We start from the raw sequence: 121,892 nt of genomic DNA, 5'->3' as shown, positions 1-121,892 counted from the left end.
TCAGCTCAGGTCATGATCCCAGGGTCCTGGGATCGAGCCCCTCATCTCAGCAGGGAGCCTGCTTCCTGCTTCCTCCTCTCTCTGCCTGCCTCTCTGCCTACTTGTGATCTCTGTCTGTCAAATAAATAAATAAATAAATCTTTAAAAAAAAAAAAAAAAAAGATGAGGGACAGAACATTCAGCATCTCAGCAACAGACATTCCAGGAAGAGAAAACAGAAAGAGAAGGAGGAAAACATCCAACGAATAATCTAGGAAAATTCCCCAGAAATGAAGCCCATGAATTTCCAAATTAATTGAAAGGGCCTATTAAGTGCCTACAACGGATGAAAATACACATATTCAGGCAAATTTCATCATCAGAAACAAAAAAAGATCCAAGCTTCCAGAAAGGAAACACAGGTCTCATACAAAGGGTCTGACATCAGAGTAGCTTTGGACTTCTCAGCAGTGACACTGGAAACTAGAAGTCATGAAGCAATGCATTTAAAATTAAGAAAAAGTATGAGCACTGAGAATTGTATAAGATTGATGAATCACAGAGCTGTACCCCTGAAACAAATAATACACTATATGTTAATAAAAAATAATATAAAATTAAGAAAAAGTATTTCCAAGCTAGAAGTCTATATTTTTCCAAACTAGGAATCTGTAAGAACAGAATGACAACATTTCCATATACGTAAGGTCTCAAAAAATTTTCAGGCCATTACTTCCTAAGGATGTTACTGGAAAATAAATTCCACTAATAAGGGAATAAAGAAAAATGAAGGCATGGGACCAGGAGAACAGAATATTCAATACAGGAAAGTATAGTAACCACAACCTCTACACAGTGGGACATCCTACAGCCAGGGTGATGGTAAGAGGAGAGCACAGGATGACAGTGGGCCCCAGGCAGCCACCAGTCCAGTCTGAAGCAGGCCCAGGGATAGAAGAGACTTCTTTAAGATGATGGGACTGCATTGAATGCCTGGTACAAACTAATGCATTAAGAGATGACAACCAGCCAAGGGTTCGGGGTTAAATAGTGATTAACTCAAGGAAACTAAACAAAGAAACTCCAAGGGGTCATTCTGAAGGACCACTCTAGCTCCAGAGCGCCCATGGCATCAGTCAAGGCTGTGCTTATGCCTCCTACATAGCAGCCTGGCTTCTCTCTCCCAAATCCCCATCCCTGTCTTCTTCCTCTCTATACACAGGTGTTGAACCTAAAGGTACTCCCTAGTAAATATCCAATACACGAAGCTCCATCTCAGAGTTTACTTTCTGGACACCCCAAACTGCAATACAAGACAACTCCAGAGAAAAGAAAATTTGGGGAGGGAAGGACAATCCATCATATTTTACTATACCATGCAGCTATCAATAGCACTTAAGAAGAACTCAAACTTTCACTCTTTGCAGATGACATGATATTCTATGTAGAAAACCCAAAAGATTCCACCAAAAAATTGCAAGAACTGATACATGAATTCAGCAAAGTCACAGGATATAAAGTCAACATACAGAAACTGTGGAATTGGGCCCCTGGGTGGCTCAGTTGGTTAAGGAACTGCCTTTGGCTTGGGTCATGATCCTAGAGTCCCGGGATCAACTCCCATGTTGGGCTCCCTGTTCAGTGAGGCGTCTGCTTCTCCCTCTGGCCGTACCCCTTTTAATGCTCTCTCTCTCTCTCTCTCTCTCAAATAAATAAATAGTCACTAAAAAAAAGAAACTGTGGAATTTTTATAAATCAATAATGAGGCAGTGAAAAGAGAAATCAAGGGATCAATCCCAATTATACCAAAAACCATAAAATACCTAGGAATAAACCTAACCAAAGAGGTAAAAGATCTGTATGCTGAAAACTATAAAATACTTGTGTAAGATATGGAAAAAGACATGAAGAAATGGAAAAACACTTCATGCCCATGGATTGGAAGAACAAATATTGGTAAAATGTCTATGCTACTCAAAGCAATCTATACATTCAATGCAATTGTGATTAAATAATACCACCATTTTTCACAAAACTAGAACAAACAATCCTAAAATTTGTGTGGAACCAAAAAAGACCCCAAATAGCCAACGTAACACTGAAAAAGAATAGCAAAGCTGGAGGCATTACAGTCCTGGACTTCAACCTATATTAAGATAGTATGGTACTGGCATAAAAATAGATGCACAGATCAATGGAACAGAATAGAGAATTCAGAAATAAACCCTCAACTTTAAGGTCAACTAATCTTCAACAAAGCAGGAAAGAATTTCCAGTGGACAAAAGACAGGCTCTTCAACAAATGATGTTGGGAAAACTGGACAGCAACATACAGAATAATGAAACTAGACCGCTTTCCTACACCACACACAAAAATAAACTCAAATAGATCACAGACCTAAATGTAAGACAGGAAATCATCAAAATCCTAGAGGAGAACACAGGCAGCAACCTCTTGGACCTCGGACGCAGCAACTTCTTACCGAACACATCACCAGAGGAAAAAGAAACAAAAGCAAAAATGAGCTATTGGGACTTCATCCAGATAAAAAAGTTTCTGCACAGCAAAAGAAACAATGAACAAAACTAAAAAGCAACTCCTGGGATGGGATATGAAATTTGCAAATGATATTAAATAAAGGGCTAGTACCCAAAATCTATAAAGAATTCATCAAACACAATACTCAAAAACCAAATAATCATTAAGAAATGGGCAGAAGACTGGGTGCCTGGGTGGCTCAGTGGATCAAAGCCTCTGCCTTCGGCTCGGGTCATGATCCCAGAGTCCTGGGATCGAGCCCCACATCAGGCTCTCTGCTCAGTGGGGAGCCTGCTTCCCTTCCTCTCTCTCTCTGCCTGCTTCTCTGCCTACTTGTGATCTTTGTCTGTTGAATAAATAAAAAATAAAATCTTTTAAAAAGAAAAAAAAAAAAGAAAGAAAGAAATGGGCAGAAGACATGAACAGCCCTCTCCCTGCTACCAAACTACCAAATCCTTCAAGTCCTTTGTTCTCTTATACAGAGTATCAAGGAACCTGTTTTTCCCAGCAGAAAAATCTTGACTTTTCATACACAAAAGATGATCAAGAATCCTTTTAAGAATAATTTCCTCCAAAATGAATAAGCAACCAGAGCCAGTTTTTCTGTTTGTCTTCCCATTACATGTGTAATAATGACCATGTACCATTGCTTTGTAATTAAATTATTTTCAATAAAAGAGACACCATGGAAGTCAGGAGTTCAGCCCATGAATAAGTGTAAATGTCAAGTGCCTTGACTGAAGCTACTACCCACAAGTTCCCACTCCACACCAGGCCAAGAAGATGCTCATTAAGGCAGTGTGGGATGTAGAGGCCAAGGCAGACTTAGGGTTCCACAAAACTGCTGAGCCCAGTGTGGGCTGGTCAGCAACAAAACCCCAAAGAGAACATGTGGTCAATGCAAACAAACTGAGACCTAGCTATGGGGGACCAAACTGCCTTCCCCTTTCCTCCTGATCATTTTCATCTGCCCAGGACTCACTCAGGTGTTGACCTAGCCCCTGGAAGCCTTCCTTGAAAGTCCTCTCACCAGTTCTGCTACTTATTAATTGTGTACTTATTAACCTACAAACTCAACAGATTTAAGAGAAGAAGAGCAGCAATTCTAGGAACAGAAAATCCACCACTTTCTTAAATGTAGAACATGTGGAGAAGTGAATCCGAAGCGATAGAAAGATAGACCGCGGGGCAGGGGAGCAAAAGATTAACAAGGAAATAAAGATCTTAAATGACACACTGGGCCAGATGGACATCACAGATATATTCAGAACATCCCATCCCAAAGCAACAGAATATACCTTACTCTCTAGTGCACATGGAGCATTCTCCAGAATAGATCACATCCTGGGTCAAAATCAGGTCTCAACTGGTACCAAAAGATTGGGATCATTCCCCGCATATTTTCAGACCACAACACTCTGAAGCTAGAACTCAATCACAAGAGGAAAGTTGGAAAGAACTCAAATACACGGAGGCTAAAGAGCATCATACTAAAGAATGAATGGGTCATCCAGGAAATTAAAGAAGAATTGAAAAAATTCATGGAAACAAATGATAATGAAAACACAACTGTTTGGGGCGCCTGGGTGGCTCAGTGGGTTAAGCCTCTGCCTTCGGCTCAGGTCATGATCCCAGGGTCCTGGGATCGAGCCCCACATCAGGCTCTCTGCTCAGCAGGGAGCCTGCTTCCCTTCCTCTCTCTGCCTGCCTCTCTGTCTACTTGTGATCTCTGTCTGTCAAATAAATAAATAAAATCTTAAAAAAACAAACAAACACAACTGTTCAAAATCTGTGGGACACAGCAATGGCAGTCCTGAGAGGAAAGTATATACCAATACAAGCCTTCCTCAAGAAAAAAGAAAGGTCTCAATTACACAACCTAAGCCTACATTTAAGGGAGCTGGAGAAAGAACAGCAAAGAAAGCCTAAACCCAGCAGAAGAAGAGAAATCATAAAGATCAGAGCAGAAATCAATGAAATAGAAACCAAAAGAACAGTAGAACAAATCAATGAAACTAGGAGCTTGTTCTTTGAAAGAATTAATAAGATTGATAAACCCCTGGCCAGACTTATCAAAAAGAAAAGAGAAAAGATCCAAATAAATAAAATCATGAATGACAGAGGAAAGATCATAACTACCACCAAAGAAATACAAACAGTTATAAAAACATATTATGAGCAACTATACACCAGCAAATTTGACAATCTGGAAGAAATTGGATGTATTCCTAGAGACATATAAACTACCAAAACTGAACCAGAAAGAAATAGAAAACCTGAACAGACCCATAGCCAGTAAGGAGATTGAAGCAGTCATCACACATCTCCCAACAAACAAGAGCCTAGGGCCAAACGGCTTCTCAGGGGAATTCTACCAAACATCTAAAGAAGAATTAATACCTATTCTCTTGAAACTGTTCCAAAAAATAGAAATGGAAGGAAAGCTGCCAGACTCATTTTATAAGGCCAGTATTACCTTGATCCCAAAACCAGACAAAGACCCCATCAAAAAAGAGAATTACAGATCAATATCGTTGATGAACACAGATGTGAAAATTTTCACCAATACTAGCCAATAGGATCCAACAGTACATTAAAAGGATTATTCACCACGGCCAAGTGGGATTTATTCCTGGGCTGCAAGGTTGGTTCAACATCTGCAAATCAATCAATGTGATACAATACATTAATAAAAGAAAGAACAAGAACCATATGATACTCTCAATAGATGCTGAAAAAGCATTTGGCAAAGTATAATATCCTTTCCTGATCAAAACTCTTCACAGTGTAGGGATAGAGAACACATTCCTCAATATTATCAAAGCCATCTATGAAAAACCCACAGCGAATATCATTCTCAATGGAGAAAAACTGAGAGCTACTGAGAGCTTTTCTACTAAGATCAGGAACACAGCAGGGATGTCCACTTTCAACATAGTACTAGAAGTTCTAGCCTCAGCAATCAGACAACAAAAAGAAATTAAAGTCATCAAAATCAGCAAAGAAGAAGTCAAACTCTCACTCTTTGCAAATGCTTTATGTGGAAAACCTTAAAGACTCCACTCCAAAACTGCTAGAACTTGTACAGGAATTCAGTAAAGTGTCAGGATATAAAATCAATGCACAGAAATCAGTTGCACCAATAAAAAGACAGAAGAAAGAGAAATTAAGGAGTGGATCCCATTTTTCAACTGCACCTAAAACCTTAAGATACCTAGGAATAAACTTAACCAAAGAGGCAAAGAATCTGTACTCAGAAAACTATAAAGTACTCATGAAAAAAATTGAAGAAGACACAAAAAAATGGAAAAATGTTCCATGCTCATGGACTAGAAGAACAAATATTGTGAAAATGTCTATATTACCTAAAGCAATCTACACATTTAATGCAATCCCTATCAAAATACCAAAAATTTTTTCAAAGAAATGAAACAAATAATCCTAAAATTTATATAGAACCAGAAAAGAATCCCAAATGGCCAGAAGAAAGAAAGCCAAAGTTGGTGGTATCACAATTCCAGATTTCAAGCTCTATTACAAAGCCGTCATCATCAACACAGTATGGTACTGGCACAAACACAGACAAATAGATCAATGGAACAGAATAGAGAGCCCAGAAATAGACCCTCAACTCTATGGCCAACTAATCTTCAACAAAGCAGGAAAGAATGTCCAATGGAAAAAAGAGTCTCTTCAACAAATGGTGTTGGGAAAATTGGACAGCCATATGCAGAAGAATGAAACTGGACCATTTCCTTACACCACACACAAATATAGACTCAAAATGGATGAAAGACCTCAATGTGAAAAAGGAATCCATCAAAATCCTTGAGGAGAACACAGGCAACCAACCACCCCTTTGACCTCAGCCTCAGCAACTTCTTCCTAGAAACATCGCCAAAGGCAAGGGAAGCAAGGGCAGAAATGAACTATTGGGATTTCATCAAGATCAAAAGCTTTTGCACAGCAAAGGATACAGTCAACAAAACCAAAAGACAACTGACAGAATGGGAGATTTTCACAAACGACATCATCAGATAAAGGGCTCGTATCCAAAATCTATAAAGAACTTACCAAACTCAACATCCAAAGAACAAATAATCCAATCAAGAAATGGGCAGAGGACATAAACAGACATTTCTGCAAAGAAGACATCCAAATGGCCGACACATGAAAAAGTGCTCCACATCACTAGGCATCAGGGAAATACAAATCAAAACCACAATGAGATACCACCTCACACCAGTCAGATTGGCTAAAATTAACAAGCAGGAAACGACAGATGTTGGAGAGGATGTAGGGAAAGGGAATGCAAAGCTGGTACAGCCACTCTGGAAAACAAAATGGAGGTTTCTCAAAAAGTTGAAAATAGGGCTACCCTATGACCTTGCAATTGCACTACTGGGTATTTATCCTAAAGGTACAAATGTAGTGATCCGAAGGGGCATGTGCACCCAAATGTTTATAGCAGCAATGTCCACAATAGCCAAACTATGGAAAGAACCTAGATCTCCATCAACAGATGAATGCATGAAGAAAATATGGTGTATATATATACAATAGAATATTATGCAGCCATCAAAAGAAATGATATCTTGCCATTTGCAACGACGTGGATGGAACTAGAGGGTATTATGCTGAGCGAAATAAGTCAATCAGAGAATGACAATTATCACATGATCTCCCTGAGATGAGGAATTTGAGAGGCAGAGTGTAGGGTTTGGTGGGTGGGGAAGGAAGAAATGAAACAAGATGGGACTGGAAGAGAGACAAACCATAGGAGACTCTTAATCTCACCAAACAAACTGAGGGTTGCTGGGGGGAGGTGGAATATGGAAAGGGTGGTTGGGTTGTGGACATTGGGAAGGGTATGTGAAACGGTGAGTGTTGTGAAGTGTGTAAACTTGACGATTCACGGACCTGTACCCCTGGGGCAAATAATACATTATATGCTAATAAAAACAATAAATAAATAAATGAATGAATAACTTTGGAATGCTTGGGTGGCTTAGTCGGTAAAGTGTCTGCCTTCGGCTCAGGTCATGATCCCAGGGTCCTGGGATCAAGTTCCTCACTGGGCTCCTTGCTCTGCAGAGAGAGTCTGCCTCTTCTTCTCCCTCTGCTCCTCCTGATCTCTCTCTGTCAAACAAATAAACAAAATCTTTAAAAAAAGAAAAGGAAAAAACACTTTGCAGAGATGGGGGGCACCTGGGTGGTGCTATTGGTTAAGTGTCCGACTCTTCATTTTGGCTCAGATCATGATCACAGGGTCCTGGGATCGAGCCTCAAGTCGGGTTCTGCACTCAGCATGAAGTCTGCTGGAGGTTCTCTCTTCTTCTCCCTCTCCCTCTGTCCCCCACTTGTGCTCTCTCCCTCTTTCTAAAATAAAATTTTAAAAAATTTGAAGAGAAGAAACAGGCCAGCTAAGAAACTATACATCACCTGTCCTGAAACCCAATTTGGGTTCATTTTTGTATGTGATGCCAGGGGGCCAATGTTATTCCTTTGCATGTTGATACCAAGCTGTCCCAATACCATTTGTTGAAAAAGACTATTCTTTCTCCATTGAATTATTTTGGCACACTTATCAAAAATCAGTTGACTGTAAATGTGAGTATGAATTTCTGGACTCAATTCTATTCCACTGATATATATGTCTGTCCTGTCAATACCACACTGTCTTGGTTACTTTGTAAAGTTTTGAAACTGGGAAGTGTGAGTTCTCCAAATTTATTCTTCTTTTTCAAGCTTGTTTTGGCTCTTCTGGATCCCTTGAATTTCCATATCAATTTTAGAATTAGCTTATCAATTTCTGCAAAGTCAAATGGAGTACTGATAGAAATTTCAGTGAAATATAGGCCAATTTAGGGAATACTACCATATTACCAATATTAAGTCTTCTGATCCGTGAACACAGATGTCATTCTATTTACTTAAGTCTCCATTAATTTCCTTTGGTGACGTTTGGTAGTTTTCAGAGTATAGGTTTCACACTCCTTTTATTAAAAATTCCCAAGTATTTAGGGGCACCTGGGTGGTTCAGTGGGTTAAAGCCTCTGCCTTCGGCTCAGGTCATGGTCTCAGGGTCCTGGGATGGAGCCCCACATCGGGCTCTCTGCTCAGCAGGGAGCCTGCTTCCTTCTCTCTCTCTCTGCCTGCCTCTCTGCCTACTTGTGATCTCTGTCTCTCAAATAAATAAATAAAATCTTTTAAAAAAAATTCCTAAGTATTTTATTCTTTTTGATATTATTGTCAATAAAATTTTCTTAATTTAATTATCAGTTTATTGCTCCTTTATGGAAACACAATTATTTTTGTATAAAGATTCTGTATACTGAAACTTTACTAAGTTCATTTATTAGTTCTAATAGTTTTTAATAGACTCCTTAGAATTTTCTAAATACAAGATCATATCATCTGCAGATAGTTTTACTTCTTTTTCAGTTTGGATGCATTTTACTTAGTCTTCTTGACCAATAGCTACTGACTTGTTTTTGAAAACCATTTCTTTCCTGAGTCCTTCAATCTTCAGTACACACCAGTAACGTGAAGTTAATGTGCTCATTTTACATATGAAGAAACTGAGAACAGGAAGTCACCCTATTTGAGTTTGTGGACCTAGTATTCTTAGACTGAAACCTAGCTGCTCCAGCTTCCCAGATTAAAGCCTGCATTTGGGATTTAGCAACTTTATTCTAAACAAAGAACTACCCAAGAGAATCACACCTCTGTAAATTCAGTAAATTGAAATAAGTTGCAGATAAAACCAAGCACCCATTTTAATTCAACATTCTGATTGCTTTTTGCTACAAAGTTGTATAAAGTCATATTGTCTCATCATGCTACAGGGGTAGGCTTAGCAAACTGCACAACCAGGTGTGCTACCATGGTGGCCTGAGGTCACCCAACTCCAGCTCTCACCAGAGTTTCCTCCAATCTCCAAAACTGAAATAAACATACACAAACCTAAGAGCAGAAAACTTTTACAAAGTCCTACAAGATCTTGGCTAAAGGTTTCTTTAATAGAAAGCCTGTCCCTAGTATGTTCAATATTTTTGGTTCTCAGTTGTAACATCAATGAGAACAACAACATTTTAGAAAGTGCAACATAAAGATTCCAAGAGTTGTCTGGCCCACAACTGCCCACAGAGGTAGGGAAGGTATTATCAGCCCTCAAAGCCAGAACTTACTAAAGATGGAGCAGGAGATCAGGGACCAAGAGGTGAACTAAGATGAAAGAAAAGTAACACACAGTTTGGTCCAGGGATGCTCTTGGCCCAGCTCTGGGGTCAGCAATCAAGCAATTGAAACCAAGTTTCCAGTGATTAATCCTGCAGTTCCGAGGTTGCTGCAACTGTCCAGCCGGTGTGGCTCGAGTTAAAGGTCAGACCCTAAAATAAGCCTCTTTCGGAAGTTGAGATCACTGTGACTCCAGCCTGAGGGCCAAAGCAGAAATGTTCAGAGCCTGCCTCACCCTAGAGGAAAGAGCAGGGTGAGGGAAAGGCAGGAAGGAACCTCAAGTTTCAAGGATTCTCATGTGCTCTGCCAGCCCCATCTCCCTCAGAATTAGTATGAGTAAAGGAAGTTCAAAACAGCTAGACTGTGTCCCACAGGTGAGTGAGCCAGTAAGCACAGTTACACACACCATCTCACACATTTTAACTTGGCTACACGCACAAGTCTGCATACTGAACTTTAGTATAGACTATGTAACCCTAAGGCCTAGGAGATAGGCTTGACAATGCTTCTTCCTCAGCCCATACCCAATCCATCACCAAGTCCTCTCAGTCTTGCCTCTGAAGCAACTCTAGAACCCCTTCCCTTTAACTCCACCATCCCTAGTCCAAGCTGCTCTCATCTCCCCTTCGGCCACTAGCTGGGAGGCTCACATCCCTTCCTCAAAATGAAAATATGAACATGTCACCCACCTTCCAGAAACCCTTATGTGACTTTTCAGGGCTCTAATAGTAAAGGGAAATGTCTCCATGCCCCTGCACAGATGGGCTCCAGCTCTTGCTCGGCTTCCTCCCCACCACCCTCTGCTCCATCCTCTGGGTTTGTGTGCTCTCTGCTCCTTCCCAGCACAGACACTTGGCATACCATTGCTCCCTCTACATAAACACTTTTCCTCCTCATTTGCCCAGTCAATTTCAAACTTCAACTTCAGGGAAGTCCTTCTGACCTCACTGACTAAGCCAAATCCCCTAGGTTCTCACAGCATTGGGTCTTCACAGAACTGATGACAGTTGGAACTTAACATGTGAGTGATTTATTTCTTTTTAATACTAAAATTTTTTTTTTAAGATTTCATTCATTTATTTGACAGACAAGAGATCACAAGTAGGCAGAGAGGCAGGCAGAGAGAGAGGAGGAAGCAGGCTCCCCACTGAGCAGAGAGCCTGACGTGGGGCTCAATCCCAGGACCCTGGGACCATGACCTGAGCCGAAGGCAGAGGCCCCAACCCACTGAGCCACCCAGGCACCCCGTGAGTGATTTTTTATTGTTTTATTTTTATTTTTTAAAGATTTATTTATTTATTTATTTGATAGAGAGATCACAAGTAGACAGAGAGGCAGGCAGAGAGAGAGAGAGAGAGAGAGAGAGAGAGAAGCAGACTCCTGCTGAGCAGAGAGCCTGATGCGGGACTCGATCCCAGGACCCTGAGATCATGACTTGAGCCGAAGGCAGCAGCTTAACCCACTGAGCACCCAGGCGCCCCAGATTTTTAAAAAATTAATATTTCTCTCTTCATTAGACTGCAAACTCCCTAAAGACAAGAACCATATATATTTTTTAAATTTTTTTAAAAATATTTCACTTCTTTATTCTGAAAGTCAGAGAATATGTGCAAGCATGACCTGGGAGGGGGCAGAAGAAGAGAGAGAGAGTCCCAAGAAGACTCCATGCTGAGTGCAGAGCCTGATGTGGGTCTCCATCTCACAACAGTGATATCGTGCCCTGAACTGAAATCAAGAGTTGGTTGCCCAACAAAGTGAGCCACCAGGCACCCCTAAATCTTTTTAATATGAAAAATTAGGGGCACCTGAGTGGTCCAGTCGGTCAAACATCTGCCTTTGCTCAGGTCATGATCCTGGGGTCCTGGGATTGAATCCCACATCAGGTTCCTTGCTCACCAGGGAGCCTGCTTCTCCCTCTGCCACTCCCCCTGCTTGTGTGTGCATTTGCCCTCTCTCTGAAAAATAAATATAACCTTAAAAAAATAAGAAAAGAAAAATTATTGAGCTTCCATGTATCTCATCCAGTTCCAATAATTAGAAAGGATCACAAAGCAGGATGCTGCGATTCTGGAGCAAAACCCTGCCATCTACAACTGAGATTTATATACCTTTTGAGAAAGAGCTTCAGGCATATGACTGGGCCCTGGTTTGGATGAAATGCTTGACCATGAGGATTAAGTGACAATATATCAAGAACTTCCCATTATGAACTGGGTTCTGCCAAACCAGGAAGTCAGGTGCAGGCATCAGTAGTTCACTGTAATGGAAATGTAATGGAAATAGTGACCAAGCTTGGTTTGCTGATGGGTCAGCTTGGTAGGTGGGTGGAATACAGAAATAGACAGCAGCTGCATGACAGTCACATTCAGGGACAGCCTTGAAAGACAGTGAGAAACAAGGGAAAGCAAGGGGAAATCTTCCCAAAGAACAGAGCTGCAAATGGTTATGGAAGGAGAGTAATACATAGGACACTACGTATACATTCCTGAGCAGTGGCCAGTGGTCTAGCTGGCTAGTCTGAGGACTGAAAGAAAAAGGTCTGGAAGACTGGAGACAAGAAGGTCTGGGGAATGGGCATATGGCTGGACATTTGGGAGTAGGCACAAAGTATGAAGACTTTTGTATGACACATGAGTATACACCAGAGAGCATTCCCCACCAAAAGGAACTGAAAACTAAGTAGATTAAATCAGTCACTTTGTCTGGTACCAGCAGAGATGCAGGCCACTCAGAGGCCCAAGAGCACGGACCCCCACATACCAAAACTACTCTAGCTACTGCTGCCTCAGAATGTCTACTCTCCCAGCAAGAGGCCAATGCCCAGCCCAGGTAAAGCACTATTCCTTGAGGAGCCCAAGCAGCCACTTGGGGGCAGATCAACTCCAAGAGGCCCTGGTAGGGCCAGCAGTTCATCCTCACAGGGACCAAGATCTATTCTGAAAATAGGTTTGCTTTTTCTTCCCACAGAACCTCAGCTAGCGCCGATATCCAAATGCTCAGAGAGTACCTACTCCTCCGGCAGGGAATTGCATCCAGCAGAGCATCCAACCAGCACACCCACTTCACAGTGAAGTGAGTCAGGGAGCGGGTTCATAACATTAAGTCCTATATACTTTTACTGGTCATGTATGCGCTCCACCACCCAGAAGCTACCAATCTCAGAGAACACTGGGATGGCTCACTGAAGGCACAACTGAAGCACTCGCTTCAATGACACGAGGCAGAAATCTGTAAGACCTGGGTGCCATCCTTCAGGATCTAGTATTTGCACTACATCCAAGACCTTTATGTGGGGCTATGTCCCTAAGGAAGACTACATGGGTCTAGGAACTAAGAGGCAGGAGTGGCCACACTTACCATCACTTCCAGGACCCACTGAGGGACGCTGTCCCTTGCATACCTGCAACTCTAAGTTCTGCAGAGTTGGAAGTGATAGTTCCTGGAAGAGTCACACTCTTGCCAGAGCTACATTCTGTAGGCCCTAGTGCATCGAACCATAAGTGTCACCTGCCACCAGCGTACTTTGGACTTCTTACGTCTGAGGACCAGCAGACAAGAGTCACCAACTTGGCAGAGATAATTGAGCCTTAACAAGAGGAGGTGGCGGGAAAAGGTAAAACATATGCAGAACCCAGGGCTTCTCAGACAAACAGCTGATTCCAAGCCTGAGACAGAAAACGTATAAAATGAGCCTGGGACATCTTCAAATTCCACAAAGCAACCACCAGGGTCATTACAAACAACTTAAGAGGCAATTTGAAGAGGTACCCAACTGCCAGAATGGGACAATCAATAAAGATAATAAATGCAAAGGAATGAAACTCACCAGACACATGTTAAGTCTGTGAGTTCATAACAATGTTTTTTAAAAAATAGCTACCTTCCGAGTATAACTGGGAACCATCCCAGCACATTATCTTAGAAGTTAATAAAAGGAAAGAATTAAGCACTTACCCTGCCTTTCCTATAAACTCTACTGAGAAATCAAATACATGAAGGGCAGCATCTCCTTATAAAATTATTCCACCTAATAAATGAAACAAAATGATAGATTAGAACATCCCTATGTTGCAAACCACCCCCCACAAGTGAATGACTTACAGGATGATAGCTGCTAACATTAAAAAGAAGTGAACACCAGACATGATGTGCCTCCTGATAAACAAATACACCACCACCTAAAGTCTCCTCAAAGGGATCAATCTGGAGGCAAATCAGGTCCTTGGATCTAGCTGCTGCTTTATAGCAAATGCAGAGGACAAAGGAGCACATTGAACTACCACCAGCATGGAATTAACAAAATCAAGCCTGTGGGAAACTACAGATCATACATCCCAGGTTCTTCAAGAGACAAACTGTAAGGAAAAGGTAGAGAGAACCCTTTAGACTAAAAGGGACTTAATAGATGTATCAAGTTAAAAAGGAAACCAATTTGCCTACTATAGCATGTAGGGATGTACACTTGGGTGATAAAACAATAAAGAAACTCAAGGAAGTGGCTAATATAAAGGTAACAAAGTTGGAAGGAAGGAAGAAGGCGGAGACTGGGAGGAGGAATAAAAAAAAAACTCTAGGAAGGCTGACTTAAGCTCTATTTTAGATCTGGTGGTGGTTACAAGGGTATTCAGTCCTCAATAATTCACTGAGCTGCATGCTTGTTTATTCATCAGTCCCTGAAATCTCAGTCTGAGAAGCCCCAAATTAGAGCAGGTACAAAAGCCAAAGCAGGCAGCACTTGAACTGAATCCACTTGATCTACCCAGGGCTGCTGGATAGGCAGTTAACTCACGTGTCCTTGAAATACTGAACTACTAAACACGCCTATTCTGTTAAATCACACATCATTCCAAAAAGGATTTGCATATTAGAAAACAAAACACAGTAGAAAGTGAGGCATTCACAGCAGAATTAGCTGTGAGAAGGAGCAGACAGATAGATGGTCCCAAAAGAGCCTTAATTTTTAAAACATGGTGGACACTCACCTTCTCAGCAACGTCTGCTGGAAGGGGTGTTACTCCTGCATGGTTTCACTGAGGCCGCCAGCACCCTCCATTAAAGCACATAACTAAGTGTTAGGTGCTGTGCCCCCACCATACAGAACCGTGACCGATGGGACAGTTGGACAAGTCAGATCCCTCAGCACATAAAGGGTCATTTAACTCTAACTGGCATGAGCACTGGCTCCAGTAATCAGGATCTAAAAGCTGGAAGAAGATAAAGGAGAAGCTCTTCTAGGTTGCCTTAAAGAGATTCCTCCCCTTATTCCTTGAGACATTATTCCTTGAGACAGAAGTCACTGCCCTGGGGTGAGTCGGTTGTGTGTTGTCCGTGGTCTTTCGGGCCACACACCGCACTTGAAACACACAGCTGCCATGCCTCAGCCCAGCAGTTGTGCTCTGACCACAGGTTTCCATGTCTCAGATCCCAGGAGGGCTCAAAGCAGCAGGACTCATCTTCTCGGGTGCAAGCATGCACTAGGAATGCCACACACAGGTGACGCGACTCTGGTTCAGGTGGTCTTTTCTTCAGTCCACATCTACTGAGCACTGGCAAAGTTTAAGTCTTTTCCTTCTCTCCTCTACTTTATGGATGTGGAACCTACAAATCTGCTCCCCTCTCGGTCTCAGAATTGACTCTGGTGCTAGACATCCCCAGGCATCTCAATCTGGCTGGCTCCTTCATGTCTGCACACCTTTGCTCAAGCTATTCTCACTACAAGCAACATCCACTCCCTCTGACAATTCCCCACCCTAAGCACAGCTCATTATGGTCAATACCTTCCCTGGTGTCATACTCCTCCACTGTGGCACTGGCCTCTGAGTTCCTTAAGGATGGGGTGGGGTGGGGTGCAAGTATCTGGGTCTCAGTCTGGAACCAGGGCTTGATACAAAAGGGCAGTAACAACAACCAAGATTCATCTAGCACTTACTGCACACCTGACCCATGTGTGTAGTCAGCTAGCAATCACAACAATCCTTTGATGAAGGCACTATCATTCCCATTTTACAGATGTTAAGTAAATGGAGGTTCAGGAACTAGTATGTTGCTCTGGGTCACATTAGCAGTGCAGTGATTTAGCTGAAGAACTTTTAGTTCCATAGTCTGTTATCTTAACCACTGCCAATGAATTAATTTATTCCACAAATACTTAGTGGGCATCTACCTTGTGCCAATTGCTACTTTCTGAACAGACTGTGTCCTTCCCTCATAAATCAAACATTGAGAATTGGCAAATAATTAGTACAATGGTTGCAGGTGTTAGGAAGGAAAATAAAGTAGAATAAGGGAATAAAAGTGACTGATGGAACTTGTTGGTATTTTAGAGTGCTCAGGGTGGGTGTCTCTGAGGGCATCTGAGCAGGAACCTGAATCAAGGAAAGTAGTAGTTGTCAGTGGAAAACCTACAAGCTTGGAGTGAGACAGTTCTCCATGCAAACTACTTAGCAGATGTAGTGGCCTTGGGCAAGTAACTAAACTTCTCTGATATTCAATTTCCTTGTCTATAAACCAGTGATAATCTACTTTTGTCTCACAGGGGTGTAAGGAAAAGGGAGAAGTACGTGAGTAAAGCACCTGGCTTACAGTCATCTCTGGCCTAGGCCCACAACAGATATACATGCAGTGAGTTCTGTGCTGCCCTTCTTGCCTAGCCAGGAATCTTCGTTCCCGCCTGATGTGTACCTCCCCAACTTCCAAAACACTGCAGACTCCTATGGCCCACTCACACCCCCTGCTGGCAGGATATTGCACTGCAGCTGTCCTCAGAGCCTCCAGGCCCTTTCCTCACCTCTTCAAAAAGCCTTACCTGGGCACTCACTGCCAGCCAGTCACCACGGATGAAAATGAATGAATGACCCTCTTGGACCCTCCAGGATCTCACAGCCCAAGGAGAGGGCCCAACATGAAAGCAGCAATAACCCAGCAATAACCCCAGGTACCAGCATCTAAGCAACTACAGGAGCACAATGATAGAATGATTAACTGTGCCCACGGAGGATTAGGGAGGGTTTCATAGTGGGTGACTCCTAAACTGACCATGAACTATGAACAGGAAGTAGGCAGCAGGGGATACATTCCATCCAGGCAGGGAGAACATACAAGCAAAATCAGGGAAGCATAAAAGAGAACATTAATTGGTTTGAGGCCCTCTACCTGACCAAGCCACAGTTCTGAAACTTCCTGAAAAAATGGTGTGGTTGAAGGAAGCTAGTTCTCAGGACCCTCATAAAGATCTACTACCTACCATCCTGGGAAAGACAAATCCTCTCAAGAAAAAGCTTCTTTTCCCCCCTGAGAGAAGATAGGGTCTCATGTGCCCTATGTTCCCACCCCTGGTTTTCCTTACCCTTCAAGAAATATCTCACCTTGTCTGTCAATTGACCACCTTTGCAACCTTGGCCAGGTCCCTTCCCTTCTGTGCCTCAGCCTCGTCTTCTGTGGAGTGGGAAAATAACCCTTAAATGCATCCTTCTCAATAGCCATTTGAGTTAAAAAAAGAAACTAGGGAAAGCTCCTGGTGCTACAGCAGGAAGGACCCAGGAGCCGCCAGGCCCTGAGAGGGCACCCTGGGCAGTTGAGGGAGGAGCCTAGCCAATGCGACGCCTCTCACACTGGTCTTTCACATGGACCTAACTGTATCCCCCACCACCCACTGCTCACAAACCCCCCATAAAAGTCAGGGATCCATGCAGTTTTGTTTCAGGTGTTTTATTAAGTGGGCCATATTGTAGCTGGTTTCTAGGTTGCAAAACAACATAAATTTAACAATAATAACATAGCCAGTTAGACTGTGACAAGCTTTTTCCTTCCTTAAAAAAAGAAAAAAGAAAAGAAAAAGATTTAAAACACACAATGGAGGGTTAAATAAATAAGAGGAAGAAAAAAAGAAAACGAAAACCTGTTAAAACATGCTTATGTTTACTTTCGTGCAGCTGTGTGCCAAGAGGAAACGTGATCTTCTGCACGACGGTGCATCCCGGCATGTCTCCGTTCCAAATAATACTGACAAAAAAAGAAAAGATGTGGGACTGACTCATCAGTGCTCACAGAGGCACTACTAAAAATCCCTTTGATTGGAGCTTGGGGCTTCCTGCTCAGCACACCTGTGTGTGGCCCGTGAAAGCCAAGTATCCATAACAATGTTAATATAGAAAACATTAGTTTAAAAACAACGTGGAATGGCCTCATGACCAGGCGCGGGTGAGGAAGCAGAGCTGCTCCGCCCGCACGCCGCAGGCTCAGTCCGGGGAGGCCGCAGGCTCCCAGCTTGCGGCCATGGCGAGGGAGGGCACCAGCTTCAAAATAAGCGGCACCAACCTCGTCTCCCTCTCCCTATCACTCTTTCACATGAAAGTGTGTAAAAAGCAAATCAGCAAATAAACTCTAAAATAGATTATTTATTCCCAAAATCCTCTACTTTTCTTTTTACAGTGAGTGTACATCTCCTGTCTCCTGCATAACTTGCTTAAATCCCCTTGGGAAGAAGGGTCAGAGCTGCAGGGTGAGTCTCTCTCCGTCCTGCTGCTAGCTGGTGCTGGGAGGTCAGATGTCGATGCCCTTGACAAGGGACGTCTCCAGTGTGATGTTGAACTCCTGCAATGTCTGCAGCACGCGGATCAAGGAATTGACAAGTGTGTGGTCTTTGATCAGCGCCACATCCTCATACATGTGTGCGGTGATGGGGCAGTCGGCCAGCAGAGCAATCCAATGGTGTAGAAGGTGATCTCTGGTGGGGAAGGGTCAGTCCGGGCGGATCAGAAGGGAAGGGGAAGGGAAATAGTTAGTACAAGATCAAGGGAGAAACTTGCTCCATCACTCCTTGAACAAAGTCTGGGGCTGGAAAAGTAGATAGCTACCTCAGCCCCTTCTCCCTCCCCCAACTGTGCCTGGCAAAGAGGCCTTACATGGTTTTAAAAGGCTCCTGCTAGGGACTAAGCCCCAGGGACACCAACCCAACTTGACCCAAGTTGACCCCATTACCTGCCACCAGGTCCACACCTCCTCCCCTGCCTCCCCCTACTTCCCCCAGTTCCCTAAACCCCAGCCAGACACGAGGTCCAGTCAGCACCACCTCTTCCCTCTCAACAGCCAATCTGTCCCAGAGCATCAGTCCTCCCCAGAACTATCATAACCAGAACTAATCCTAAGCGCTCACATCCACATAGCACTTGGCATGTGCCAGACACTGTTTTAAGAGCTTTTAACCTTCATAACAACCCTATGATATGAGGTAGGTGCTATCAGTGTTATTATTACCCCTACTTTATAGATGAAGAAATTGAGGTAGAGAGAGATTAAGTAGCTTGTCCAAGTTCATATGGCTAGTGAGTGGCTGATCTGAAAATATGAACCTAGTGAATCTGGTTCCAGAATCTGTTTTTAACTACTATGCCTTCCTTGGCCCAAATGAACCTCTGCCTTACATTTATTTGGCCTTCACGTCCTCACCTGACCCACAGGAAGAGCCCCAATAATCTTCCCACTCTGATGTATACCATGCATGGTATCAAACTCATATTATTTCAGTGCCCTGATTAAACAACTCTATCCTAATATGGAAGGATTCTCTGCCCCAGCTCCCCAAGGCCCCTATCCTCCTTTCAACTGTTTCCTATGACTGCCCTTCCCACGTTAACCTGTTATTTCCTAACTCCACGTTTTTTGCTTCCTTTAGGACCTCTCTGCATATTCTGTCTGCTTCAAACTCCCTCCCCACCTCTAAGCCTCAGATACCACCTCCTCCTTTCTCTGATCTTTCTCCTCTACAGTTTCAGTGTAACTATGAATGTATGCTTCCTTTTGGGACTCTCACAACCTTCTGCCTTGAACCGTCTTTAATTTGGACATGTAAACTTTTAAATGGTAGGGACCATGTTTTATTCAGCTCATTCCCCCTGCCTTCCATAATGCTTGACACAGCCAAATGTTTGCTGAAGGAATGACTAGATAGACTGCTTCAAATCTCACCAGCGGGATGGTGTTAGTCCTCCCTAACAAAATGTGCCCCCACCAGTTACACATACTCTCATCCCCACACATATGCTTCATACAGGGAAATTCAGGGCCTCTAAGGCCTCCCCTGCCCAGCAGCCTCGAGTCATTAGCTGCTCCCCACTCCACCCTGCATGCTCCAAGCCCCCGGCACCACCTCCGGGGCTTGGGGCCACGCGGCTGCAGTACCTGGCTCCCAAGCACACCAGCATCTGAAACTTGCCGTCCTTGCCTATGTTCCGGGGAGTGTTATTGATTGCGGTAACAAAGCGGCAGAAGTTCCGGGCCCTCGTGTGCCAGTTTTCCTCAGGGACAAGTTCGTTCTGCTCCAAAGTCTCATAATAGGTTTGTGCTTTTTCTGTGAAGAGCAGAAAAGCTTCCCAGTGACAAAGACTCTCAAAATCAACCTATGCCTGACTGTCCTGTGGGCAAGTCCCATGTCCCATGGGTCTCTCCATGTTGCTGCAGGTAACTTATTGTAACATGAATGTTCTGATATTGCTGGTCACATGTCAAAATATAAGGTCCCTATTCTTATGTTTTAAATTTCCTTAAGTGGCCCTTGATATAAAGATGGTCTTTTCCCTAGTCTGAAGTTTAAAAAAAGAAGCAAGAAAAACATTCTTGAGGGAAAAGGTTCTTGCATGAAAATTCTCCAAGTGGGTACATCACAAGGATTGGGCTCCAAATACTATCAACTGGCCTTTTGAGTCTACAAGGAAAAAGTGTGAGGACTGTTTCTAAGCCTTCAAGAAAAGCCAGAGCAAACAAAACTAGATCTAATTTGAGAGTCACCTGGTTTGGCTTCTGCACCTCAGACCCCAATGGTCAGCACCCACAGTGTGTGGGTGAGTCCCCATGTCTTTACATACTTTTCCCATCCTCACACCCTGGCTCAACTCACCCAGGAAATCCCAAATGAAGACATTTTTGAAGAGCCGGGGAGATTTAAATCCATGCTGGAAAGCCTGTTCCAGGGCCGAGACAAGGCCACATTCTCCACAGAGCAACAGCGTCAGACTGCCTCGCTATGTAAAGAAATAAGAGAATGCCAGGCTTGCCTCAGCCAAGCTGTCTCCCCACCACTGCTTCCCCGAAACCAGAGTCCACAGCTGGGAGGGCAGCAAAAGCCTGGCTGGGACCTTTTCTGTCTCCCCAGCACCTGGCACAGTGAGAAGCACAGAGCAGCTGCCAGTGCGTAGCTGCTGAACAGATGGATGGATCTGGGTCCCCACGACAGGGGCAAAGCCAGAGTGACCATTGTTCAGGGAGATCCAGGAAAATCCAGAAGAAGACAGGAAAATACACTGCTCATTAGGGGCCCAAGGGACTCTACTGGGTCACTAGTGTGTAAGGAAACAGGGTAACCCAAAGTTGGCAGAGACCCCGAGGCACTGGAAAAAGATTATTCTCTCTCTTCAATATAAAGCCCTGGGTTGGAGGGCAGGAAGGCTCACCTCTTTCTCAGGCTTATGGAAGTGCTTCACGATACCATTGACTGCCTCCCCGATGGACTCCTGGATCTGCCCGGTGTTCAGCTCTGATAAAAATCAAGCAGACATCCCTAACCAATCTCAGAGGCTTAACAATGCCTCGTTGACTGAGCACAAGACTAAGGACATAGGAAGGGCACATGAGAGAGGCAGGATAGCCTGGACTGGACCCTAGTAAGAGTGGCTCTTGCCCATTCAACTTTGTTGAGGTAGCCCTTTCTAAAATCTTGGGGGAAAACAAAAGCTTTTCAGAGTTACCTCAGAGCTCCAATTCTAAAAGAGGCAGGGAAAGTTTATTTTCCATTTTACCCTGGAACTTCTGGCAACCAAAAGAGGGCAAGTCTTGGCTGTGAGGCCCAAGAACAAGGAAGGAGAAGGCCAGAAGGTAGACCTCTCACTCTCTAGAATGATATATAAATAGTACAGAGGACCTAGGCCAGGCTGCAGAAGCCTCTGAGTGTGACACGCCCCCCCCCAACACACACACACACAGATTCATGAGAGGAGGGTGACAGATACCAAGGCAGCTGTAGAGGCTGAGGTATGGACTCACACATCAGGGTCCCAGACATCTGCATGAGGGCCCAATCGCTCCTCCCACTTACTGGGCTTGTTGTTGGGTGAGATGGTAACGAGCCTCCGGATGACGCTGGGGGACTGCTGCAGGGGCGGGGTCCGGCACGGCCTCTCGTCCACCTCAGGCTGGGATGTGAGCAACTCCCCAACCAGGACCCGCTCCAAGCTCCCATCATCTATGCCCTTCCCCAACCACCGACCACATGGGAACCTAAAGGTCAAGCAATGGCCTGTCAGAGCTGCCAGCTCCTCCCCATGCTGCTCAGCAAAAGCCATCTTTTGAGCCAATCCCTGGAGACAGGCTCTGAAACCAGGCTGGGGTTCCTCAAAGCCCTGCTCATCCGCCCCACTGTGCATCATTGGGAAAGACACCTGAATGATGGGTAGCCTAGAACCTGTGTACACCAACATCAGATGTCTTAGCCTGGAAAACCCTCCTTCTGTTTCTTTTCAGGTGCATGAGGCAGAGCCAAACAGGAAGTACCTCAGTCTACCACGACCTAAAGGATCTCCTTGGGAACTCCACATACCCATGCATCAAACCCAGCCCCTGGTATACCTTACCCCACTATCTCAGGGCACAGGTGAGGGAACACTTACTTATAGGTATGTCCTGTGATCTCATTCCTAACCATCACATACTCCACCAGCCATTTAGCATATAACCCAGAGTTATCATGGCCTATCTGTACCGTCGTGAGCTTTCCCAAGTTCTGGCACTGTGAAAAAACAGCCAAAAAAAGAAGGCAGGTAGGTCAGGAAGTTAAGAGAACAGAGAGGCACTACTCAGAGGTACAGATTTGACTGGCTGCCTGCAACCTGGTCCCTTAGTATCTACAGGGACGAGCACATGACTCCCCTACCACCAACGCTGGGGTCCAGCACTCTCGCTGATGGAGAATGATCAAGAAAGAAGATGCTACTACCCAAAGGAAGAAAAGGGCCTGCATGCAGAAGGGTCTGGAAGTGGGACAGTAGTTGAGATTCAGAAGTCTCTGTGACTTTTGAACATGACAAAGGCAAGGAGTTCTGCAAATCCAGACAGAGAAGTGTCTTCGAGTCAGAGACCATTTAGACAGGGCAGGCTCCCCCATTCTTGGGTCAACCCTTGGCTTTGTCCTCTGATCATCCCAGGACAGGTCAACTGTGCTAATACATTAACATTATAAAAGCAAGACCACCATAAAACCCTGCAGAAAGCCTCCATAAGCATTGTTGGACTCAGATCCCCAAGAGCCTGGGGTTGTGATCCCTGGATAACACATACCTCGAAGGTCATCTCTAACACATTCCTGGGAATCTGCAGGATCTGTGTCTCACCCAGTTCTCCCGAAATGCAGATCCATGGGTTGGCGGTGAACATGGAGCCCCCCAGCTTCTTGCTTGGTACAATCAGGATATGGTACGGGATCACTGTTTGGGGGAAGCCACAAAGGCATTGAGGGGGATCAGGAATCCCTCCATACCTGAAAGGGCCCTGACCTGCCTGCCCAGGTGTGCTGGCATGGTTGGAGCCCCTGTTGTACCAGCCTGAGCAGAGCCAGGAGCAGCAGTTCCCAGGACCTAGTCTCTGGCAGGCTTAGAGTATCAGCCAATCCTACCCTCAGTCTCACTCCTCTCAGGGTTACCACCCATAGTCAAAGATCCAAGCCCATCTGCAGGCTCAGAGGCTAAGTGAATTTGTTCATCAAATAATATCACCAACTCTGTGTTGTACTGAATTGCTTTTCGGAGCACTTTTCAATCTATCATCTCATGAACTCTAACAACAATCTCCAGAGAGGTCCTATAATGTTCTTTCTGAGGGAAATAGTGAGTCTCCTAAGTTCCAGTCCAGTACTGCTTCTCCTGCAGCCTACAACACTCCTCTCTGAGAGGGAGGATGGGTGTCATACAGAAGCAAGAGTCCATGTTGCTGAGACTGCTGAGTCATGGGCCAAACAACTAGCCATGGGGCAAAGTAAGAGACTAACCCCTAAGGAAAAGAGCATCCTGGTACCAAAGGAAGATGAGGCTCCAAAAGCCTTCCTTGGACCATACTGAACCCTCCTTCCTCACTCTGCAAATAGGGAGATAGGGCCACAGAAGGGGTCAACTCTGCTCACAGAAACCTAATGAGGTAGGGCAGACCAGAGCCTGAACCCAAATCTCCCACGGCAACCTGGAGTAATTTTTCCCTGTGTGCTGGTCTAAAACCTTCTAGGATGCTGTATACTCCTCTGAGTAGGAATCTGCTTTCCCTTTCGCAAAACAAAAGGGAGATTTCTTTACAGGTGTGCAAAGAGGGCAGTGAACTTCACCACGCCATCCAACTCCACTCCACCTTCATCACCTTAGGCCCCCCAAGCAGTGCCTAGGACAACAGTGACAACATGATGGCCAAAAAGACTAAGCTCCCCAGTTCAGAACAAGAACAAGAAGCTTCAGAGAAAAAACAACCTCCACAGAGCGCAAATGTACCTCTCTCCTACAGAAACAAAAAGCAAATTGAAAGTACAAGTGACAATCTTCTTTCTTTAAAAAAAGGGACAGTGCGCTAGCAGGCTCATGAAGATTGGAATTGTGAAGGCTAGTGGGGAGCACAGGGCTACTCACGGATAGTTGTGAAGACATTGGTGAAGCAAAAGTAATCGACGGCATTGAAAGAGAGGAGGTGATAGAGGAACTGCTCCTTCTCGTCGTCACAGCGCAGGAAGGCATAGCGCTTGTACAACTTTCTGTCAGAGAGGAGGCAATACATCAGTCTCCCGGCCAAAAGGAGGGGAAAGGCTAGAATTACTCAGTTCTGGAAGGAGATGGCTAAGGGAAGAACAAGATGTCAAGCTTCAAGTTTTTTAGAGCCACCTAAAAAAGGAACAAAGCCAGCTACTCCATCTAAATGAGGGCTATAGGGAAAGTGGCTGAAACCATAGCAGAAACATCAAAACCAAACTCTACCTGTGTCCAAGGATTGACGTTATTACAATGCAGTGTCAGAAGTCACAGGGTCTCCTTTCCTCAACTGGGGGCTGGAATTGTCACCCTTCAGGGATGGCACAGGCCCTTTCAGGCTTCTAGCTAGGGGAATCACCCCAGTGGGCATTGTAGGAGTAACAATGGCAGGAGGTCTGTGATCACCAGTCGTGATCGGGGCAGCCTCAGACCCTCCAGCAGACCTCAGACCCATGAGTCCAAACACTGCTTACCCTATAAGCAATGGGTTTCTGCAATTTACCCTAGAAGTAAAAGGAAAGCCACAGCTGGCTTCAGAAAATTTAAATTTAGTGCATCTGATGAGTGAAAAGGGCCCAAGAATGAAACTAAGACAAAAGCACTAGACAAGAAGAGAGGTGGAGACAGAGGCAAAGGACCTGAAATGTGCACGTGGAAGGTAAAGCAAAGCAAGGAGTCAAACTGGACCCCAATTTCAAACGAGGTAGGGAGGAATAGAAACATTCAGGGGGAAGAGTTGTGATATAAACAAAACATTTGAGAGAAAGGTAGTTATGGTGAATAATTCTGTGAAGCTTGTTTTTGTTCTCGCTGAGCTAAAGGTAAGAAATCTGGATGGAAATAAATGCAGGACTGGGGCTCAGAAGAAAAGTCAAAGCTACGGGGTCAAATGTGGAAGTCACACAACTGCAAACAGAAGGCATGAGAATGCGTGAGATCACTAAGTGAGAGAGAAAGCGTGAAAAGAACATGTGTGCATGCAGAGAACTGAGGACTGTGGAAGCCAGCATCCATCCTAGAAAGGGCAGGAAGAGAAAGAGACCAGGATAATATAAGGCCACAGCAGCCACGCAAAGTGTTTCAGGGTAGAGGGGCTACACAGTATTAGTCACTGCATGAGGTCAAGGAGAAACAGTGTAAGCTCAGTATACAAGAGCTAACTTTCTCCCCTAGACCCTGCAGCCCCCTTACCCTGCCTTGACCTAACTCCCTTCTCCAAGCTGCAAACAGTTTTGGAGGCTACCTGGAAATCCCAGAGACTCAGGAGCATTCCATCAAGATATACTCTCCAAGGCTGTCCTCCTCCTCCTGTCTGTGCAGCTATGCACACATTTTATGTGCCCAGGTGAATACCTACTAGGTGCTGGGCAACATGCTCATTCATGCCCTCAATGAAAGGAAATTGTAATAAGCGGCAAGCAACTAGACAATGATAACATAGCCCATCAGTAGTGAGGCAGGTTTGTATAAATACTGTGACAAATGCTATGGGTGCCCAGGGGAAGGACAAACCAAGTCTCTGACATGTCTAGACAAACTCTAGCAATCTAGCACCTAGCAACCTGAGAAGCGTGAGTAGTGTGATGTGGCTGGAGCGTTAGGCAGACTGAAGAGAAAGGTAAGAGAGAGCAGAAGGAAGGAATAAATAAGTTTTGATGAAGGGCCCCTTTTTTTCCTCCCTTCTACCCCACCCAAAATGCAATCTATGGCAGCAAAACTCATTTTCCACTCACTGGAGTAGTACTGGGGCCAAAATATAAGGAGGAAAGTTTCTGAGTAAATTCTCAGCTTACCTCCTTTTAAAGGGGCTACAGTTTAAAGAAAGCAAAACTAGCCTCCTGCCGTTTGCTGCTGCCTGGGCCTTTTGTCTCATACATACCCAGATCTATCCACTGTACTGGACTTCACAAAGTTCTTTGTGCTTGACTTGCTTTCAGATGCCTCCCTGTCCTCCTGCTGGTGACACTCACACTGGCCAGCAAGAAACACTCTTGCCCTAACCTGCTACAATAGCAAGTTTTTCTCTTAACCATACACAACTGTCCCTTAGAATCTGGTGTACAAACACTTCCCTTCCAGACTCCAGGCTTATATGTTCACTTGTTCTCCCAAACTCCAAATTTTATTCCTAAGCCCTCCTGTCCCTCTAGGAAATCAAATTTAAGTGCTTTAAGAATTGTTGTTTCACAACCTCTCAAAGTGAGCTCTCTGACCTATGAAGGGTTTAAGCCTACTTCTTGCTGTGGTTTACATACACAGTAAACAATCTAAATCATTACATTTTCACTTTGAATAAAAACAGATTCTGCAGGTTTACTCAACTGTCTACACAAAATTTCCCCAAGGCCCACTCCTCTGCTTTATCATCCTTGGGGAAGTCAAATAATAAAGGACACCATGAAAAGATGCCTAAGGAAATGCTAAACAAAAATGCCCAACAGGCTTGCCAGTGAAGAAAGAGCCAAACATAGACAGGGAAAGTGGAAAGTTTGTGGTCCAAGAGGCAGAGAAGGGGGATAGTCTTCCTTCCCACTCCTCTGGTAGGTAGGGTACAAAACAAATAAAAAGAAAATCAAATGCAGAGAAGCGAACTGTAGGTTGAATGGCCCCTGGGAGTGTGAGAACCTTGGAATCTTTCCTCTTCCTCTTTCTAGGTGGAAAGCGTGGAGGGAGGGAGCCTACAAGGGCCACTTGAAAGCCCTTAAGCTCTATGGAGACTCCGGCAGGGTCCAGACAGTAAGAAAAAGGCCTGAGTTATTTTGGGCCCACCCTGGCCTCAGAAAAGAACGAGAGATAAGGGTTACCTTAGAAGTTTCCCTTTGTTTTCCTAATCCTTTCTTCCCCAGGACAGGAAAGAGACCAAGAAAATGCCCTGTGCCTAAGAGGTATGCAAGTCACCCACAAGCAGTTGGGAGAGGGGAGCCCCAAAACTCTGAGGTACCCAATAAGGACCTCAATCTTCTCACTACCTCTTTAAGAAAGATATTTGGGGACAGGCAGATTGAGAAGATAGGAAGAACAAACATAGCAGAATTTTTCTTCTATAGTTAAAGAGGGAGAAGAGGAAATATTACAAGATCTTCATATGCAATTTGAGTTTAGCTGAACACAGCAGAAATGAAATAGTGAATATTCTCCCTCCTAACACAAGGGTTTCCAAACCCTCCCCACCATTCCTGGGAGCCTGGTTCTACTCCAGGTGGAATGGCCTTACTTGGTGAGTTCATGATCTGAGAGAAGCTGCTTCAGGTGTCTGGAAAGTAACTTCTTTTCCATGGATAGTCGCACCCATGCTCTGGCCTTTCCCACATCAGTCTTGATTTCCCCGATGTTCTGGATGTGCCTGAAGGAAGAATGAGAAAAAGGAGGTGGGGAGTGGGGTAGAAGAGGAACTCACTATCAATACCTCCCCCTGTAAAGCCAAGCAGGCCTCTTGAAACAATCCGATCCCATCCTGGTCAGAGTCCATCTCTCTTATTCTCTAAATCCTGGGCTTCCCTGTGGCTTTGCAGAAAGCCATCACAATTTGCAGGGGGCAGAGGGGTGACAATATAGCTCTCAAAAAATAAAGCTAACCCTGGAGCCCTGTGATACTCTGGTATAATTCTCCAAAAATGTCAAGAAACTAACTGCTCGTCCAGCTCTATAACTACATCATGAAGCACAAGACCAATGGCGAGTCTTCCTGGTTAATGCAGCTGCCATAGAAGCCCAAGTCCCCTAGACTCTGCTGTTGAAAGTAGACACTTTAGGAACAACTGAAAACGGGCTCTTAGTGGCTTAGTATATATGAATCCAGACTGACCTCATATCCTGAATGAGGGAGATTCTCAGGGGAGACATGACTGAGCTGGCATCAGACTTCCTCCGCTCTGAATCAAAAAGTATTCCTAGAACAAAAAAGATGGTCATGTCCAAAGAGAGACCTGAATATCCAAAGAGCTGACTACCCAAATTTGAACAAGGAAGAGCTGGTTACTTTGGTAACATGTAGCAATTCATGAATATTTATGAAGTACTTAGTAGCTATCAGATGTTATGCTTTTATACATATCATCTCATTTAATCCTCTAACAACTACATAGCCAAGGAAGGTATCACAGAGTAGGGAACTGAAACTCGGAGAAGTTAAATGCTTTGCCCTAGTTACCAAGTGGCAAAGTCAGGACTGGAGGGAACACAAATCTTCTGGCTTCTAATCCAGCATGTTCTTATGTATCCATGGAAGCAGTATTTCCATTTGGAGCTATTCATGTCCTATTCTTGCCTCAAACTGGGCTACAAAAGAGCCAAGGGAATGTGTAAATGTCCCAGAATGCTGCAATATAAGCATACCTCATTTTGTTGCGCTTTCATGAAGCACAACATTGTGCCTCACAGATATTGCACTTTTTTTTTTTTTTAAATAACAAATTGAAGGTCATAGCAACTCAGTGTCAAGCAGTCTACTGGCATCATTTTCCTAATAGCATTTGCTCACTTTAGGTCTTTGTATCACATTTTGGCAATTCTCACAATATTTCAGAATTTTTATTATTACTATATTTGCTTTTTTAGAAGATTTATTTATTTGAGATAGAGTGCGTGCACATGAGTGTGTGCTCAAGTGCAAGGAAGAGGCAGAGGGAGAGGGAGAAGAAATCCCAAGCAGATTGCGCTGAGTGCAGAGCCCGAAACAGGGCTCAATCTCATGACCCAAGAGATCACAACCTGAGCAGAAACAAAAAGCTGGAGGCTTAACTGACTGGACCACCCAGGTACCTCCATTATTATTAATTTGTTGTAGTGATCCATGATCCATGATTAGGACTTGCTGATGGCTCAGATGATGGCTAGCATTTTTTAGCTATAAAGTATTTTTTAATCAATGTATAAATATTTTTTAGACATAACACTGTACATTTAACAGACTATAGTATAGTATAAATATAACTTTTTTATGCAGTGGGAAACCAAATAATTCACCAGACTCACTTTATTGTGATATTCACTTTTTTGTGGTAGTCTAGAACCAAACCCATGATAGCTCTGAGTTATGCCAATGTATTTATATATCCTTATGTCTGGTACAATACTTATAACTTAGTATCTTCACCATTTAGCTGTTGACAATTTTTGGCTATCGTCTATCCCTCAGCAGTAACTTCTATAGCCTTCCTGAGAAGACTTTTTGTTCTAATATCCAGAAAATGGACCAAAAAAACTCATCAGTCTACTTACAGAACTCTTATACCTGTTTTTCAGCCAACTATTTTCCCCACATTCAACGCTAACTGAGGTCACTTCTTTCTCCACAAGGAGAAAGAAACACTGAATTCAAGCCTATGTCTTTACTTCCATTTGAACTGATCTTCACCATTAGGATAAGAACATCCAAGAAAACAAAATCCCTGGCAGACAGAGGAAAATGAAGGAGAAAGGGGAGAAGGGGAGAAGCTGCCAAGAAGTATAGGAAGGAGGGGGACTATCCTGGAAGGGACACTGCAGAAGGAATACCAGACCAGGAGACAAGAGGCCTGGCTCCTAATCTGGCCTCTTCCATGAATGCAGTGTGTGATCTTGAATAAATTTAATTCCTCTCTGGATCCCAGTTTCCTCCTCACTCTGATATTTTTATTAAATTAGAAATGGAAAAGAAAGGGCAGCTGGGTGGCTCAGTTGGTTAAGTATCTGCCTTTGGCTCAGGGTCATGATCCCAGGGTTCTGGGATCTCTCTCTCTGTGTCACATAAATAAATAAAATCTTGGGCGCCTGGGTGACTCAGTGGTTTGAGCCGCTGCCTTCGGCTTGGGTCATGGTCTCAGGGTCCTGGGATCGAGTCCCATATCGGGCTCTCTGCTCAGCAGGGAGCCTGCTTCCCTCTCTCTCTCTCTGCCTGCCTCTCTCTCCATCTACTTGTGATCTCTCTCTGTCAAATAAATAAATAAAATCTTTAAAAAAAAAAAATTAAAAAAAATAAAATCTTAAAAAAAAAAAAAAAAAGGTAAAAGAAGTATTAAGAGATCATTCACATTCATACCAGGCCTTGACTCTGAGTTCCAAGGTAGGACACAAGCTCTCTTAATAGACAGACCATCTCAATGCCCATCTCTGAGGTATAAAACAAAGACTCTGAAGACAACCTGCTCCAAACATAGGACACTAGCACCACACAAATTGATTAAAAACCTAAAATCATTTTAGGACTGTCCTCTTGCTGACACAAATCTATCCCACTGATCAAAAGGCACAGAAACAAAGATGCCTGACTGGCTCAGTCAACAGAACACACAACTCTCAATCTTGGGGTCATGAGTTCAAGCCCCATGTTGGGCATAGAATTTTCTTTAAAAAGTGGCGGGAGGGGGGGGGAGGTGTGGGAAGAAACACATAATGAAAGCAAACCCCATGGATTTAGCACACTCTGTGGTTCAGAGAGCCGAGGAGCTTAAAATTTAAAAAAGGAAACATTATACAGCAAAGGTTTCAATGACCTAGAAGAGTCTACTGCAGATGATTACTCCAGTCGGGGATAGGAAAGCAGGTGCACAGGGTTCTCCCCAGAGGGGCAGAAACCATCTTACCTGAGGTACTGAGGCTTCCTGATGTGAGTTTTCTCTGCCGGTTTTCCTGGTAATGTAACAGATGGGACCACAAGGCTGATTTCCCCTGGAACCAACACAAAGGAGAAACACCTATCATTTCAGATTTCAGAGGCCAAGGCACCCAGTGAACAGAGTCATAGATACTTTTAACATATAGACATGGGCTTTTACTAAAAAGTATCTGTACTATTATTTCCTTATATCGATGTACACCCAGATGAAGTGTATATAAATATATCAACCTACTAAAATGTAGGAAAAATATAAAGAAAAATGGAAAGGAAAAGAAAAGAGAAATGTCCACCACTTCAAACAGGACATGGCCAAAAAGAGTCTATGAATAGACCAGTGGATAAGAAAGAAAAAAAGCAAACAACCTATCAACTTCTGCTTTGGTTAAAGGCCAGCCTGGGTAGAGCATGACTACTTCTGTACAGAGGAGCTAATATCTAGTCTGCAAGACCCTAAGATAGCTCCTGAATTTCCTAAAACACTTAAAGGCATTATTGCCCTTTGCTCAGGCTGAGGAGAATAAGCTGTCATTAAGATGAGGATTTACTATTGAAGGTAAAAATGAAGAAGCCTGCAGGAAGGTACACTGGCATTTAACTATAGTTAATATACAGAACCTTAACATTTGGAAATGTAAGAGCTGCAGTTTAAACTATCTGAGACATATAGTAATTTGTCATTTTACCAAGGCACAAGTCTGATTAACATTTGCAAGCCTGATGTAAGGGAGCCATTTGCTTAGGTGATGAATGAGCCCAGCTGGCCATCCAGCCATTGCTTTGTCTCTTTCTAGTCATCCTGCAGTACACGGTGCCCCTTGTTATGTGATTAAAAACTTTATTTTAGATTCATGGTAAATGTTTCTATATAGCTGATATAATGTAAACACAGTATTATGGTTTTTTAGTAGTAGGATTTATTATAATAATTTTATAAATTACTTCAGTTCCATATTTCAGAGAAGTGATAGTAATAATAATGGAAGCTACCATGTCCTGAGACTTGCTACAAACTAAGCACTATGTTATATGTTCAAAATATAATACTTTATTTAATGCTCTCAATTATTCTACAGGATAGGTACCTCTATGCTCATTCTCTTTAGAAAAGAGCAAACTGAGCATTCGAAAGATTAAGTAACCTGTAAAGGATCACACAGATAGTAAACAGAGTGTTGGGATTCAAGCTTCAATCTAATGTCAGAACAACTGCTCCCAATTATATTATATAGACTTACCTGGAAGAGATCATTTAACTTATGAAGTTATATATTCTGAAATAAAATGTTATGCTCTCAGATGAATGTGAGGATTTAAGGTTTCAAGATTTGTCCCTTGAAGAGCTGATAATCTATTTTGTTTCTATTCATTTGATAGATTTTAGGGGGCAGAAATCAAGCATTTGAATGGAAGAAAATCCTCACCTATAGATTAGCAAGCTGTTAACATAAACTTGCAGTATGTTTGGATATCCTATAAGATTTAACCAACTTTAAAAAAAAGAAAAGAAAAGAAAAGAAAGATCGGTGCCTGGGTGTCTCAGTTAAGTATTTGCCTTTGGCTTAGGTCATGATCCCAGGGTTCTGGAATTGAGCCCTGCATCAGGCTCCCTGTGGGGAGTCTGCTTCTCCCTCTGTTCATCACCCCCACTTATGCTCTCACTCTGCTCTTTCCCTATCTCTCAAATAAATACATAAATCTTAAAAAAAAAAAAAGGATTTAACAAGCTTAAAACAAAACCCAATAATCATAATGGTATTAAAAACACACACAAGTTAAAACTAGAAAAGACTATTTTATTCATTGAAAAACCAAGTATTTTTTTAAAATTATGTTCAACAATATCAACAAGACTTACAACTTCTATACACTAACTGGTACATTGATATAATATATGTGAAAGACAACACGAGAGCTTAAAATATTCACACTCTTTGATTTAGTAATTCAACTTCCAGAAATCTGTCCATCCCTCTACCAAAACAGAGTAGGCTCCTGAAAGGGCAGGGACTTTGGCTTATTCATCACTGTAGCCCCAGAATCTAGGAAGACTGGGAAGGCAGCCTCCCTTAATAGACCTGTGTGCATGTGACATACACTAAGTACAGCCGGTCACCAGAGAGCCCTCACATACAACTGAAAAGCCAAAGGCTAGAGCAGCACCAGCCCGCCATGCCAGAAGGGATGCTCTGGTTCACAGTCATTTTACTAGAGCGAGAGCAAAGGCAGGAGTGAGAGTGCAGCAGCTGGGCTAAGGCTCAGTGATAGAGCACTGGGGTCTTTCTAGTTCAGGAGATACTAATAATTCTTTTTCCTCCTTTGCACAGAAGCTGATTGAGACTGCAAGGTTCAATTTAGCCTAATTACCCATTTAGGGTATTATATAGGGAAAGCAAGATATAGATAGCACTGGATTCTCTAAGGATGTCATACACAGGTGAGAAACCACCCATTTTCACTTACTCAAAGGGCAAAAGTTACAAAACCAGTATGAAAACCAAACCTCACCTCTTAGCATTAGAAGAATATACTGGAGAAGGATGCCCATCTCCTTGAAAAATGTCATTGAAAACCCAGAGAGTTGTGAGCAGTCATGGCCAATAACAAAGTTTAGGAAGATAGCAGCAAAAACTGCTGTTTGGGTTCTCTCTACTTTTGAATAGATTAAAACAGGTAGTTGATCAGTAAGGTACCCTCAGAAAAAGGCAATAAGATCACTCTCAGAGTGAATTTGGTCACAATCTAGGTGATCACAGGATCATGCATAATGCATGATGATAAGTAACCAGGTTATAGAACTTCTGGACTGGAACATAACCAGAGAATGTCTCACCAGAAGAAAGGTGTTCTACACACACGCTAGCAAAGTAAAGGCCTAAGGAGAACACGCAGTAGAAACGCAACATGGATGGTCACAATCTGCAGCTGAACATGTATGGGTCCCCGAGGGAATAAACGCCCTGCCAGAAAGAACATACCCTTGCTTCCCTCTGGTGACAATGTCAGTGCTTCACTTGTAGTGCTCCAAATGCAAGATTCAGAACAAAACGGGACCTCAGTTGAAAAGTCCCCATTATTTTGTATTAGTTTCTCACTAAACAAGTAGCCTTTATCTATCCAAACTGAAGGGGGAGTCAAATGGGCTCCAAAAAATATTTCTCATGCTATGGGAATTTTTTAAGAATATGGCTGCAAAGCCTCAGGGAACAGGTTTAGAACATGTGATGATATAGTATTATTTCTTAAAATGCAGGAGAAGGCTAACTCTCTAGAAATTTTATGGCAACATCAAAGGCGGAGGGGTGTATACTTTGCGGAAAAGCTAAAGAGCTCAACTATAAACGTCGGGATCGCTCAACTTAAAAATGATAAAATAATTATGTATATATTCTACTCATTTGTTATACAGAAAAGGAAAGAAACAAATTCTTCATGTAGAGCCTCGCATAATAGCCATAGTTTGTTATATTCCTACCACATGCCAGGTATTTATGTTTATTATATCTAATTATCATAACCCTCAAAGGTAGATTGGATTAATTCCAGGGATATGGATAAAGAAAATGAGATTCAAAAATCACAAGTTACTGGAAGTCATCCAGCAGAGCTAGGATTCAAATCCCAGTCTTTCTGACTCCAAAGTCAGATTCATAGTTTTAGGTCTTCAACACTTACTATGGTATCACCTAAAAATTAGGTACGGACATGAAAAACTTATTATTAGGTAAAAAAAAGCAAGTTAGGGGCGCCTGGGTGGCTCAATGGGTTAAACCTCTGCCTTCGGCTCAGGTCATGATCTCAGGGTCCTGGGATCCGGCCCAGTGTTGGGCTCTCTGCTCAGCAGGAAGCCTGCTTCCCCCCCACCCTTCTCTTTGCCTACCTGTGATCTCTCTCTCTGGGTCAAATAAATAAATCTTAAAAAAAAAAAAAAAAAGCAAGTTACGAACATTACATATAGTTATGATCCCATTTGGATTTTTAAAATGTTTTACTGAACTATAATTCACATTACCATAAATCCACACTTACAAAGTATACGATTATCTGTTACCAAAAAAGAAAAAGAAAAAAAAAGGGTGCCTGGGTGGCTCAGCTGGTTAAGCAACTGCCTTCAGCTCAGGTCATGATCCTGGAGTCTGGGGATGGAGTCCTGCATTGGGCTCCCTGACTGTCATGGAATCTGCTTCTCCTTCTGACTCTGCCCCCTCACATGTTCTCTCTCTCGTTCTCTTTCTCTAAAATAAATAAATACAATCTTAAAACAACAACAAATGTGGTTTTTAGTACGTTCACAGATTTGTATAACCATCACCACTACCTAATTTTAGAATACTGTCATCACCCAAAAAGAAACACCATACCCATCATCCGTCACTCCCTATTCTTTCTTCAGGCCCGTCTGACATCCCCTAATCTGCTTTCTATGGATTTGTCTATTCTGGTCATTTTACATACATGGGATCATACAGTATGTGGTCTTTTGTGACTGGCCTCTTTCACTTAGTATGTTGAACCATGTATCATCCCTCAGTCCTTTTACTGCTTAACTATATTCCACTGTATAGATACAACACATTTACTGTATCTATTCATCAACTGATAGACATCTGTGTTGTTCTATTTCTGGCCTACTAGGAATAATGCTATGAACATTTGTATAAGTATTTTTATAGACACATTTCCATTTATCTTGAGTAGGTAGCTCAAAGTGGACTCACTGTGTCATGCAACACCATGATTAATATTTTTGTTAAATGTTAAATTGTTTTGTTAAATGTTAAAGTGGCTGCACCATTTTACATTCCCACCAGCAAAGTGTGAAGGTTCTAATTTCTCCAGATCCTCACTAAACTTATTACTGTCTTTTTTATTTTAGTTATCTTAGTGGATATAAAAAAGTATCTCATTTTGGTTGGATTTTTAAATATCCATAGTATGTAGGTACGATGTACACAGAAAAATGTTTTGGAAAAAAAAAAAAGAAAAAAAAATGTTCTGAAGGACAGATATGGTAGACAGTCTCTATACCCATGACAATAGCACTCCAGAAAAGCAGAGATCTTAGTCTGTTTTGTTCACCAAGGTACCTCAAGTGCCTTCAACAACAACACCTGGCACACTGTCAGCCCTTGATAAACGGATACTTACATGTATTTTCTATTTTATCTATATTAAAACCTTTTTTTTTCAAGAAGTTTACTTTAGAGAGCGAGAGAAAATGTAAGTGGGGAGAGGGGCAGAGGGAGAGAATCTCAAGCAGACTCCCAGGGCTCGATCTCTATGAGATCTCTTAGGGCATGACCCACAAGATCATGACATGAGCTAAAATCACAAGTTGGACACTTAACCAACTGCACCACCCAGATGCCCCTAAAACTGCTTTTGAAAAGATTTCAAATTCTCTTCAAATTTAAAAAATGTATAAAAGTAGGGGTGCCTGGGTGGCTCAGTTGGTTAAGTTACTCCAGCTCTGGTCATGATCCTGGAGCCCCAGGATCAAGTCCTACATCAGGCTTCCAACTCAGTGGGGAGTCTGCTTCTCCCTCTGACTCTCCTTGCTCTCGTGCTCTCTTTCTTATTCTCTCTCTCTCAAATAAAATCTTTTAAAAAATGCATGAAAGTAAAAATTGTCCATCTTGACTAGTTGACTAGCTATTCCAGAGTATTCTGAAATAAAGAAATTCTCTGTTATCAAGCAGCAAAAATCAAACTTACTCAATTTCCTGCAGTCCTTTCTCAAATCCTTAGACAGTTAAGCTATCTGTATATAAAAGAAATATTAATTACAGAGCTTTTCCCACTAGGAATGTACCATTAGTAAAGGACCTGTAGAGTACATTTGGTACTTATGAGCTCTCTCATCCCACACGGCATGCACCATTTTTCAAAGCCAGCCAGCTAGAAGAGTATGGGAAAGCTAGAAGTGAAAGGAGAAAGAGATTTTGCTCAGCAGGGAGAGTCTGCACAATCCTTACCTGCTTTACTTGTAGCCCATGACTCCAGATCCTCTCTAGGAGGTCACAAAGGCTGGCAATCAAGGTGTTCTCCTCCACCCCTGTGATGTTCACCTCCCCGTGCCCTAGTTCCACAGCCTCTCGGCCCATCTTCTCCACCAGCATCCTCTTGGTCTACAAGGAATCAATCAATAGGATTAGATAATCATGGTGAGCAGGAGGATCACATTCAACTACAGAGGGCTGTGGTGACCCACACAGTACATCTGCTGGGCTGGGAAGGACAAAATGAGTGAGACCAAGAGACATTAAATGTATTTATCCCCCAGTTACAAAGATAAAAACACAGCAATCACTGTATGACCCTGGGCAAGTGATGCCATCACTCTGGATTAATTTTTTTGCATTTATGAGATGAAAAGAGTTGAATAAAACCCTTTGGTCACATCAGTTTCAACATTCTCTGTTTCTCAATGTTTAACTGATCTTACCAAACAAACCTGTAAGCATTTAAGGCTAGAAATATATCTAAAGTACCTGTCAAGGGGATCAAAATTAAGGACAAATAATTTTTTTTTCTTTCAAGATTTTATTTAAATTCAAGTTAGTTCGGTTTCACTTATTTGTGGAGCATAACAAATAGCATGGAGGACAATGGGTGTTAGAGAGGAGAAGGGAGTTGGAGGAAATTGGAAGGGGAGGTGAACCATGAGAGACTATGGACTCTGAAAAACAATCTGAGGGTTTTGAAGGGGCGGAGGGTGGGAGGTCAGGGAACCAGGTGGTGGGTATTATAGAGGGCACGGATTGCATGAAGCACTGGGTGTGGTGCAAAAATAATGAATACTGTTATGCTGAAAATAAATAAAAAATATTTTTAAAAATTCAAGTTAGTTCACATATAGTATTAGTTTCAGGGGTAGAATTTAGTGATTCATCAGTTGCATATAATACCCGAGTACTCATTACCTCAAGTGCCCTCCTTAGTGCCCATCACCCAACTACCCCAAATTTACCCACCTCCCCTCTAGCAATCCTCAGTTTGTTCCCTATAATTAAGAGTGTCTTGGGTGCCTGGGTGGCTCAGTAGGTTGGGCCACTGCCTTTGGCTCAGGTCATGATCTTGGGGTCCTGGGATCGAGTCCTGCATCGGGCTCTCTGCTCGGCGGGGAGCCTGCTTCTCTCTCTCTCTCTCTCTCTCTCTGCCTGCCTCTCCATCTACTTGTGATCTCTCTCTATCAAATAAATAAATAAAATCTTTAAAAAAAAATAAAAAATAAAAAATAAAATTAAATTAAAAAAAAAAGTGTCTGATGGTTTGCCTCCCCTGTCTTTATCTTATTTTTCCTTCCTTTCCTCTATATTCGTTTTCTTAAATTCCACATACAAGTGAAATCATGTATTTATCTCTTTTTGACTTATTTCACTTAGCAAATATCCTCTAGATTTAGCAAATCAGACTTAGCAAATACCCTCTAGTTCCATCCGTGTTGTCGTAAATGGCTCAGTAATATTCTGCTGTACATATATACACATCTTTTTAAAAAATGTTTTATTTTTTGTCAGAGACACAAAGAGAGAGCATAAGCAGAGGGAGCAACAAGCAGAGGGAGAGGCAGGTACCCTGTTGAGCAAGAAGCTCAATATGGGACTCACCTCAGGCCCTTGGGATCATGACCTGTGCCAAAGGCAGACACTTAACCGACTGAGCCACCCAGACGTCCCTATACCACATCTTCTTTATCCATTCATCAGTGGATGGACATCTGGGCTCTTTCCATAATTTGGGGTGCATGTGCCCCTTCAAATTAGCATTTTTGTATCCTATGGATAAATACCCAGTAGTACTATTGCTGGATCATACAATAGTTCTATTTTTAACTTTTTAAGGAACCTCCATACTGTTTTCCACAGTGGCTATACCAGCTTGCATACCCACCCACGATGTAGGAGGGTTCCCCTTTCTCTGCATCCTCACCAACATCTGTTGTTTCCCAAGTCTTTACTTTTAGTCATTCTGACCAATGGGAGGGGGTATCTCAATGTGGTTTTGATTTGTATTTCCCTGACCCTGAGTGATGTTGAGCATTTTTTAATGTATCTCTTAGCCATTTGTATGTCCTCTTTGGAAGAAATGTCTGTTCATGTCTTCTGCCCATTTCTTTTTTTTTAAGATTTTATTTATTTATTTGACAAATAGAGATCACAAGTATGCAGAGAGGCAGGCAGAGAGAGAGAGAGGAGGAAGCAGGCTCTCTGCTGAGCAGAGAGCTCAATGTAGGGCTTGATCCCAGGGAGCTCAATGTAGGGCTTGATCCCAGGACCCTGAGATCATGATCTGAGCTGAAGGCAGAGGCTTTAACCCACTGAGCCACCCAGGCGCCCCTTCTGCCCATTTCTTAATGCTTATTGGGTTTTTATGTGCTGTGTTTGATTAAGTTCTTCATAGATTTTTGGATACGAGCTCTTTATTTTATGTCATTTACAAATATCATCTCCCATCCCAGGGGTTGCCTTTTAGTTTTGTTGGTTGTTTCTTTTGCTGTGCAGAAACTTTTATCTGGATGAAGTCCCAATAGTTCTTTGTTTCCTTTTCCTCTGGTGACGTGTTCAGTAAGAAGCTGCTACATCTGAGGTCAAAGAGGTTGCTGCCTGTGTTCTCCCCTAGGATTTTGATGGTTTTTCTGTCTCACATTTAGATCTTTGATCCATTTTGAATTTATTTGTGTGTGTTATAAGAAAGTGATCGTGCATGTTGCTGTCCAGTTTTCCTAACACCATTTGTTGAGGACTGCCATTTTTTCCACTAAATATTCTTTCCTGCTTTGTTGAAGATTAGTTGACCTTAGAGTTGAGGGTTTATTTCTGGGCTCTCTATTCTGTTCCATTGACCTATATATCTGTTGTTGTGCCAATACCATACTGTCTTGATGATTATGGCTCTGTAATACAGCTTGAAATCTGGAATTTTTTATGCCTCCCGCTTTGCTCTTCTTTTTCAACATTACTTTGGCTACTGAGGGTCTTTTCTGGTTCCATACAAATTTTAGGATTGTTTGTTCTGACTCTCTGAAAAATGGTGGTGTTATTTTGATCACAACTGTATTGAGTGTGTAGATTGCTTTGGGAAGTATAGACATTTTAACAATATTTGTTCTTCCAATCCACGAGTATGGAATGTTTTTCCATTTCCTTGTGTCTTCAATTTCTTTCATAAGTGTTCTATGGTTTTCAGAATAATTTACTTGTAAGTAAAAATTTTCAAATGCTTGTTATAAAACAAAAACCAAAAAAAAACACTGTATAACGGTAATTTCAACTATGTGCCAGGCACTGTATTAAACACTGCAACTGAGAAAAGTATTACTACTGTTCCCAATGTACTAATAAGGAAATTGAGGTCAGAGAACTTAAGGAACTTGCCAAAATCACACAGCCAAAAAGTAGCAGATCTGGCCTCTGAATCTAACTCTGCCTGAATACTGAGTTCAAGTCCTTAACTAAGATTTAATTCGGTTATAAATTTCTGACATACAAAAATTTAAAGAGCAAGAAGAAAATCATCCCTAATTCCACCTTTAAGAAAATAATTCTTATTACTTTGGCATATTTTTTCCATTGTTGTTATTTTTAGTATTTTAAACATAAAAAAGACCTCATAATCATGTGGGTTTTTTTATATATACATATATATATATATATATATCTCACACACTATTATAACCATCACCCAAGTTAAGAAATAAAACACTGCCCATTCATATCTTTGAAACATCCCATGTGTCCTCTCTAAATTACCTTTTCACTCCTGAAATGACCACTATCCTGACCTACACAATAGAACTACAGAGAAGCAAAGAAATGCTTATCATCTTTATTTGCATTGCAAAACGAGGTGATTTAGTTTTGCCTGTACATTTTCTTTTGTGATTTGCTTGTTCATTAAACTTTATGTTTGTGAAATTCACACAGATTGATGGGGGCAACTGTTGTCCATGTCCATCACTGTACAGCATTCCATCATATGAATATACTACAATTCACTTATTAATTCTACTACTGATTAGCATTGGGTTGTTTCCTGTTTGGGGATACTACAAAGAATGCTGCTATAAGCTACTTGTACAGATCTCCTGAATCACACTGCAAAAATAGGGTTCTCTAGGGAAAATATCCAGAAGAATACTAGATAATGCCACATTGTTTTCCAAAGTGGTCACACTAATTTACACTTCCAATAGTACAAGAGTTCCTGTTGCTCTACAAATGGTAACCACCATTTGGCAGTGCTAGACTGATTACTGTATTTCTTCAATTCTAATAAATACATTATTCTGCGTATTAACATCTCTGATATTGGGATGTATTTCATAATCATTGTTAACCAAAGAATGGATATAACCTGGACTTGCATCTCAAAACCTGAGAATGAATGTTAGCCGCTTGGAAAAGAAACCTCAGAGTCAACAGAGAAGGCTTCTTTAGAGAAAGACAGCACCACCAATGTTCTTGATAGCAGAATAGCAGAAAAGACAATATTGTGTGGAAAATGATACCAATGACTCAGAGTAAGCCGATAGAAGCTGTGTTTTAAAACACCTGAATTCAAAATACCAGTACTGATATATCGTCTAATTAGTAACTGTAATGATTTCTTCTGGAAGAGAAAGTATATTGGATTTCATCCTATAAATGACCACTGTTAAGGACCTATTTAGAAACTGTCCCTGCTCCCCTTCCCCCAGGGGATTTACTTGGAGACAAGTCCCGGAAACCAGCTTTAGGTAACAAAGCCAAGATTCAAAAGTGGGTCAGGCCAGGTGGAGACATCCCATCAGTGTGGGGGATGCATACTGTCTCCCTGGTTACCAAGGAGTATGGACCCCGCCCTTTGGGAGCCTTTTGGGCGCCAATCCCAATCAAGGTGTAATAGGCTGGTTCAAATGTCTACTAGGGTAAATTGTAACTCAATTGGCCACCTAGCATCACTGTGGAGTTTCCTGTGTGTGTTACAATCTCATTGGCCACCTGTGCATGGCCAGGCCCCACCGCATGGCCTTTGCCCTTAAAAGCTAGTCTGTGAAGCAGAGAAGGTCACCCTGTCTTGTAGGAGGTGTGGCCCCGAACGTTCGGTTAGATTCTTGATGCTTGGCGCAAAATAAAGCTTTGCTTGACCTTCGCTTTGTATCAGTCTCCCTCCTTTAATCAGGGACCCATTATTGGGGCATAACAACCACCACTTACAAACTGAAAATGCAGGAAAATCTTTCTTTTCCACCGATGACTAAACAGGGTGTAGTAGAGATCAAGTTAGTTGAATTGTCCCAAAAATCATGGTACACTGATTTGGTTGACAGGCTATATTTTTATTAGAAATTACACTCATAGGCAATCCTCTCAGGCTCCCTCCCTCTTTGGGAGCTTTGTACTCTCAATAAACTTTGCTTTGCTGCCCAGGCAAGGAAGGAAGGGAGGGAGGGGGGGTGGGGAGGGGAGGGGAGGGAATATGAGGGAACCGAAGGCAAGGTGAAGACAAACCACAAGCTGATATCCTGCCACCCCCCCACCCCACCCCCACCCCCCCTAGGTGGGACAAGTGTGATATTCTTTCGGGCAATCTCCCATCTAACTTAATGTTAATGCCTTGCTAGAGGGGGAAAACAACCTTAATCAGACAAGGGCCTGTCTTTCAGAAACCTCCCTTTTTCCTTAACTCCCCCCAACCCCATAGTATATAATCAGTCACCCCTCAATCCCAGGCTGAAGTTCTTTCTGCTCAGAGGTCCTGTCCCCATGCCTCAATAAAACCACCATTTTGCACCAAAGATGTCTTAATAATTCTTTCTAGGCCTTTGGTTCCAGACTCCACCCCACTGAACCCCTCACCTACACTCCTAAACCACACGGAAGGAAGGGAGGAAGGGAGGGAGAAAAAGAGGGAGGGAGGGAGGAAGGAATTAATTCATAACTAAAACATGAAAAATTAAGAACAGCCATATTTTGGAGACCCTGGGTGGCCTGTCAGTTAAGCAACCAACTGTTGGTTTTGGCTCAGGTCATGATCTCCTGTCCAAGCCCCACATGGGCTTTCCGACTCAGCAGAGAGTCTGCTTCCCCTTTGCCCCTCTCCTTCTCACACACACACTCTTCTCCCTCTCTATCTCATAAACCTTAAAAAAAAAAAAAAAAAAGGTTTTATTTTAATCCAATAATCCTACTCCTAAGTATATGTCCAAAAGAACTGAAATCAGAATCTCAAGGAGCTATCTGTACTTCATGATCATTGCCCCATTATTCAAGATAGCCAAGACACGGAAACAATTCAAGTGTTCATCAAGAGATAAATGAGTAAACAAAATGTGGTACAGATATTCAATAGAATTTTACTATACAAAACAATATTATTCAGCCTTTAAAAAAGAAAGAAATCCTGCCTTCTGCAGCAACATGGATGAACCAAGAGAACATCATGCTAAGTGAAATAAGCTAGTCACAAAAGGACAAATACTGCACAATTCCATTTGTAAGAGGTACCCAAAATAGTCAAAATCGCAGAAGCAAACACAATGGTGGTTACTGGGAGAGGGGAAAGAGGGAAAATAGAGAATTGTTACTCTATAGGTATGAAGTTTCAGTACGTAAGGCGAATAATTTTAGAGGTCTGCTGGTCAATATAGCACTGATTTTTATTTTAATTGCAATATAGTTAACATAGTTACATTAGTTTCAGGTGTACAAAACTGGGGACTCAACAACTCTCTATACATTACTCAGTGCTCATCACAAAACCACAATGTTAGTTAAAAGCCAGCTCTTTGCCTACTCTGCCTAAACCTGTACAGTAAACATGTCAATTGGTCTCACTTTTTTTTTTTTAAGGATTTAATTTGTTTGTCAGAGAAAGAGAGAGAGCACAAGCAGGGGGAATGGCAGGCAGAGGGAGAAGCAGGCTCCCGGATAAGCAAGGAGCCTGATGTGGGACTTGATCCAAGAACCCTGGGATCATGACCTAAGACAAAGGCAGACATTTAACCAACTGAGCCACCCAGGTATCCCATCACTTTATTTTTTAAAATTTATTTTATCTTTTATTATTAATTTTATCTTTTTTTATTTTAATTCCAGTGTAATTAACATACAGTGTTATATTAGTCTCAGGTGTACAATATAGTGATTCCACAGTTCCATATATTACTCAGCGCTCATCAAGATAAGTGTACTCTTAATCCCCATCAGCTATTTCACCCATCCACCCTCCCATCTCCCTTCTGGTAACAATCTGTTCCCTACAGTTAAGAGTCTGTTTTTTGGTTTGTCTCTTTTCTTTGTTCGTTTAAGTTCAACACATGAGTGCAATCATGGTATTTTTCTTTGACTGACTTATTTCACTTAGCATTATAGCCTCTAGATCCACACATGTTGCTGCAAATAGCAAGATTTCATTCTTTATTCTGACTGAGTAATATTCCTATACATATCAATTGATGGACACTTGGGCTGCTTCCATAATTTGGCTATTGTAAATAATGCTACTATAATCTTTTTGAATTAGTGTTTTTGTATTCTTTGAGTAAATACCCAGTAGTACAGTTGCTGAAACATAGAACCCTATTTTTAATTTTTTGAGGAACCCACATACTATTTTCCATAGTAGCTGCACCAGTTTGCATTCTCACCAACTATGCACAACGGGTCCTTTTTCTCTACCATCCTTGTCAACACTTGTTGTTTCTTGTGTGTTTGATTTTAGCTATTCTGATAGGTGTGAGGTGGTATCTCATTACGGTTTTGATTTGCATTTCATTGATGATGACCATCTTTTCATGTGTCTGTTGGTCAGCTGTATGCCTTCTTTGGAGAAATGTCTGTTCAAGTCTGACATTTACTGGCGTTGAGTTGTGTAAGTTCTTTATATATTTTGGATACTAACTCTTTATTAGATAGGTCATTTGAAAATATCTTTTCCCATTTTTTTAGTTTTGTTAATTATTTCCTCTACTGTGCGAAAGTCTTTTATTTTGATGTAGTCCCAATAGTTTATTTTTGCATTTGTTTAGCTTGCCTCAAGAGACATATCTAGAAAAGATGTTGCTATGGCTGATGTCAGAGAAATTACTGCCTGTGCTCTCTTCTAAGATTTTTATGGTTTCAGGTCTCACATTTAGATCCTTGAGTTTATTTTTGTATTTGGTGTAAGAAAGTGGTCTAGTTTTATTCTTTTGCATGTAGCCATCCAGTTTTCCCAACACCATTTGTTGAAGAAACTATCTTTTTCCCGTTTCATATTCCTGCCTCCTTGTCAAAGATTAATTGACCAACTAATCATGGCTTTATTTCTGGACTATATTCTATTCCACTGATCTGTCTATTTTTAAACAAAGCACCTATTATTAACAATATATTATTGTGCACTTTAAAATACGTTAAGAGAATAGATCTCATGTTACTTATAGTTACCACAAAAACAAAAAAAAAACCCATAAAATAACATAAGAAAATTTTTGGAAGTGGTAGATATTTAGCACCTTAATTATGGTGACAGTGTCATGGGGTATGCGTATGTCCCACTTGTCAAAATGTATATATTAAAACATGTGTGTAGGGGCACTTGGGTGGCTCAGTCAGTTAAGCTACCAACTCTTGGATCTCACCTCAGGTCTTGATCTCAGGATCCTGAGTAGGTGTGGAGTCTACTTTAAAAAAAAAAAAAGGTGTGCAATTTTTTGCATATCAAGTATACCTCAATAAAGCTTAAAAACATTAAGCTGTCTGTAAAATTGAGAAAAAATATCCCAACAATAAGCTTAAACTGAACAACATACTTTGGCCTGGCACATAATTGGCACCCCGTAAATTTTTGTGTCTAGATAATGATATTACTGCCATCAAATTAAAACAGAGAAGCAAAAACATTTTCCTGTGTGTAAGATTAATCTGTTGAAGACAATTCAACTATAAGGATTTCATGTTAAGTAATGTAAGGTGTCTAAAATTGAAAAGTACATCCATCTCTCAGTTTTAAAAAGTACATATTAAGTTAATATCAAGGAAAGTGTGCTTGCTCTCTAGTAATGGTATATTTATTTAAAATAAATACACCTAAGTCCAAGTTAACAGGATCTTAAAATCAGTACTCTCCCATTATATTAACAAAATTTTTAAAACCAAGAAAGTGCTCAGAGCCCAGACGTAGTCCCCCCCACATCCCGCCCTGGCTGCCAAGGGAAAGAGCACATAAACAGAAGCAATTGTGGCTCACCTTGTTGCGGCATTCCTTCAGCAGGCCTTCTACAAACTTCCAGTTGGTTTGAGCAATCACTGATGGGGAGAGGTTGGATAGTTTCGGTTGGCGGATGGTACTGCCCATATTCCTGGCTTCCTGGATGTACTTCTACAGCAAAGAGAAAGATCAAGGCTGTTTGGATCCATGCACACAAACCACAGGTGACCAGTAATAATGAGAGCCTGAAGAGGGCACTACTATCACCCCACACTTTTTTATTGCCTCCTTTTGCTTACAGTTGGAGGTAGAAAGCTTAAAATGAAACTCTTGCAGCAAAAAGAAAAACTAAGACAATATTATGAGTTTTCTCTGATAAAAGGCATTCCATGAGTACTGTAATTACCTTTGCTTTAATGATGTAAGAGATAAAGAACACACAGCTAACACATAGCTAACATGGCTGCAGCATGTACAGCGCGGTGTACAAACCCAACCAAGTTTCAGAGTACTAATGAGATATCCATTTTCTCCACCACACTGCAAGGAGTTTAACTCTTCTGCCCATATAAAAAATATCTACCCTTACTATCATAAAGTATATTGCCTTGCTAAATTAGGGCCTGGAAAATAAGAGTGTGCATTTAAGACAACAACTCCATTTTCTGTTCTTCTACACTGTGCTGGTGATTCTCCATATGCTACTTTTTTTGACATACACACAGCAATTCAGTGAACTGCGCTATGACATCCCCTCAGCAGCACAAGTTTGTAACCAATATTTTCACCCTAGACTTTATTCCAGTAGTACAATTCTATCCATTCTATCTTCTGGTCCTCAGTCTGCCCCTCCTACCAACCACTAAGGTTAGACATTTCAATTCCTTCACCTGAACTACTGCTATCTGCCTCCTATTTTGTTACCTACCTCCTGCATCTCTTTACTCCAACTGATTCTGTCCACAGCCTCCATCACACAACTATCAAGCTTTTGACCCTCTATTTCCTCTACTTGAATGCTCTTAACTTTGTCTCTCACAATCCCATCAATGTCCGCAACAGGCTTAAAGGCAGAATCTAAGGCTTAAAGAGATGATGGCTTCCTCAGTCTTCGTTTGAATACTACCCCAGGTAGAACTGAGCTCTGATAATCAGAGATCAAACATTGACTTGCCTCTCACAAGGCCCTTTCAAAGACTGTTCTACTAAAGTTATTTGTGTATCAGTTTGTTCCCTTAATAAACTGGTATTCCTTGACAACAAGCCTACCTCCTGTCATCTTCATATTTCAAAGTGCTTACTACAATGATTTGACCAAGGAAACATGCTCAATAACCACTGCTGAAAAAATAATGTGGAGGTGAGGTGGAAGACCCAGGGGAGACTTCTAAAATAACACCAATACCCCAAATCCCTTATGCCACCTTCACAAAATGTCTAACCACAATCATATTCTATAAATCAGCAGTTAAAAACTCATAACCATACCTTGCAATTCTTATTCATTTAAAAAACAGCAAAGACAAAATGGTATTTGTTTTCCCATTCACTGAGGTATCAGACATATATGAAAACAATATGCTTTAACAGGTTTTAAGTGTATAAAATGTAAACCGCAGGGTCTTTTCTCAAAGAGAAGCTCCTGAAATGGGATTCTGAAGGTGAAGCTCCATTTTCACAACTCCTCTGCAACTAAGACAGGGTCTCCATCCTGAGGCTTAGAATAGAAACTTCACTGGGAACAAGTTACAGTAGAGCTAAGAAACTCAGCTGGTAGACTCAGGAGGTCAATTCAGAAATCCCTAATCCCCAGGGACCTGATGATAACATTCCTGTCTTTTGCTCCTCTAAGAAAAAAAGTCAAGATTATCGATTTTAAATTAAAATACACAAAAAAATAGAAGAAAAGCCCCCCACTCCCAAGTTTCAGATATTCACAGTATTAACCTAAGTACAGCTTTTCTTCCTTCTCACTCTAACAGAATTAACTTCTTTACTACCAGACTACACACTACACACTACACACACAAAAAGACTCACAAATTTCAAAAGTAATTCTCTCAAATTTTAGACTCTTATCTTCTGAGGTTCCTATCACACTCCTCAGAGTATCATTCATGACTGAGTACCAAAAGGACAGTGAAAGGCTCTCTTCTTAAGCGGGACATCATTCCTAATGGGACAACAAACAGGGTGTAGCTCAGGGAGAGGATCTACATGGTTAATAGCCAGATGTCACTTGCAGAACATCATACATGCTGGATTTGTCATAACCAAGTCCCAGTATCAGATATCAGGAACTAACTCTAGTATTAACCCTTCTTTATGGGGAGAGGTCATTGCTAAGACATTTGAATTAGACCAGAGGCCAAGGAAATGGGAAGGAGGAGAGTGCAGAATAGTCACAGCATCACTGTCACTCTTAACGTGTCTTACCTCTCTCTGGTCATTATCTAAACGCAGGTGTTCTGTGTGCTGCTTCTGCCTATCTTTCCGCCTCCACTGGGCAGGAGCATTCCTTTTTGTCCACCTGACAAAATTCAAGCAGATAAATTATGAACATCGCACTGAGAAAGTAAGGTCAAATTACTGACAGGAGAGAACCTGAACATCTAGGCAACAACACCGGCCATGGGAAAACCACCAAAAAGTCACCTGAGATAGCTCAGAGACCTTGAGGAAAAGGAGCTCAGACCTCAGTGTCTGGGTAAGAAAAACTCCCCAGGGAACACAGACATAGTTCTCTTAAAACATGTACCAAAAAACTTCATATGCAGACTCAAAACTATACACATTCAACTCTTGTCTGAGCTTTGATACGACCATCTACGAAAGTAACTAAAAAAGAGCAATGCTGCTAAAGTATCTCCTTTCAGTTCAGACTCCAATTATTTCAACTACCACTTACTGAAGACACAATGCTAGCTAGGTATGGTGTGGGATTTAGTCAAGAGATTATTGCAATCTATCTATAGCTTTCTGCAGCCTCGGGCATGCGGAGCTATCTCAATTTGCAGAGTACGGACAAGAATTAATTATACTTTGTCATCTGTATTTATTCTTGTTCAAACAAGTGAACAACCTGACAGTCTGGGTCTTTCCCATATTTGCTTTATAAAATTCCAGGAGTCTTCTACCAGCTCAGGCCCAGATACTGGAAAACCCTCACCATCTGTGGTTAGGGAGCTGGATCAGGGAATTCCTGAGGTTGACTCACTTGTTGCTGGCTGGCCCGGTGGAAAGTACATCAGACTGCAACTTAGGGAAAAAGCCTGGCTCATACTTCCCTTGTCCAATCTTCATGTCAAGTAAATGGGGGTGAATCGCAGTATGGTCAATTTTCGCCAGACGCAGTTCAATTGCTTTCTCTGAATGAGAATAACAAAAATAAGTCAAATATTTTTTGAAAACACACCACATTTTAAGCCATAAAATAAGTCTCAATACATTTAAGATCATTTGAATCATACAAAATATGTCCTCTAACCACAATAATCAATAATAACATCATAAAACTAAATAACACACTTCTATATAAAATTCATGGGTCAAAAGAGAAATCAAAAGAGAAATAAAGTATTCTGAAACTGAATAAAGATAAAAATATCAGCATATGTCATTAAAATATTACTTGAAAGGAGATTTACAGCATGAAATGCCTATTTTACAAAAGAAAGGTTTCAAACTAATGACCTCAGCTTCTACCTTAAGAAATCAGAAAAAGACAAGGAAAATAAATCCAGAAATACAAGAAAGGATATAATAAAGGCCAGAGTAAAATCAATGAAATAGCAAACAGAGAAAATTAAAAATCCAAACATTGGTTCTTTCAGATCAGTAAAACCAATTTTTAAAAGTCTGGTCAGGACAAAAAGGAAAAGAGACAAATTAACAGTATCAGGAATGAGGTGACATTGCTACGGATTCTATAGATATTAATACAGGAATATTCAAATAATTTAATACCAACAAATTTAACAATAGGTTAGATGAAAAGATTCCTTGAAAAACAAAAACTGCAAAAGCTCATTCAATAAGAAATAGATATGAATAGACCAATATCTACTTTAAGAATGAAATCTGTAGTTTATTTATTTATTTTTTTTGTAGTTTATTTTTAATTTTATTTTTTTAGGGGGCTCCACACCCAATGTGGGGCTTGAACTCACAACCTTGAGATTAAGAGTCACTTGCTATACTGACTGAGCCAGCAAGGGACCCCTGAATCTATAAGTTGAAATCTTCCCACAAAAAACTCCAGGCCCAGATGGCTTCACTGATGAATCCTGCCAAACATCCAAAGAAGAAATAGTACCAGTTACATAAGCTCTTCGAGGAAACTGAAGAGGAGCAAGCACTTGTCAACTGATTCTCTGAAGCCACCTTTATCATCCTAATACCAAATCAGACCATTACCAAAAAAACAACAACAACAACAAAAAAAAAAAAAAAAAAAAAAACAACCAAAAAAACTATGAATCAATATCCCTCAGGAACACAGATGCAAAAATTCTAAACAAAAGTTTAGTAAATCTAATCCAATAATATACAAAAAGGATAATACATCATGCCCAAATACAGTTTATTTCAGGAATGCAAGTTGATTCACACACTCAAAAATCAATGAATGGGGGCGCCTGGGTGGCTCAGTGGGTTGGGCCTCTGCCTTCAGCTCAGGTCATGGTCTCGGAGTCCTGGGATCAAGTCCCGCATTGGGCTCTCTGCTCAGCAGGGAGTCTGCTTCCCTTCTCTCTGCCTGACTCCCTGCCTGCTTGTGATCTCTCTCTCTGTCAAATAAATGGATAAAAATCTTAAAAAAAAAAAAAAAATCAATGAATGTCATTCACCAAATTAAAAAACTACATCTAATAACCATATAATTACCTCAACCGAGGCAGAAAAAGCAACATCCCCTCTGACAAAAACTCTAAGTTAACTAGTAACAGAAACAAATATCCATCTAGTAAAAGATATCCACTGAGAGGCACCTGGATGGCTCAGTTGGTTTAGCATCCAACTCTTGATTTTGGTTGAGGTCACGATCTCAGGAAATCGAGACTGAGCCCCATGTCAGGCTCCATACTCAGTGGGGAGTCTGCTCAAGATTCTCTTTCTCTCTCCATCTGCCCCTCCCCCTCCATGTGTTTGCTTGCTTGCTCCCTCAAAATAAATAAATAAATCTTAAAAAAAAAAAAGATATCCCTCTTTTTTTAAACCTATGGCTAACATCATACTTAATGGTGAATGCTTTCTCCTAAAATCAGGAATAACTCAACAATGTCCACTATCACCATGTCTTTTTGACACTGCAGTAAAGGTTCTAGCCAGTGCAATATGGCAAGATAAAGAAATAAAAGACATCTGGACTGAAAAGGAAAAAGTAAAACTATTATTATTAGCAGCTAAGATGATTATCTACGTAGAAAATCTGCTAGAATGTACAAAAAACTACTAGAAAAAAGTACAGTTTGGTTGAAGGACACATACCAATATGCAGAACTCATATTTCTATATATTAGCAATATTAATATTAACAATCAGAAATTAAAATTGTAAAATATCATTTATAATAATACCAAAAACTATAAAATATTTAAAAGATAAATCTGACAAAGGATATGCAAAACTTGCACAGTGAAAATTACATAACAATGCCGAGAGAAACTAAAGAAGACCTAAATGAATGGAGAGATATCCCATGTCCACAGAACAGAAAATTCAATAACATTAATGTGTCAAATCCCCGTAAATTATCTACAAATTCAAGACAATTTCAATCAAAATCTCAGAAGGTTATTTGTGAAAAGTGGTAAGCTGAATCCATATATATATGAAATACAAAGAACCCAGAACAGTTAAAGCAAGTGTGAATGAAGTCAGAGGACTAACATTACCTGACTTCAAGATTTTATATAAAGTTGCAGTAATCCAGACAGTGTGGTACTGATATGAATGTAGACTAAAAGATTAATGAAACTGAACAGAGAATCTAGAAATAGACTGACATGTATATAAATCATGGATATTTTGACAAAGGTTAGAAGGCAATTCACTGGAGAAAGAATAGTCTTTTCAACATATGATGCTGTAACAAGTGGATATTCACATGACCTTTGTATCCTTAGCTTATACTATATATAAAATTTAACTTGAAATGGATCATAGACCCAAATAAAAAGCCTAAAAATATAAAACTTCTAGAAAGAAATATGGAGAAAAAAATCTGTGACCTTGGTTAAACAAAACTTTCTTACATATAATACCAAAAGTATAATCCATTTTTTTCCCTAGGATTTTATTTTTAAGCAATCTCTCTACCCAACATGAGGCTCAAACTCACAACCCTGAGATCAAGAGTCTCATGCTTTATCAACTGAGCCAACCAGGCACCCCATTTTTTAAAAAACATTTGATCTATTTTTTTTTAAAGATTTTATTTATTTGACAGAGAGAGAGATCACAAATAGGCAGGGAGGCAGGGAGAGGGGGAATCAGGCTCCCCACCAACCAGAGAGCCCAACGCAGGGCTGGATCCCAGAACCCCGAGATCATGACCTGAGCCGAAGGCAGAGGCTTAATCCACTGAGACACCCAGGCACCTCTGATCTATTTTTTTTTAAACTGATAAATCAGGCCTCATCAAAATTTAAAATGCTGTTCTTAAAAAAACCCTGTTAAGAAAACAAAAAGACAAGCCACAGAGTAAGGGCAATATATGCAAATCATAGATAAAGGACTTGTATCCAGAATATATAAACAACTTTCAAAACTCAATAAAAATTAAACAAATAACCCTAAAGGGGGGGGGGGGCAGAGACATTTCACTGGAAAAGATGAAATAAATAAATGGCAAATAAGCAGATGGAAAAATGTTCAATATCATCAGTCATCAAGAACACCCAAATCAAAACCACACTGAGATATCACAACAAACCTATTAAAACAGCTAAAATTTAAAAGAATGATCATACTCAATGTTGGCAACAATACAGAGTAACTATAGCTCTCATAAACTGTTAATGGGAATATAAAATGTACAACCAACCACTTTTTTGAAAGACAATTTGTCAGTTTCTTTAAAAAAGTCAACATACAAACCCACATGATCCAGTCATTCCACTCCTAGGTATTTATGCAAGGGAAAGGAAAACATGTAAACAAATGTTCATAGCCCAAATGCCCACGAACAGGTAAATAAACAAACTGCAGTAATAGCCATACAATGGAATAATACTCAGCACTGAAGGGAATGTGAATGAACCTCAAAATAATTATGCAGAGTCAAAGAAACCAAACTAAAACACACACACACACACACACACACACACACACCCCACAAAAACATACTGTGTGATTCCATTTATATAAAATTCTAAAAATGAAAACCCTATAGTAAGAGAAATCAGAGCATTGGTTGCCTCAGGATTTCAGGAAAGGATGGAGGTATTACAAAAGAAAACTTCTGAGGGTGATGAGTATATTTGCTTGTCCATGATGTAAATATATACATATGCCAAAATTTTAAATATGTGCAGTTTTCCTTATATGTCATTTATACTTCAGAAAAAAAATTTTTTAAGATTTTATTTTTTTATTTGTAAAAAAGAGAGAGTGAGCACAAGCAGGAGGAGCTGCAGACAGAGGGAGAAGCAGACTCCTGGCTGAGCAGAGAGCTCAATGTGGGACTCGATCCCAGGACCCCAGGATCATGACCTGAAGAGAAGGCAGAGACTTAACCAACTGAGCCACCCAGGCATCCCCCAAAAATATTTTCTTAAGATTTTATTTATTTAGGGACACCTAGGTGGCTCAGTCGGTTAAGCAGCTGCCTTTGGCTCAGGTCATGATCCCAGTGTCCTGGGATAGGGTCCCGCATCCAGGTCCTTGCTCCTCGGGGAGCCTGCTTCTCCTTCTGCCTCTGTCTGCCGCTCTGCCTGCCTGTGCTTTCTCTCTCTCTCACTCTAACAAATAAATAAATAAAATGTTAGAAAAAAAAAAAAAGATTTTATTTATTTGAGAGAGAGAGAGCACATGAGCTGGGGAAAGGCAGAAGGAGAGGGAGAAGGACAAGCAGATTCCCTGATAAGCAGGGAGCCCAACTCGGCACTTGATCCCAGGATCCTGAGATCATGACCTGAGCCAAAGCCAAACACAACAAACTGAGCCACTCAGCTGCCCCTCAACTTCAAAAATTTTAAAGAATAAGGCGGGTCCCCACCTGCGACCACTGTGAGCTCTAACAGGTTCATACCCTGGACCCATCTGTGGGAGCCTGCCTACAGGCTGGGAGAAGGAACGAGCTCATGTGCACCTTCTCACCACACCTCCAACCCTCATGTCTGTAGCAACTCTAGGTTGGTGTGAATCATGTGCCAAGTTGGACAATTAAGGAAAAATAATTTAAAGAGAACGAACAAAAAAAGCTGGTAACTCTCCTGGCATTTCCTAGAGTCATATAAAAACATCTCAGTCGTTGGGCCTTGATGTTATCCTAGGTCAAGTCGCATTCTCTCTCTGGGCCTCCCTCACTTCCTCCCACCCTTGCTCTCATTCAACAGAACTTATTCAGTGTCCAAAACGTGGCAGGTGCTATTCCAGGCCCTGCAGACACAATGGTGAATCAAAGGAACACCTTGATCTATAAAGTTAGCAGGTAAATAGAATTGATTTCCATTAAGATCCCTTTTAAATGCAGATCTTTTAAAAGATCTCCAAAAAAATCCTTTTAGCTAATTGAACATAATAATTAAAAATTTTAAAAATTAAAATTTGGGGGCGCCTGGGGGGCTCAGTGGGTTAAAGCCTCTGCCTTCGGCTCACGTCATGATCTCAGGGTCCTGGGATCGAGTCCCACATCAGGCTCTCTGCTCAGCAGGGAGACTGCTTCCTCCTCTTTCTGCCTACCTCTCTGCCTGCTTGTGATCTCTGTCAAATAAATAAATAATTTTTTTTTAATTAAAATTTTAAGCAAAAAAAGAAGACCCTTTTTGTTACGTTTTTACCATTTTCTAGTCAGATTGCTTCAAGAAGCTGAGGTGTGAGATATAAGATGGAGTGAGGTGACTAAACCAGTAGTCCTCCAAGCTGGGGATCTGAGACCAGTGGCAAGAACCCTGCCCTAGCATATTTGGAGTACATCTCTCTAGGGATATACTAAATATTGCCATTATTCCCAAGAGCAGAGCATAGAATCGCTGAAGGGTCTGTGACACCCATTTTTCTGAAATGAATCACACAAATGAGGGTTAGCTGACCCTCCTTCCATATCCCAAACCCCACATTCTAATAGGCCCATAAGAATATGTGCTCTGGCCACAAGTGAGACCAGAGTAATTTAAATCAGTATGCTGCAGTGTTGGGTGTTCAACAAATAGATTACAGATGGGCTGAGAATTGACTGCCTAAACCCTCGCGGGGATGGGCAAGGCCTCAAGGGACTAGAGCTTCTCACTTTATAGCCTCTAGCTATACACAAACTCCTCCCTTTATTTCAGTGAATCAAATATAAATTTTTCATTTTCAAGTGTAACACAACATGAAAAGACTGGGAAGTCCTGATTTAAACTGATGGCTTGGGGGATGTTTCTCTAAACTGACACTCTTTAAAAAAATCTCCATCAAACTTCCCAGGACCAAAATTTAGGCAGGGTTCAGTAATACAAAGCCTGATGTGTTCCAGGAGGCAAGCATGACTATGTCAGACTAAGCCACTTGCACTGGCAACATGCCCTCAAGCTTAGCCAAGAGGACTGTCATCTTAATGAAAAGCCTGAAACAAGAGTTGAAGGGTAAAAAGAGAAGGCTAGAGAACATAAGTTTGACAAAGCTAGGACTTTGTCCAAATTGTCACCAGTTTTGGGGTGCCTGGGTGGCTCAGTCGGTTAAACAACCGACTCCTGACTTCAGCTCAGGTCATAATCTCAGGGTTGTGAGACAGAGGCCCACATTGGGCCCTGTGCTCAGTGCAGAAACTGCTTGTGATTCTATCCTCCTCCCTTTCTCTCCCCCTCTCCTCTTCTTCACACTGGTGTGCAAGCACACACACCCTCATTCTCTTGCTAATAAATAAAATCTAAAAAAAAAAAAAATGTCACCAGTTTCATCTTCAAAACTAGAAAAATGCCTGGCACATTCATTCACCCAGTAAAAATTTGTTAACACTTACCATATGTTGAGCATGAACAGTTATTATACAATTTGGTAAATGAATGAACAAAATATACAAAAAGCTTTCAACAAGGACACTGAACAACCCACAAGGAAGTGAACACACTACTTAATGTGACACCTCAAATGAGACTATTCACTAGCTAAGCTGATCTAGGGAGGGCCTCTATAAACAAAAAGGTCTTTTCATTCACACAAGCAGTGAACAACTTTTAACATCTGTATGTGCTAGGCCAATTCTAGCAGATTAGGGGCAAGAAAATGAGCAAATAGTCTCTGCTCTTAAATTGTTCCCTAATAATAACAGCTCAAACTAGCAGAGATTACAGAGAAGAAGCAAGAACAAAGCAGCACAGGAACACAGAGGGGGAATCCACTGACTCAGCGTGAGGTCATCAGAGCAGACTCCTCGGAAGAAGAAACATTTCAGCTAAGTTTTTGTGACAAATACTGTCCAATGCCTAACCATAACTCATTCACCCCTTCTTTCTTGCTAATAGAGCCCTGATATTGTTTACAGTAACGTCACAACCAGTTCAATACTTACTTTCACAGCCTCCCTTGCACTTAAGGATAGTCATATAACATGGTCATGGTCTACCAAACAACAGAAGTTGTTGGGAATTTCTGGGAAAGCTTTAGTTTTCTGATACAAGAGGGAAAATACCATTGGTATCAACCTTCCCCTCTTCTTGCCCTGAATGTGAACATAAAAAGCCTCTTGTAACCATGAGGCAACAAGTATGAATATAAAAGTCAGAATGTTAAGGATTAATTGGGTGAAAAGACAGAATTTCAGTTACTGATTACACTGCTGAGCAACTGAGCCAACATCGAAAACCACTAATTCTGCATTTCTTACTAATTTGAGAAAAATAACCCCCATCCGTCTAATCCAAAGGTGATTAAATTCTTGATTACTTATAGCAGGATCCATTCCTAACCGACACAATGTGAAAGGAGAAGTTTGCCAGGCAAAAAAATGGGAAGGCTATGGGAATAATTTATGCAAAAGCAGAAACGGGGAAAGAAGTTGGCATGTTTAGTAACAAGGACACTAGTGACATAATCCAACAGGCAAGTATAGCACCAAAAAGGCCTCACCTGCTTCATCCACAGTGGTACACTTCTGGTACATGGATGTGCGGAGAGTAGGTGTCCGCACATTCAACAGCCTGATTTTGTCCACTCGGGAATCAAACACCCGTAGTACAGGGTCTTTATCGTCATCGTCATGACACATGATTTTGTTGTCAATAAAAGAAGCAAACATCTGGGTCTCTAGGAATCTTGAGAGGAAGGGCAGGTATGGCTCAGGCTGGTCTGATAGAAAAGACGCCTGGTGGGACCAAAAGGAAACAGTCATTGATAGGGAAGAGGGAAGCTGGTCTATCAGCCTTGACCAGCAAAGGCAACCCACCCAAGGGATCCAGTAGGTTAATATTTCTCTGAAGTTTCTTAGGTCTTTATGAAAAGCAAACAGAAAAATCTCTTCATGGTTTGGTTTTTTTTTTAACACTCATAATTTCAGATCTCCTAAAACTCTGACACATTAGCCCAAACTTACTCAGGTAACCTACTGTGGTGACCAATCATCCCAGAATTCTCATGCCCAACCTGCAAGTTGCACCTTAGCCTAAGAGAGCTCTCGGACTCACGGTAAATCACCTGACAGTAATAACCAGCGCTCTAAAGCAAGATCTTATATTCCCATCAACATCACAAGGATTATGAACTTGTTTCCAGCATATAATGCAGGAAAACCCATCTTCAGTTAAATCTTCAAGAGAGTCTAGAATGGGGCGCCTGGATGGCTCAGTGGGTTAAGCCACTGCCTTCGGCTCAGGTCATGATCTCAGGGTCCTGGGATCGAGTCCCACATCGGGCTCTCTGCTCGGCAGGGAGCCTGCTTCTCTTCCTCTCTCTCTCTGCCTGCCTCTCTGTCTACTTGTGATCAATCTCTGTCAAATAAATAAATAAATAAATAATCTTAAAAAAAAAAAAAAGAGAGAGTCTAGAATGTTTTCATTCCTCACCACCTCCCTAGCAGGATTACTCACTTTATCAAAGTTTTGCATCTGCTCCCTGTTGGTAAACCAGGACTCCTTATCCTGGCTGGGCTGAATGACAAACACCTCATAGTCTGCAAACATCTGAGTAAAACGATTTGCAAAAACTTCACGGATCTGAATGTTTAGCTGGTAAATCCTGAGTTCTTCCTCATCACACTGAACCTTCAGATCCTTATTGCTGCTGGGGTCTTCACGCACTTCCAGCTACAAAGAAAGAAAAAAACAGTTGAAAATATAAGCTTTTTCTTTATCCCCAAAAAACGCAACTCATCTGTCCCCTACCATCCCTTATTCCCCTCCTAACTCCCTCCACACCCGCCCTACTCCCCCACCCTGCAATGGTCTTCATAGCAAATGGAGAAAAGAAACAAAGGGAAAAGAACAGGAGAGGGGAAGGGAGGGGAGAGGAGGGGAGGAGAAGAGAGGAGAGGGAAAGAAGGGGAGGGGAGGAGTGGAGAGGAGAGGAGGGGAGGTGAGGAGGGGAGGGGAGGAAAAGAAGGAGAGGGGAGGAAAAGAAGGAGAGGGAGAGAGGAATTCTGACATGCAGAAGAGAAAAATGAGAGTGTTGGCACTTGCAGGTACCCAGGAACTCAATGATAATACAGATAAGATCATTATGGGCAGAGATTCAGGAATAGAGGAAGGGCTACCACTTATCTCAAGGATCATCGAAAGGAGGAAATCTGGAAAGTCAATGAGAAAATGATAATGCAAAGCAACAAAGTCAGACTCTGGCTCTCCCTTCATCTCTTTGATTTTCTCCCCCACATCACATTCTTCTCTTTCTCCCTAAGAATTTCTCCTTACTGTGTCTGTTTTAACCTCTCTAAATATTTCTCTGCTCCTCTTTAGCCATGATTTTTTTTAAATATCTGCTTTACTAGGGTGTCTGGCTCATTGGGTTAAGCCACAGCTTTCAGCCCAGGTCATGATCCCAGGGTCCTGGGATGGAGCCCCACATAGGGCTCTCTACTCAGCAAGGAGCCTGCTTCCCCCCGCCCAACGCCCCCGCCGCCACGCCCCCGTCTCTCTGCCTACTTGTGATCTCTGTCAAATAAATAAATAAAATCCTTTTTTAAAAATCTGCTTTACTAACTAAATAGAACAGGAAAACGAAATGTTTCACATTTTAGCAAAAAATAAAAAAAATAGCCCAACAAAATGATTACATTGGCCATTCTGTTTATATGTAATTTACAAAAATAACTTAACAGTGAGAATTGGGGAGGGTGAAGAGATGGGTAAAAAACTACAGAAAGCTAAAAAAACAAAAACAGAAAACAAAAAACTACAGAAAGTTGATAGTCTCATCAAAGTCAGGAAACTTCAGCCTGGAAAAAGCAAATGACTAGCATTCAGGAGGACCAGGATCTAGCCTCTGCTCAATTACCAGACATTTAACCTTGGGCTCTCTAAGCCTTGGTTTCTTGATCTATAAAACAGTGTTAAGAAAACCTGCTCTGCATGCTATAGATTGCTGTGAAACTGACAGGGCAATGGATTTAGAAGAGGTCTGAATACAAAGATTACCACTGTCCTCCCTCCAAGTCACTCTGCTATAGTGTTCACAAAAAATGACAGCAGGTTCTCCTTGATGCGCAGTTGAGAAGCTATCCAAATTCAAATTTAAACAGCATTTCTTTTTTTTTTTTTTAAAGATTTTATTATTTATTTGACAGAGAGAGATCACAAGTAGGCAGAGAGAGAGAGAGAGAGGAGGAAGCAGGCTCCCTGCTGAGCAGAGAGCGGATGCGGGACTCCATCCCAAGACCCTAGATCATGACTGAGCTGAAAGCAGCAGCCCAACCCACTGAGCCACCCAGGCGCCCTAAACAGAATTTCTTAAGATAATGTTCGCCAGAGCTGAATCCAGAGTCTCCCATCCAAAAGCATTCTTCCACTGCTCACAAATAAGCCTTTCCCTGAACTAGGTGCTTTTTTATCTCATACTATATTTCACCAGGGCAGCCCCCTAGTACAGCCCCCTAGTACAGACCATACCTGTCACAAACTCACATACAGCATCTTACCTTTTCCAGGCTCACCCCAGTCCTCTTGACCAAGGCCTGCAGGCGGGCAATAGTTTCATTCTCCTTGAGGAGCTCATAGGACTGCAAAGGGGAGCCTGCAATGTTCCCATTCCTCTTGTCAGAGACAAGCTCAGAGGCCCGGAGCCTCTTTAGCTTGGAGGCACTCTCACTGCAATGAAGGTTTCCTTCAGGGGGAATGCCAAATGCCATGAGAATCTCAGAGACTTCCTGGACAAACTCCAACTTGTTGGGAAACTGAGGCAGGTCCTCTGGCAGCTCAATGAAGTGGTTGTCAATGTCCACAAAGCAGAGGTTAGCCTGGCAGTCAAAACAAGAAGAGTGTAAACAACCTGAGAGCATGATGAATATAATATATATATATCAGAAAGGATAATGAATAAGACAGAGAAGAGGAAATATCTGATACTGGCATGTATGGGATACAGTATAAAGAAGATGGGGCTCAGGAGGGAAACTGACCTGAGTTCCAATCTTCCCCTGCCACTTTCTAGAGTAAGTTCCTTAACCTTTCTGATTTGGTCTCCTCAGTTATAAAATGGAAAGAAAGAGATAAAAACACTTACCTTAGAGAGTGCTAAGGATTCTGTGATGACATAGATATTGAGCACCTAGCACAAAAGTCACACCTATAACAAATGCCTATAAAATGTTTGTTGCATTCATGAATTCTTATAGTAGTAAAGAGAACACCAGGAGTGAATCAGAAAGTCTAGGTTCCAGATCTGACTCTAGCACTATCTCCCTATATGACCCTAGCATACCATTATCCCTTCTGAGCCTTAGTACTAATTTGTTAGATTTAGTGGCTGGTCTTAATTATTTCTGTGCTTTGTTCTGGCTTTGAGGTTGCTTCTGAGAGGATACAGAGACAGAACTTTCATATACTGCTGGTGAGGTAGGTAATATGGATTAACAAAGAACAACTTGGCAATATCTATCTTACTTGCTCAAAGTCATACAGCCAGTATGTAGAACTGGGATTTGAGCTGAGCTAGCCTGACTTCAGACATACGCTCAAGCTCTTAACCCTCCATTCTTCTCCTTAGAGGTCCTTTTATAGCTCCTGTCCCTACTGGTATTTCCTTATAGCTATAAATTAGAAAAGCTTTTTTAAAAAAATATTTATCTTACAACCATGAACCTGTCTTGCCAAGACAACTATCATTTCCTTCACTGCAGTGCATTATTAAATGCTTAATAGTGCTTCTGTTTCAAGATAAAACCAAAGAGAGATACAAACCATAAGAGACTCTTAATCTTGGGAAACTGAGGGTTGCTGGAGGGGTAGGGGTGAGGGCACGGGGTAACTGGATAATGGACACTGTGGAGGTTATGTGTTGTAATGAGAACTGGGCATTATATAAGACTGATGAATCACAGACCTGTATCCCTGAAACAAGTAATACATTATACGTTAATTTAAAAAAAAAAAAAAAAAGTTTGAGAACCGCAGACACACACACACACACGCACACAGAGTTGTTTAAGTCTGCTAAATAATCCAAGAAATATAGACAAAATATTTTTTACCTACTAGATTGGCAAAGATCTACAAGATTTATAAAGTCCAATGCTGGCCAAATTACTAGAAAACAAACAAGTCATACACTGTTACTAGGAATATAAACTGAAAACTTTCTGAGGACAATCTTAAAGACATTTTCTTCTGGGCAATCCAAAAACTAGAACATTACCAATACTTTATCTACCTATAAGCACCTCCCCAATCTTATCCTCCAACCTACACATTCCCAACCCCAGATAACCACAATCCAGAATTCTCTATTATCTTTTTGCCCTTTGTTAGACAATTTATCACATATAAATGCCCTTAAATGTCAGCTTGTTTTTTAAATTTATGAAAGGATTGCTATTCCATAAGCAGTGTTGTGGTACTACTTTTCTTCACTCAACATAAGGTTACTAACATTCAGCCCTTTTCTTATATGTAGCTGTATTATATTCATTTGCACTCTTGTATAATATTCCACTGTGCGGATAGAGCACAATTTAATCAATTTTCCCATTAAAGGGCAGTAAGTTCTTTCCTATTTACTGCTTTGACATTTTTAAATGGTTTCTGGGACACGTGTGCAAGATCTTCTCCTGGGTGTACCCTACGAGTGGAACTGCTATATTGTAAGCTCAGCAAATATCCAACTTTATAAGATAATACCCAGCTGTGTCCAAAGTGGTTATAACAATTTATATTTTTACCAGCAATCTACTGATCAAAATCCTACCAAAACTGGTTATCATCAGATTTCTTAATTTTGTCACTGAAATAGGTGCATTTAATTTATACTTCTCTGGTTGCTAGTGAAAAAATGTGCATTTTTTGTGCAATATTTGCTCATGTCTTTAGTCCATTTTTCTAAGAGGTGGCTTATCATCTTACTGGTTTGTACAATTTCTTTACAAACTCTTGATGCTAATTCTTCGCGGGTTATACATATTATATATCTTCTAGGTTTTATCATCTTTTCATTTTTTTTTTAAAGATTTTATTTATTTATTTGACAGAGAGAGATCACAGGTAGACAGAGAGGCAGGCAGAGAGAGAGAGGGAAGCAGGCTCTCTGCTGAGCAAAGAGCCCGATGCGGGACTCAATCCCAGGACCCCGAGTTCATGACCTGAGCCGAAGGCAGCGGCTTAACCCACTGAGCCACCCAGGTGCCCCTCATCTTTTCATTTTAAGATGTCTTTCTCTTAATTTAAAAAATCATACTTATACTCTGGTTTTTCTTTAGACCACATAAATGTTCCACCTTTTACTAAAAAAAAATCAAATTTATCTCTTTTATTTTAGGGATAGTGCTTTCTGTATCTTGTTTACGAAGTCCCTACCCAAAGGTCAGAATATACTTGATATTATCTTTAGAAGATTTAAACTTTTGCTCTTGATGTTTTTAACTTTTTAATCCATCTCAGGTTGATTTTGTTATGCTGGAAGGTAGGGATCTTTTTACTTTTTTCCCTTTTGAACAATTTTTCCAGCTGCGTTATTATTAAACAGTCCCACCTTTGGGATGGTACCTCTATTGTATATCAAATTGCTGATCCACTGATCCTTCTATTTTCCTCTGTACCAATAAGTGTTTCAATCTATAAGAAGAGGTGGGAGGATGACATTAAGTCTCCTTAAATATAACTATTCCCCAAACTTTCAATCTATTAAAACTGCACATTTTAACATGTCCATGCATGCATTCATTCAATAAACACTTGCATTAACTACTCCATCTACCATTCCACAATCAAAGAAGAGAACTTTCCCATATCTAAAATACAAAGATTAGAAGAATAGCTTTAAAATTTGCTACTTTCTGGATCCAAAGGGGCACCTATACCCCAATGTTTACAGCAGCAATGTCCACAAGAGCCAAACTACGGGAAAGCCCAAATGTCCACTGACAGATGAATGGATAGAGATGATGTGGTGTACACACACACACACACACAATGGAATACTACTCAGCCATCAAAAAAAAAATCTTGGGATGCCTGGGTGGGATGCCTGGGTGGCTCAGTTGGTTGGGTGGCCGCCTTCAACTCAGGTCATGATCCTGGGTCCTGGGATTAAGTCCTGCTTTGGGCCCCTCGCTTGGCGGGGAGCCTGCTTCTCCCTCTGCCTGCTCTGCCTATTGTCCCCCCTGCTTATGTGCTCGCTCGCTCTCTCTGTTAAATTAATAAATAAAATCTCAAAAAAAAAAAAAAAAGGAAATCTTGCCATTTGCAACAACGTGGATGGAACTAAAGGATATTAGGCTAAGAGAGATATGACCATCAGAGAAATATAATTATCATATGATCTCACTCATATGTGGAACATAAGACAAAAAACAGATATAGGGGAAGGGAGGGAAAAATAAAACAAGATGAAATCAGAGAGGAAGACAAACCATAAGAGACTCTTAATCATAGGAAAAAACTGATGGGAGCGGGTTAGTGGGATGGGGTGCAGGGCGATGGGCATTAAGGAGGGCACATGATGTAATGAGCACTAGGTGTTCTATAAGACTGATGAATCACTGACCTCTACCTCTGAAACCAATAATATATGATAATTAACTGAATTTAAATTTTTTTAAGTGAAAAAAATTAACTTTCTGGAGTTCTTCCACTGAATAACAAGTTTAATCCTTGACTAGAAAAAAAGGCTAATGAATGTTTAACACCTAAAAATGGACTTTTTGTTTGTCCCTTTAAGATTTTAAAATTAGGGGCACCTGGGTGGCTCAGTGGGTTAAAGCCTTTGCCTTCAGGTCAGGTCATGGTCTCAGGGTCCTGGGATCGAGCCCCACCTCGGACTCTGCTCAGTGGGAAGCCTGCTTCCTCGCTGCACCCCCCCCCCCACCGCCTGCTTCTCTGCCTACTTGTGATCTCTCGCTCTCTGTCAAATAAATAAATAAAATCTTAAAAAAAAAAAAAAGATTTTAAAATTAAAAATGCTTTCATATCAAATCATTAAAAAAGATAGTAAAGACAACTAAATCTAGTCATGAAGATCACCTGCCTTATAAGACCTGTCACAGAACAAATCTCTGTGACCCACCGAAGGTACACAATGCAATCATTTATCCCACTGGTTCTCCTCTCTTTGTAGAAAAAAAAGCAGTCTGTCCAGCTGGAAACACAGAGGCATCTAAAAATAACTGCAACCCTCAATAATGCTTGTTTGGCTTTTCTGCCACTGATGTGAGACAAATATAGAATGTCTATAAAGAATTTTATGAACTCCAAATGCTATGTCCACATACTGTTGATATACTCCTAGTGAGAGGTAGCTAGAGGACAGAATGCAGCTCAGGCACACTTCAGAGATGGGCTAGATTAAGACAGGAGCCTTGGATACCACTAGCCATTTTTTGTAGAGTTGGACTCGAGGTAGGGATAAGAAGGCAAAGTGAAATAGGAGGTCGTTCAAATACTAAGCTCATACAATAGCCTCACACTATTTTCTCCCACACACTGAGAATTCTGGCAAACAGAAGCAACTTACAAGCCTACCTCAAACTCCTCATGCAACCCTTTCCTCAGCTAAGAGGCCAACTCCTGCAAAACAGCCTGGGGGACAAAAAGTAGCCTAGAAGAGGCACTGAAACCACATGATCACTTTTCCTCATTTTACCTCCTGCCTTGCTGGAAGAGGCCATGGGAAGACTTAGCTACTCTGGGGTAGTAACTACATGGACCCCCAAAATCCCAGAAAGTCTTCCAAATCTTTTCCTGCAGGAAGTCACAATGCCCCTTCCCGGTCCTGAGTTCATAATAACAGTCACAGCCAGCTTCATCCCTAGTCTATCTCCATGTTATTCCCGGAAGAGGAGCTCAATACATACATTACCGGGAAAAGCTATTGAAGGAGTATCTTGAGAAAGGAGAAAAAAACAGTAGGAAAGAAAGACCCAAGATAGGAAGAAGTAACACCCTCTTCTTTACTCTAACATCCTCTGCCTGTTTTCCTTGACATAGCTATGGACAAACTGCCTCCTTCCTGGATCCACACAATGAAACCCAAAAGAGAAGTGCAGGACAGAGAATGCCTCACAAAGGCAGCTCGGCACCCTCCCTTGTTCAGGCACAGCTGAGCTCATGGGTTGGTATAAAAAGGAACAAAGGGCTTTTTCACAGTCTTCTGATGCCCTAAGATGGGTCGACAACTGATAAATTCGGATTCAGGGATCTAAGAAATGTACAGTCTTCATCCCTCTGGAGAAAGTCCCTTTTTCTAAATCAACCTTGCCCCATTACCCTGATGCACCTTTGCACAGGCCCAGGTGAATTTTCCCAGTTCTGCCTCAAACCTCCTTCTAGCAGTGTAAAGATACCACAGGATGTCCACCAAAAGGTTAAAAGTAGTTATCTCTGGGTGTAAAATCTGAAGTCATTTTTACTTTTGTGCACCTTTAGAATTTTTTACTAGAAACATATATCACTTATGGGCACCTGGCTGATAGGTAGAGCATGTGCCTCCTGAGCTCTGAGTTGTAAGCTTGAGTCCCATGTTGGGTGTAGAGATTACTTAAAAATAAAACCTTAAAAAAATTTATACACACACACACACACACACACACACACACACACACACACATATATATAATTTGCAAAAACCTCCCAAAGTTGTCTTTTCGAGATATTATTAGTCATCTTTCATTATGCATACATTTCAGGGTGCTTTACTCCTTGAGAAAGTTCTCCCCAGTCTAAAGTTCCCAGGAGGAACTACCCAGGCTCAGGTATTCTACAGGTTGTCTGCTAAAAGTCCAGGTAAATATCCACCTATGAAATGACCTGCACAAATATGTGCCCTTTAAAAGGACAGTCTGGATGAAGTAGGACTCTGAAACCCTCGAATTGCTAATTAAGTATGCACAGGTATTCCTCAGTAACATCATCATCTCTCCTTCCCAAGCAGACCACAGCAAGACACAAAGGATGCAGCAATGATGGAGAATACTGCAGAAGTGGAGACCCCGATACCCAGAAGAGAGTGAACTTTCGGGTTTCTCAAACATTCCCACTGAGTCCCCCATTAAGAAAACTGCTGGTCTCATAGCAGCCTCTTCATACACCCACGTACCTGAGGCACCCAAAGAACGATGCTGAGGGATCCTACGTGGAACAGAACTTGCCCCAAATATGCAGCAAGCAGATGCTCAAGATGAAAATAAAACTGAAAAAACTGGCTTCTTGCCTAGTGACCTACTTATTACACTGCAATGTTGCATGCCTCTTTAGCTCTCCACCTTCAACCATTTTTTGGTGTTATTCTTATTCTGACTTTACAAAATGATAGATTTATTCTGAAGAGGTGTCAATTTAAATATGCATGTTTCTATTCTCCAAACTTTGACATGTACTCTTCATGTATATTTATCAGTAAAACAAATATATATAAAAGCCCAATATCCGAACTCAATGATTTTCTCCATCATTCAGATCTTTTCTTCCTTAATTAACCTTATCCCACTCCAAACAATACAAAGTATATAAAATCAAAGCAGCAAAGGGGGTGGAAAGGGAAGAAGCTACAAGGAGGACATTTTCCTTCTAAAACCAAAGGAGAAAGGAAAAGTAGAGATCCATCTGACTACAATGTAAATATTACAGGTGTGATCTAATGACGAGGGTTTCATCAAGGACACTGCCAAGACATGCCCAACAACATGAGTGAGGCTCAGATCCAATTCCATGAGACCGTACTCTTTGGAGGCTTCCTTACTAATATTACTTAGTTATGCAAAAATCTTCCTCCATAAGCATTTTGGTAGGGGAGGAAATAGAGCCACATAACACCAGTGTATGTATACTCCAAAATCTTATTCACAGGCCTTTCTAATGACTGAGAAGTTCAGAATATGAAAACCCTTCTCCCAAGTGGTTTCATACTAGCCACAAAAAGACATAAAAAGGTAGACCAGTTCTAGATAAGATAAAAAAATAAAAAATAAAACAATCTTATTTTATGCTTTAAATCTTCTTTAGAATGAAGCAGGAAATAAAGAAATACATATTTATGGGGCGCCTGGGAGGCTCAGCGCCTTAAAGCCTCTGCCTTCAGCTCAGGTCATGATCCCAGGGTCCTGGGATCGAGCCCTGCATCGGGCTTTCTGCTCAGCAGGAAGCCTGCTTCCTCCTCTCTCTCTGCCTGCCTCTCTGCCCACTTGTGATCTCTGTCTGTCAAATAAATAAATAAAATCTTAAAAAAAAAAGAAATACATATTTATAATCAATTCTCTCAGTATCTCAACCAATAGGAATGAGGAGCAGACAGACCATCCTCATAGCAAGAGAGGAAAAGCTTCTCTCTCAAGGCCTTCCTTATCTTGAACAAGGGAAGTTTTCAAAGCTGGCTTAGCACCACAAGAATCAGTATGATCAGGTCAACTTTTACAGATAAACCTGGCCTATAAAAGAAACACACTGATTTATTAATACTTGGTCTGAGTAATGAAGTAATAATGAAATTACATTATGTGGGACTCCCTTAAAATAATCGGGAGTAGGAGGTATAAAACTAAAATACAATTTAACATGTATGATAACTATTGAAGCTGTGTGCTAAGAACACGGGAATTCATTATGCTACTCTTCTGCATATATTTCAAGTTTTACAGAATGAAAAGACTTTTCTTTTTTTTTTTTTTTTAAGTGGGCTCCAGGTCCAGCAAAGAACCCAACACAGGCTTGAACTCAGGACCCTGAGATCAAGACCTGAGCTGAGATCAAGAGTCAGAAGCTTAACAAACAGAGCCACCCAAGCATCCCTGAAAAGATTTCTTAATAAATGTCTTGAAAAGTATGTAAAATACTTGAAAAACTATGCATGGAAAAGGCAATTCACAATAGTGTACACACAGAGATTACAATGTATATAAAGTCAGGTAATAAAGATGACAAACGACACAAACTAAGCTAAATGTTCGTTGCTTTTACATTTTTTTCCTGGAAGGTTATTTATGTTCCTCAGAATAAAAGAAAAACTTTGTGACACCACCCTAGGCTCATCCCAAAGCCATTCTCTCTCTAATCCTAGAATGGGGCCAGGGGCACCAGAAACCAAGCTCCACATTCCTCTCACCTCTTGAGGCAGCTCCAGCTTTGACCGGTCATCCAGGCCATTGGAATGCAAGCCCATCAGGTAAGGAACAGGAGCATCTAAGAAATGTAGGAGAGAAGCCGGGAGAATAGGGACATAGACATGCTGCCACTGGAAAGGAAACATGAGAGCTGTAATGGTCTCCGCCACAGTCATCAGTCTCTGGTAATCTAAGTTAAAAACAAAACACAACACATACAAACCAGTCAAAAACAAAGCACTTGCTTGCCAAATAGTAAGTTAAACCTGCAATACAATTTCACATTTAGAAAGGATCAGGATAAACTTCAGCAAGGATATGCTCAAAATGTGGTTCTCTTATGGGTATCAGAAAGATAACCCTGAGACCTCAGCGGATCACAAGCTGAAATGTACCCACACATAACAGGTTCCTGCTAATAATAAAATTTAATATGGAAATACAGTAGATATCCTAAATGGCACCTTGCTTCAAATACTAAATCAGAAGGTTAAGTAGATTCTCTTAAGTCGAAAGGGGTTGGGAACTGCAACAAAAACAAACAAAAAAAAAGAACAGTAGCCTGGGTCTTCATTCAGGAAAGAAGTTCTTTTACCACTCAGATATGTCTGCATTCGATAAGGAACTAATGTGAGCTCTGCCTTCAAGACCAAGACCCAAAGAACCACAAAGCATGCAGAAGCTGGTTTTCTGCACTAGCCAAGTCTGCCCTCCACCTGGAACTTTTCCTGAACAGGAACAGCACAAATGTGTTATTTTAATACTTCAATAAAAAGCTTCCTGAGAATTTGAAAGACTCAGAAGATTGACTTTCATGCCTCAAAACTCTTATTTTAGGTCAGAGATCTCAGTTTGGAAGGAAAGGCTTTGAGTTCAAAGTTTTGCTTTCCTTTAGAACACAATTTCTAGACCCATTTTATAAAAAAAATAATAAATACATTGGCAAAGCCAATAAAATGGTCTGGTTAAAAGTAGAATTTTTAAAATTGCTATTCACAAATGGTATAATGGTTTCTGTCATTTAAAGACAGAGCAGAGGCACATAAATTTTAAAATCAGATGAGTAACATCCTCTGGAATGGCTGATTTCAAAGGAGATTTCATAAGGGTTAAAGTGGTCTCCTATACTAAAAATCCACCCCATCATTTAAAAAAATAATACCTTGGTTCATAAAGGTGTTATAAGTATCAAACAGCTTTCCCCAAAATGAGGAAGGTTGAGTAAAAAGTGAGCAACAGCTGGTATGTATCAACTAAGTAAAAGTTTAGCAAAGTATCCCATATTTGCTCACTACTCACACTTTAAAAATTGCCTATCACCTTATTCCTGGCTAAGCAAAGAAGTTTAACCAATGGGTTTAACCAATGGGCAAATATATAGCAATTAATTATTAAAACATCATCATCTCAAACTTAATTTTAAGGGCATTACAGGAAAATGCCTCATATGCTTCTTGGGGGAAACTAAGGCACATAGGTAAATGATACAACCAATTAGTGCCTAAAAGTGAACTGAGAGATCGATCATCAATTAAAACAAACAAAAAATGGTTTAGCAGAAGGACAAAAGAATATAAACTTCTCATATTCATTAAAGATCAAAGCAAACTAGTAAGAGGTCAAGAAGAGAGTCTCATTTTTCATGTGTGCCCACACAAAGCATCGTCATTCCTATATTAAAAAGTATTTATGATCTCTGTCTACTTGTGATCTCTATCAAATAAATAAATAAAATCTTTAAATATATATATATATAATTATATATATATATATATTAGTGAAGATTCCAACCCATCATTCAAGCAGCAACAAAAACATTTCCCCAATTACAAAAAAAAAGTAAGCTTTGAAGAGTTAAATTAGGTTATATATATATAATTTCAGAAAGAGGATTTAGTCCCACATGAAAGTAAACTAACAAAATTTATAGCATTGAGGGCACCTGGGTGGCTCAGTGGGTTAAGCCGCTGCCTTCAGCTCAGGTCATGATCTCAGGGTCCTGGGATCGAGTCCCGCATCGGGCTCTCTGCTCAGCAGGGAGCCTGCTTCCCTCTCTCTCTCTCTCTGCCTGCCTCTCCATCTACTTGTGATTTCTCTCTGTCAAATAAATAAATAAAATCTTAAAAAAAAAAAAAATTACAGCATTGAAAGCTCTACCTTCAGCCTCTTCAGTAATACCTCAATTCTATGGGATGTCCGTACAACATGGCTTTTTAATCTCTCTGCTGAAATTCTTCTCAATGACATTCCAACGATCTTTTTTTTTTTTTCTTTAAAGATTTCATTTATTTGATTAAGAGAGAGAGCTGAGGCAGAGTGAGGGGCAGGGCGAGGGGCAGACTCCCTGCTGAGCAGGGAGCCCGAAGCAGGACTCCAAGACCTTGGGTTCATTACCGGAGCTGAAGGCAGCTGCTAACCAACTAAGAAACCCAAGTGCCCCTCCAACAATCATTATTAAGAATTCTAATGAGGGGCACCTGGGTGGCTCAGTCAGTTAAGCGGCCAGCTCTTGGTTTCAGCTCAGGTCATGATCTCTGGGTCGTGAGATCGAGCCTCTTGTGGAGTCTGGGCTCCCCTTAGCAGGGATTCTCTCCCTCTCCATCTTCCCACTCAAACGTGTGCTCTCTCTCTAAAATAAATAAAAATAGGGCGCCTGGGTGGCTCAGTGGGTTACGCCGCTGCCTTCGGCTCAGGTCATGATCTCAGGGTCCTGGGATCGAGTCCCGCATCGGGCTCTCTGCTCAGCAGGGAGCCTGCTTCCTCCTCTCTCTCTCTGCCTGCCTCTCTGCCTACTTGTGGTCTCTCTCTGTCAAATAAATAAATAAAATCTTTAAAAAAAAAATAAATAAATAAAAATAAAACCTTTAAAAACAAGATAAATTCTAATGATTCTCCAGAGGAGACCTCAATTCTTTTATCTACTCAAGAGCAATAATCTCAAGAATCTCATGGGGCGCCTGGGTGGCTCAGTGGGTAAAGCCACTGCCTTTGGCTCAGGTCATGATCTCAGGGTCCTGGGCTCGAGTCCCACATCGGGCTCTCTGCTCAGCAGGAAGCCTGCTTCCTCCTCTCTCTCTCTCTGCCTGCCTCTCTGCCTACTTGTGATCTCTCTCTGTCAAATAAATAACTAAATAATCTTTAAAAAAAAAAAATCTCAGACATCTTAAGATTTTATTTTAAAATTCAAAATTAAGATGAATCAAAAGAATGCAAAAGTGTGCAAGAAAACCTTCAACTGCTATTTAGAGCTGAAGGTCTAGGTCCCAACACTGGCTCTTAAACATATTTTGAATAAATATTACACGGAAATACCCCATCCCCATCTACACTATGTATATATACCTACACACACACACACATCACTGCTGGATTTAAAGGGGGCAGGAGGAGTGGGCAGGCAGGAGTACCAGAGGCCTTTTCAATCATGAGAAAACCAAAAGATTTTCTCCTTTCTTTGCCCAAAGTCAATAAAGCAAGTATTTTATATGGCTGGCATTCCTGGCATGTCGGCTCAGGGACAGTAAAATTTCACAGAAGGCCAGGAAACTGTTTGAGTAGAGGAGTCCCAAATATGACTTTGTCATGAGACATCCTGGCACTGGACTACTACTTACAGTACCTAGCTGCAGCGTCTGGGAACATCAATTCCATAATCATAAAACAGGGCATGCTGGAGTCTGAAAGAAAAGGCTTGCTCTGCTCCATCAAGGCAAGTTTTCCAATAGCACAGAAATCTAGTTCTGGTTTTTCCCTACTTTTCAGGATAAATCTAATCTAGTATCTAAAACTCAGCCCACTTATTTTCGAAGAGTGGGTAACCTTATTTACCTCAGTTTGAAATCTCTGAAGAATTTCTTGTGATGCACTTGAAATTATGGGATTCTTAGAAACAAAACACTTTTGGAGGTCAGAGATAATCTCTTCTCTCAAGGCTAAGTCACTTTCCATTTACACGGTTTAATTTTACAGACACTAGAAATTTGGAATTGTAGGGCCTTTCTGGTCTGAGTTGTTGGTTTCATTTTATATTTTAAATTGTTTTTCTATTTTACATTTTTATATTTTGAAAAAGCAATAACCTACCTTGGAGGAGGGCCTAACAAATAATGCCTCAGGGATCCAGTAATCTGTGGTACCCACTAGGATGCTGACCTCCAAGAGCTTTAAGCAATAACACAAAATCCATTTCTATACACCAGTATAAATGATAAAATCAGTATCTCCTTTGCTATTGCCTGTGTCTGTGCTCATTATTCCAAGAAGGTGAAACCAATAAACAGGAAGCAGCCGAAGGTCATGTGCACCCAAAGTATTTCAAACAAACAAAATCAACTGGAGACACTAAGGTTCTAGGCAATTATATTCTCTTAAAGTTCTCATAATGTTGGGGCACCTGGGTATCTCAGTCGGTTAAGTGTCTTCCTTCGGCTCAGGTCATGATCCTGGGGTCCTGGGATAAAGTCCCCCATTGGGCTCCTTGCTCAGCTGGGGAGCCTACTTCTCCCTCATCTCCCTGCTCATGCTCTGTCTCTCTCCCCCAAATAAATAAATATTTTTTTAAAGTTCCTATAATGTTTAATGAGCAATTACTTTTAACAAAAGGAGATAATGCAAAACATAGTGGGATTACAACCACCACTCCTGAGTGGTGAGGGAGGGAGGGAGGAATGTTTTCATGGCTTGTCTCTGTGCAAAGAAAGATAATAGCTGTGGGACCACTCTGCAGATAATTTGTCCCTAAACAAACCAAAGGGCCAATTCTACACATTGGAAACTGAATCATGAACTGTCCTTGCATACTCACACTTTTGTGAAAAAGTGAGTAAGGATGAATAAGGATGTTTCTCAGGTAATCTTTGTTCTTAGGAAACAACCTAATCTCTATGTTCCTTTCTCCAAGATAGATTATTAAATGAAAGAAAGTGCAAACAATGATTAGCATATTTCCATTTGTGTTGTTTCTAAAAAGTATATATGTTGTATATGCATGATTATGTTTGGAAGGAAACAGCAAACAGTAGTAATCTCCTTGAGGGAGAACCAGGGACCAGAGCAAACAGTAGTAATCTCCTTGAGGGAGAACCAGGGACCAGAGGTGGAAGTCTTACACTTCAATATAGACCCTTCTGTAATGTGTTAAAATTCCTACCATATGATTGAAAGGCTTTTTTCCTACATTTTTAATATACCATATTTAAAACATATACTTATGGTATATTAAAGTTTAACATTAATTTTAATATACCCTACACATATCATAATGTACATGTATACTTTAAAGAATGTTACAAGCCATACATATGTACTCAACACTTCACATAAAAATAGTTCATGGTTCAAAAATATTTGAGAGGGGGCACTAAAAAAATTAAGAGATTACCTCTGAGGAGTAGGATTCTAGGTGAAAAAGGAAACTTTCAACTTTCTCTGCCTTGTTTGTCCACACATTATTTATTTGTTTTCTAAAAAAACTTATCTTTGAGGCACTTGGGTAGCTCAGTCAGTTAAGCGCCCAACTCATGACCTTGGCTCATGTCATGATATCAGGGTCCTGGGATCAAGCCCCAAGTCAGGGAGTCTGCTTGAGGATTTCTCTCCCTCTCTCCCTCTTTCTCTGCTCCCCTCTCCCCCACCAAAAAATAAATAAATAAATAAATCTTAAAAAAAAAAAAAAAAAGGACTCAGTAGGGATGCCTGGGTGGTTCAGTTGGTTAAGCCTCCAACTCTTGATTTTGGCACAGGTCACAATCTCAGATTTGTGAGATGAACCCATGTCAGGCTCCCTACTGGGCGTGGAGGCTGCTTGGGATTCTCCCCTTCACCCTCTGCCTCTCCCCCCAAACCACACATTCTCTCTCAAAAAAAAAAAAAAAAAAAAAAAAAAAAAAAAAAATATATATATATATATATATATATGAAGACTGAGTAATGCAAAGTGGCTAAAAAATACCATAATTGAATTAAGCATATCATGAGGCTATTAAGTGCCCAAAAAAAACAAGGAAAACTGCAAAAATTTAGTCTCCATTCTGGTTCTTTTGCAAGGTTCATTAAATTCTCACTCCCCTTTTAAAAACAAAATGCATCTAGAAAATCTAGTGAATGCATTATGGGTGTGGCTTTAAAAAAAAATGCAGACATCTGACTAGTAGACCTATAATCAAAGGAAATACCTAGTCCCTTCATCAAAAGACTAGTGATTATACAGTCATGTTTTAAGCTAAAATACAATGTTTAATGGATAATGTATAATTTTTATGATTATCAGACTTGAATGACTTTTTCAATTATCCAATCTACTACCCTATTAACTCATATCAGGTAAAGAACTTCTCTACATACAATTTAACAGCAATTGGTAAAAAATACACTATTAAAAAATCTGTATCTATACAGCAAAGAACAAACATTACCCGGGAGTACAAGTTAAAAAAAAATTCTTATAACTGTCAGTTCAGTCATCCAATGGGTTACACTTTGTAAGTCATACCATTTCGCCTGCATTTTTTCCCTAAGTTACACTTCTTTTCTATTCAGTAGGCGAGACATGCAGTGGGCAACACTGTGAGTGGTGATGACATGTTTTTGGAAGGCCAGAAAGATTTTCATCCACCTGAGGCCTTTGAATCATAAATAAAAACTATTTCAAGAAAACCAATCTCAACTGTTTAAATATTAATAGAGAGCATAACCTACATGCGATAAAAGGCAACACCATTTTACAATCAGCCTTGCTCAACAATATCCAGTAATTTTTTTGGAAAAATTTTTTTCCTGCCCACACTATAAACACGGCTTTAGGTCCTGAGTTCCATTTGAGTTTATACACAAATCTTCTTAATCGCCTTCAAACCTCTTAAAATTTGTATTACTGATTGCATTATTGCTCTATTATTGATAGAACCACCCATATTCTGGGAAATTTAGCCCAAATTCTGATGGAAAAATGTCACCTGTCATATTTGTTTCAATCCTCCTTCTCCCATGTCTACAACATCCCCCCTGCATTATAGGTACCTAACTTACTGAACAAAATAAAAATCTATGAGTCCATATAATACTAAACAAACAAGGAAAAATAAATGTTATTCCTTATAGTACAATGATAACTAATATATATAGATGGAGGGGCACCTGGGTCAAATAGTCGATTAAGCATCTGACTCTTGTTTCGGCTCAGTTCATGATCTTAAGATTGTTAGATCAAACCCCCTGACAGGCTGAGCACTTGGCATGGAGTCTGCCTCAGATTCTCTCTCCCTCTGCCCCTCTTGCTTGTGAGCTCTCTCTCTCAAATAACTAAATGAATCTTTAAAAAAATAAATAAATATGGGGGTGCCTGGGTGGCTCAGTGGTTTAAGCTGCTGCCTTTGGTTCAGGTCATGATCTCAGGGTCCTGGGATCGAGTCCCACATTGGGCTCTCTGCTCGGCAGGGAGCCTGCTTCCCTCTCACTCTCTCTGCTTGCCTCTCTGCCTACTTGTGATCTCTGTCAAATAAATAAATAAATTATTTTTTTAAATAATTTTAAAATAATTTAAAAAATAATAAACAAATAAATAAATAAAGTATAGATAAATAAATAAATATAAGTGGAGCTAGAAAAATCACCATTTTGTGACCATGATGGTATTAACTAATTCAGACTAGAATCATCAATGGATGTTAAAACTATTGGGTAAAACTTCAAAGAGGAACAATATATTTACAGTTTCAAAATAACTTCCCACAACTTACTAATTACAAAGGGAAGAAGGACAACTTTCCATTTAAGAAAACTGGCAAACATAATCTTAACCAAGTGTTCAAATTAACATTATCAAAGATGGGCAAACTGACATCAAGCGCCTCCTGTCATGATAAAAACACACATTATGTGCCTCCTAATACAATGCTCTGAGAGAATCACAACCTCACCTCTATGTATTATAACCAAAAATGTTTAACACCTGAATCTAATCACAAGGAAACATCAGAAAAACCCAGATTGGAGGACATTCTACAAAATGCCTTGGCTGCACTCTTCAAAAATGTCTATGTCATGAAAGACATTAAGAAGTAAAAAGTAAAAGCAAGGCATATTACTAGACAAGACCCTGGATCAGGAATTAAAAAAAAAAAATAGCAAAGTAGATATTTTGGGGACAATGGTGAAACCTGAATACAATATTATAACAATGTTACATTTTCTAAATTTGATAATCATACTATGGTTATGTAAGAAAATATCTTTGCTCTTATGAAATAAAAGCTGACACATTTAGGAGTCAAGGCACATGGGATCTGCGACGACTCTCAATGGTTCAGTTTTATGTTCACACACACACAGAGAAAGAGAATGATAAGACAAATGTGGCCAAATGTTAATAATTGGTGAATTGTGGGAGAGCACACAAACAGTTCCTTGAACATTTCTTGCAACTCTTCCATAAGCTGGAAACTACTTCAAAATAAAGAGTCAAAAAACTTAAAACCTGGGACGCTTGGGTGGCTCAGTTGGTTAAGCAGCTGCCTTCGGCTCAGGTCATGATCCCAGCCTCCTGGGATCGAGTCCCACATCAGGCTCCCTGCGGAGCAAGGAGCCCTTGCTCCGCAGGGAGCCTGCTTCTCCCTCTGACTCTGCCTTCCACTCTGTCTGCCTGTGCTCGCTCTCACTCTCTCTCTCTTACAAATAAATAAATAAAATCTTAAAAAAAAAAAACTTAAAACTTACAATGACTATGCATCTCAGAGTAACAAAGTCCTTACAGTGGACTACAATTGTAATACCTAAGCTCCTATTAAGTCTTAACAACATCTACTTCTATATTCCTGCTTTCTCACTCCGTACCATCCACCCAGTTTTCTCAACTGTTCTCAAACATAACAAGCACATTCTTTTCTCAAAACCCTTATATGTGCTATGCCCTTTGCCTAGAATACTTTTCCCACAGATATTAACAAGGGTCGCTCAGAGAGGGCTTAAACTAATCACTCTGTTAAAAAGTGGAGGGGTGCCTGGGTGGCTCAGTTAGTTAGGCATCTGCTAACTAAACTAAACTAACTTTAAACTAAACTTTATTTAGTCACCCCCTTGCTCTCCACTATAAGATCAGTTCCATTACAGGAAGGATTTTTACCTGTTTTGTCTACCACTGTATCTCTAGTCCCTGATACAATGCTTGGCACATGGTAAGGTCTAAATAAATAGGTACTGAATGAATAAGTTTTATGTTATTTTTCTGATTTATTTAATAAACATCTTTTTCCTTCTGATCTACTTTACTATTTTGTCCAAACCTGCCCCTCACATTCAGTTCACCTCTAATTTACAAAAAACAATTCAGTGATAACAAACAACAGGAAGAAGTAATACATCCTCATTTTCTCAAAGGATCATTATTTGGGAATCCTCAGTTTTACTGTCAGGTTGCAGAAGGGGCAAAAGTAACTACAGAATGAGGAAAAGTCAGCTTTCCAGAACCACCATTTCCTACCACTCTTTTCAGCATCAATTAGAAGGGATGCCAGGAAGGATCCCAGGCTTAAGTGCCTAGCAAAAGGCCAGGATGACAGTCAATTAGAAACTGTGGCCCTCTTGTGCTCCATCAGTTTGCCATCTACCACCCACCTGCAAAAGATCTGAGTTTTGCTCAAACTGTAACGGCCCATGACCTTTACAGTCAGTTCCACTGTATTCAATATGGAAAGAAGGGAAGCCCTATATAGGGAGAAAGCTCTAGTAAGCACTGACTTACGCTGTGAGTAGAGCAGGATTTGAAACTCCAGAAGGGCACAAGTAAAAAGCTGAAACACATTTTCTACCCCAAGCAGTTCAAAGACTTCTTTGACAGGGAAGTCAAATAAGGGAAGCTCATTGGTACTTGGTCTCTGGCAGATTATTGGCCCATAGACCCCGGAAAACTTCAAGGACCGGCCAGGAGGTGGGAGTGGCACCTCATAGAGTACATTGTATATGTAGCTCTCAAGGGGCAGTGGAGGGGGCTGAGGTGAAGTAACTGCCTGGTGAAGTTGTTCCAGCACACTCCGACATGCTTTCATGAAGGACATCGGTGTGATGAGGCAGATGCACTTAGAGACGTAGAGCGTGTCCCGGCTAATGTCATAGGAGTTGAAGCGCTGAAGCTTGGTCCCAGGAGTGCCTTCACCATCCTCCATGCCATGGTCTCGACCATCAACAGAGGGAGAATGTAGGACATCATACTCAGCATTATGCATGTGGTAGAGGGTCTGCATTGCACTGCAGATCTGCTTGCTGGTCACCTCCTCATAAAATGTGAGGGCAAACCCAAATGTCCGAGAGCCATCCTCCCTTGTGATAATAAAGGCATGGAACTGGGGCTCCCTCGGATCAGCCTGGGTCTTGAATGCAAGCCCTTTGGGCATGCATAGCTGCAAAAGACAACAAGGAAACAAGTGGTGAGAACACTCACTGCTGGTCCTCTTTTCAGATTACCACCACTATTCATTTACTCACAGAGTACCTACTATGCTAGGTGTTTGGGGTGTCAAGATCAACGCAGCAAAATATCTGTCCTAAGAATCTCCCATTCTAAGATATATGAGTAAATAAAATTATAATGCAGTTATCAGGACTACCCAAAAACAAAGTGTTAGAGCAACACAGAATAGACAACCCAGCCCAGGAACATCAGAAAAGGTTTCATAGATGAGGTGATATTAGAATTCATCAGTTAGACAAGGGAAAGAAGGTATTTCAAAGACAGGAAGTAAATCCACAAAGATAAGGAGGTAAGAGAAAGCTCGGAGAATTTAGGTAGGTGGTTAAGCATAACAGCATTTACTGGAAAATGCTAGAAATATACCTATATACTAGATAAATCCAACTTTGCACCTAAAAATAAACAAAGTTTTAGACTCTATCAGCTCACAAAACCCTGTCATGAAGAGAACCTTCTCTTTTCATAGGAAAAAAGGGAGCATTTCACATAAAGCAAGGAGATGACATAATCAGGATAAAGACGCACTTTTTTCATTTTAACTCAGATGGGTTATATAAAAAATTTGGACAGCTAATCAAACTGACCTAAATCAATCAATCTCCATACGATCTCCTAGCAGCCTGGAGTAAACAAAAGTCAGTGAAGTATCTGACTTTTGGCTCAGGTCATGATCTCAGGGTCCTGGGTTGAGCCCCAAGTTGGGCTCTGCACTCAGCAGGGAGTCTGCTCCTCTCTCCCACAGCCCCTCCCCACAGCCTATGCCCATGCACTCTCATATTTTAAAAAAAAAAAAAAAAAAAAAAGCTGTCCTGTCCAAAATTAGGATAATTAGGATGAAACATAATACCCATTTCTACCATATCACCCAGATAAACACAAGTGAGAATGAGAGAAAACTGTTTTAAATCAGACTCACCATGTAATCTCAGTACTATAGGCAAACAAATAGCTCAGTACCTCAAAGTTCCCTGAACCATTACTATGCATTTGTCTGACAAAACAGAAACAATGTGATTTTCAGTGTATCTGATATATTGATCAAAATGCAGAATCATGAGTAACATACAGACAGCCCCTTCTTCAAAAGTTACTGGTAGTTAGTGGAACTGCTGCTATCATAGTCTGGATTCACGGTTCTACTGTAAATTCATTTGTAAATTATTTCATACCTGTAGCTAAGAAATACTAACCATTCCCACTGCATCTTGGTCAAAGGGATTCCATTCTACGTTCTCAGGGTATCGGGCAAGGACCTTAGACTTGAATGTTCGTCTCAGGGGTGTCTGCTCAAAATTTTCTCCTGCAAGAAAAAGAATGAAGCAAATCATCTCTACGGAGTCCCTCCAAATCATGGAGTTATGACTGCCTGAGCTTGGTAATCCAGCAAGGTAAAGAAATAAAGGCAAAAGAGTTAGTATGCCAACCATCTAAGAACAGGAAAGGTATTAAAGTTATTAGGTAAGTAAAGAAGCTGAAAAGGTTTTAATGTGGTTAAGAGTGGACACCACTAGCTATCTTTTCTTGAAAATGAATTATTACTAAAACCACTAGTTAATCTTCTTGGGAGTGGAAACAGCATAAGGAATGACAAAGGATTATATCCACCTTTTTTTCCCTGTAAACAACATTTAGCTTGCTTAAAACCAACTGATATCATAGAAGCATAAATGATTTTAAATTCAGAATAAAGTATGCATTTCTATGATCTCTGAAAAAACACGAAGGGACTAAAAGATTGAAGAACATTTAAAAAAGCAAATTTCAGGGTAAATCTAATGAGGTATTTTGTCAATTCAGAAAAATTTGAAATTTCTAAAATTCTACCTGTTTCCCCTCCCCCCCTAAAAACACTAGAATATACTGAAATAAAGAACATTAAAGTGAAAAGAGGAAGAACCAAGGAACCCACCACCTAGACGGACTCAAATATGAAAAACCTACTGGTCAAAAAAGGGCAGAAGAAAGTTAGAAGGTCAAAGGTACAAAATACCACTGTAGAGACAGGTAAAAGCCACCAGAAAGCTTGGGTGTTCTCAATTTTGTTTTGTTTTTACCTTCAGTCGTACTGGAAATGAAAGGGCTGGCACCATCCCTGGCTTTAGAAGCCTGTATGTACTGGCATAATGCTATATGATAAATGAAATAACAGAGTATTACAATAAAGCAATATTATTCAAACTTATTTGACCATGACTCCAGTATGAAACAAATGTTACATCATGAAGCAATATACACATACATGATGTGTACATATAAATTTGCCTAAAACAATTTCACAAAATAATACTTACCCTTACTCTGTGTGATGCCCTTTCATAATTTCTACTCTACATCATTAAAATCAAACTTAACTAAAACTACTAACACAATTCTTTGGGGAAAAAAAATTACAATGCAGCATAATGAGATGAAGAGCTCAAAAGGTATCAAATTACTATAAAGTCACTGCTACTTTATCCAAAAGTATCCTGCCCCAAATACTGCTGTTCCTAAGGAGTTAGGGAATAGGGGACAAATTAAATGTATCCAAATACTTCAAACAAATAAATTTAGTGGGAGTCATGGAAACATATGTGGAAAACATGATCAAAAACAATTCAGGGTGCCTGGGTGGCTCAGTGGGTTAAGCCGCTGCCTTCGGCTCAGGTCATGATCTCAGGGTCCTGGGATCGAGTCCCGCATCGGGCTCTCTGCTCAGCAGGGAGCCTGCTTCCCTCTCTCTCTCTCTCTGCCTGCCTCTCCATCTACTTGTGATTTCTCTCTGTCAAATAAATAAATAAAATCTTTAAAAAAAAAAACAATTCAAATGAATTTGATACCTATCTATCGAATAATCATGTCATACAAGGGCCTTGGGTACTGAGGGGACAGAAATGAACAAAATGAAGCACCTGTCCTCTCAAATGTACAGGAAAAAAGAATATACACAAATAATCACTTCACAGGGAAGTTATTATCTGGGAGGCTCCAGATCTTTACTCTATGTGGTCCAACCACTGAGAGCACACTTGCACAACATCCTGCTCACATGTTCTAGCTGATACAACAAATTCTGTTCTATAGTTGTTCTGAGTTGGTTTGGAACCCAAAGGAGCTAGTGATTAAGGAAGTTGCATTCTTCCGAAACAGGATTAGGATAAACCTAAAGTCCCATAGTTCTTCACTCTAAATCATCCCAGAGGCATCTTAGCTTTCTAAAGAGTTTATAGTAACTCTAAGGTACTTGGTCCAGAAATTAATAAGGATTCCAGTCAGAAAGCTATCGCTTATAACTAAAAACACTCATTTCCACTTTCTCTCAGGTTTTGTCATCAACATGATAAGAGGCACACTTATTCATAACTTTCAACTTCTGACAAGTAAAGCCAGTAACACAATTTCAATTTCTCTCATTTCCTGCCTTCTTCCAAACTGAGTTTTCCGAAACTCTTTTCCAGGAAATTTCATCTCTCAAAATACATTTTGTAATCTCCACTAAAGACTGGCAAAATCAGCAGGCAGCTGGTAACAGTGGTAGCAATACAGCCCCTACAGTTATGTACAGCTAGTCTCAAGCTTTCAGTAACACCTGTGAACACACCCTTGGCAAGGCTGCACTCACTGTACAGAAAAATTAAACAGCGAGCAGCTGACATAATGATCTTGTCTACACTCTGAAATACTCAGAATATGCATTTAAACTCATTCAGTTCTGAGAAGATAACTATGTCTTCCTCCTAAGCCTCCTCACTTGTAGTTGTCAGTTTCCTCATTTCTTCCTTATTAGGCCAGAAAATCCCCTCACTAAAAACCACAAAATATTTCAACAGAAACAGGAATCAGGGCAGTTTCCACTGTCCTTAATGAAAGTCTTTAGAGAAGCATATTTTTTTTAAGATGGTTATGAGGTGACCCCAAGACATAATGAGCATCCAAAGGATAGAACAGACCATTTCAAACAACCAGTGAGAAAAGGCCAGAGGTGAAAATAACTGAAATGGAGTATAGACAAAGAGGAGGGGAAGGTTATGAATCACAAGAACAGTGGTCTTTAGATCCTCTATCCTTCGCAGCACCTCTTTACCTCCTGCCCCTTCTTCAAACAAGCTAAGCAAAGATCTCTTGTTAAAGAGTCAGTAAAGGCGGGGCACCTGGGTGGCTCAGTGAGTTAAGTCTCTGTATTCGGCTCAGGTCATGGTCTTAGGGTTCTGGGATCTGAGCCCCGCATCGGGCTCTCTGCTCAGCAGGGAGCCTGCTTCTCCCCTTTCTATGCCTGCCTCTCTGCCTATTTGTGATCTTTCTCTCAAATAAATAAATAAAATCTTAAAAAAAAAAAAAAAAAGAGTCAGTAAAGGCACCACTGAGACTGCCAATCTTAGACATGAGTCCTTCTGTGTATTGGACTGGACCAGTATCAGGAATATAGTATTTTCACTGCAAGGAGAAAGGGGGTGTATAAGAGGTATGAGAGCCCTGAGACCAAACCATGTTCACTACAGCACCCTATATAGAATGTCAGAAAAGTCACAGAGGAAGGGGATTCACAAACCTAAGATATTTTTATTAAAACAATTCAGTCTTTCATCATTTGCTGAGGGCTAAGTTTTCAGACTAAGCAGTAGAGACTTAATGCCTCAGGAACATCTACAGAGACCCACTTCAGGAAACCTGTACATATGTCACAGATCGCTTAAATCCCTAATTATTTAGACCTTTGGAAATTCAAATGATACTAGGAATAAGACATGCAACTACAACTGTCCTATTGTCCTGGAAATAGTAACTACTTATTTGCCTAACATATAGAGTCCACAAATGTCATAAAGTCTGGATGCCAGAACTAAGACCCATTTCTAACAGCAACTTAAAAATTAGACAACTAGGTGTCAGTCTATCTTTGTGAATCTGTCCCTGGGGAAGTACAATTCAGATAAACCATAACAGATTTTTTTTTTAAGCCTGCACGCCTTCCAAGGACTTCTAACAGGTTCTTTGTTTACTTGTTCTGTTTTGATCAAGCAAGAAACAAACCGATATTTGTATTGCTATCTACCCCGTTGGTAACTAGCTTGATTTGAATAATTCTAAATAAGGGATGCTTACAACTGAGAAGCTTCAAAGCAACCCCTGAACTCTCTGAAATACTTTACAAAATTTTGTATGAAAATATGTGCATTTTTCTAAAGAGAAACGCGATTTTCGTCATTCTTTTTTAAGATTTTATTTATTATTTGACAGAGAGAGACACAGAGAGGAAACATAAGCAGGGGGAATGGAAGAGGGAGAAGCAGGCTTCCCGCTGAGCCGGGAGACAGACCAAGGACCCTGGGATCGTGACCTGAGCTGAAGGCAGATGCTTAACCATCTGAGGCGCCTCCAGATTCTCAGATACTTAAGCACCTGAGCTGGAAAGCAGATGCTTAACTATCTCAGGCGCCCCCATACTCAAAGGGTTCCATGACCCCAAAAAGTCAGAAGCCACAGCTCCAAATGTTTCTCCATTTTGGGCAGGAAACATTTGACCACTTACAGATAAGCCTAAATTGGTAGGCTTACATACAGTCTAAAATAAAACATAACTACTAAATAACTGCTTTCTGGGTTAATGATGACAACATTATTTCTCCTTTTTTATCATGAGAAGTCTATAAATGCAAACTTCTCTCTTTTTAAATATACACACGTATGTGAATGAGTTAAAAAAAGAAAAAAAATCTTTTCCTCAAAATTTGTATCTGAAGTCATCTGAAAGGTCATCAGAAAATGTTCACCAAGGGGAGTATGGGTGGCTCACTTGGTTAAGCATCCTGGTCTTCATTACAGTTCAGGTCATGATCTCAGGGCTGTGAAATCAAGTCCCATGCTGGGTTCTGCACTCCTGGGGAGTCTGCTTGAGATTCTCTTTCCTCTCCCTTTGCCCTCCCCCCTCCAATCAGGCTCACTCTTTCTCTCTCTCTCCAAAAGAAACAAAATCTTAAAAAAAAAAAAATTTTTTTTTTCACCAAAATCTCAAAGCCACACATTTATAATAAATGTATTACATCGGTGGGAAACAATGATGGTTTTGAATAGTAGTGCAGATACAAAAAGGCATGTTCCAAACAGCTATGTGAGAAAGACCCAATATAGTCAAATCACCACTTGGTTTATGTTAAGTTACACAAAGCTACTCCAGAACATAGTGTCAGCTTAGATTGAAGAAAAATAAAAGTAACCATCATTCCCTAAGAAAGTGTTTATGGGTCACATCTGTTATACCTCCATCTTGATTAGATATACCAAATAAAAGTATTTCAATTTCTAAATCTATCAGTAATTAGAGTTGACATATACTCAAGAAGCTTTACACAAAATTTGAAGTTTGAAAAAAAAGAGAGAAAAAAGAGCAAGAGCTAAGGGCAATTTTTTTTAAACATTTTTTTTTTTAAGATTTATTTATTTGACAGAGAGAGAGAGAGATCACAAATAGGCAGAGAGACAGGCAGAGAGAGGGGGGGAACCAGGCTCCCTGCTGAGCAGAGAGCCTGATGTGGGCCTTGAGCCCAGGACCCTGAGATCATGACCTGAGCCAAAAGGCAGAGAGAGGTTCAACCCGCTGAGCCACCCAGGCGCCCCTAAGAGCATTTTTTTAAAGATTTTTTATTTTTAAGTCATCTCTACACCCAACATGAGGCTTGAACTCACAACCCTGAGATCAAGAGTCCCATGCTCTACAGAATGAGCCAGCGAGATGCCCCTAAGGCATTTTTATATCCAGTCTCTTAGAAGGGAAGGATAGTATAAATATTTGTGAAACTACAAATGATTGTCAACAGAATAATGTATATCTAGGGCACATGGGTGGCTCAGTTGGTTAAGCCTTTGCCTTCAGCAAAGGCCACGATCTCAGGGTCCTGGGATCAAGCCCTGAGTTGAGTTCCCTGCTCCCTCTGGAGTTCTCCCTCTGCCCCTCCCCATCCCAGCTCCCCATCCCAGCTCACTCTATCTTTCTCTCTCAAATAAATAAAATCTTTAAAGAACAACCCCCCCCACCGCCAAAAAAAAAAAAAAAAAAAGAAGAAGAAGAAGATGGGGCGCCTGGGTGGCTCACTTGGTTAAGTGTCTGCTTTCGGCTTAGGTCATGATCCCAGGGTCCTGGGATGGGACCCTGCATCAGGCTCTCTGCTCAGTGGAGAGCCTGCATCTCCCTTACCCTCTGCCTGCTGCTCCCCTTGCTTGTGCTCTCTCTCTCTCTCCTTGTCAAATAAATAAACAAAATATTAAAAAAAAAAAAAAGAAAGAAAAGAGAGAGAGAGGAAGAATTGTTTCTATCCAGCATGATGCATATAAATACTCTTCCATGCTTCCAATCATGGAAGAGTAGCTCCTATGAAACCAACTCTCTTGCAGATAACTATGAACATGGACAGAATATAAAAAACAATACCTGAAGGTACTAGGGAACAAAAAGGCAAGCAGGTTATTATGGAATAAAGAGGGTCAAAACTTGATAATAGGTAATGACATCAAGCAAGTCTGTTAATGGCTTTTGGCCAACCAGGTCCCAGTCTGTGCCATGAAAGATGGTTAAAATTCAAATCAAAACCCACAGTCTTACTAGCTTCACAAACCAGTGGACAGACTTCAAGGCAACCACAACAGAGGAGTGAGGAAGGGAAATTCTGAAGAGAACCAAAAGGAGGTGCCTCAAACCCTGTATAGAAGTTCTCCTAAAAGAACTGAACTGAGATTTTTTTTTTTTTTTTTTTTTTTTTACTGAACTGAGATTTAAACTGCCATTCACTGCAGGGTAGAGCTTAACAAAACAAACAAAATTCAATGTTCTTTAGAGGAAGGTTTAAAAAAAAAAAAGAAGAAAAATCCAGTGTCTAAAACATATCATAATCAACATCAAGGACACAACTCAACAGAATCGTTTGGCATATAAAGAAACAGGAAAACATGATCTATTCTCCAGAGAAGAGTCAATCAACAGAAACTGACCCTGACTTGACCCAAATATTATGGTCAACAGACAGATTTTAAAACAGCTATGATCGGGGGCGCCTGGGTGGCTCAGTGAGTTAAGCCTCTGTCTTCGGCTCAGGTCATGATCTCAGGGTCCTGGGATCGAGCCTCGCATCAGGCTCTCTGCTCAGTGGGGAGCCTGCTTCTTCCTCTCCCTCTGCCTGCCTCTCTGCCTGCTTGTGATCTCGCTCTCTCTGTCAAATAAATAAATGAAATCTTTAAAAAAAAAAAAAAAGCTATGATCGGGGTACCTGGATGGCTATGTCAGTAGAGTATATAACTCTTGATCTTGGGGCTGTGAGTTCGAGTTCCACACTGGGAGTGGAGATTGCTTAAATAAATAAAACTTAGGAAGGAAGGAAGGAAGGGAGGGAGGAAGGAAGGGATCAGCTATGTCCATAATGAATGAAAAAAAAAATCTCAACAGCAAAATAGACTATAATTCAGAGGATGGGGTTAACGGCAGATTGGAGATGCAGAACAGTTAGTGAACTTCAAAAGACCAACAGTGGTGCCTGGCTGGCTTAGTTGGTAGAGCATGTGACTCTTTAGCTCAGGGTCGTGAGTCCAAGCCCCACACTGGGCATAGAGCTTAATTTTTAAAAATTATAAAAAAAATAAATAAAGAGATCAACAAAAAGTATCCAATCTGAAGAACAGAGAGGAAAAAAAGATTAAGGAGAGAAAGGAGTGTATAGGAGAGAACTCGAGAGATCTGTGGAGTAACAAGTCTAATATACATATAATTGGAGCCCCGGAAGAAAAGAATGGCAAACGAGTTAAAAAAAATTTTTTTAGGGGCGCCTGGGTGGCTCAGTTGTTAAGTGTCTACCTTCTCCTCAGGTCATGATCCCAGGGTCCTGGGATCAAGCCCCACATCAGGCTCCTTACTCAGCAGGAAGCCTACTTCTCCCTCTCCCACTTCCCTGTGTTCCCTCTCTGTGTGTCTCTGTCAAATAAATAAAATCTTTAAAAAAATTTTTTTAATTGAAGAAATAATGATCAAAATTTTCCCAACTTTGGTAAAAAACCTAAATTGACCGGTTCAAAAAGCTCAGTGAATTCTAAGCAGAATACATATGAAAACAATAAAAAATAGGACATCACAGTCAAACTTTTAAAGAAAGGGAATAAAAGGAGAAAGATTATTAAAGAGAAATTCTTGAAAGGATACAAAGAAACATGATACATTAAGGAAAAGAAATGATTGAAATTACCACTGCTTTCTTACCAGAAACAACAGAGATTAGAAGACATGCAACAACACCATACAAATACTGAAACAAACAAACAAAACCCTGTCAACCCAGAATTCTATAATTAGGAAAAAAAAAAAATTCCTTCAAAAATGAAGGCAAGGAGTATCTGGTTGACTCAGTGGGTTAAGGCCTCTGCCTTGGGCTCAGGTCATGATCCCAGGGTCCTGGGATCCAGCCCCAAGTCGGGCTCTCTGCTGGGCAGGGAGCCTGCTTCCCTTCCTCTCTCTCTACTTGTGATCTCTGTCAAATAAATAAATAAAATCTTAAAAAAAAAAAAATGAAGGCAAAATAAAAATATTTTCAAGTAAAACAAAACTAAGATAATTCATTGCCTGCAGACCTGTACTATACAAGGGAGAAAAGTCTATCCCAATAATATACAATATGATCCCATTTATACACCATTCTTGAAGTTACTAAATTCTAGAAATGAAGAACACATTGGTGGTTGCCAGAGGTCAGAGATGGAGAGAAGGAGGGTTCTATAAAAGGGCAATGCCCAAGAATCCCTGTGGTGATGGAACTATTGTTTTACTTGAGTATATTAATGTCAATATCCTGGTTTTAAGAGCATCCAATAGCTTTGCAAGAAGTTACCACCACTGGGTAAAGGGTAGAGTTTCAATTCTGAACTATTTCCTGCAACTGAAATTACCTCAAATAAAAAGTTTAATGTTTTTTAAAAACCTGTCAAGGTTTTAAAGCAGAGATTTCAGGTAATACAATTCAAACATCCAAAGTTAAACCTTGGACCAAACTCTTCAAAGGCAACTGAGCTATCCCTTACTCCAGGGCCAAAACAAAGGCTTTGGCCTAATGGGCTGCCCCACCTCACCATACCCACACCAATCCTATAGGGTCTAATTCACATTATCTACAGCAAGAGTGATAGAATTTTCTTCCTCTGGGAATGGATACAACCAGGTTATTATGCCATCATTTACACACTGGCAGTCTGGGATGTCCTAAAATTGATCCTGCTGGTGACACTGGTGACGAATTCAGCGCCACTCATGCTATGATCAGTTTACTTCCTGCACTAAAAGATGTCACTGTATTTTTCCTATTACAAATATTCCTAAAACAGACTGCCCATTGAAACAGTACTACTACCAACTCATACATATATCTGGTACATGTTGAAAAATCAGCTTGTGTTTTGCCAATTTACTTGTTGCCTCAGTATTTCATTCCTCTTTGTCTTTCAGATAATTTTCTGAATTCTTGAATAAATCAGAGATAATCTCTGGTCATCTCTGACTAATAAGGCACAGTGTAATAAGAGAAGGGAATGCAAATTTCTAGCTAAACAAGAATTAACCTTGCTACTCCTTTTAGGTGACTATTTCATTACTATCAGCAGTTTTTCAATGGGGATAGCTTAAAAAAACACAGTAAGACTAGCTGAGTTTTGGTAGCTACACAAAACCATCTAACACTATACTCCACTTGGGGCCCTGAGTGGCTCAGTTGTTAAGCATCCGCCTTCAGCTTAGGTCATGATCTTAGGGTCCTGGAATCAAACCCCGCATCAGACTCCCTGATCATTCGGAACCCTGCTTCTCCCTCTCCCACTCCTCTGCTTTTGTTCCCTCTCTCACTGTCTCTCTCTATTTCTGTGTCAAATAAATAAATAAATAAATCTTTAAAAACAAAAACACTATACTTCATTCATCGCTTTCCCTCACCTCTTCATCATATGAACTTGAGGTAAATTTATAGGTCCTGTGGCACAGAGAGGGTACCTGCTCCTTGAAGGGACAGGCTGTATCTTGGCCCACATCATCAGCTGACATGTGCTCAGGGGTAGGACGTTCACAAATACCCAGAATGCAGAGAATGAGCTGCCCCCCCACTTTGGACACACCACAAAGCCTGTCCTATCTAAGTCACTAACCCAGAAAAGCTGCTCCCCAGGCTTTTCAATGAAAGCAACAGAAACCATCTGTTACCTCTTTGTTTTCCCCTGGAGGTAGATCTGTTCACTTTCTTTCTCAACATATTTTCTTCGTCAGATAACTTTAGATTTAGGGATACAGCCATTACTTTTATTGATGTTTTGCCTCCTGTTTGACATCTTCCAGGCTACTCCACAGCGAGTCCAACTCCTGCATCTAGTATTTCTAAAATGACTGAACTACTTATATACCCAGTTTTAACAAGAGTCTAGGATTTGAGAACCTATCCAGACAGAACTGCTGCAAACAACAGCTAGGATAAAACTTTGGTAACAAGATATCAAGTGTAGACACTGCTTTCCTTTTAGCCAAAAACCTTGATAGGACACACATCTGTTGAGCTAACATCTTGAACTTATATAATTTGTTCTGTTTAGTATGGGAAGCAACAAGCTATCAAATTCATGGACTTTCAGATCAGTCTAATGAACACTGTCGTGTGTGTTGGATATACACATACTATACTGAATTACATACAGTACATACTGTACTGAATTACTGATAGAGAAAGGATTCCCAGCAGTTATCGTGTACATAGGCACTTTTGTATAAAAGCTAGCCCCTCCAGAAAAATGGACTTGGGCAAACCCAGTGGACTGGGATCTCTAAGAAACAGCAGAGGACAAATGTAAGCAATCTTCATTCTCTCCTCAATACGAAATTTTAACATAATCAGCCTAAATTAACAGTAAGCAACTAGCCTAGAAGGCAGGAGATGGAGCTACGGTCTCACTTTGGCTACTAACTAGTTGTGTGACCTAAACAATTTGAGTCTTCTGGGTCTCACTTTCCTCACATGAAAGATTAAGAAGTAGAGGTCAAGTTCCTAATTTAGAAAGGATTTTCCCGGGGCGCCTGGGTGGCTCAGTGGTTTAAGCCTCTGCCTTCAGCTCAGGTCATGATCTCAGGGTCCTGGGATTGAGCCCCACATCGGGCTCTCTGCTCAGCGGGGAGCCTGCTTTCCCCTCTCTCTCTGCCTGCCTCTCTGCCTACTTGTGATCTCTCTCTATCAAATTAAAAAATATATATATACTACTAGAAAGGATTTTCCCAGACTGATCATTTCATGACTTAATAACTATTGGGCCTCCAGTCTGACCCAGCATGGAAACTGTACCTTTTAAATTGTGAGCAGAAGGGACGCCTAGATGGCTCAGTCGGTTAAGTATCTGCCTTTGACTCAGGTCATGATACCAGCCAGCATCCTGGGATGGAGCTCCGAGTCAGGGTCCCTGTTCAGCAGGGGCTGCTCCCCCTGCTTGTACTCTCACTTTCACTCTATCATAAATAAATAAAATATTTTTAAAAAATAAAAAATAAAATAAATTGTGAGCAGAAGGCATGCGTTAGTTCTCCTGCTGGGGCCTCTCTTCCCAAAACCCCACAAAACAACAGTAGAGGGGTAGGGGTCAGGGTAGCATAGACACAGAATGAGAGTGAAGGTGATAGCAACAGAATTTTAGAAGCTGGAAAGCAGATGGATGAGTGGTTCCTGACAGCAGATAAAAGAAAGCTAGGATATAATATAACCTCCAAAAAGCTCAGGAACTTGTAGCATCAGGCACTTCTGGAAGTGGGGTTAAAGATGGGACTAAAAACAGAAGGACTGATTGAAAGTCTATTGAAGAACCAGCTGGCATCAGCTCAAGAAGAGATAAATTGTTGTAGAACTATACAATGGAACATTATTCAGCCATAAAAAGGAATGGAGTACTGTTACATGCTGCAACACAAATGAACCTTGAAAACATTATGCTAAGTGAAAGAAGCCACAGGCTTCTTTCTACAAAGACTACATATTGTATTACTCCATTTATATGAAATATCTAAAAGAGACATATTCATAGAAACAGAAAGTGGTTGCCAGAGGACTAACTACTAACAGATAGACAGTTTCTGTTTGGGATGATGGAAATGTTCTGGAACTAGGTAATGGTGATGGCTGCACAACAGTGAATAAACTAAAAATGACTGAAGTATACACTTTAAAATGGCTAATTTATGTCACATAAATCATATCTCAATTTTTTTTAAATAAAAGAACCAGCTTGACCCCACCACACACCCTCCCCACTCTGCCACCTCCAACATGCCAGAAGAAAACAGTTTATTCTTAACAAGGGATAGATAAAAGAAAGTGAGCTGAATGAAATAGGTGTCAGTGGTCAAAAGGTACAAACTTCCAGTTATAAAATAAGTCAGACCTGGGGATGTCATGTACAGCATGGTGACTATAGTTAACAATATTGCACTGCATATATTAAAGTTGCTGGGATGCCTGGGTGGCTCAGTTGTTTAAGCAACTGCCTTCGGCTCAAATCATGATCCCAGAGTCCCAGGATCGAGTCCCACATCGGGCTCCCTACTCATCACAGAGCCTGCTTCTCCCTCTGAGCCTCCCCCTCTCGTGCTCTCTCTCATTCCTCCTAAATAAACAAATATTAAAAAAAAAAAAAGAAAGAAAGAAAAGAAAAGGCTCATTAAAAAAAAAAGTCAGAAGCTGCTAAGAAAGTAGATCTTAAAAGTTCTCATTACAAGAAAAAAAGAATTGTAACTATGTGGTGATAAATGTTAACCAAAATTACTGTGATCATCATTTACAATATAGAGACATGTATCAAATCATTATGTTGTACTCCTAAAACTAATACCATATTATATGTCAATTCTATCTCAACTGAAAAATTTTTTAAAAAATTTTAAAGAGTGGGCATATCTATAACTTGGGACTACAGTTGAGGTATCAGGCATCAATAGCTAGGAAACCAAAGGCATAGCTGAAAGCAATGGTATCATTCTAAAAACAGAAAAACATTTTACATACTGAATTTGAGATTCCCCTTCTACTACTTGGCTCTCACAAAGTTGGCAGCTGGGATTATGTCCTTGAAGCAGAGATTTAGAGAAATGTTTTCTATGAATCTGACCTGCCCAAGAAAAAAGACTTAGAGACTTTCATACTACAGGGAAGAAACTATACAGCCAGTGAAACTCTCAGAAATCAATCCCTCCCCCATGAACATCAAGTTTCCAGTCAGCTTCTTGATGAATTTTTCTTTTGTTTTTTAAGATTTTATTTACTGGGGCACCTGGGTGGTTCAGTGGATTAAAGCCTCTGCCTTCAGCTCAGGTCATGATTCCAGGGTCCTGGGATCAGGCCCCGCATCGGGCTCTCTGCTCAGTGGGGAACCTGCTTCCTCCTCTCTCTCTCTCTCTGCCTGTCTCTCTGCCAAATAAATAAATAAATAAATAAATAAATAAATAAATAAAATCTTTAAAAAAAAAAAAGGAAAGAAAGAAAAGAATAGATGCTCTTATGCACCTATGAATATAACTTTCTTATAAATTACAAAGAATGATACCTTGCTTAACATACATATTTTAAATACTTTAACTCAGAAGAAGTTATAAAAATGAATACACGAAATATTAGATATGGCTATATGACTTCTGGAAAGTGGAAGTATGGGTGATAGCTACTTTTTTCTTTATACTTTCCTGTATTTTCTGAATTCCCTACCTACTATGACCATATATAATCTCTATGATAAAGTGATTTCACTAAAGAATATAAATAATTTAATAGTGCATTTCTCCCAGCTGATGAAGAAGATACTTTTTAACTCAGATTTAGAACATTAACCTAATTCCTAATTTCTGTACTGCAAGTACTCTGTACATTTCCTCCTCTCTATATTATATGGAATGAGAAACTGTTAATGCAAAAGAGAAAGAAAAGTATGTATGTACCACTTGGAATCCATTGAACCACTTTCACATATATTATTTCATTAAACTTCATCACAGCCCTAAGAGAGATTTTACAGATAAGGAAACTGGCTCAGAGATAATCATTCAACAAGTAGGACACAAAATGGGATTAGAAATTCCTCCAGACACCCTTGTCTAATACTCTGTTAACCTACGACACTAGAATGGATGTCTCTTAGAACATTGGAATTTAGAGCAGTAAAGAAGTACAGCTTTGGGGCACCTGGATGGCGCAGCGGGTTAAGCCTCTGCCTTCGGCTCAGGTCATGATTTCAGGGTCCTGGGATCGAGCCCTGCATCATGCTCTCTGTTCAACAGGGAGGCTGTTTCCCTCTCTCTCTCTGCCTGCCTCTCTGCCTACTCGTGATCTCTCTTTCGCTGTCAAATAAATAACTAAAATGTTAAAAAAAAAAAAAAAAGAAGAAGAAGAAGTACAGCTTTGGTGTAAAGAAAGGAACATTCTGTGGGTTAAGTAATCTTCATCAAAAAGTCTAAAAAGCCATAAAACCACAAATTCTCTACTGTAATAAAGAGTAGTATTCTCAGTCTACAGCTCATGAGAGGGTTCCACCCTAACTAAAGGCAACCCAAAATCTCCTGCATCCTTTCACTGCACCAAGCAACATCAACCTCCAAGCTGCCCTAACCTCTAGCAGTTAAGACCCTCTAACAGATGGTTCCTCAGAGCCTCTTGCAGCTAGAATAGGGAGATCCAGGACAAGTAACAAATGAAGCTAAAATGGTGAATGGTAGAGGGTGGAGAAGGGGTGAGGAGACAACCTGCCAGTAAGTGAGCTTATTAGTAAGAACAGACAGGAGGCTAAGGCCTTCTATCAGTTCTTGGAAAAATCCCAAGACTTAAAGCCACCACTGTTGCCAAAGCTCTAGGTGAAAACCCACAGTTTCTTAGAAAGAGCCAGAGGAACAAATGCTATGTCAGTTCTTTCTCTCTACCTTTCTCCACCTCAACTCTTGCTCTCCTCCAGCATCTGTATCTCTCATGCTCTCTTGTCTGGACACACTCTGAAAATGAATCAGTTCCATTAAAATCAACAACACTACAAAAACAATGATCCTCCTTTTCTTGGAAAATCATTAGGTCTGCTAAAAGCTAAAATGAGGACCCTAGCAGAATGACTAACAGGGTAGCAATCTTCCTGCAAATGAGTCATTTATGAGGCAATAGAGGCAGCTAACAGTCTTCAAGCTATTATAGTCAAATACCATCATCTCTCCATTCCCCCACTATTCTTTTGTCATACAATCTATCTGACACATCCTTGTTTTTTTTTTTTTTATTTGTTTCCCCTAGCCTCCATTACTATCCTCTCTGAAGAGCATATTTCTAGTCAAACAGGATGACTAAATAGTTCCTAAACATGCCCAAGAGTTCCCTGTTGATCCACACTTTACCCATCCCCATTCACATCCTCTAGATCTAAGTCCTTCCGATCCTTTAAGACTGTTGAAATGTTACCTTTATTAGGCAGCTTTCTCTAGTCACTACCAACATATGTGACTGTTCTCCCTACCCAGTATCATGTACTCTCTGAGAGAACTAAATGCCAGTACTGTACTAAACTGTGACTTCACTAAAGGCAAAATTTACAGTTAATTCATTTCCATCCTTCCACCTGTTTTCAATGAAAGCCCAATTCTTTTGAGGAGAACAAAAATTATTCTTTTTATCCAAACTGTTAATATGCCTTAAAACCTTCATACGGGAGTCAGAGAATTAAACATTAAAAAGGTTCCAACCCACAAATTGACACCTTTGACACAAGCTCAACCAAACTAGCATATCATCATAGAAGCTGTAAAAACTTTTTAAAAATGAAAAAAACCTATACCCTTTAGTCTGCTGCTAAATCCACTAAAACTCCACCCAAAAGGCACCAGAAAAAAAATAGCAACCACTAAAATAGCACCCCAATAGCATTTAAAAAAAAGCAATTTCAGAATGCATGGTTGGCTCAGTTGGTTAAGCGTCTTGTCTCCCAACAGGCTCCTGGCTCAACAGGGAGCCTGTTTCTCCCTATGCCTGCTGCTCCCCCTGCGACAAAAAAATAAATAAATAAAATCTTTTAAAATAAATAAATAAAGCACTTTCTCATAGTAGAGCTATTTACAACTACAAGAAAAAGAAAATATGCTGAGTGAAATAAGTCAAGCAGAGAGAGTCAAGTATAATATGGTTTCACTTACTTCTGGAGCATAAGGAATAACACAGAGGATATTGGGTGAAGGAGAGAAGTGAATTAGGGGAAATCGGAGGGGGAGGGTTCTGGAGGGGAGGAGGGTGGCAGGTTAGGTGAGCCTGGTCGTGGGTATTATGGAGGGCATGTATTGCACGGAGCTCTTGAAGGGAAGTAAGAAAGCCTGGAATTCCTTCTTATTTAACACAATCAAATCTCCTGGGCTCCTGTTCCTCCACCTTCAATAAAGCACCTGCCAGTCTTACTTCCTACCCAACCCCTCTCTCCTTCTTTAGACATTATCCACACCAACTCACTTGTAGTTGCTAAAATATGGCATGCTTTATCATGCCTTCGTTCTTTTTTAGATGCTATTCTCTGCTTAGAATGACCTTCATTGGCTTCTTTGCCTGATTAGCCAATCTACATTTATTCAAGTGAGTGCTATCAAAATCTATGGTATTCCAACAATGTTGCCAATTCTGCAACTCCAAGCTCTTCTGAAACTCTTCTGTGGGACCTATTGTCAGAGCCATTTACTGGTCATACAACAAGTCTGCTCCTTTGAATTTAATTCCTACCATATGGTTTTCAGTTCCCTCACCTCCCTAGTTCCTAGAACTAGACTCGGTACTCTATTTAAGTGTGGTCTAACAACATTTAAAATAGGACTATCCACTTCTCTGACAATACCTATTAATACAAGCTAAAAATCACAACTTTTTGACATAAATCAAAGTTTCAGCCAACTAAAAGCCTCACATTTTAGTGTTGCCATTAAGACACATCTTTTTTGGGGGGCAGGGACATCTTTCTACCCTGCTACTTTCACGTTACCGCCTTCATCATACAACTCAAATCTGTTTCTTATCCCCATGTATATCTTAATCCTTCCCATCAAACCATTCCTGAATCCAAAAACGGTGGTGACAGTTATTAACCTCTTCTACCAGTCTACTCCCGCTTAATAAAGAAAATGTAGTTAGTCTGACCTAACATGTTTCTAGTGGGCCTGTGTCAGCTCTTTTTCTTTTTCTTTTTCTTTTTTTTTAATTTTATTTATTTATCAGAGAGAGAGAAGGGGAGAGAGCGAGCACAGGCAGACAGAATGGCAGGCAGAGGCAGAGGGAGAAGCAGGCTCCCCGCTGAGCAAGAAGCCCGATGTGGGACTCGATCCCAGGACGCTGGGATCATGACCTAAGCCGAAGGCAGCTGCTTAACCAACTGAGCCACCCAGGCGTCCCTGTGTCAGCTCTTAATAATCAGTTTCCTTTTCTAAATCCTCTTACCATATCCTGAATAAACCATTCTAGATTTTTACTAGAAATGTCAAGCTCTTACCTTCTCAGTCTTGAAAATATGTGTTTTTGTGGTAATTCCATATCCTTAGACCTGACAGACAGCAACTAAATTATCTCATCCCAATTCTCTTACCAAACTCTAGGGTATAATTTGTTTGGGTCAAGAGACTTGAATTCAGGGGCACCTGGATGGCTCAGTCAGTTATGCATCTGCCTCCCGTTCAGGTCATGATCCCAGGGCCCTAAGAGTCCTGAATCAGGCTCCTTACTCAGCAAGGAGCCTGCTTCTCCCTCTGCCTGCCACTCCTGTGCTCCCCGCCCCCATCTCTGACAAATAAATAAATTAAATTAAAAAAAGAGACTTGAATTCATTCAGAGGAATTAAATGCTCCTATATAAATGCTTAATGGACTCAGGTTTGGGTCTCCTCTCACTAATTTATTTCTACCCTTTCCAGTCTATAGATAATTTACCATGACAATGTGGGGAGGAGTTTCTGGGGGCATTTCAGTCTTGGGAGATATTTTTTTTTCCAGTGTTGATATTTGGAATTTCACATTTGAATACTATCTAGCATAAAATGCTCTTCTTGAAGAAATATTTAGCACAACGAACATTTCTTTTAGTTTGTTTCTTTTTTAGTTCTTCAAAACAAATCCATAAAACTGTTAAAGGAAGCAGAGATGCTAATTATAACACAGTTCTTTTTACAAGAGCAGCAAAAACCAAACTAGCCAATCTATTATAAAATAAGGCTAAAGAAGAATTCTAAAAATAAATACACCTCTGTGACCACAGAGAAACAGAAGAAATGTGCAAGCCAAAAATTTAAATTTTCCCTCGAGGTGAAAATATCCCCATAATTCATCAACATATCAACCCACAAATATTTACTGAATGTGCAACACACTTAAAACAATTCATCCAAAACCTCACATCTTACTCACACCCTCCCACCAAATGCAAGCTATAAATATAAGTACAGTGATGTTTTCTCCATTCAGCCACCATAGGATACTTGTCTACCACACCCTCAGCCACTCTACTGCATTACTACATTATTCCATGCTCAAGCAATTTATCAGTCTTGACTGAGTTCCTATTGTTTACACAGCTCTGTACTAAGTGTTTTAGAGACATAAAAATTTATCATTATAGGGGTGCCTCAGTGGCTCAGTCGGTTAAACATCTGCCTTTGGCTCAAGTCATGATCCTGGGGTCCTGGGATGGAGACCCATGTCAGGCTCCCTGCTCAATGGGGAGCCTGCTTCTCCTTCTATCTGCTGCTTCCCCTGCTTGTGCTTGCTGGCTCTTTCTTTATCTCTGACAAATAAATAAAATCTTTAAAATAAAAAAGAATTTGGGAGCCTCCTATCAGGTTACCCTCAATAACAGAGGTGAATTCTCTTTACCTTAAGACATCTTAGAGTAATATTCTTTTTTTTTTAACAGTTTCCTAAACACTAAAGTTTTACCAGCTGGTACTAAATCAAAGCACAAAGACAAGCATTTGTTTTACTAAACGTCTATCAAAAGGACTGTATTTGGTTGTATCAAAGCGTTGTTGTACTACAGGCCCAGCTGTGAAAGCAATGGAAATGTTTCTCTTCCACTCTGTAGAATGTTGAAAAGTGGCACCCATGCGCATGCCCCCCGTGCACGGTAGAGCGGTAGAAGAGCTTTTTTCAGGCAGTATGGAGTTGTCACAGTATAGTGATTAAGAGGGTTAGCTCTGAGATTGCAAATCTAAATGTGAAAGATAGAACAATAAAGCTTTTAGTAGGAAACAGAACATCTTTGTGACTGTGCAACAGCAAACATATCTTAAACAGAATATCAAATGCACCAAATATAAAGAGAGAAAAGTGATAAATTGGATATTATAAAGACTTTTGTTCTTCAAAAGTCAGCATTAAGAGAATGAAAAGGAAACAAATTAAGAGATATTTTCAATACATGTAACTGACAAGATTCATATGTAGAACATATAAAGAATTCCATTAAATCAATAGGAAAAAAAAAAAGACCAACTGAACAAAAAATGGCAAAAGACTTGGTTACTTCTGAAAAGGGGGTTATAGGGACACCCGGGTGGCTCAATCAGTTAAGCATCTGCCTTCAGCCCAGGTCATGGGAGTCTGCTTCTCCCTCTGTGCTCTGCCTGCTGCTCCCCCTGCTTATGCTCTCTCTCTCTCTCCATGTCAAATAAATAAATAAAATCTTAAAAAAAAAAACATATAAAAGTATGATAAACCTTTGGCAAGTGCTCAACTTCATTAGTCTTCCAGAAAAATGCAAATTTTGGTAATGCAATACCACTACACAAACACCAAGATAGCTAAAATAAAAAGGAAGGAAAATGTCAAGTACTGATGAGGACAGGGAGCAACCTACACTCTTATGCACTACAGGTGAGAATGTAAAGTGGTACAACCACAGTGGAAAACAGTATGGCAGTATTTACTAAAAGTGAATATATATACCTATGACCCAGCAATTCCACTTCTAGGTAAACACCCACCCCAAAGACCAAAGGGCATGTTCACAAAAAAGGCACATACAGTAATGTTCATAATATATCACTATTAATATTCAAAATCTAAAAACTACCCACAGTGTCATCAACAGTAGAAATGAGAGATAAACTGTAGTAGAAGTACACAATGGAAAACTACACAGCAGTGAGAATGAACAATGGAAAACTACTTTTAACAATATGGATGAATCTCTCAAACATGATGTTCTACAAAAGAATCCAGACAAAAGAGAACAGCATTTGATTCCATTTATATAAAAGTACAGAAAGGCAAAACTAATCAATGCTGTTAGAAGTCAGAACAGTCGTCACCTCTGGCAGACAAGAGAGCCAAAACTGACTAGAAGGAGCACAAGAAAGGGTTCTGGGATGCAGGCAACACTTCAGTTTGTAAAAACACATCACAGTGTGAACCTGAGTATATGCACTTTACTGTATACTATATTGATATCACTGAAGTTTAATTCCTTAAAAAAAGTAAACTCTAGATTCCAACAGATCTGATGAATCCCAATCTTCGCACATATCAGCCGAATGATCTCAGGCAAGTTATTTAACCATACTGTGCATCACTGTCCTCACATAAGAAGTGCAAATAACAACAGAACATACCTCATATGGTTGCTAACAGGCCCAAATGAAAATGTATGTAGTACTATTACCCTTTCTTCACTTTGCATTAATGTCAAAGTTATAGAGTTAAGTGATGCAAGGAAAAATGTTAGTAACAGTGAAAATACTTAATGCTTATTCATCATGTGTCAGGTACTATCCCAAGCCATTTAATGTATTAACTTCTTTAATCCTACAACAACCCTATGAGATAGACTTTAAGTCCACTTTAAAGATGAAGAAACTTCAACAGATGCTAGAAGAGGCAATTAATCATTCTCCCCTAGAGCTTATGAGGGAGGGCAGCCTGTTAATACCTTGATTTTGAACCTCTGGCTTCCAGAACAGTGAGAAAACAAAGTATTGTTGTTTTAAGCCACCCAGTTTGTGATAATTTGTTTTGCAGCAGCCACAGGAAACAAATAAATGCCACAAATCACATTTCTTTAGCCACCCTATTTCTATAGCAAACTTATCAGCTTTCCCTAAGCAAAAAGAGATCACCTTCCAAAGCACCCCAACCTCAGTCCCTCCTGCTCCTCCCCACAAAAAAAAAAAAGAGCAAGAAGATAAATTATAAAGAGACAATTCACAATATAAATATAAAGGATAGCAAATAGCTCCTTTTAAAATATCTTAGTAGTAAGGAAATACAGATTAAAACATAATGACATCAAAAAATGAAAAATTACTATTATCAAAGATGTAGGGAAGTGTAACCCTCGTGTGTTGATAGAATGTAAAATGTTCAGCCACTGTGGAAAACAGTTTGGTAGTTCTTGGAAAGGTTAAACATAAAGTTACCAAATGACCCAGCAATTCCACTCCTGGGTAGATTCCCAAACAGGTGTTCAAACAAAATCTTGCATATGAATATTCAAAGCAGCATAATTCACAGTAGCCAAAGAATAGAAACAACTCAAATGTCTATAACAGATGAATGGATAAGCAAGATGTAGTACATCCACACAATGGAATATTATTCAGCCATAAAAAGGAATGAAATTACTAGACTTCATCATATTGTAAGTGTTTATGGAGACAGATGGTAGTTACACTTGCACTTGTGAGCATCACATAATGTATTCAATCAGTATGTTTTACACCCATACTAATGAAACAATGTGTGTCTACCTTCAATAAAGAATAAATAAAAGAATGAAGTACTGATATATGCAACAACTAGGATGAACCTTGAAAACATTAAGTGAAAGAACCCAGACACAAAAAGTCACATACTACATGATTCCATTTGTATGAAATATCCAGAATAAGCAAATCTATGGAGACAGAAAGCAGGTTGGTGGTTGCCTGGAACTGGGGAGAAAATGGCAATAAGGAGTGACTGTTTAATGAGTACAGGGTTTGCTCTCAAGAGTGATGAAAATATTATCGAACTACATACTGGTGATGGCTGCACAACATTATGAAATATACTAAACTGACACTGAACTATACATTTTTAAATGGTTAAATGCTCAATTTTATGTTATGGTAATATACAATCCCTCCGAACAATACATGTGTATGTGTGTGTGTGTGTGTGTGTGTGTAGGATTAAATAACAGCAAACTAGAGGTGAACATAAATTGGTACAGCATTTTTGAGAAAACATTTATCACTACATGTTAAATGTGTTTAAAGATTCATCTAACTTGGGGCACCTGGGTGGCTCAGTGGGTTAAGCCGCTGCCTTCGGCTCAGGTCATGATCTCAGAGTCCTGGGATCAAGTCCCGCATCGGGCTCTCTGCTCAGCAGGGAGCCTGCTTCCTCCTCTCTCTCTGCCTGCCTCTCTGCCTACTTGTGATCTCTGTCTGTCAAATAAATAAATAAAATCTTTAAAAAAAAAAAAGATTCATCTAACTTGGCTTAATAATATCTTATCGATATTTACATTAAAGCAAAAATAAGGCAGTCAAGATCTGTATAAAGTACTACTGTGTAAAATTATTTGTAATAAAAAAGTATAAACCACCCAAGTGCCAAACAATCACTAAAAATTTTACAGTTCAAAAAAAAAATTTTATAGCTCACTCACACTATGGAATTAAATAATTAAAATCACATATATGAAGTATATTTAATGGTATGAGACTATTTAAGACTTTTATTTTAGGGTTTTACTTATTTGACAGAGAGAGACAGGAACAGAGGGAACACAAGCAGGGACAGTGGGAGGAGGAGAAGTGGGCTTCCCGCTGATTAGGGAGCCCGACACAGAGCCCAATGCCAAGACCCTGGGATCATGATCTGAACCGAAGGTAGATGCCCAATGACTGAACCACCCAGGTGCCCCATATTCAAGACATTTTTAATACCATGGAAAAATTACTGACATATAATAATATATTCAAAAAGCAGTATATACACAATCCACTTCTCTTATGATCCCAATTTATAAATATATACTAGTGCACATATATATTTTCACTGCAAGTATTTTTTTTTAATTTTATTTATTTATTTGTCAGAAAGAGAGAGAGTACACACAAGCAGGCAGAGTAGCAGGCAGAGGCAGTGAGAGAAGCAGGCTCCTCACTGAGTAAGGAGCCCGATGCAGAACTCAATCCCAGGACCCCCGGATCATGACCTGAGCTAAGACTGCAGCTTAACCAACTGAGCCATGCCAGCATCCCATTCACTCCAAGTATTTTTGAAGTTTTGATATATTTCCTGACAATCAAAATATTCTTAATACACAATTTCCACAAATCAAAGAGAAAAAGATAATAAACACAATGGAAATATGAAGAAAGGACCTGAACCGAAGAAATATACAAATGTACATGAAATATATGAAAAAATGCTCAGCCTCACAAATCATTAAATTCAGATTAAAACAAGATATTTTCTTCCTAGCAGATTGGAAACATGTCAGAAAAGTCCTAACATTTTATTACAGATGTAGAGAAACTGGAATCTTAAACACTGAAGTGTGTGTCTAAACTGTTGAGGAAATTTGACAATACTATTAAAACTTAAGATGTACACTCCTCAGACTCAACAAAGACTTGTTTTAGGGATAACCTTATAGAATGACTCCCCACTAAGTGTAAAAGCATAGGTATGAGGCCATCTGAAAAAAGAAAAATTTGAAATATTCCATAGATCTTTATATTTATGTTGGATGTTATTTATAAATATATCACATGGTAGAATTTGAAAGAAATCCCCTTTTTAGTTTAGATTGTCTGAATGAGTTTCTGCTCCCTGTAATTAACTCTTCACTGGGATCAACAAAATTTCAGGAAAATACTTGATAATACTGAGAAATATTCATGATAGAACCTTAAATGAAAAATATCAAAACACAAAATTTTACATTTCACTTTATCACAATATGTAAAAGTATACATACATACACCTACACATAGTAAAAACTGGAAAGAATTGATCTGGGTGATGGTTACACACATGCATACCTATATAAAAATACATCAAGCTATATACTTAGGATATGTGTTTAAGATATGCTGCAATAAAAATGTTTAAAAACTAAAAGGAACTACATAAAGACATCAAAATACTAAGCTTAATTCTGGATAGAAGAATTATGAGTCACTTATTTCTGTACTTTTCTATAATTTCTAAATTCTCTATAAGAAATGTGTATTTTATAACTCAAAGTTTTATTTTTAGAGAGAGAAAAATTCCATGATCTTCAAACATTTTTTTAGAAGACTTTTATTTATTTATTTGACAAAGAAAGAGAGATAGTGAGAGAGGAATACAAGAGGGAGCGGTAGAGGGAGTAGTAGCAGGCTTCCTGATGCGGGGCTTGATCCCAGGACCCTGCGATCATGACCTGAGCCAAAGGCAGACACTTAACAACTGAGCCAGTCAGACATTCTTATTAATTTTTATAATGACCTATGATTTTTATTATCAGTAAAAATAATTAAAAATTTTAACAGTCATTGTCAAATAAAGACTTGGAAAAACAAGAAAAAGGACGCCTAATTTACATAAAATAAAATCTCTAGTTTTCTTCAACAATGTAACAATAATCAATACCTATCTTCACAACTAGGCTAAAACAGTGTCAGAGGGCTATTACTATAAAACTACAGGGGCATCTGGGTGGCTCAGTTGGTTAACCATCTGCCTTCAGCTTGGGTCATAATCCCAGCCAGGGTTCTGGGATTGAGCCCCATATGAGGCTCCCAACTCAGAGAAGAGCCTGCTTCTTCCTCTCCCTCTGCTGCTCCCCCTGCTTGCACTCTGTTTCAAATAAATAAATAAAATCTTTTTAAAATTTTTAAATAAAAATAAAATAAATAAATAAAACTACTAAAGGGAAAAAAAGGACATCAGCTGATAACACAACTGAGAGAAGAACCAAGTCCTTTGACATTCCTGTGGAAAGTAATTCTAATGTATAACAGAAGTGCATGTAATTTGTTATAAATTGGTTTTATCCACTTACAAATTGTGGCTCTATGAATACCATTTTCTAAATCATTTCCTCCTCTGTCTTCCTGCTTTTAAAAATCCCGGAAGTTTCTTTGTTGCTTCCCATAATATTCTTTCGTTATACAGAATATGGTAAACCAGAAGTCAGAGCCAGTCCCCAAACTACAACCACAAAATATGCAAACTACAGCCTACACTGAGGGATTTCTGAGGTTAAGACACAAACCTTTTTTTTTTTTTTCAAAGAAAATAAACCTCAGACAAAAAAGTATTAAACATCCTAAAACAGCCACACCAAAAAGGGAGCTTCTTAGGAACAAAGCCCCCGTAACTATTTGACCTAGGAAAGATATTTCCAGTACTGATAAGAGTGGGTTAGACAGGAAAATATATATATAAAATAACAACCACCTTAACTACAATTCAGACCATGAGTGACCTGGTTCTTCTCCTGACAGAGCTCTTCTACTGCAATGTGGGTTGGGGACTGAGCTAAAGAGGCCACACCATAGCTCTGCTATTCAATGATTAAGCCATTGCTTCAATTTTCCCAAATATACAACTGAAAACAATAATCTCATCAATGGTGTAACACCAGACAAAAGATATGGATTCTAACAGTTCTTTCCAACTTGCTGGGGTACAACGGACAAAAAATTGTATTTTGAGTAGGACTGAAAAAATTTTAAAACTCTTTAAAAGTACATTACAAAGTATAAAGTCACTTACAAATATTAATCATTACCCTCTGTAAAAAGTGATAGACTACCTCTCATTTCTAGCTCTGACTTTTTAAATTCTGTGACCCATATTAATAAACACACACTCATATTATGTTTTGCCAACTAGGAATAGTTTAGAAGCCAAGGAATCCCACACTCACAGAGGAATGAAGCTTAATAAGAGGAACCACCATAAACCTTCTTCTCCCTGATTAGAACTCTCAGCACTCTGTGAATACTCTAGACTAACCCAGTTAGTTCCACCTGTATAGTAGATCACAGATGGCCTAGCAAAATTGACTTACCTAACACAGCAATGAACAAAAAATATTACTAACCTGGCTACCTTTAACAGGAAACTATGACAGATCCTAAGTGTAAGATACTATACTTAAGGTCTCAGATATCAGACCACCTTAGTATATCAGAGAAACCTGAGGATCAAAACTATAGCTGTTCCCATCTTACTTCCTGGAGTCATATCTGATCCTTTAGCAGCACACTGAAAATAGCTTGAGAGCTGGCACATGCTCTCATTTTCCACCATGACAGGACTATGTCACTCATAAATCCAGTGCAGGGTTCCATATACTCCAAACTAAAATCAGTCACCACAGGACATCTGGAACACAGACATCGGTCCATTATCTGCTTCACTTAGTAACTTTTGAGAACTAAATCTAAAAATCTGGCAATGATTGCCTATGTGTAATCAATGAATTCCCTAAGTCACCAACTTCCAAAAGGCTGTCTTTCTCTCCTTCACTGGATCCTATGCCATATCCAGCAGGTTCTCTCCTGTGTACCTAGGTTCCTGAGAGACCTCTAAGACCACTTGACAGTAATTCATATCCAGGGACAGCAGAGGAACTGAGAAGCCAAGCCAAGTCCAAGAAGGCTATCCACCAGATTTAGCCAGAAAACAAGCTTATAAAAGGATATAGAACTGGAAATGGGCATTGCCAAAGGATATTCTAGGCAAAGAAAACAGTTTCTAATCTAGGAGGGCAGGAAGGGCTACACAGAGCAGAGTGGCGCGCAGAGTTGTAAGCAGAGAAGAGTAAGGCTCCAGGGCCGTTCAGATAAAATCCACTTACTTTCAATCTGATCCTCCCTACCTAAGGGAATGCAAAGTAGGGTTCTCTCATGTTTAAGAATATACAGTCTCGGGAAGCCTGGGTGGCTCAGTTGGTTAAGCAGCTGCCTTCGGCTCAGGTCATGATCCCACATCGGGCTCCTTGCTCAGCAGGAAACCTGCTTCTCCCTCTGCCTCTGCCTGCCACTCTGTCTGCCTGTGCTCACTCTCTCTGACCAAAAAAAAAAAAAAAAAAAAAAAGTATATACAGTCTCGGGGCGCCTGGGTGGCTCAGACAAAAAAGCATTAAACAGGGGCGCCTGGGTGGCTCAGTGGGTTAAAGCCTCTGCTTTCGGCTCAGGTCATGATCCCAGGGTCCTGGGATCGAGCCCCATGTTGGGCTCTCTGCTCAGCAGGGAGTCTGCTTCCCCTCCTTCTCTCTCTGCCTGCCTCTCTGTCTGCTTGTGATGTCTGTCTGTCAAATAAATAAAATCTTTAAAAAAAAAAAAAAAAAAAAAAAAAAAAAAAAAAAAGCATTAAACATCCTAAAACAGCCACACCAAAAAAGGAGCATCTTAGAAACAAAGCCCTCGTAACTATTTGATCTAAGAAAGACACTTCCAGGGGCGCCTGGTTGGCTCTGTGGGTTGAAGCCTCTGCCTTAGGCTCAGGTCATGATCCCAGCGGTCCTGGGATGGAGCCCTGCATCGGGCTCTCTGCTCTGCGAAGAGCCTGCTTCCTCCTCTCTCTGCCTGCCTCCCTGCCTGCTTGTGATCTCTCTCTCTGTCAAATAAACAAATAAAATCCTTTAAAAAAAAAAAAAAAATTTTCCAGAACTGGTAAGAGTGGGTTAAACAGGAAAAAAAAAAAAAAAAAAATATATATATATATATATATATAAAATAAAGAATAAAGTTAAAGAATATACAGTCTCTCCAACTTAATTTAGCATGTAACTAAAAAAAATTTTTTTTTAAGTAGACTCCATCCTAATGTGGGGGCTGAACTCATGACCCCAAGAGCAAGAGGTGCATGTTCTATCCACTGAACCAATCAGGTGCCCCGGAATATACTTTTAAACTGCCTTGGACTGCTCTGTTTTCTGTGTTTTGATCTCTTCTCTCGATCTCTCCTTTGCTCAACTTCCAAAAAGGAAATATGTGACCTAACGTAGGAAAGCTTCCTCTTGCCAGAGCAACGTTGACCTCTGGAAGTTATCACAGACCCTTGAGGTAAGCTACCAGGATTTAAGTTTTGCTTCAGCTAGGAGTCTAGGATTCAGAGCAGAGATGCCTTTATACAATGACCATGCATAAAATTGAAAGCCCAGCAGAGGAAAATAAAAATAAAATAAAAATTAGCTCATACTGACTCTGAAACTGGCTCATCAAGCTTTTTATAGTCAATTCATCTCTGGAAAAAGATAGCCTTTTTTTTCTTTTATATAACGTATACTTCTTAGCTATCAGGGATATGAAAATCAAAACTATTATGAAATACATATTCATACCCACTAGGATGCCTATAATCAAAAATAAAGTTATAAGTATTGGCAAGAACATAGAGAAAGTAGAACCTTCATATACCCCTAGTGGGAATGTAAACTAGTATAGTTGTACTGGAAAACAGTCTGTCAATTTCTCAAAAGGTTAAACACAGTTGCCATATGACCAGCATTTTCACTCCTAGGTATATATCCAAGAGAAATGCAGAGATATCTCCACACAAAAACATGTACAGGGACAACAGAGTGGCTCAGTCAGTTAAGCGTCTGCCTTCAGCTCCGGTCATGATCCTAGGGACCTGGCATCAAGGCCCACATTATTTTCTTCACAATGGGCTCCCTACTAAGTGGGAGCCTGCTTCTCCCTCTCCCTCTGCTACTCCTCTGCTTGTGCTCTCTCACTTTCTCTTTAAATAAATGATAAAATCTTTTTAAAAAAAACATGTACACAGAGCTCCTGGGTGACTCAGTCGGTTAAGTGGCTGCCTTCCACTCAGGTCATGATCCCAGGGTCCTGGGATTGAGCCGGGCATCAGGCTCCCTTCCTGCTCCCTCCCTGCTCAGCGGAGAGCCTCCTTCTTCCTCTCCCTCTGCCTTCCGCTCTGCCTACTTGTGCTCTTTATCTCTCTGTTGAATAAATAATAAAAATCTTTAAAAAAAAAAAAAAAAGGTACACAAATGTTCACAGCAGCATTATTCATAGTAATCAAAAAGTATAAACAACCCAATGTCTAATTTGATGGATAAAAAAATGTGGTATATTCTTACAACAGAGTATTATTCAGCCCTTTAAAAAACCCATACTGATAAATGCTGTAAGACGGATGAACTTTGCTAAATGAAAAAAGCCAATCACAAAGACCATATAGGACTTGATTTTATGAAATGTCCAGAAAAGGCAAATCTATAGAGATCAAAAATAGATTAGTGGTTGCCTAGGGCTAAGAACGGTTACAGAGTTGGAAGGAAATGGGGAGTGACTGTTAATGGGTGGCTATGGGTCTTGGGTGGGTGGGGGGGGAGAAGGGTAATGAATATATTCTAAAACTAACTATACTGATGACTGCACAACTCTGTGACTATACTAAAAACCACTGAACTGTACACTTTGAATATGTGAATTATATGGTATATGAATTAGATCACAATGAAGTTATTTATATATATAAGAAAATATATACATACAAGTGATAAAACAAATGAAGCAGAATGTTCATCAGTCAATCTGTAAAAAGGATGCACTGAAGTTCTTTGTACTATTCACATTAATGCTCAGTGTGAAATTATATGAAAAGAAAAATCTAAAAAAAAATAAGACATCCTTCATGAGAATCACATAGTATTCTTCCTTAACATGAAACAGAAACCTGCACTAGAAAAACTGCCATAATGTCTGCTCCTGCCTCTGCCAAACAAATATTTCACTTGTCCCCTCTACTCAACAGATTACTGCAAAGCATCATCAAATAGCAAAAAAGAAAAATGAAACATGGCAAGGGAGAAAAATATTCTCCAATTTCCCATGGCCTCAGTTTCTTCATCTGTAAAATCAGAAGGTTATATAATCTCTTGGAGAGTTCTTCCACATGTGACATGCCATGAATTTTAGGTTCTAAATTCACTGCTCAATATGGTTAAGGAGGAATATGATCTCACCAGTCCTCTGACTTTCCTAGTCAGTAAGCATTTTTTTTTCTCTTCTAACAGTGATATTAAGAGATGATTTAAGTATATTCTCAGTATTCTAAACAGGCTCATACAGGACACTGACAAGTCTCCTATCTATGTTCCCAAGCCTTTCTCTTCAATTCTCGCCAAGGCTCTCTGCTCAGAGCCTGGGAAAACTGCAGTACTGGATGGATGAACCAAGAATACTTATATTTCAAAGCTAGGTACAAGTCAGTTCAGAGGAACCTAAAAAGATTCCAAAGTAAGAAACAGATCACAAGTATTCTGGAATCTTAATTCTCAGGCAGACAGGGAAAGTTAAATTCAGGAATCCCATCTCACAGTAAGCCTTCTCCTGCAGTCACCAGCAGTGATCACAAGAAGAAAAAGGAGAAACAAATACACCTCAGATATCCATCCATCAAAGGGGTAAATAAGGAATGCACTCTACTACCATCTGCCACCCCACTTAGGATGAACCAACAGGAATGGAAAACATATATCAAATGCAATTCTTTTTTTTTCTTTTTTTTTTTTAATATTTTATTTATTTATTTGACAGAGATCACAAGCAGGCAGAGAGAGGAGCACGATGCGGGGCTCGATCCCAGGGCCCTGGGATCATAACCTGAGCTGAAGGCAGAGGCTTTAACCCACTGAGCCACCCAGGCGCCCCTCAAATGCAATTCTTACAGATTTGCTTATCTCTCTGACAAGCTCAAGAAGCTAACAAGCAGACACTATTTCCCAAAATTGGCTAGACTTACGATTCATTCAGGATCACCTCCCCCAAACCCAAAATAATTTCTCAACTAACCAGAAAACAATTTTCATACCTTCCTCAGTTCCTTGCACAACAAATAAGCATATGACTTGCCTAAATGCTTAAGTGTGAAAGAAAGGGGAAGTGAGAGGGAGGGACTCCTATAAAATCCAGTGATTTGAGTTTTATATTCAACTCAGCAGGCTCTTATTATTGCAACACGAGAATGAATCTTAATCCTTCTCCACAAAACTAGAAGGAACAAATAAGTGTAAGAACAGGGATTTGCCTGTTCTGGATTTGCTTTTAAGAGTACAGAAGCGACCTAAAGTATAGAACTTAATTTGCATAGAGAGAACTTATAGACTCCTCAGTACCTCCCTAAAGACCTGACTGCAATTCACAATTTCCTTTAGTCTCACTTATTATGACATCATCAGTTTGAGAACTACAAGGCCAGCTATAGAGAGAAAACGCACCCTGGAGAGCCTCAAGATTGACCTGCATAAAGCTATTTGTATTCTGTTTTTATTTTTTTCAGATTCCCTCTGCGTAGTCCAGATTCCCCTACCAACTCACCAGAAATGAAATGAAGTAAAAAAAGAAATCCTTCAATCAGTGCCCATTCGAACAAAGGCCACCTACTGAATAAATGGTCTTGGCATTCCACTACTGCCACCACATTTAAAAAGACAGAAAAAATACTCTTTCTTCACACATTTTATACAATTGATTCCCCCTTTCTTTATTCTCCCAATAAATTTTCTTTTTTTTTTTTAAAGATTTTATTTATTTATTTGAGAGAGAGAGAGACAGTGAGAGAGAGCATGAGCGAGGAGAAGGTCAGAGGGAGAAGCAGACTCCCTATGGAGCTGGGAGCCCGATGCGGGACTCGATCCTCGGACTCCGGGATCATGACCTGAGCTGAAGGCAGTCATCCAACCAACTGAGCCACCCAGGCGTCCCTCCCAATAAATTTTCACAGGGATATAATTTTCACTTGCAGATAATTTACAGATAGTCACTAAAAGAAAAGTAACATTTTTGAGTGTCTACTTGATGAAATGCTTTTTATATATATTCCCTTTTTTATAGATGAAGATGCCAGCAGAGTTATCTAACTTGCCCCGGAGTCACAGAGATAGCCAACATATTGCAGAGGGGTAATGTTTAAGTGCAAAACCCATGCTCTCACTAACACATCATTTCCCAGCTTCATTCTAATGCTTTTACCATTTGCGAACCATTCTCTTCATTTTCTAAAATCAAATTTTTTTGTTTTTTTTTTTTAAGATTTTATTTATTTGTTAGAGAGAGGGAACAGGCAGGAGGAGGGGCAGGCAGAGGGCGAAGCAGGTTCCCCATTGAGCAAGGAGCCCAATGCAGGACTAAATCCCAGGACCCTGGGATCCTGACCTGGGTAGAAGGCAGATCCTTAACTGACTGAGCCACTCAGGCATTCCTAAAATCAAATTCCTATATAATTTAATAGATACTCAAAGCACAGCATTATAAAAAAAAAAAAAAAACACTTGCTTATTCCACCACTTTATAAAGTTTCTTTTACGGGGGAGAACTGTGATATTTTTAGTCTTTCTCAACATGTTAGTGTTTTCTAAAGACCCAACCAGGCAATGAAATGCAGTTTAGTGTAAGAGAGAGCACTGAACCAAAAGTCAGGCAATTAACTAACAGAATGTTGGCCCTACTGTCCTTCCTGGGGTTCATATTCCTCTCTGAGGTCTCTCCCAGCTCCAACATCATGGACTGAATTCCAACAACTACATCACAAAGTCACAAATTTAATAAATATGAAACATACATGAAAAACCAACATCTGTATTAGAATTTGAAGATCTAAAGAAGTGATCTTGAAACAATAAAGTTGCCCCAACAAAAGGCCTAGTATTAATAGCGTTATTGTTTCATGATTTTTTTTCCTCCATCTGGTATTAATTTGAGAAAATTGTGTATCTGTTCTGACCTTGTTAAAGGTCATCAATTTATCATGCTTTTTAAAAGATGGTCTATTTTTGTCATTTGAAGTATACACCTAATTTTTTTTTTCCACAAGAAACACTGGAATTTTTCTGGTGACAAAACAAAACAAAACAAAAATCTTGTCCTATTATCTCTGAAGCAAGGTAAAATTAGTCAACAGCATAATAACCTTCAGGAAACTTTGGTGAATACATCAAGACAAAACAATGAAAAGGAAATCCCTCATCAAATCAGGATGATACAACAAACTCACATGAAACCTGCAAACTGGACAGTCCAAAAACTTTTTCAAAACTGTTGCAATTCAAAGGTTCCAATGACAGTGCAGTGGAATTCATGGGGATTTTACAATTATGACATTCTTCTGCAATTCTTGTCAATTTGATCCGGGCCCCAGGTTCACTTTCCTACTACTTCCCCCTTTGAAAGATGACTTGAGAAGCATCACCACCCAACCCAGACTCTCCCACTAGGTCACCGCCCTTTTACTCACAAATGAGGCTGGTCTCATAACGGCCACCCATTACTTCTCATAAAAAGAGGCATGGCTTGGTATAGGCCCCTTCTAGAATTAACAGAGTTCTCACCCTTCTTGTGCCTCAAGTTCACTTTATTACTTCATGTCCTACCAAACCAGGGAGCCCAGCCCAGGGCTGAGTTAGAACAGTTTTGAGGAACTGGCTTCTTGGGAAGAGGCCAGAAAAACTCACAAGTTTCTGTTTTGCTCTCCTTGTTTTTTGTTTTGTTTTGGTTTTCAGTCTGGGTGGAACTTACTTTCAACTGAGATGTGGGAGACCCTCTTCCCTCCCTAGCGGGTGTTCGACAACAGGCTTACCTTCATCTTGTACCAAGTCACTCTACCTTCACCAAACAGAACACACAACGCTTCCCTCTCCTCCTCGTCGCCTACTACAGGACCATAGCGCAAAGGGGCGGAGGGGCCATTCGAACCCCTGCCGACTCAGAGCCCCCTCAGCCCGCTACGCCACCTCCAGCCCGACGCCCCCTTCCCTCGCGCCAGCCGTGGGTCCCGCAGACCGGCCCTCGCCCAGCTCCCGGGACAAAGCGGGGAGGTTTCCTCGAGGGTCCCCCCGCCGCAGCGGGCGCGGGGAAGCAGCCCCGGGCTCCGCGAGCACTCACCCGACAGCTCGTCCGGCTCCAGCCCGGTCTCGGTGTCCAGCCCGCAGATGACAAAGTAGTCGGCGAAACGACTGGGCGCCGAGCCCCCTCCGCCGCCGCCGCCGCCGCTCATGGCGCCGGGGCCGGGCCGGGCCGGGCCGTGCGGAGCGCGGAGCCCCCGCACCAGGGCTCCCGCCCGCCCTCAGGCCGCCCCTCCCGCCGCCGCCGCCGCCGCCGCTACCGCGGCTCGGGCCGCCGCCCCCGGCCCTGGCCCGGTCCCCGCGGCCGCCGCGGCTGCCGTGACGGGGCAGGGGGGCACCGGGCCGCCCCGCGCCGCATCCTGGACGCCTTCCTCTCAGCGTCCCCAGCTTTCTTTTGATGTTCATTAGCATGATAAATGGTTTTCCAGCCCGTAATGCGCGAAGGAGAGCCCCCACCGCGACCCCCTCCCGCCGCGCCTGCGCAGGCGCTGTCGGGGAGGGGGCGGGCGCCTGGCGGAAAGGATGACGTGATGCTCTTCGGGCCCGGAGGGCCGCAGCTTCCCAGGCGGCCGCCGCAACGCGGCCATCCACTGCCCGGTCGCCCGCAACCGCCACCCCCTCGAGGCTGCGACTCCTTTTGAGAGGATAAGGAGGTGAGGGATGAGAGGGCGCATGCCGCAGAGCTGAGACCTTGGTCTATGTTCTGTCCTCTACCCACTCCTCACACGGGAGATCCCGATGTCTTCCTAACCCGGCCCTGTCACAGGGATGGGGTCGCGGGACTGAGCTTGGCAGCCCACCTCGTCCCATATCCAGGCTAGACCGAGACCTCAGATAGCTCTTTCCACTAGCCCTGCACCTTGAATTCCTTGCCCTGCTCTTTCCTCAGGAGAGCTGAAGATGCCCCCTCTTTTGGTGGAGGTGGATAAGCCAGTCCCATATTTACCCTTTTTTTACAAATGGGGAAACTAAGACTTAGAAAAAAGCAAGGACTTCTTCCTCCAAGGCTATACAGAGCCTAAGAGACAAAACCCGGTCTAGAATATTGGGCTCCTGGTCAGCTCCCAGCTCCCTCACCCACCACCCCAGGGCAGGCCTTTTCCCATGCACCAGACTGTCCTCTTTTCTCTCCTGGAGCCTCCAAAGCTCAGGCCACTTAGGAGCTCCCCTTCCACTTATGAGAATTCTCAAATCCATCTCTAAGCCCGTCGTCCTGAGAGAAAGTAGGAAATGAGGAGGAGAGAAACTTGCCTCCTAGCCCTTGCCTTGGGACCCTCTGATTTGGTTTCCCACAGAGGGTAGGCAGGAACCTGCAGATCAGAAGCCAGGAAGATAATATAGTTCGGAGGTTATTACCATGGGCTCTAGAAACAGAATGCCCAGATTTGAATCCTGACTTTGTCATTTACTATGTGACCTTGGGCACTCTCCAGGTGCCAGCAGTCATGTTTTTGTGAGTTACATAAGATAAATTTGCAGACTGGTTAAATGGTTATAATAGTGCCTGGAACATAGATGACATACCATATTATTATAAATTATTATTATAGATTATTATTATTCCAGCAAGAGGTTTGCTTTGGCAGGCTGCTACTAAGGACTCCAGAAAGTACCTGGTTTCCCCAAGGGCCAATCATGGGTTCTCGCCTGGGTTCTCTCCTGGGTACTTCTCTCAAGCATTGGTTCCCTTGGGGAGGGTGGCCTGGAGGTCACAGCCGACATCACTGGGTACCATAGCACCTGCCCTTCCCTGTATGTAACCTGCCTGAGCTGATGGGACAAAACGGGGAGGAATAGGGGCGCCTGGGTGGTTCAGATGCTTAAATATCCGACTATTGATCTCAGCTCAGTTCTTGATATCAGTTCAAGTCTTGATCTCAGGGTCATGAGTTTAAGCCCTGTATTGGGCTCAAAAAAAAAAAAAAATGGGGAGAAGAAGGTACCTCCACAGAGCCTATTCAGAGTGATGCCCCACCCCATCCTGTATGTTGGGGGGACAGAGACAGTAGAGGGGGCTCAGAAAGCTAAATAATTATACAGCATCTGGGGCATCTCCCCAGGTTGGGAGATGGTCAGGGAATACTTCCAGAAGACAGTACAATCTGACCTGAGTTCTAAGGATCAAAAGAAATTTCTCAAGTAAAAAGAGAGAAAAAAAGAGGTTTCAGGAAGCATGGGCAATCACCAGGAGTGACAGATTAAAATGGCACATTCAGAGGCACCTGGGTGGCTCAGTGGGTTAAGCCTCTGCCTTCAGCTCAGGTCATGACCAGAGGGTCCTGGCATCAAGCCCCACATGGGGTTCTCTGCTCAGCAGGGAGCCTGCTTCCTCCTCTCTCTCTGCCTGCCTCTCTGCCTGCTTGTGATCTCTCTGTCAAATAAATAAATAAAATCAAGTGATACATTCAGGCAACAGCAAATAATTCATTTCTATGCGAAATGAAGAATTAAAAGGGGATGAAATCAGGAAAAGAGGAGAGGGACAGAGCAGGAAAGGCTTCATATGCCAGAGACTGTATCCTGTAGAGTGTGTCAGGGGTAGAGGAATTTGAGCTGGGGAATGATAAGATCTGACTGACATCTTAAAATGATCGCTTGGGGGTGATATGGAAGAAGAGACTTGAAAAAGACTTAAATCTCCTCAATTTGAAAGTCCAGAGACTTTTTATCCAATGCATCCAGGGCAACCAGGTGCTGGGAGATCTCTCAAAGTAACTCAACTCATAAAACACAAGTTCAAAACAAAAGCCCAACTGTATTAATTTGTCCTGGGAAATGTAACTGCTCAGAGGCCCAGAATACTCAACTGTAAAGTGATCTCCTTCCCAGTAGGAAATATGTTTGGCAACATGATTGCTTCTTTTGAGAGTCGGAGAGAAAACAGAACTGGATGCTCTTTAGATTTAGTGTTTAAATCCCCATTCCTGCCTTTACTAGCTGTGTGAGCAGTTAACCTCTCTGGAATATAAGAATAATCATTCTACCTTTCCCAAGATTGCTTTGAAAATTTTTTTTTAATTTTATGTATTTATTTCTTAGAGAGAGAGAAGTAACAGGAGCAGGGGGCAGTGGCAGACAGAGGGAGAAGCAGGTTTCCCACTAAGCAGGGAGCCCAATGCTGGACTCAATCCCAGGACCGTAGGATCATGAACTGAGCCAAAGGCAGATGCTTAACCAACTGAGCCACCCCAGGCATCCCTGTTAAATTAATTTTAAAAAATCAAGTAAAAAAGGGCTTTCAAATATCTGGGACATTATATACTCCAAGTAGCATATGAGGGCACCCACTTTCACAATGAAGGACATGAGAGAAAACAAGTGGACATCTGAAGGAAGGCAATTTCAGGAAAGGGCATGAGACCAAAGTGTGCCTAGAGTGTTCAAGGAGTTATAAGAAGGTTAAGGTAGCTAGAAAGTGTTGAGGTGGGAGGACTGGTAGAAGATGGTAGAAGGTGTGGTGGATTTGGCTTATAATTCACCAAAAAATATTCTCCTTCCACAGTGTGTGGAGTTGTCCCTAGGAAGCAGCTGTCTGGTCATGGCAACTTTTCCCAGTCCCACTTGCATCTAGATGTGGCCATGTGACTAGTTCTCACCAATGAAATGTGTGTAGGAATTTATGTGCGTCATTGCTGGGTCAGGGTATTTAAGAAGCGAATGAGGCTTTTTTTTATCTTTCATGCTGACCACCAGCTAGAAGTAGAGGATTCTGAGGTTCTAAAGAATGGTAGAAGGAGCCTGGATCTCTGAATCAAGCACATAGAGGAAAGACTCCAGCTGACCAAAAATACCCACACTGGACTGTTTTGTGACCAAGAAGTAAACTTCAATTATGTTAAGCCCCTGGTGCTGTGGAGTTTATTTGCTATAGCAGCTAGTGTTACTATCACCAAAGTAGAAGATGTTGGGGTTGAGGCAAAGCAGATTACAGGGAGCTCCGTAGGCACACTGTAAAGATTTGGCCTTTGTCTCTGAATAAATTGAAGAGTCATTAGAGAGTTTTGAATAAAAGAGAGTCATGACTTAACTTAAAAGGACATCCAAGGCACTGTTTTAAGTACTTTATGCATATTAACTCTGCCTAGAACCTGTCCCTGCACTTAAGATTTGTGTATCTAACTGACTTCTTATCATCTCAGTTTAGAGGTCTAAAAGGCATCTCCAGGTTAATATGTTCCAAATCAGATTTATTTTTTTTAAAGATTTTATTTATTTATTTGATAGAGAGAGATCACAAGTAGGCAGAGAGGCAGGCAGAGAGAGAGAGAGAGGAGGAAGCAGGCTCTCAGGGAGCCTGATGCGGGACTCAATCCCAGGACCCTGAGATCATGACCTGAGCCAAAGACAGCGGCTTAACCCACTGAGCCACCCAGGCGCCCCCCAAATCAGATTTCTGATTTGCCGCCATAATGCTGCCCTTCCACATTCTTCCCCATCTCAATAAATGGCAACCCCATTCTTTCAACTCATGCAAAAAACCTTGCATTCATTCTTGATTTCTCTCCTCTTCATCTCTCTCTCTCCCTTTATCAAACACACACACATTGGAAAATTCTACTAGTGGGGCCCCTGGCTGGCTCAGTGGGTTAAAGCCTCTGCCTTCAGCTCAGGTCATGATCCCAGAGTCCTGGGATCTAGCTGCATCGGGCTCTCTGCTTAGCAGGGAGCCTGCTTCCCTTCCTCTCTCTGCCTACTTGTGATTTCTATCTGTTAAATGAATAAATAAAAATATTCTTTAAAAAAATTCTATTAGTGGGGCACCTGGGTGGCTCGGTCAGTTAAGTGTTTGCCTTCAGCTCAGGTTGGGATCCGGGGGTCCTAGGATCAAGCCTATGTAGGACTGACTCCCTGCTCAGCGGAAAGCCTGCTTCTCCCACTCCCTCTGCTTCTACCTTCTCCTTCTCCCCTCTGTTCTTACTCACTTTCTCTCTCAAATAAGTAAATTAAATCTTTAAAAAAAATTCTATTAGTTCTGAAAAACAGTGAACAAAGCATAGCACAGTATTGTCCAGCTTTTAATCCCTTTAAAATTACCTGGCTCTAAAATCATAAGAAAACTGAAAAAAGAACAAGCTACTGAAAGCATGAAACGTTTTGGTTGTATGAAATCCAGAAAATCACTAAGCATAGTTTGAAAAATATTTTGGAACTTTGCAAGTTTCCTCTCCTTTTAGTGAGGGTTGCTGGATAACGATATCAATAATGGAAAAACTGGGAAATAGAAACAATTTCATAGTGTGTAAAACATGACACATACAATGCATATAATAAACCCCTCATTTTAATATAAATATACAATTTCTATTAGCAAATCAGCTTCCTTTTGCTTGATATATATTCAGTAAGTTCGGTTTTTTTTAAGTAAGCTCTATGCCCAGTGTGGGGCTTGATCTTATAACCCAAAATCAAGTCACATGCTCTACTGACTGAGCCAGCCAGGCACCCCTTAACAAGTACTTTTTAAAAACCGGTTTGAAGAGACACCAGATTATTTGCCCTTTTATTTCTCTCTGGAATGTCAGTGCTGCCCTGGAGGAATGTAGGAATAGCAGGGCTATCTATACCTTGCAAGTCTCTACCCTGGAAAAGCAACACCAAAGTAAAGGGGAAGGAGGATATGATCATAAAAGATTGCCCAAGAGCAGAGCCAAACCCTGCTTTGAAAGATGGGAAAAGGTCATTGGTGTATCTTGGATCAAAACTAACTGGAAAAGTATGTGTGTGTGTGTGTGTGTGTGTGTGTGTGTGTATACACATACATACATATACATATATCCTTTGTAGTATGTAATAACAAAGACGAACAGAAAAGCTAAGTGGTAACAATTCAAATATCTAGCTTTAGGAGACAAGTCAAAGAAACTACATTTTGTGCAAGACTTGAAATAATATGCATTTGTAAAAAAAAAAGCAAGAGAGATTGTAAGACAAAAATGAGACTCATTGTGTACTGACATGGAAAAATATCCAAGATATATTGTTAATGTAAAAAACAAGGGGGAAAAAAACCCAACCAACCAACCAAACAAACAAAAACAAGGGGCAAGACAGTGTGTGTAAGAGTTAAAATATGGAAGCGACCCAAGTGTCCATCCATGAATGAATGAATAAGCAAAATGTAATATGGAATGGAATCTTGGAATATTATTTAGCCTTTGAATATTATTCAGACTTAAAAAGGAAGGACAGTCAGGGGTGCCTGTGTGGCTCAGTCGTTAAGTGTCTGCCTTTGGCTCAGGTCGTAATTCCAGGGTCCTGGGATCCAGCCCGGCATCAGGCTCCCTGCTCATCCAGAAGCCTGCTTCTCCCTTTCCTTCTCCCCTGGCTTATGTTGCCTCTCTCACTGTCTCTGTCAAATAAATAAATAAAATCTTTAAAAAAAAAAAAAAAAAAAGGAAGGTCAGACACATGCTACAACATGGAAGAAACTTGAGGACATTATGCTAAATGAAATAAACCAGTCACAAAAAGACAAATAGTATATGATTCCACCTACACGAGTTGCCTAGACTGGTCAAAATCCTAGTGACTAGGGGCGCCTGGGTGGCTCAGTGGGTTAAGCCTCTGCCTTCAGGTCATGATCTCAGGGTCCTGGGATTGAGCCCCGCATCTGGCTCTCTCTGCTCAGCAGGGAGCCTGCTTTCTCCTCTCTCTCTCTCTCTCTCTCTGCCTGCCTCTCTGCCTATTTGTGATTTCTGTCTGTCAAATAAATAAAATCTTAAAAAAAAAAATCCTAGTGACTAAAAGTAGAGTGGTGGTTGTCAGGGGTTGTTGGGGAGAGAAGAATGAGGAGTCATTATTTGATGGGTATAAACTTTCCATTTTGCAAGATGAAAAGAGTTGCATAAACATTATCAATGTACTTAATAGCACTGAACTGTATACTTTTTTTTAAAGATTTTATTCATTTATTTGACAGATATCACAAGTAGGCAGAGAGGCAGACAGAGAGGAGGAAGCAGGCTCCCCGCTGAGCAGAGAGCCCGATGCGGGGCTTGATCCCATGACCCTGGGATCATGATCCAAGCTGAAGGCAGAGAGGCTTTAACCCACTGAGCCACCCAGGTGCCCCTGAACTGTACACTTAAATAAGACTGATATAGTAAATTTTATGTCATATACATTTATTTTACCACAAATTTTTAAATTGAGGGAAAAACCCACAGTCAGGAAAATAATTGAATTTCAAGGTAACTCATCAATCCTTAGTTGTTCTGAACTTACTTCTTGGACACTATACACTTAAATAAGACTGATATAGTAAATTTTATGTCATATACATTTATTTTACCACAAATTTTTAAATTGAGGGAAAAACCCACAGTCAGGAAAATAATTGAATTTCAAGGTAACTCATCAATCCTTAGTTGTTCTGAACTTACTTCTTGGACACTA

General features: G+C 40.7%; 1 protein-coding gene across 4 annotated transcripts; it reads right to left on the bottom strand.

Moving 5' to 3' along the window:
• Positions 1–17,454: 17,454 nt before the first annotated feature.
• Positions 17,455–114,689, bottom strand: DENND5A (DENN domain containing 5A). Of its 4 annotated transcripts, none has more exons than XM_059408598.1 (23): positions 114,538–114,688; positions 81,687–81,758; positions 80,823–80,932; positions 78,907–79,561; positions 69,173–69,360; positions 60,567–60,884; positions 58,525–58,740; positions 57,569–57,803; positions 49,515–49,665; positions 48,734–48,827; positions 46,337–46,468; positions 37,099–37,251; positions 31,092–31,176; positions 28,334–28,418; positions 27,743–27,871; positions 24,412–24,533; positions 23,084–23,229; positions 22,417–22,535; positions 21,846–22,027; positions 21,205–21,287; positions 20,652–20,775; positions 19,937–20,105; positions 17,455–18,482 (listed from the first exon to the last, which is right to left on the bottom strand). In XM_059408598.1, exons 1-23 carry the CDS (start codon positions 114,647–114,649, stop codon positions 18,299–18,301), a joined length of 3,864 nt encoding a protein of 1,287 aa, XP_059264581.1. In that variant the 5' UTR covers positions 114,650–114,688; the 3' UTR covers positions 17,455–18,298. The 4 variants fall into 4 exon arrangements, with proteins under 4 accessions (XP_059264581.1, XP_059264587.1, XP_059264595.1 ...); XM_059408620.1 differs by having other exon boundaries at positions 18,307–18,482; positions 19,971–20,105; positions 114,538–114,689; XM_059408604.1 differs by lacking the exon at positions 81,687–81,758.
• Positions 114,690–121,892: the final 7,203 nt, after the last annotated feature.

This window comes from Mustela nigripes, chromosome 1 (assembly GCF_022355385.1).
Source record: "Mustela nigripes isolate SB6536 chromosome 1, MUSNIG.SB6536, whole genome shotgun sequence".
In the NCBI taxonomy this organism is placed as follows: Eukaryota; Metazoa; Chordata; class Mammalia; order Carnivora; family Mustelidae; genus Mustela; species Mustela nigripes.
This window is presented reverse-complemented; position numbering and strand designations above follow the sequence as displayed.

What these genes read in the sequence shown, in the direction of transcription:
- DENND5A (XM_059408598.1), bottom strand. Translation starts at nt 114,649, where the DNA reads ATGAGCGGCGGCGGCGGCGGCGGAGGGGGCTCGGCGCCCAGTCGTTTC. An exon ending in GGAGCCGGACGAGCTGTCGG is followed by an intron (nt 81,759 to 114,537) that starts GTGAGTGCTCGC and finishes TTTATCATATAG; the next exon opens with CATTATGCCAGTACATACAG. An exon ending in CATTTCCAGTACGACTGAAG is followed by an intron (nt 80,933 to 81,686) that starts GTAAAAACAAAA and finishes TTTTTCTTGCAG; the next exon opens with GAGAAAATTTTGAGCAGACA.